This window comes from Mchenga conophoros, linkage group LG13 (assembly GCF_057382185.1).
Source record: "Mchenga conophoros isolate Kocher_MC1m ecotype Shallow Benthic linkage group LG13, M_conophoros_male_GT1.1, whole genome shotgun sequence".
Classification (NCBI taxonomy): Eukaryota; Metazoa; Chordata; class Actinopteri; order Cichliformes; family Cichlidae; genus Mchenga; species Mchenga conophoros.
Genome location: NC_140538.1, coordinates 23,182,463 through 23,298,114, shown reverse-complemented (window position 1 = coordinate 23,298,114; position 115,652 = coordinate 23,182,463). Strand labels below are relative to the sequence as shown.

Here is a 115,652-nt window from a genome sequence, read left to right as displayed (position 1 = left end):
TAACTTTGGTTGCAGGCAAAAGAAAAAAAATCTGTCAGCTCTAAAAACATGCAGAATGAAGATGCAGAAAGTAGTGTGGAGCATGCAAAAACCAGATCTGCAGCACCATCTATCTACAAGGGTGAAGTACGTCAAAAGGCTTCATTCTTCTTTAGTTCACCTCACAGGTCTGTCAAAGATGTTTATTAGAAGTGAGAACTTCCCTACAATCCTCACGCCTGTAAGCATTAATATTTTAGATCTATTATAACTAGATGATAAAATATATTGTATGTAACAATTAGAATGACAGATACAAGCTGCTATTAAGTTCATGGGTATGTCTGGAGTGCTGCTGATATTAATCTTTTAAGCTCCCTTACTTCCCCAGGGATCACCATAGCAGAAGATGCTCGTGTTTGATTTGGCACAGATTTTCTGACACAAAGCTCTCATTTATCAGAGCTTGGGCTCAGCACAGGACTACACCAGCTTGCAATTCCTTAAGGCAAAGGAAATCATTCACATGTAAGGCAAACATGTTAATCACTGCACCACAGGGCTGCTATTGTGACTCAGATACACGTGACATGAGTTTTGCTTGTTTATGAAAGTTATCAGATTTCTGTTATTAAAGGCAAAAACACAGATGTAATGTAATGAATGCATTTATTGAAGAAGGAAAGTGGGAAACCACCACTGCAGTTTGGCTCAGTGAAATCATTTTCAGCTTATTGTAACAACACAGTTTACTGAGTCTCCAGCTGTCAAATACAAGTATTAATATCTATAGACGACTGGTGCAGATGGAAAACCTTCATAAACAAACTTATAATACAAAAAAGCCCACATAGGCAACTCTTCTCCCAATTATTGCTCGTGTTATGCATCTAGGCACGGAGAGTGTTAAAGTCAGTACCATCAATGTGTCAGAGTATCAGGTGACTAAATGATGTCATCTAAAAAAGGCGAGGTCACGCTCAAGATTGACTTGCTTCTTTTTGCGAGGCAAGTGGAAAGCTGTCATCTACAGGATGTTTTCAAAAATAAATATTACAATTTCAAGCAGCAATTCAATATTTTAGGAGTGTAAAATTACAGTTTCAAGAAAGCCCATAAGAATCGTATTAGCAAATTCCTTCTGTCAAACAAAAAAGGATCTGATAATGCATCCAAATGTCCCAACATTCATACATTATTGCTTTAGGGTTTATTCCATCTTTAATTCAATTCAATTACCTGTAGAGGAAATGAAGGTAAACAAATTTGATTTAAATTCAGATTCTTTTCCAGTTGAGATGGTGAGTGAGTTTAAATTGCTGATGTATCACCAAAATCTTTGTTCCATTTTGTGTACATATTAAGAGTTGCTGGACTAACAGTTGGTTTGATTCGCTTCAGAGAATCCTCAAAGTCTTTCTTCTTAATGTTGCGCACCTGTGGATATACAGTATAACTGTAAAAACAGTACAAATGAGACATATGTAGGATTGGAAGTAAAAGCTATTCTCTCACCTCAGCAGCAGCCATATTACGGACTTGGTCTGGTCCCAACTCTGTACAAAGCAAAGTTCATATAAGCATTAAAGATGTGGAAGTATGTGCGACTCTGTGACCACCATGATAAAAGACTCATACCTCGTATTGGGCCAAGTGCAGCATCTCTGGCTAATGCTGTCAAATCGCTCCCTGAATATCCTGCAGTCACTCTGTGAAGAAAGTTTTGAGGGATTAATGCAAAGTGACATAAAATTATCCCTCTGAAGTCTTCAGAAGTGGAACTCACTTTGCAAGACAGGACAGTTCGTTTTGGCTCAGTGGACTCCCGTGCTTTCCCAAAAGATTTTTCAGCAGCGTAAATCTTGTCTGGAAGAACAAGAGTTACATCATATACAGTTATTAGATTTAACGGGCAACTGCTTTTTCCTCACAGGGACAGGTAGGTGTAGATAATCTTTTTCCCTTAATAAATGAAATAATAATTTTAAAACTGCATTTTGCATTTACTCAGGTTATCTTTATAAACAATTATTTCAGTATATTTGTGTATGTATATTTTTCTATGTATATACCTTCTCATCGGGTAAGGTCACATATACTCTTTTTGCAAAGCGCCTGAAGAACAAAAAACAACAAATGGTTGTAAGTCACGCATGAAAATAATCCTCCAACAAACAAAAAATATATTTACAGTATTTACAAATTGCTTTGTAAAATGTAAATACAGCCAGAATGCAATGATATGCAAATCTCATAAAACCTTATTGTATTCATGATTGAATATGGAAAACATAATATACTTAAACTGAGAAAATTTACCATTTTAAGAAAAATGCAAGGTCATTTTTAATTGGATGGCAGCAACATATTTCAAAACAGCTGCGACTTCTTTTCCCTATTTTTCATTTTATGATGTGACAAAAGTTTTCAACTGGTGAAAAGTCCGGACTGCAGGCAGGCCACTTCAGCACCTGGACTGTTCTATGAAGCCATGCTGTTCTAATAGATGTAGTATGCAGATTAATATTATCTTGCTGAAATATGCAAGGGCTTCCCTGAAAATTATGCCATGGGAGCATATGTTGCCCTAAAACCTGTATATGCTTTCAGCATTGATGGTGCCTTTCCAGATGTGCAAACTGCTAACGCCATAGGTGCTGATGCACCTCCATACCATTAGACATTTGAGCTGATTGCTGATAACAAGCCAGATGCTCCATTCTCCTCTTTAGATTCCTCTGACCACAGAACAGTTTTGCACCCGATCCATTTTAAATGAACTTTGGCCCTGACAACCCAAACTGTGTTCACAGATCATTTCTGGAAGCAGTGATTTCCATGATAGAATCACGTCTGTTTTTAATGCAGTGCTGCCTGAGGGCTCACACATTGAGCAGATTTTCAGCCTGGTCCCTTGCACACATTTCTCCAGATTCTCTGAGACTTTTAATAAGATTATGTACTATAGAGCAGCGGTCCTCAACCACCGTGCCACGGACCGGTAGCGATCCATAAGTCGTTTGGTACCAGGCCGTGAGAGTTGAGGCTCGGGTGTGAAATTTCAGAGTTTTTATCGTTAACTCGGTATCCCTGGGTCTTTTCCCGTGTTGTAGTTGAACGAAATGTTTACACGTTACCATAGCGACCAGAGAGCATTAAGGGGCAGAGAGGAGGACGTTACTTTCAGTGTTGTTGGCGCATTTCAGGAAGACACTGCTAATAAAGTTACACAATTACACAGTGAATTTGCATTTATTATTACATTTACAAAATACCACAGCTTTTGTCTTGATCGTATCATTTTATTTTGTTGTATTTATCCGCAACACCTAAAGGCTTGTCTGTGAAAATATTGGCTGACATTAAACCGGTCCGTGGCGCAAATAAGGTTGGGGACCGCTGCTGTAGATGATGAGATGTGAGTTTACACTACTATCATTTGTTCTGAAACTGTAGACTATTTGTAGACAGTATTTTGCAGATTAGTGAAACTATTTACTTCTGAGATGCTCTCTAAGAGGATCTTTTTACACCCCATCGTTCTTACTTACGCATGTAGTTGCAAAAATTTCAAATGTTAAAATTTGGCTTTATGAGATCAGAAAATTTAGGCATTCTGCTTTTCTTTTGCATTTTACACAGGATTTAAACATTTTTGGAAATGTTAATGTAAAACAGCATAACATACCTTAATATTGCTTCATCGAGCTCCTGGGGCCTGTTAGTTGCTCCCATTACAAGTACCCTGTCATCCTTTCCTGACTGCACCTGAAACCCAGAAGAAGAACTTCAGAGAAAACACCACGGCTCTCCAAGTTAACTAGGATTTGAGCTCCTCTGACAATGTTTGATGAGTTAATTGCTGAGCTCTGCTGTGTTTAACAAATTTCTGAACTTACCCCGTCAAACTCAATGAGGAACTCAGTTTTTAAACGGCGAGAGGCGTCGTGCTCCCCCTCCCTCCTTTCACAGAGCAAGCTGTCCACTTCATCTGAGTGTCAAACAGTAAACAGTGAGGTTTATTCATGAGCTGAACATTTCTGAGATACACTGGTGTTTAAGGCACATCTATTCTTTAGTGTAACACACACCGATGAAGATTACTGAGGGCTGTAACTCTCTTGCAACCGCAAAGAGTGCTCGTACAAGCTTCTCGCCTTCTCCCACCTGTGATGGTGACGACATGAAACATTTAGAAGGACAAAAATGAGCTAGTAGGCAGAGAGAGCTCATTAAAAACTGTTAAAAGTGTTTCTTACATATTTGGAGGTCAAACTAGCAGCACTGATGTTGAAGAATGTTGCATTAGACTCTGCAGCAACTGCTTTGGCCTTGCAAGAGGAAATAAATGGCTGTGATTCAACTGAGGATAATAAGGGCTATCAACAGCTCTATGCAAAATACAAAACAGTTTAAAACATGACGCATATGATTTGTTGTGCTGTAAAAGGAACTTACGAGCATGGTCTTCCCATTTCCTGGTGGGCCAAATAAAAGCAAGCCACGTGCAGGAGCTCTCAGACCAGTAAAGAGCTAAACAGGAAAATGTAACAAAAAAAAAACTTTGCATCTTAACAAAGAAAAACTTTGAAAGTGTATTCATGGTAAGCAGACAGATAAAGGTTAAGAAGTAATAACCTCAGGTCTTAAAGCAGGAAGGATGACAATTTCTTGAAGTGCTTGCTTTGCCAGATCCTGCCCTGCGATGTCATCAAATGACACAGTCGCTCCACTGCAGTGAACAGAGGAAATATTTTAAATGTGCAATACTTTTTTTTTTTTTTTTAATTTCACCCAGGGAAAAATGTCTTGTTGATTGTGATGCTTCTGATACCTGTCTACAATTTCATTCATAATTAAGTTGGCCAGTTTACTGTCCACATTCTTGAAGTTTTTCATATCCCTCTTCGGGGGCTGTTTCACAGCTGCCGGTCTTCCATTCTGAGTTTTTCCCACCCGAGCGGTTGTCTTAGCAGGAATAAGATTGTCCCAGAAAGCATTACACATTAGAAAGGTAGCTTCAAATGGCATGTGCCTGCACTATTAAATAACCAAAAAAACCCACAAACCTTTGCATCAGTTAGTCTTAATGAAGGTCTTACAGGAGTGGAGGGTCTGATGGTGGTGGAAACACCTGCGGGTTGACTTTTAGGAACTGACTTTGGCTGTGGAAGAGCATGACGTGATGTCCCTTGGGGGTCATTTCTCCTTTTAGAGGCTAGTGTCGTCTCTGTGAAGGAAGACGTTTGATGATCTCCAGCATGCCTTCTCAGCATACATTACTTTGATAAAAATAATCAAGGCTAACTCACCTAAAAGGGTAAGCCTGTCTTTTGCCATGGTGAGGTTGGTGACCATTTTATCCTGGAGTCTCTTTGCTCGGTCATACTGCTCTCCTGCTTAAAAATACACTGAGTATGAAGTTACAGCTGATTGAGAGCTCACAGCATACCTGAATGTATTTGTAATACCTTGCCCAGTGAGCTCTATTGCAATACCCCTTTCAAGCTCAGAAATCCCTTTCTTGTACCACTGCACAGCCTCCTTCTTCTCACCTGTTATGACAGAAAGGATGAGGTGTTTATTACTCTCTTGCACACGTACAACAGCATTTAATAACTCAATAAAAATTAATAACACAATAAACAAACCTGTGTCGTCCTCGTCGATCTTCAGTGCCTTGGATATATACTCAAACGCCTGCTTGTGGATGTTTTTTATAACTTCAGCGCTGTCTTTGGGCTTACTTGCGTTTGTTTTGGTCGACATTACTCTCGCGCTACTTCCCCCTGTTCTCAGTCATAACAAGCTAAGCTAGTCATAAACGAAAACGTTTAGGCTTTAAATCGCATTTAAAGGTGATGCAGTCCTCTTTCTTTGGGACAAAACACGACGCTTTAACTTCATAGAATAAAAATTCGGGCGCTTCGTGACAACACAAACATTTCCAACACAAGCTTCCGGTTTACCGAGCGACCCAGACAGACTCCGCCCCTCTCCGTTCGACGCAACAGCGCTAGAAGGCGCCCGCAGAGCTCGTCCTCGTGAATGTACCGTTACAGTCATTAATGGACATTTTACTAGGTAAACAGAAAATACACTATTTAAAGGTAAAAACAAAAACATATTTTGTTTTATCCCTTATATAGTATAAGTAACGCAAAAGAAGCAAAGACAATTTTAAAAAAACTTACGTAATTTCCTTTTTATTAAAGAAAAATTATATATCAGAACATGCAGGTTAAATGGGGAAGCAGTATTTCTGCCCCCTTTGGTGTCAGCAATGGTGTCAGACAGGGTGGGATTTTGTCTCCAATTTTATTTAATTTATATGTCGATGATTTGTCCATACAGCTGAGAGCCTGTAACACTGGGTGTATATTAGGTGAAGCACTGATAAATCATCTTATGTATGCAGATGACCTGGTTGTTTTTAGTCCAAGCAGTGCTGGGTTACAGGATCTTCTTAATGTCTGTACTGAATATGGTGTGCAATATGACATTGAGTACAATGCTGCTAAAAGTGCTGTTTTGATATGTAGAACCAAGCAGGATAAACAGCTAAATTTCCCTTTGTTTAAACTGGCACAAAAAACTCTTGAAGTTCATAAAAAGGTGAAATACCTCGGTCACTTTATTACTGAGCAAATGAATGATGATGATGACATATACAGACAACGGTGTAAGCTCTATGTGCAGGCAAATACTATTGCACGCAAATTCAGCTTTTGTTCACTTCCAGTTAAAGTGGCTTTGTTTAAAGCGTATTGCACACCGCTATATACTGCCCCCTTGTGGTCATCCTACAAACAATGTAGCATGCAGAAGCTGCATGTTGCATATAATGATGCGATGAGAATCCTTTGCAGGATACCTAGAAGTGGTAGTGCCAGTCAGATGTTTGTAGCTGTGGGTGTCTGGACTTTTAAAGCACTTTTAAGAAAGTTAATGTTCAGTTTTAGAGAACGACTGGATGGTTCGAGTAACAGTATAATTTTAGCACTTACAGATCCGACAGTGAGTGGTTCCCGTTACTCATCCAGTCTCAGAAAGCACTGGTTAAAGTGTTTGTGTATTTATTGATTTATTTTAAGTAATTGTGTTTTATGTATATTATGGTTTTATATTTTTACAAATGCTTTATATACTTATTTATATACATATATATATTTAATGGTATACCTTGTGTTGTGTGTGTGTGTTTCTTGTCTTGTTTTTATGGACATGTAGTCTGCCAATAAAGATTGAATTGAATTGAAATATAGAACAAGAAGTAACTTCCGGTTGAATTCCAGACTAAAAGTATGCGATGTCTCCATATTTCCGGGACACAAACTGAAAATCTTTTTTTCTAAAACCTTAATAATGTGCACATACTGGTTCTCTTTAAAACAAACAAACCAACAAAAAACAAAGCATGACATTTGATTCAAGATTACATTTTTAACAGAGGAAGGGTTAGCCATTCAGTCTTTTTTAATTCCACCCATTTCTTATCACTATACCTGTGTTGTGTGCTGCACCCATATGGTTGAATGAAAACTGAATTCAGGTATAACAACATGACTACAGCTTTATTTGATAAGTACGTTTTACATGAGTGGCACGAGACTAACCACTGAAGATCAGTGAGACAACTCTGAAGATCAGCTAAAAGTATGTGAAGATAAATAACTGTCACTAGACATTCGTATTAGTGTAATAATGTGCTCATACTGATTTGTGATGCTGATTTTTGTTTGAGAACGCAGTCTCACTTTAACAAGACTCAACCACAAATCTAAATGTTTGCAGAAAAGTTATGTCACCACCTACAGTGAAACATCTATTTTGACAAACATTTGTGTTCATTGTTATCCAAAACCCAAATGCTAAACAGAAAATAAATCTGAAGAGCATAATTATGGTAAACAGAATTAAAAACATTTAGAAGGAATAACCTCAGGTCTTAAAGCAGGAAAGTTGACAATTTCTTGAAGCACTTTTCCAAATACTGTCCTGTACTTGTTACAGCATAGGAGGGCCAGATATCCTTGGAAACATCTGCAAGGTGGATTTTGGAAACTGGCTTTGGTTTTGGAAGGACGAGATTAAGTGTCATTTGTCTCCTCTCCTTTTAAAGGGTGTTTTCTTACCTAAATAAGCTGATAAATAAGCTCTTTTCACATAGAGAAAATCTAAGCAAACAAAAATGCGCCACTACGAAGCACATTAGAATGTTCAGTCCGCCCCAAGCACATCTGGCCAATAAAGCAGATGTGTCTGACCAATAAGCCAATAAGCTGACTGAACTCAAGTTTAACAGGGTTTCACACCTTTGTTGTGAGAATGTTCAGCCCACTTACTGGACAGATGTGTCTGGGGCAGGAGTAACAAAAGTAAACAATTGTTGACAATTTTATCTTATTGTATGTTTGCTCTGTCATATTGATCTCCTGCTAAAATATGAAAGAGGGCATAGGACTTTTAGCTGTATTTTTATCAGTTTTACAGCTTTTTCAATAGACAAAGACCTTCCTCATGGCCGCTCATTCTACACACAGGACCTGAGTAACAGATTAACAATTAAGTTACAGAAGATAATGCTTTTCCCACAATGTACTACAGAGTTTTTTTGTTTTTTTGTTTGTTTTTTTACTGTGGGTCCACAGTAAAAAGCCCAAAGTGCTGCACTGACCATATTTTTTTTATTCACTATGGCAGCATTTCTTTATCATGGAGAAAAACTGAGACATACTGTTGAAATTTTACTTCTTCCTATATTAAGATAGCTCAGGGATTAAATATGTAGTTAAAACATCTTTCCATTAACAAAAAAGGCAGTTTCTCGGGTACAGACTAAAGTGGACTGTAGGCCCACGATGTAATATGAGTTTGACATCTCTGGTTTAGACAGGTCTTTTTGAAAATAGAGAACACAAGTTTTGTATTTTGTCATCCAGTTTTCTTACAGTATTTAAAAGTAGAAAGGGAGAGAGAGCCTTCAGTTTTCAGGCCCCTCTTCTATGGAACCAGCTTCCAGTTTGGATTCGGGAGACAGACACTATCTCTACTTTTAAGATTGGGCTTAAAACTTTCCTTTTTTCTCTAAAGCATATAGTTAGGGCTCAATCAGGTGACCCTGAATCCTCCCTTAGTTATGCTGCAATGGGTGTAGGCTGGTGGGTGATTCCCATGATGCATTTAGTATTTCTTCTTCAGTTACCTTTCTCACTCACTATGTGTTAATAGACCTCATTGCATTGAATCATACTTGTTATTAATCTCTAGCTGTCTTCCACAGCGTGTCTTTTGTCTTGTCTTCCTTCTCTCACCCCAACTCTCACTCCAACCCAAATGGCTGGCCCTCCCTGAGCCTGGTTCTGCTGTAGGTTTCTTTCTGTTAAAATTGAGCTTTTCCTTCCATCCTCATAAAAGTGCTTGCTCATAGGGGGTCATATGATTATTGGGTTTTTCTCTGTATGTATTATTGCAGAGTCTACCTTACAATATAAAGTGCCTTGAGGCGGCTGTTGCTGTGATTTGGCACTGTATAAATAGTTGAATTGAATTGAATCTAAATCCATGAGAAAAGCAATTAGTTTTTAAACAGTCAAAAATCTCTCATGGTAGCAAACAATGACTGTAGAAATGACTGTTTTCTACAGTCACTGGTAGCAAAAGTACTCCTTTCAATCCTAAGAAGAGGAATAGGTACATTTTGGTGGATGCCCTATTGACGTCCCTGCTTTTTTGCCACGCTGTACCCGCTCACCTGACGGACAGCACAATTTCACAATCAAACAACATCTTAGTAATAGCTACGCCTCCTGGATTTTTTAACCAATCATGTAAAGATGAGCAATCAAACAGCCAATCGGACAGCTCTGACATTTTTTTCAGACCCGCCCCTTGCCTGGCTTGACAGACAAGTCTGTAATCCTCAGATCCCAACTGTGACATCGCTGCTTTTATTATTACTGTTCTGAGTGTTTCATATCGGCACATTACAAACATTCTGTAATTTGTGCCTTTCCGCATTGCATGCTGATATTAACAGACTTTATGCCAAACGGACCCTAGCTAACTTATTAACCGGTAACAACACAAGGGCCATCTGACGGTACACTGAGCTTGTTAGCCAGCTAGCTGCTGATTCTCCAGTCGAACTGCCCTTTGTCTTTTCAGGCAAGTCAGCTAGCAGGCGTTGGTTTCTTCTCTCGGGTAGTTAACCCAGGATTTTGGAGTTTTGTTTTTAATTTTTCGCCTGACAGGAGTGAAGCAAACCAAGATAGGCGGCTTGGGAACCAAGATGTCGAACCGAGTGGTGTGCAGAGAAGCAAGTCACGCCGGGAGCTGGTACTCTGCTTCGGGTAACTGTCAATGAAGCACCATCCGCGTTAGCACACCTTGTGCTAGCTGGCAGTCTTATTTGTTTGTTTTATGCTTTGTGTTCTATTAGTTTTTGAGGCTTCCCATTATGCGTAACTTACTGTCTTTGTAACTGGGCTCCTGGTGGCTTGCCACCGCAGAAATGAATAGCCAGTGTCAGGGCTGTAACGTTAGTCCATCCGTTTTTTTTTTTTTTTTTAAGTCGGCTATCTAACTGTTATCGACTGCCGTCTCTGTATTATCCCATTTGGTGTACGATTGGTTTGAACTTGTTCAGCACCTCCTCCTCGGATAGTGCGTGGAAATGTCAAAACAAAGCATTTTTGACTATCAACTCAACCAACGCTAACTTGGCTAATATTGCAGAACTTCCTGGCCTACGTGCTAGCTAGCCAGCTACACTTAAGATTTCCCGAAGCTGATTATTGAGCATTATTGTGTTCTTGTTGGTGTCTGCCCCTGATCCGCTTAAGTTATGTGTACAAATGCTCCCTGTCACAGAACAAAGGATTGGGTAGGGCAGGGCAGAAAGCTGAAGGTTCATGTTGCACCCCTTCCCCCATTTCACAAGCTGTACGCTAGTTTATTTTTTTTATTAAATCCCAAAAGGCTGCCCGATTATCCATTAGAAACTGCCATTTACAATCCTTTTTGAGACAACATATAAAGCAGATAAATACTGAAAACAACAAATGCTGAGCTAACATTGATTACCGTGATTCTGGTTGTTTTTCTAACAAATCATTCAGTTCTGTGTGCTGTTAATGTTGTCAACTATTGACACTGGTAAACATGAACTTTAGTAGTTTATACTGTAATATAGGCATTGTATTCCAGTTTAGTTAATCACGTTTAGTAAGGTTAAAATTGGATTATGACACAGTATAATGAGCTCCAGCTTTACAATGACAGTTGCCCAGCATATAAAAGATTGACAATACTATGTTAGGCTTTGTCAAGATGGGCTCTTATCCATTTCTTTCCCGTTCCAAAATAACTGACAAGGAATAATGAACTGCTGTCACAGCTGGATTTCAGCCCAGTGCATTGCTATTACAGTGCGACATTGGTAGGGATCTAAAATGATTGTAGCCTTATCAAAGTGTATTTGGACTATTTCTACAATTATCATTTGATTTTGTGACCCCTCTTTATTCTAGTGTTAGTCTACTCTAGTGAAATATACAGGTATATATCTTTTTTTGTTTGTTTACTTTTTCAGGATCCCAGCTGAATGCACAACTAGAAGGCTGGCTGTCTCAAGCACAGTCCACCATCAGACCCGCTAGAGCCATCATAGCACCGTAAGCACACATTAACAAACAGAAGGAAAATGTCTTCTGAATGTGTTCAATGCCTTCTTAATTGTAATATGGCTTGTTTTTGTTTGTAGCCATGCAGGGTATACTTACTGTGGTGCTTGTGCAGCACATGCCTACAAGCAGGTTGATCCCTCTATTACGTAAGTGATCCTGTTTTCTAGCTCTCTTCCTCATTTAAGAAGATGCTTTGCATGATTGTTTATCTTAATTCCACTTTTTCCACAGACTGAGCAGATGTGAGTGTAGATAGCAGAGTAAAGAAATGTTGGTGCTGTGCTTTTTGCAAAAACAGCTAATGAAATAAAGTTCTGTTGCCCTTCAGTCGTAGGGTGTTCATCCTGGGACCTTCACACCATGTGCCCCTCTCTCGCTGTGCCCTGTCACCTGCAGACATCTATAGAACACCCCTCTATGACCTGAGAATCGACCAGAAGGGTATTCACTGTTTTCAAATATGTCTTACATCTTAACTTGTGCTATAATTTATTTATAGGTATTTTGCACATCCTCATAAAAGGTGTTTTGAGGATGTGCGGTGATGTGAGGTAGTAACATGACAGTTTGGATAACATTTAAAGTGTAAATTTCATGTTTTGTGCCAAAAGCAAAGTGAAGAACTTTTTTTTTTGGAGTCATTGCTCTTAAAAATGTGAAATGAAGCAAGCACAGAGCTTCAACATACAGACCTTATGCCAGTTTGGCAGGTGATACACTTTTAATGATCCTCCAACGACCAGACATTGCCTTGACTCTGTGGTCAGGGCTTTCTTTTTATTTTTTAGATTTTCCTCAGCTAGGCACTTGTCAGAATTCTAATCTCACTGACTTTATCAGTAGTCGTGACTATGAAAAAATTCTCAAAATAAAGTTAAATCTCTCTCTTTCAGTTTATGCTGACCTCTGGAAAACTGGGTTGTTTGAGAGAATGAGTCTGCAGACAGATGAAGATGAGCACAGTATTGAAATGCACTTGCCTTACACTGCTAAAGCCATGGAGAGGTAATGCACATGAGTGACATTCATTCAAGTGGAGAATCAATCTATGCATTTAAAGGGAACTGTCTGAGAGATTGAAGCTTTTTCTTGACTGTTTCTGACAAAAGTAAATACAAGGTACAAAAGCTCTGTTACTTCTGTTCTCTTATTTTCCTTCACGTCCTATACTATGCACCAGGCACTATTGTAAATCAGAATCACACTGGTGCAGGGACACATGGATGTGCATAATTTATACAACCTTCTGTTAGGTTGGCTGGAGACAGAGCCATTTTCATGGTTCTGAAAAACAGGGATCATGTAGTAGAACTTGAACTGAGCTAGGTGACTCCATAATGGGAAATAACAAATTGAAATCACACCATTGATGTTGACCAGTGAGACTAAAGTCACAAAGTTGTTGTTTTTAGCATGTAAAAGTCCAAGTTATTATTATTGATGTTGCAGCCACAAAGACGAGTTTAGCATCGTGCCTGTGCTGGTGGGTGCGCTGAGTGAGTCAAAGGAACAGGAGTATGGGAAGCTGCTTAGCAAATACCTGGCAGACCCTTCTAACCTTTTCATCATCTCATCTGACTTCTGCCATTGGGGTATGTACTGACATGACACACTGAAAACAGCAGTTTGTGATGCAAGGATAATTTGGTCTAAATGACATAATTACTTGACTGTACCCAGCTGTGTACTGCGGTGTGTTTCTCTCTTGAAGGTCAACGGTTTCGCTATACATACTATGATGAATCTCAAGGGGAGATCTACAGGTCTATTGAGCATCTTGATAAAATGGTAACTACTGAGATATGTAAGATATAACATGTAATATAAAATGTTGGGGAAAAAAGTGATTGTAATTTTTTTTCAATGAAAAGAATAAATCTGATCTATTTCACTGAGAAAAAACACTTTCATCGGCCACATGCACGGCTGCTGTGGGTAATTAAGCACATATAAAACGCGCACAACCAATAAAAGGTATTGGACATGGCATTTTGAAAATCTCATGGCCTTAATGAGACAGTTTATTTGCTTGTACAAGTCAAAGATTAACTAAATTTAATGATAAAAAAAACTACTGAATAGCAAAGAAGATTTATAGATTTTTCTTAGGGTCATGATTTTTTGTGATAAACTCCAAAATAATTTGTATATCAATTAAGTACAGTATATAATGGACTCTGATGAGACTGATATATTGTTATATTGGTAGGGGCTTAGATATTGGCCATTTAACTACTTATGGATATCAGTATCTGCATTTATAACTGCCAATTAATGAAAATGTGAAAAGTGAAGAAGAAAAGGGAGACGTCATTCAACCACGCACAATTTGTCCACTAGAGGGCACTTACCAATTTACTGTGAAAGCAAAAAAACTACACTGCCATATTATCATAGTAAGGACTCAAATTTACATATAATCATGTGTAACTATGAGTGTGTCTCTCAAAGAAAAACAATTATTGGCCAATATATAGAATTTTTAAATTACACAGTATCAGTGTGAAAAATCTTATATCGGTCAGCCTCTAGTATATTACATGAATATAAAAAAGGAACGTGACTATCCAAGCTGATTTTCACTGCAGGGTTTCTGATTAATGACAAAGATCGTTTTATTGCACATGCTGATTCATTGTCATGACCTACTTGGCCAGTCGCAACACCTAATGGAACTGAGCCATTATGAGTGTTATTCATTTCACTTATTATTCCTGCTGCGGCGAGTCATAATGTGTTCTTATCCAAAAAAGATACAAATGTTTGCAGGTATGAGGGTACATTTAAGGTTTAATTTCTTTCTGTCTGTCAAGGGGATGGGCATTATAGAGCAGCTGGATCCCATGTCTTTCACCAACTACTTGAAGAAGTATCGCAACACCATATGTGGGCGTCACCCGATTGGAGTGCTGCTAAATGTAGGTAACCCAGGAAAAAGTCTTACCAAGTGTATTTCACTCACACTCGTGTTATTAGGTACACCCCCTTAATTCTTCATTACATAGATTCAGGATATTGACATGATGGGGGTGTGGATGCCATTTGAATACAGTGAACTCAGTGTCATGTTTAAGAAACCAGTTTGAGATGATTGGAGCTTTGTGACATTGCACGTTATCCTTCAGCCATCAGAAGATGGGTACACTGTGGTTAAAAACAGATGACCATATGTTTGCACATACTCAGAAAAAATACTCACACTGTGGCGTTTAAACAATTCTCTGTTGACACTAAGGGACCCAAGGTGTGCCAAGCAAATACCCCCACACACCATTAAGCAAGGATTATACTTTCTGCATCCGTGAGTTCACTTGGGTCCCAGTGACATGAATTTTGTCATCAAACAGTTTACTGAAATTGAGGAATTTCGATGAGCATCCCTAAATAAGAGCCTCAGTTTTCTGTTCTTGGCTGACAGGAGTGGCGTCCTGTGTGCTCTTCTGCTGCTGTAGCCCATCTGCTTCGAGGTTCGACTTGTTGTGTGCACAGAGATGCTCTTCTGCATACCTTGGTTGTAACTAGTTGTTATTTGAGTAGATGTTGCCTTGCTATCAGTTTGAAGCAGTCTAGTCATTCTCCTCTGACATCAATACATTTTATTTCTTTTTCGAGCCATTCTCTCTGAACTTCATGTCTGTGTGCCCAAATGAGTTGCTGCCATCTGATTGCCTGATTACATATTTGTGTTTATTCATTTTTTGTGTGTATATAACAGTCGTTGATGAAATTCATGTTGTGGGCTGACTTTATTTGTATTTTTCAGTTTGACTGATAACCCCAAGTACAGAATCTTCAATGAAATGAGGTTTAAACTACATGTTTTAATCAAGAAGTCAGCATCCTCATCAGCTTTTCTATACAAGAAACACAGAAAATACAGAATCTAGATTCATCTTGAGGTGATCATCCAGAAAATCCTAAGGAAATATTACGCTGTTATTTGATTTTAATATAACCTTTCAACGTAACCTCTAGTCCCACATGTATGACATCCTTCTGGGCTCTGGAAGCAGTGCTTTCCAGCTAGTCCATTCGTCGTGACACCCCTATATTTCTTGTTTGTTTTTTATTTTATTTGGAAAAGCTAAATTAAGATGTGACATGAGGAGGATAGGTCTTAGTGCTACTCAGGTCCTCTGGCCAATGGTCAGTTGACATTCAGGATCCAAATTCATGTCCTTGTCGAGAATAATTCCCTAAAACGAGCCAATCTGTCATCGTTATCGTCTTTGTTTGTCTAAAGACTCTTGCTGTGTCCCATGATGTGAATTAGTGCCTAAGTGGATTTTGCTGTTTTGCAGGCTGTGGCTGAGCTGAGGAAGTCTGGTCTAGAAATGAACTTCACTTTCCTGAACTACGCCCAATCAAGTCAGTGCAGGAACTGGCAGGATAGCTCTGTGAGTTATGCTGCTGGGGCACTCATCGTTCATTGAGGTCAACTTTTTGCAGGGGCCACTGCAACGCCGCCACCCTGCCCTTACTATCTATCGCCATAACCCGACCTAGACACCCTCCCTCTCACCCCCCTCCCCCAGTTATGCCCACTATTTGCAGGAAGGACCTAGACACTCAAAGCCAATACAGTCTTCTTTCTGTCTCTCCCTCAGCTCTCCTCTGCCTTTTCTCCGCCAGTTTGAAGTGTGTCTCAGAGCTTTTGGTTGAAACATTTTGCTTGAAGTGCAGTTTTGAGATTTTGTAGGAGCAAATGGTTAGTGGAGATGGGAAGAGTATGCAGTGTTTTGGCTTGGAGTAAGCAATGAGAGGGGAAAAATAATCTTATTTAGGTTTTTGCAAGGACTGTAGTCCTCTTAGTTCCCTTTTATTTTCCTGACTAAACAGATTTGAGTTGTAAAAATGCAATCTTTATATTTGGACTCAATCTGTTCTCTTGTAATTTGCCTCAGAATAAGAATTAAAATAAAACTGCAGATATTAATGGAGACTATTTAAACGTTGCCAGATGAAAATGGAGTGTTTTGGCTGACTGCTTCAAGCTACATGCGATTTAAACTTTGAAAACAGTGTCATAGGTAATTACTACCATTGCTCAGCATGTGTTGTAGTTGCTAACAAAGGGCTGCACCCAACAAAGTTCACTAACCCCCCTTACTGTACAAAACCAAAAACAATATTATTATCCTTTTAGTTTATTAAACACAATATTTTAATCATATTTTATTCCTTTTTGTTTTCCTTATTTAGTAGTTTTAGATGTGATGATATTTACTCAATTAGTGTGTAGGTTTGAACAAAAGCCGAGTCGTCACTTGAGCTCTAAAGCCATCAGCCAGTTTGCCCAGTAAACTAGTGTATACAAACACCGCTTCCTGACTACAATCCCATGCTTTCTAGCATGCTAGAGCCAAACTGCAGTTATGTAGAAATACAATCAACGGTGGATATTGTGTGCGTGACTCCATCTATGAGACGTCCAGTCTCCGTTTACAACTCCACCCCGACTTTCTGTAGTTACTGAACTGTCAGAATAGGAGAAAGACAGTTTTGTTACACATTCAGCAACATTTCTTTTTGTCTAAACAACAGGCAAAGCACTGAAGACCACAATGACTTGCTTAAATAAGATCTGTACCTCTCCCCAGTGCAATGCGTGGTAAACCTTATCTGGATTTTTTTTGATTGAGGAATGCCAAAATTTATTGGAAAAATGTAAGTTTTCATCCTTATATTTGGTTTACAGTTTGGAGAATTCATTTCAGAATTACTAATGAGACAGTGCAAGTGTCTCTTAGGCAAGTACTGTGCACAAGGCAATTAAAGATGGCTCGAGTATTAATATCAGCACAAATGCTTTCCTGGTAGTTTTAACAATCTACCCGGTGTTGCTCCCTGCTACGTTTTGGATTTATCGGAAGTGTCAAGCACAAATATTTTATTTACTAACAAGCGAAATAGTTGCTGCCTGAAATAATTCAGTTTCCAAAAGAATGCTACATGCAGACCCCCCCCCCCCCCAGTGATTTTTAGTAGCAGTTTAGGCTTTTAGTACCAGTAACGATAATAGGCACACAAATGTCTGCTGTCCTGTTGTTTAAGATTGGAACGTCACTTTTCTCTGACTTTTGCTGCTAAAGTTGAATATTCCTATTTAAGCAAAGCAGTCCTCTAACATTAGCCCCTCCCCTCTTGGCACCAAAAGAGGCACCACACTCAGCATTAAACTACAGCATCTGTTCGAATGAAGTGGGCACAGACTGAAAGATGAAATCCCAGAATGGCTTGACCTCTATTGCTAATTTAAGGGAAACTAGTAAAGCATGACACACTGTGCTATTGTGCCTTTTATCACTGTTGCACATATACATATAAAGCATATTCTCACTTTTAGTCTTATTTTAGAATGTGTACTTGAGTTTTGTTTTTTCTCACGTGTACCCTCCCCTTTGCCTATTGCCCGACGGTGTCTCCAGCTCGCCCGACACACCAGGAATATTCTACCTGTCCCCCCCGTCATCCGTTGGTCTAAAATGGCACCAACTGTTATCTCCTTTCTCCAGCAGGGAGTGGTATTCCTCTTTCTGCTAATCACCTCATTCCTGTAGAGAGAGACAAAGGCTAAACCTCAACACTGTTAATTTTCTGTTATATGAATATTTGTTTGTCTTTTAGAAATGTTTTTTGTATTTCTTGTTTTGTTTTTTCTTTTCTTTTCTTGGTTTGAGAATTGGAACTTACACGTCACAGACCTAAAAATATACTACTTAACTACTCCCTTAATGGAGTTTTTTTGATCTCAGGTTCCACTGGTAAAGCATCCCAAAAGGCTCTTCAGATGAGGCCGAGGATTCATGTAACAAAATGAGTAAAATGTACTGAAAAGCTTGTCTGCTCTGGTGTCTCGTTCTTCCGGTTTTTACAATCACAGAAAACGCACTGATCTCATACATCCATGTAACTTCTCAGTCACTGACTACATTGAAACCAATTATGTTTTTCAATACCAAACACTAATTTTCACCCCAGTTTACCAACTAACAGACATAAGCGAACAATAGGTTTACAGTGCAGCTTCTATAATAGACATCCTGTGCAAACTACATCAGTCATGAAGCAATTTTAAGGCCAATGTCACCAACAGGGGGAGGCAGGTTGCATGACAACACTAGTGTGTTTATTTTGGGAGGTAAAATATGTGAGGACTTCAATAGTCAAGTTTTTGTTTCAGATAGGAACCGATTCCACTTTGTGGTCATTTTCAAGGCTATAGTTTGAGTTGGTGTTAAATTGTACTGTTATACTGAGAATTATTTGTTATTTAGCCCATTCTTACTAATGGAGAGATGGTGGACAGAATATTACAAACACTAATCTGAAACTCTTTCAGCACCAATTGATCATTAAGTTCTTTTTCAAATAGGAAGGACACATTCTGGAGCAGTTTTACTACACTATAAGGTTTCCAAAATGTACCTATTAAAAAGGCAGCCGATTGTGCTTGTGTGTATTTGCACAAAACTACTACAGATTGTGTTGCTTTTTAAGTCTACCTTGCTTTATAGTACATATTTCTACTAGTTTTTTTACATATTTGACCACTGAACTCAAATTTCCTTTTTTTTTTTAAAGAAAATGTGTCTATATAAGTGCTGTAGCTGTGACTTGACTAATGAACTCGGATGCTAGATAGCTGCTGCTGGTTCCTTACTCATGCCATTTTCCCACCAGAAGCATTTGATCAGTTGTAGAAGGAGTCATAGTACAAGTTGAAGTTAACAAGAATTCTAACCACCAATGCTAAGTCTTTAGTTACCCTTCACTTTTTAATTAACTTGGTTGGTTGATTATTTCTTTGTTGTAACCTTGCTTCTGGGCAATAAATCTTGTACCGTTCAAAAGCCTGTTTATTTCCCCTTAAATGGTCCCACATTCGTGGAGATGCATTTGCGGGTTGTGCACATGAAAAACTTGCCAAATCATCTCTGCCAATGTCAAACAGCTTATTCTGCTATTGACTCTTGTTTGATGTCGTTTATTGGACTGGATCACTGAAGTCTGAAGAAATAACACCAAAAAAAGAGTGAATAGCAGAATAAGCTGTTTGGCATCAACAAAAAAATTTAGCAAGAATTTTATGGGCTCAACCCACATACTCAACTTTGCTTCTCAGCCCAATTGTATCCCCTTAATGCCCTTTCCTTACTTTTTTATGTGAAGTTTATTTTGCTTTCAAGGAGGCAGACTTTGTTATTTTTAGTGCAAAAGTTCCTCAAGCTCTCCGAAGGTCTTTTGGAGTTTTTCTTTGGCTGACATTGGCTGCTTTTTCATTCATTTTAAGTGCAGTCCTTGTACCTGATCTTTTTCAGAGGAACTTTGTTTTGTTAAGCCACTTAATACTGACTTATTATTAAATAGACATAAAACAGGCAACATAGGCACTTTGTTGCCAGCGGCCTGTCACAAATACACATAATTCTTTCACATTTCTTTGGTTGAATATATGAAAGAAGCTTGGAGAACTCTTCTTGAAGACTACTTAAAGAAATGACAAGAAAATTTGACAGAGATATAAACGGCATTTCCATGTATGCTTGCACCTTTCAGTTCATTGCTGCACCTATTTCCCATTTTCCTAGCAAAGGTTAAAGAAATGAGGGGTGGTTTGATACTTTTACACAGTATGTTTACTGGGGAATGAACATCAAAGACAATACAAGTTAAATGGTGTTGCACAGAGTGCTGAATTTTTATGTTTCCCTCATTTTCACATGTATTTAGAATCCATGTGAAAATGAGGGAAATGTATCAAATTTCTACATTTGCTACATTTCTACATTTCCTGATCTGAAAGAACAGGTTCTGATGTTCTGTAACAGTGACCTAGCTGTGTGCTTGTCATGGTTTTATTGAGGCTGAATACTTCAAATGATTAATTTCAGTACTATATTCATACAGAGTTGAACATACCAAAAAAATGAACTTTTTGTGCAAATGCATATCATATATATCATCTGATCACTGAACTCTGAAGCTAGGTACATTTATATAATCTATAATCAGGATTATAATCTGGACTTTGACTTTGCTATAAATTTTTGATGACTTCAGTCAGTCCTCCTGTGCCAGCTGTACCCTCTTGGTGGTATTTAGTAGGAGAGAAACTCTTACTCTAAAGCTACAGGACTCTGAACATTTACCCTCATGCCTTTTACATATCACTTGGAAATACAAAAAGAGCAACATAACTGAAGTGCACTTCAGGGATTGCCATGTACATCTGTAAGCAGTGGTGGTTTTGAGCACTTTGGTTACCTCTCATACTCAAACTTGTGGTGACTCTTTTCATGTGTGTTACAGCTTTTGGAAATGTGACAGTTTAACATCAAAATGTCTTCCAAGACAGAGAAGGCTAATCGAGACATTGCCTCTAGCAATGTTTGTACCTACGCTCTGAAAGCTCAACCTGTCAACAGCCTGATGAACACACACACCTCTTTCTTTATTTTGGGAGGAGTCTGCAAGGCGGTTTACATCCATTGAGCTTCATACATATGCTTAGTTCGCGAGTGGAAACGGTCACAGCAGTTTTTACCGGCTGAGGCGAACACTTGCTAGGATGCACTGCCATCAGGACTTGGTGAGCTTTCTCAGCTGTGGACTTATTCTGGCAGGAGTTTGGCACCTGGTTTATCACAGGAAGACACAGAGCTCCTATGGACGCTACATGGCATGCACTCCTGCTAGAATGGTTCCTGCTAGACTAGCCTGGTTCCTTCAGGAGATGCCGGCTTTCATCATCCCTCTACTTTTAATGCTCACCACGCACAAATCCACAATTATGGGGAAGTACCTGCTGCTAGCGACCTTTTGCGTGCACTACTTTCAAAGGTAAAAGCAGAAAAACAAGTCAGCTTTGTGCCATTTGCTATGCATGTGAAGGGAACAGGGAACATGTATTCACGACAGTAAACAGTCGTGAATACATGTATTCCTATTTACAATATTCCTATTTAATCTTTCCAACATAAGTGATCAACTTTGATGTTATTTAAAAAAAGGAAAGTTAAAATCCCTCCTCTCTAACAGTTTGTCTTTTCTATTTTACATAAAACAACAAAGACGTGGCGTAATCATCTTTTAGCTGCTGGATGTACATTACGTATTGAGACATTTAGTGAAAGCAAGAGACAAAATTTCAGATGGGGACCTAAAAAGCAAAAGAAAAAAACAAAAGGAGGTTTGAAAAGGATTTTTCCTGCTGCTATAATTCAAAACAACACTCTGAGGAATGCTTTCCTAACCTCCCATGAAGAGTGGAGCTTAGTGGCACCATTTTAGTTTTCACCTTAATGCCAAATCATTTATACAGTGTGCTTCCAGTGGATTGTAAAAACACAGCTTTTTCTGCATCTATCAGCATGGAAAAAATGTACCATTATCCCCGTCTTTTGCCACCCCTGCTGCATCTACCATTTTGTTCCCCAATCATAGAACATTTGTGTACTCGCTATTGATGAAAGGAAAGCCTTTCCCGCTGAGTGTGATGGTGACAGCGGGTTTGTTCTGCTCTCTAAATGGTTTCCTGCAAGGACACTACCTGCTGCATTGTGCCCAGTTTGATGATGAGTGGTTTACGGGCTATTGCTTTAAAATTGGTAAGTGGAATATTTACTCTTTGGATGTGAAAGTCAGAATCTAATTGTGCTTTTTTTTATGTCTCATATACTGAGAATTCTTTTTTTGTTGTTGTTGTTTTCAGGTTTACTGCTGTTTTACATCGGCATGGCCATTAATATTCACAGCGACTTTATTCTATGCAACTTGAGGAAACCAAAGGAAGTAATATACAAGATTCCTACTGGTAAGAGACAGATTAGTGACCAAACTCCCACTGTGCTTGTATTAACCTGCAGTCTACTTAATCTCCTGCAGGAGGTCTGTTTGAATATGTGTCTGGTGCCAACTACTTAGGGGAGATTGTGGAGTGGTTTGGATACGCTGTAGCCACCTGGTCTTTTCCAGCACTCTCATTCGCTCTGTTTACCCTCTGCTTCATTGGACCAAGAGCCTACTACCATCACAGGTGCCTAAGATATTGATGTGAAGGAGTCCTGACACAAATACTAACCCCTCAACTAAGGATTTTACCCACATGCTGTTTCTAAACCGTTGTTGTTTCTTCTGTTGCAGGTTTTATCTTGAGAAATTCAAAGACTATCCCAAGTTTCGAAAGGCTTTAGTTCCTTTTATCTTCTGAGGGAAAACATTCATGTATTGCAAAAAACTGTTTACCGTGGTCTATAACATGTTATACAACATTGTTATTAGTGAGGCCTTAACGTGGAATAGTCTAGTTAGCTTGGTTTAGTTAGTGTTTGTATTTAAGAAGGTAACAAGGTGAAGTGTATCAATAGTATTTGCAGCTTGTGAAATTTATGCATGATGTATTAATAAATGTATTTGTCTTGTTTATTACTGATACTCATACAACCGAGTTTCCAAAAGTCAGGAATGCTGTTTGAAATTAAATCAAATGTAAGAATCCACTGATTACCAATTTTACCAATCTTGCTTCAAAACTGCTGGTGCCATAATTTTTGGGACAATTTCACAGCTTTTGTAATTTTGTGTCCGTAGACCATCACAGTGGGATTAAAACTAAACAAAAAGATGTTCGTTTCAACTCAAATGGTGTAACAGCAATAGGACCATAGCCCACCATTTTCAGTTGTTGTGAAAGTAACTGGAAACTTAACAGACAGCCGGTTTCAATTGGCCAGGTGAGACCAGTTCTGTCATTATTCTGTGACAAATGAGATAGAGATTTGGAGTCGATCCAGTTGTTGAATTTTACATTGGAACTTAACATGAGGTCTAAAGACATGTTGATGCAAGTGAGGCCCTCATGAGGCTGAAAAAAGGAAAGTGTAAATTAAAAACAAACCTCTCTGTTTAAGAATGTACCAGCAAAATGAAAAGCCCACAGAAGGCAATTACAGTATGTGATGGCAAATTCCTTCTTTGATTAAGAAAAACAACTTCTCCACCAGTGGAAATGTGCTACTAGTATTTAATGAAGTAGCAGGATGAACTGTGAAGCGTACAGGTCAATACTCTCTGCTCCAACTCAGCCAGATGTTGCAAAACTGATAGGAGACCCTTTCGCAGTGCAAATGGAAAATAACCCAGAGGCTACTGCCAAAGAAAGACAAGAGTTTCTCAAGGCAAAGACATGGGATATTCTTCAATGGGCAAGTCAGTGACTTGATCTCAACCCAACAAAGCGTGCTTTTCAGTTACTGAAGACAAGACTGAAGGCAGAAAGTCCCACAAACATGCAGGAACTGGCTGCACTGAAGGCCTGGCAGACTATTGATGTTGCCTAAGACTGTTTGTGAGCCACGGTTCAAATTCAAAGACTATCCCAACTTTCGAAAGGCTTTGTCCATAGGCTCTAGACTTCAAGCAGCCATTGACTACACTGGCTACAAAGAATTTTTATCCAAGTTTTAAAAACAATCTTTATAATTAAAAATTTATATAAGTATATATAAAACCTCTTGAATTAAAGCTGAATATATGCACATCTGTCACATTTGATTAAAAATCTACTTCGTTGGTTTACAGAGGAAGCATTACAAAAACTAATGGACCTAACTACAAGGCTCCAAAAAAACCCCCCAAACTTTAAAGTTACACTTTTTAAAATCAGAATACAGCATCAAGTCAGTGAATCGTCTGGGATATTGAGCTGGTCAGTTCAGTAGCAGAGGGGGTTGTTAATCAGTTTCTTCATCAGTTTCCTCTTTGATGTTAATGATATTAACGACAGGTGCACTAGATGGGCAACAATGAGACGAGCCCCAAAACAGGAATGGTTTTACACGTGGAGGACACTGACATTTTCGCCTTTTCTGTTTTGCATTTGGCTTAGAGTCAGAGTCACTACTGGTAGCACGAGGCAATACCTGATACCAGAAGGTTTGCTGGGTTTCCCATCACGGTCTCAAGAGCACGGAGGAGATTCCAGGGGACAGGCTCTGGGAGAGCTGGACAGCTGTGCATGTAAAAGGTCCTTAACACATCAGCAGGACCGGTATCTGCTCCTTTGTGCAAGGAGGAACAGGATGATCACTGTCAGAGCTACAAAATGACCTCCAGCAGGACACTCATGAGGGTGGTCTAAGGGCCTGATGTCCTCTAGTGGGCCCTGTGCTCACTGCCTGGCACCGTGGAGCAGATTAGCATTTGCCATAGAAAACCAGAATTGACAGGTCCACCACTAGTGACCTGTGCTTTTCACAGATGAGAACAGGTTCACCCTGAGCACATATGACAGATGTGAAAGGGTCTGGAGAAGCCGTGGAGAATGTAATGCTGCCTTTAACATGTGGGTGGGTGGGTGAGTGATGGTCTGGAGAGGCATATCCACTGAGGGGTACACAGACCTTTACAGGCTAGCCAACGACACCATGACTGCCATTGGTACCAGAATGAACCCCGGACGATCTGATTTCCTCGTGTCAGCATTGTTCCCACATCATCATAATTAATGTTGTTCCAGGTTCAACATTGCAAGTGACCAATCACCTTCTTGTGACGTCATTCCTTTGCGACTTCGAAATACCCGCCTTCGAGTATTTCGAAATACAAGTGAAGAAGCGAAAAACCGCCGCCTGTCCGCCGAATTTGAAGTCAATTTAGGATACTTTCCTTTAATAAACGGTAAGCATTATACATATGTTCCTCACTTGGCTTGCTGTTTGTTTGCTAGCGATAGGCTACTTGACGACAGCATTAGCTAACCAGTGTTCCCCAACTTTTTGGGTGTTTCGTGGCCCGGGGGTTGGGTCAGGCAAAATTGCAGTAGCTTCCCTGATCATTTTACAAACATAAGTGAAGAGAATCTGGACTAAAAGGCCTAGACTTATGGTTGTGTGCTGAATCTATGAATCAAACTATCACCTGGAAACATAATTAACTGGTCCATAGCTGTGAAACTGGACATGAGTTCTTGATTCTATGGAGATTAACAGTAATCCAGAAATTTACAAATTTGTCCTGGTACATCGCGTAAATGTTGTCCCTGGGACATCATGTAGAAGTTGCCCTGGGACATCGTGTAAATGTTGTCCCTGGGACATCGTGTAAATGTTGTCCCTGGGACATCGTGTAAATGTTGTCCCTGGGACATCGTGTAATTGTTGTCCCTGGGACATCGTGTAAATGTTGTCCCAGGGACATCGTGTAAATGTTGTCCCAGGGACATCGTGTGATAGCTTGTAAATAATGGAATGAAAATTATTGATTGTTATTAACTTGTGAAAAAGAAGTGTAACAAATCCACATGTTATGTTCTTACACCCTTACAGAAACTGTGACTCCTTCACAATGTCAGGTAAATGTCAACTCATGTTGAATAATCAACCAATCAAGCCTTTTATTATCACATGCAATGTTACACGTACAACTGCAATGAAAATTTCACCCCCTTCTGACCATACATATATTGCTTAAACATCACATTGGGAAGACAGGTCGGAAACAGTTAGGAAGGTCAGAAAACAATTTAATTAATAGATGAGGGGAGAGGAGGAGAAAAAAGAACTACAACCAGACAAAGCTCCTAGAAGACTGAAATGGATGATGGTTGCAGCATGCAAAAAGAAAATGATATCTGTTGACTACAGCATATGCTTTCTCACAGATTACCTTGTGGGAGTAGCTGGACCAAACTCTATTGGTATTTCGAGTTTGAAATCCCTGTTTGACCAGACTAACATTTCAGATGAGGTACCTCTTGACATAAAAATCCTTTTATGTTGTCATAAAACTAATGTTAAATTCTGCTTTAAATACACTTTATTGTACAATTTACTTAATGAATCGTATTCCTTAGTTCTGTTTTTATTTATATGTATTTATTTATTTGTTTTATAAGGTAATAGATGGCCTAATCTATTTGCAGTGTGAGGTATGTTGAAAAGCTTGTTTGATCATAATGACATAGCATGTTTACGTTTTTTGTAATGTATTTGAAAACATAGGTGTATTTATGTTATTTTTATAGAATTTCCCTCACATTTATCCAATACCAAGCCAAATCACTGGAAAAATTTTGGATGGGTCCACAAGAGCACAAAGTGCATACTTTTTGAAGGTATGACTTGGACTGTGGTAACTATGTTCTTATTACAAAGGGTTTATAAGTTGCCACTATAAACAAACAGCATTTTCCAAAATTGAAGCCTTGTCAGAAGAACCTGAAAAATACCTTTCTGAAACCTTTTCTGTGTAAAGACTTGTTCAAAAGCAATGCACACAGATTAAAACATTTCTGTCTTGGCCAACTGATAAAGAACACCAAAAATTTAGTGGTGCGTGTTGAGTCTGTGGTCTTGATTTGTTTTGTACACACTATAGAAATTAATTAATGTAAACAAAAAATGACACTTTCTATATGTTTGTGTATCTGCAGAATTAATTACAAGTCTCACCTGACAAGCTTTTGCAGTTTTGCAGTGTCATTCTTGACAGAAAAACATACTTGTCACATTATTTTTATTTCCAGAAAAACATCTTTCAGATGTATGAGAAATTGATTGGAGCCTGTCTGGAAAACGGCAGCCACTGGACCTTGTTTGTAAGTTGCACAGATTTTGCACTCTCTAGTGCATGATACTTTTCAGTGTCCCTCATTAGGAAAGCTCAAGGCCCAAGCCTACCATATCCATCTTTTTACAAAACAGTTTTGTGACATACCCAAGAGGACCATAGTCTATATGAATTCATTTGGCGAGTCGGAGGTCAGAAAAAGTGCGGTGTTGAAAAACTGGAGGTAATTAATTAACATATTTAACATAACATATTTAATTTAATTGAAATCATTACCGAACGTGGTTATTGATTTCTCTATATGCTTTTTATTTGTAATAACTGCGATCTCTCAGCTCATTTGCTTCAGCAAGAGGCTGCGCTGGAGAGTGGACCTTGTCACATGTGAGCCACCCACATCAACAGGATGGGAACTCATGTGGAGTGCATGTCATAATGGTACTGAAAACTATAGCTTTAACCTATATACGTAATGTTTACATTTTTGCCTATTCAGTTTTTAAAGCCTTAGAGGCAGGATGGTAAAATCTCAATTTTTTTTGTAGATTGAACCATTTCAGCAGTAATGCTTTGCTTTGGTTGCTCTGTTTTTTTTTTTTTCCTCGGGGGGGGGGGGGGGGTTAAAAACAAACAAACATTTCTTTGTTAATCTAATTCTTTTTGTTCTTTTTTTTTTTTTCTTCTTCGTCAATTATTAGTTTGCCCAATCTCTCATTGACGGTAAAACACAAGTGGAGGAGTACAACACTGAAATCACAAAGCTCAGGTCCCGACTTTGCCACTACTTATTTTCCTCAATAGGTAAAGATAAAATTAGCTGCCTTCTTTTTCTCTAACATTGGAAAATGTAACTTGTACTTAAACAAATTATATTTTGCAGATCGAACTAGGAAGTGCAGTCAGTGCTGGTGTGTGATTGCAGCCAAAGACCGGGTACACTATGACATGTCCTTAGCCATATAGATTGTTTATTTAATGGACTTTGTTCATTTGTTTTTTGTTTGTTTATTTCTTCTTCTTTTTTTTTTTTTTAATTCACAGGTGCAGTGCCAGAAATGTGGTGCATACAAGCACATGCGTTGTTCAAAGTCTGTTTGTGGCATCTGTATCTTCTGTGAGAGTAAGTCACAATATAACTAAACAATGTCCAAAAATGTTTAAAGTGAATTTTTTTTTCGTAATTTTGCCTTTGCACACCAGGACTGTGTAATTAAAGTGGACGTTTCAAGATCCATTTTTTACACAAAACTATTTTAGACATAACTGTGTCGTATTGTGGGGATTTCTCTTCACAATTAAATTGATATAGTGCTGTTTATATCATTCTTCTTTATGTAACAGCACAGTGCAGCACAGCAGAGGGAAAGGAGTTGTGCAGCATAGTGGGTGGCTATACAGGAGGAGCAATAGAAGTAGCCAGTGAAGAATGTCATCAGGGAAAGCATCAGGCAGCGAATGACAAAGGAAAAGTTCCTAAGGGAGAGAACATCTGCAGCAAATCGACAAGTAACAGTGAGATAGGAAGACTGACAGTCAGAGATGAAGGTACACAGACTGAAGACAAAGAAAAAGAAACAGAAGTATACGGCACAAGTCTGAGTACAGATAATGCTGCTGCTGATGATGTTGACAGGATCGATGCAGATACAGAATTCCAAACTGATTCAGAAGGAACTAGTACAGTTTACAGAGTGCATGGTCGCTTATCTGTACCAAGCTCAAAAAAGAAAACCTACACAATAACAGAAGACGAGATCAAGCGCAGAATCAACGCAGAGAACATGTCAGTTCATGTTTTCAGAGGTTTGATTGGGGTAGATATACATTTCGTGATTTTGATGTCACCTGAAATAAATCCGGGTTACTCGTATCAATGAAGTGACAATGTGGCTGGAAATTGTGCATTTGCTGCAACATATACACAATTACACCATGTAAACAAAAGCATTTAACTTTGTGCGCGTGTGTGTGTCTCTCTCTGCTCTTTTGGTGTTTGCACTTTTTCTTTTTTAGGGCCGTAAAGCCAAACTGCCCGCAATGATTCTTGACAGGCCTAAGAAGGCCAAAACTAAAGTAACAGTGTTTAGTGTTCTGAGTGAAGAGGAGGCTGGGGAGCTAGCCCTCGGGTTTGCCGGAAGATTGGCCTGCGATGTCACAACAGACATGGTCTGTAAAGGCATCGACCATTCAAGTGCTGATATGACAAAGTAAGTTAGTAAAACAATATGAAAGTTGTATCTTTTTTGGTATTATTTGTCATTTCCCCGTATTTGGGTTATTGGTGTAACATTGTTAATCTTACTTTCTAATAACAGACAGACTCTTCTCAAAATCCAACACAATCTTAAACATGAGCTGACTGATTCCTCAACCTTCAGTTTGCTGACACACACCTTTGGCCCCGCTGCACTGGATTCTGTCATTTCATTCCTGTGTGAAAAACTTGATCTTGTCTCTTAAATAATGAAACCTTTTGTGACTTTTGTTTGTTCTGTAAATCAGAATCTTGAAAATTGTTCATTGTTGTTCTAAGTTTGTGTTAACTATTTGGCAAAAATGATTGGTTCCTAATCCAAACAGCATAATGACTGTTCTAACACATATCTTAAAAATGCTACAAAGAAAGAAAATTATCACATATGTTTCAATATGAATGTAATTGTGTCACACTCGGTTTGTAGTAGCTTTCCTGTTTTATTTTGAGTTTTGGTATGTTTACACTGTTATTTTTATTTCCCGTGTGTTCGTCTTCCCTTATTAGTTTTACTGTATTTAATTAGTCTGATTTAATAACTTATAATTATTTACTTTCCAGTGTGTATATATGCTCCTCGTTTGGATTATTGTTTGTTTGAGTTCTGCCTGTCTTTTCTATTAAAGATTTGGACTTTTGGACTATTAGTGGACCTCGTAGGTTTTTATTCTGTTCAATTGGTAATTGACTGGGTTTAATTTAGTGGCCTGGAAAACAGGCCGGAGGGGTCTGGTCATTTTAACCCCCTAAGACCCGAAATCTTCCATGGCATGCATTTTTAATTTCTCTTTGATATTTGGGCCGATTGGAACCCGATGAATGTAAAAAGAAAGAATTACCAGGTTTTGTTTTTTTTTACCTAATTTTTGTTTCTGAGAAAAATGAGAGCCACATATGAGGACATTAATTTGAAATTTCGATAGAACAGTTGCAGTATAATGTCCTCATAACTGTATATCAGGCACTTGTTGATCAAGATTTAGTATTTTGGTCTAAATAACCCAAAATGTGATGTCCACATGTGTGGACGCCAGGCTGGAGTAAAGTGTTAGAGCTATTTATACCTATGTAAACTTTTATACACTGGTTTTTACCTGTCTTGTTTCAGAAAGGTTTAAAAGGGTAATGTCCACAGTTTATTTGTTTATTTATTTGTTTGAATTCAACATATTTTATTAAAGTAATTGAGCTTGAACACAGAAAAAACTGAATCAAATAATCATAAAATCAAATCACTTGCACTATACTGAAGTCTAATCTACTCTGAGCTAATGCCGGTTTCCAACACTAATGATCGGGTGAAGGAGAGAGATGAGGGTGTGCACGGCCACTGGTGCTCTTATCCCTTTTCTTTGTGATACAATCCAACAGGAAAGCAGTCAAACCCTTGGACATTAGCCAAGTTAACGTTCACAAATATATACACACAGAGGAACTCTGAGCCCCAATGTCAGCATTAGCACAAACATGCCACTTCATACCAAATCTCAGTGTGAGGTCAGGTGTTAGTCTCATTCCATTATTCTGGCTATATTTTCTTACTCATTACTATTAAACTTATACTTAAGACTAACTATTAACAAAATCACACCCCAATAACTCTGTTATTACACTTTGTATTTAATCATAAAAAGGCTGGATGTTGAAACCTTTTACTTCTATTTTGTATGAGCCAGGATTCTCAACAGCTGATACTCTATGTCCAAAAAGTGACAGGTATCGTTTTATGGAGCAAAAAACTTAAGAGCGCATATTTTATAAATAATACCAACAATTACAAATGCAGACCTTTAATAGTAATAAGTAATCCTTTATTTATAATGCATAGCAATATAAAAATAGTAACATATGAAAATATTACAATGGGCACAGATGAATTTGTATCAAAAACAGCAACCAAGCCAAAGTAATGAATAACACACATAAATAACAACTGCTTGAGAGACCAAACAATTTCTTTTCAACTGTTCCTTGGCAGAAAGTTAAGACAGCTATTCAGCTTTAGGTTTCAATAAACAGAAGTAATGGATGCAGTCCCTTTGAAATGTCACACAAAAGTCTACTTATGCATATACTTAGCTTTAACTCTTCTCTTTTTTGTTTTGTATTCCAAAAGGTTTTCATTTTCTCCAGAGGATGTCTCTCTTTCAGTGGTTATCGACTGTTCACATTCATTTTCAGACTGTTGGAATGTCGATGCTGGCCGAACGTTTCTTGCTAGAATACAATGGCCTAATTTTGCGTGCATTATCTGTCATCTTTATTTCGTACTGGCATATACTTTTGCCTACTTGTTTTGTTTTTAAGACATTTGTATGCAGTTCATCTATCATTGGAGTAATACCCTCTGGAATGAATGCCCACTGTTTAACTGTGTCTAAAACAGCATTTAGTTTTCCAACTGCATCTTCTGTGCATTTTTTGTCTGTGCTTTCAACTACAGGAGTGTCATTCAAAGTTGATAGAGGACTTTTCAGAGAGTTTTTCATTTGTTTAAAATGGCTACAAGCCACCTTCAGGCAAGCACATGTGTTATAGTGAGAGAACGTACAACAAGTGCACTGAAGTGTTTCAGCCGATGCAAAAAAACACAGATTTCCAAACAAACTTGGCATTTTTATCACTTTCAAGTCCTCACAGTGTACAAAGTAATGCCTTTCTTTCACTGCAATTCTTGCCAAGGTAGAAATGTCTGTTTCCATGTTTGGATAGATGTCATTGTCAGCCTCTGCTAATTTTGCAAGTAACACTAGATGCTTGCAAAGAAGTCCTCGTAAGCCATATGTACAGTTGCAGTAGGACTCAACAGGGCAGACATCATACACCATGTCTTCTCTTGACTCAGATGGGACTTGATATGCATTAACTCCATGGCTGTTCTTGACTGTAATTTTAAGAGCCCAACCACTTTCCATCAGTCTTGAAGCAGAGTCTGAAACTTGAGACAAGTTGTCAGCAAACCTGTTTTTCATGCGGCCCACATCTTGCAGGGTTTTTATGACTGAGAAGTAGTCGTCGGCCTTCCCTAGGAGCACTTCAATCAGATCATCCAGACGCCTATTCGTGTAGCCAGATAAAAACTGGTATTTCAGGCGGTGGAAAAATCTGAACAAAAGTTATTTGAAATGATTAGTAACTGTAATTGAAGGAATTTAAAGTTTTAATCAAGACTGTATTATTTTTTTAAAAATTGGAATACCTATTGCACACGTCTTTTATAAAGGAATGCTCTGTGCTGGTTTAGCTGATTTAGGCAAATCCACCTACTCTGTTTTTTGTTGTGATAACATAAAAAACGCTGCTAGAATTTAAAGGATTTGCCTAAAACCTGTTCTGGCAATGACATGACGAACCTACTCAGTTTAGCCTCTTGGATTAAAGCATAATATCTTTTTTTCAGCAATACAATTGAATGAGGTCAAAATAATAAATCATACTTTTCAATCACATTGTTTGTTTCAGAACGAGCGTGACTGAAGCGACGGCCGTAGTCACACCACATGTGGCCAATGCCTTCCCAGTGCTTCTGAAAATACTGGCACACCAAAGGGTATTGCTTAAATGTCTGGCAGAACTCTGCTGATGTGGCTTTAAAGTCGTCCTCCTAAGAGAATTGGATGCAACAGAATATATTTCAATCCATTTAACAGACCTATTGAAATCTTTAATATTATGTATTGAAGCCCTTTTCCTTTTATTGAATAACATTAAGAATTTTAAGTTATTAATAATATGTCGTGTTTTTGTATTAAGAAGCAATTATTTCTTCCCTTACAATGGCTAAGAAGGAACACTAAACCTATAAGCATATTTGGTTTCAGCATCTGTCTGTGAAAGAATCCCACTCACAAGTTCTACTGCTCAGTGGGTGACACAATGATGTTCTGCACAGCTTAAGTACTTGTTTTGATAAGCAAGATAAGAAGCCAGTTTTAGAAATTGTTTCAAAAATCTATTTTGTATCTCTCTGTAACTTTTTTTAGCAACTGAAAGTTATTATGCTCTTAGTGTAATCAAGAAATCAAAATGTGAAATAGACAAATTACACTTACAGATGTGCAAGCTTTCAGCTTACAAAAGAAAGAAATGATTTCATTTCTCTTTTGGGTGTTAGAAAGTCCATGGACCCCGGACTCTGATTTTGAAAGCCATCGATTAACAGCCTGTGAATGTAAGAGAAAAAAAGTTAATCTGGAGAGAGAGACAGAGGAGCAGCTGTACAAAAAGCATAAAAGAAAGCTGACGTCCAAAAATAACTTTGTCACTCACTGGACAAGAGGACCTGTGCATTACAGAAATCAACCAGGCAAACATATTTTTAAATGTCAAAAAGAGCTTTGGGAAGCAGCCACCAGAAGATGAGTGCACTGTGGTCTTAAATGGATGGACATAGTCACTCAACATTTTATCCCTTTATATTCATTAACCTGAGTAGGTGAATATCACAATAAGGCAAATCATGACAACAGGACCCTGTTGTAAAAATGCGTTTCAGGTGCATCTTAGACAACGTGAAAAGAAAACAATGTGGTTTACCTGCAAGACATGGTACCAGCATAGAAGGATAGCTGACTCTGGAAAAACCTTCTGCAAAGCATTTATTTCCGCAAAGTCTTTGTCAACCATAAATGCTCTACAGAAAAAAAGAAAACACTAAATGAGATTAAACAGTATGAAAATGTTTTTGCTATCTCAAAGCACCACTTCAATGCCAAATTAAACATTTCAACTCACAAGTAGATATATAAAATACTGCATACAGCCTATAGGAATAACTTTAACAACTGGAAAGGAAAGTTTTTTGCAGCCCATGCTGCAGCTATAGCATTAGATTCTGGCATGTTATAATTTTTTTGAAAAGGAATTATTTCAAAATTAATAGCTGTCAATGTATTATTTACCTCGGGGAAGTTGGGAAATGCTCACAAACTATTCCAAGAACAGTTTCCAGGGTTTTCTGACTTTCGTTGCTGACAATAGCATAGGCCACAGGGACTCCATGCCCATGATCATCTCTTACAACAAGTGTGAATAAGGGAAATGAATACTGGTTAACGCAGTGCGTGGTGTCAACAAATACTAACTGTTTTGCATAGTTCTCCATGTTTGATTTCATTACAGGTGTCTGCAAAACAATCATTAGTTCTTGGTCAGATGTGTATGGTTGATAGAAGAGAACATGTTCTTGATGTTTTCCATTAAGTAAGGTATGTACACTTTAACTGTCTCCACAGTTAAAGTGCTTCTTCCTCATCATGCAGGTTCTAACACTGTCAATGTCACGTGGTGTGACAAAATGCTCTCTGTTGTGAAGATCTCTGTGTCCATGTTCTTTGGCCCATTTATGACATTCGGTTAGTACGATGGCTGGCTTAGTTCCAAGGGAAAGCAGTTCCTCAATCTTCCTCCTCAAATCACTGGAAATATTGTTGAAATGTGCGTCTTTTGGGTCCGAAGGATCATGCCCATCATGCTTATCATATGTACGCTGCACGATGACTGTGTGGTCTTTCCAACATTTGAGTACTTTAAATGAAACATAGGCCTTACAGCCCACTGCTCTGTAGCTGTTTCGACTTTTTCCCCCAGCTCTGATGCAGTTGAATTTGTAATAGTCTCTTTTCCTGTCTTTACCTGAGGCAACATTTAAACATTTATAATGTCCATGAAGGGTTAATGAGTTCAATTTTTCTAACACAACACTGAATGGGTCCTCCTGGCATTGTGACACATGCACACAAAGTTGTGTGTCTTTTCCAGTTCTTTTTTTTTCGTCATTCAGAACACTTCTTCTAATTATGTTGTCCATTTCTGGTGGAAAAATAACGAAGGTTTAATTAGTCAATATTCATTAATTCATTTTAACTTGTTGTGGGGTTTTTTGCAATACAATGTAAATATTAAATATAATATTAAAAAAAATATATATATAAAATAATATAAAACAAACAGGGGCTAAAAGAAGCTAAACTTTTATATGGTATGTCTCTGGCAACTTTAACATGATGTCCCAGGGACAACATTTACGCGATGTCCCAGGGACAACATTTACGCGATGTCCCAGGGACAACATTTACACGATGTCCCAGGGACAACATTTACACAATGTCCCAGGGACAACATCTACACGATGTCCCAGGGCAACTTCTACATGATGTCCCAGGGACAACATTTACGCGATGTACCAGGACAAATTTGTAAATTTCTGGATTACTGTTAATCTCCATAGAATCAAGAACTCATGTCCAGTTTCACAGCTATGGACCAGTTAATTATGTTTCCAGGTGATAGTTTGATTCATAGATTCAGCACACAACCATAAGTCTAGGCCTTTTAGTCCAGATTCTCTTCACTTATGTTTGTAAAATGATCAGGGAAGCTACTGCAATTTTGCCTGACCCAACCCCCGGGCCACGAAACACCCAAAAAGTTGGGGAACACTGGTTAGCTAATGCTGTCGTCAAGTAGCCTATCGCTAGCAAACAAACAGCAAGCCAAGTGAGGAACATATGTATAATGCTTACCGTTTATTAAAGGAAAGTATCCTAAATTGACTTCAAATTCGGCGGACAGGCGAATTGACTTCAAATTCGGCGGACAGGCGGCGGTTTTTCGCTTCTTCACTTGTATTTCAAAATACTCGAAGGCGGGTATTTCGAAGTCGCAAAGGAATGACGTCACAAGAAGGTGATTGGTCACTTGCAATGTTGAACCTGGAACAACATTAATTATGATGATGTGGGAACAATGCTGACACGAGGAAATCAGATCGTCCATGAACCCCATGGACCCACTGTCAGAACCTATGCTGGTGCAGTGAGTCCTGGGTTCCTCCTGATGGATAACAATGCCCAGCCTCATGTGGTGAGAGTAAGGAGAGTGTCAGGGTACTCGGTCTCCTGACCCAGCATGTTAATTCTTTGTGATGTTTGTATTATTGTACTTGTGTGAGTTATTCTATGGTTTCTAGTTTTGATCCCTTGTCCTTCATGTTTCTCTGTGTCCCCTCTGTTCTGTGTAAGTCTGTGTCTGCATGTTTGAGTTTCCCTCTGTGGCTTTCGGTTCTTAGAGCCCTCTGCCTTAGGTTTACGTCTCTGTGTTTCTTAGTTGCTGTCTCCACCGTGTCAAGTTCGCGTCTCTGTGTCTTACTTCCTGTTTTACTTTGAAGGTCCGTGTCTTATGTGAATGTGTTCAGGTTACGCTTCCTTGTCTCGTCAGTTCTGATTTCCCCCAGCTGTGCTCTCCTTCTGTGTCTCATTCCCCTCGTTACTTCCCAATGTATTTAAACCCTGTGTTTCTCTTAGTCAGTGTCGCCCCTCATGCCGTGTGGATCTCCCTGTGAGTTTAGTGTGTTATTCCCCAGTTTAGTTTACTTTGTATTAGAGATGGACCGATCCGATATTACGTATCGGTATCGGTCCGATACTGACCTAAATGACTGGATCGGATATCGGAGAAAAATAAAAAATGTAATCCGATCCATTAAATATCACGAAAGCACCTCACAAAACTTGCAACACGCCGTAACTCACCTCAGAAAGTTAGCATGTCGGAGCAGTATGCATCACGTGATAGAGCGGCTGGGGACCTGTGGTCTGGATAGCATTTGGAGCTTCGCTAGCAACCTGGCATTTCATCTCCGACAAAGTTATCCCCGAGAGAAGTAAAGCAAGTGTGTAAGTCCATCTCTGAATGTTTGTAAAGCATTCCTGCGTTAAGCTTAACGAGCGACTGCCTCTCGCTCTCCGGCTGCTACTTCAATCGTGAAACTGCTTAAATGATCAGCTGATCGGCTTTTCTGTCGCGAGTCCGTCTTTGTTTTTGGCCCACTTTGCACCAGAAAGAGGAAACCAGCGGCTGAACAACAGCAGCACGTTTAAGCTTGATAAGCTGTTGTTAGAATTTATTTAATATTACTTTCTACACCAGGATCTTTTTCTATGTAGCTGACGCTGGTAACTGTGCAGGGGCGGATCTAGCAAAGTTTAGCCAGGGGGGCCGATAGGGCATTAACTGGGAAAAGGGGGCACAAAGACATACTTTTCTTTCTTATTCTCATTTAAAATGTCTAGCTTTTAATAAATAATTATCTGACACCCAAAGTTTTAATTTGATGTAAAATGAATAGAAGTCAATTACTGTATATAGTGACTATTAAGTCTAATATATATACCCTAGTAAGCTATAGTACTTTTTACTTTGGGAAGGTACCATCTGTGCAGTCTGCAATTTTGTTGAAGAAAGATGTTGAATCTATTTAATATTTCTTGAAAAATAATTGATTTCTGTGCATTTTTTTTCACACTGCATCAAATTAAGGTTGATTACGTCGATTAAGCATCATGAGGTGGAGCGTGAGGGGTGGTTCCCTATTTTTTATTTATTTATTTTTGTTGTTGCTGGGAGTTGGAACCCTATTAGTTAGGTTGCTTAATATTTACGCTAAGTACTCTTTAAAATACCAGAATAGGGAGGATGGTGTAGGTCTAAGTTTATTAGATTGATCAGTATTGCTGAACTATGAAATATTTTTTTTGTATACAGGTATAACAGAATAGCTTTAGTGTAGTTGTTGTTTTAAACTTGAGTATGAACTTGCAGACTTGCAAAATGCAGCAAGATATTTTAAAAAACAGTTTTGTTGATTAAAAAACACTATATCGGATTCATATCGGTATCGGCAGATATCCAAATTTATGATATCGGTATCGGTATCGGACATAAAAAAGTGGTATCGTGCCATCTCTACTTTGTATGCTCGTTTTTCTGTGACCAGCAGATAAAGCTGTGGTTTTGAGTTCATCCCTCGAGTCTGTGAGTCCTGCAGTTTGAGTCCCCATCTCTTGCCTGCCACACAGCGTTTTATGACAGAACGACGCGACCAGACATGGACTCCGCAGGCTCCGCCCGGGAAATTGATTTGGCCCGCATCCAAGGTCTGGTAGAGCGGATTTCCCACACTGATGATGTTCGGGCTGTGACTGTAGGAATCAAAGCCATTGAAGCCATCCTCGAGAGGAACCCCCACTTTGGTCAACTCGGAGGATTTATGGACTCAATAAACATGGTGCGCGAGGCCCGGGAGGTACTGCAAGCCCGAGAGTTAGCTATTCTCGCCCGCTCCCGGTATTCAGCACCGAAGCCACCAGCGCTGCAGCAGCAGATGGAGCTCTCTGCAATGCAGCAGCGGCCATTAAAGCGCAAGGGGGTTGTTAAATCAGATTATTAATCCCGAGACTGTTTTTCCAAAAGCTGCATTTTTCAGGTCCCCGGGGGGTTTGTGTGTTTCCGTTGAGCCTGAAGACAAAATAACGAGCACTGCGAAAGAGCTCTAGGTTTGCGCCCACAAGGACAGATTCTATGGCAATTCCTGAGACTGCTACGCTCTCCAAGGCTTCCCCAGAAGCTGAGTTTGTAATTTCATCTGAATCTGGACCCCTGGAGACAACAGAATCCACTCAGCCTGTGACTATTGACGGTTTCTTGGCTTACTCAGAGCAGGAAATAAATACCTCCAAGACTGTTTTTCCCGAGACTGCTCTAGCCCAAAGTGAAGCTCACTTAGCTGCCTGGCCTACTGAAGCTCCATTCTCACCTCAGCTATCACTCCAGCCTCGTACATTGCCTTTAGGCCAGTCTGCTATTCATTGTTCAATTCAACCTTTAGTTCGGCCACTTGTAAATGGCCTGGCCTGTATTTATATAGCGCTTTACTAGTCCCTAAGGACCCCAAAGCGCTTTACATAACCAGTCATCCACCCATTCACACACACATTCACACACTGGTGATGGCAAGCTACATTGTAGCCACAGCCACCCTGGGGCGCACTGACAGAGGTGAGGCTGCCGGACACTGGCGCCACCGGGCCCTCTGACCACCACCAGTAGGCAACGGGTGAAGTGTCTTGCCCAAGGACACAATCCATAGCTCAATTACCCATTCAGTCCATTGCTCATGTGCCTAGTCAGTTCCGAGCTCAGTCTCTTGCGTCGCCACCAGTTCAGTTCCCCGTAGCACTTCACTACACTCAGCCAGTCAGGCTGCTACTCAGTCAGTCATTCAACCTATAGCCCTGCCATTAATGCACTCTGTAGCTGAGCCGTTAGCCGCCCGGCCCGCAGCCAATTCAGCCACTCCTCCACTCGTTACACCTCCACCACAACCGTCACTGCAGTTCCCGGTTCAGTTTCCTGCAGCTCAGCTGTCCCCAGTGCAGTCTCCCTTAGCACAGTCATCCACTCAACCACCAGCTCCACTTTCTCCCCAACCGTCACTACTACCTCTAGCTCAGTTTCCTGTGCAGTCACCCCTAGTTCATTCTCCTGTGAAGTCATCAACTCCACCACCCACTCCACTCTCACCACCACCGTTACTACAGACATTAGTTCAGTCCCCTGTGCCAGTGCAGACGCCCTCAGTTCTGTCTCCCGTGCAGTCATCTACTTCACCACCATTAGTAGCTCAGCTCCCCATGTCTCCAGTAGCTCAGCTTGCACCTGAACCACTAGCCCAGTCCCCTGTAGCAGTTCAGTCTTCTGGTCAGCTTAACATTCAGCCAGGGGTCCCAGTGCCCTCTGGTTCTACACCGGCTCCTGCTGGAAGCTCGGATGAGTCCATCCAGCACTCCGTGGCTCCCACGCCGCCACCCGCCTCGTCCGCTGGGGGTTCTGGTGAGCCCGGCTCTGTCACCTGTGCCACCCGCCTGGTCGCCCCCGACCGTTTGACTTATGAACTTTTGTGCCGGCGACCTCCGGGTCGGCCCCCTGACTTACTATTGAACTGTTCTTTGTGCGCCGGTGTTTTCTGTGCACGTGTTGTTTTTGGACTCCTGGTGCTCCTGTTTTGTTTTGCCACACAGCGTTTTATGACAGAGTTCCTAGAGAACAAAGTAACTGATGTTGCTGACTGGCACCCACACTTGCCTGACTTAAATCCAATAGAACACCTCTGGGAACACCTCTAATGACAGGAGCTCAATGATGCCCTGCTCCAGATCTGCGAGGAGATCCACCCCAGGACACCATCCGTCATCTCATTAAGGGCATATGCAGACGTTGTCAGGCATGCATGTGGGGGCCACACAAACTACTTACTAGTATTTTGAGTTGCTTTAATGACATTTCTGCAAAATGGACTAGCCTGAAGTATCAATGTTTCATTTTTATTTATGGGGTGTCTTTGAATTCAGCCCTCTGCAAGTTGATAATTTTCATTTCCATCCAACAACATGGTATCTCTTTATTGCTAACACATTACCCAGTCCAAATTACTATAAATGCCCAGCATGATTCCTTTCCCCATACACATCAGATGTGTTTTCAGCATAGTTAAACATTAATGCTACCTTCACAGATATAAGTTACCCATGTACTAATGTACCCCAGTGCCAGCATGGGTTTTTAAATGATATGCAAAAGGACTCCCTACTGTCTAAGCTCTTTTTTTTAAAATTTGAAACCAAAAAGGCAGCATTCAGTCCCCATTTTAAACCCACAAACCAGAATTCCACACTACACAAAAAAATCTGTTCTGCTAATTCATATCTTGAATTATATATTTAACATCCAGAGCAAGATTAGCAGTTTCCACAGCAACTTGCAATGCGCTGAGTTTAGCTGTGAAGGAGTCTAGTACACGTGGCTGCACACGAGTGTCTCTAAACACCGGTGATGGACAGAAATCTGAATATTTAGTGTTTAGATAAGTCCACTTCTTACTTGGGCTACTTTGTACCAAACCGCAGCCACAGAAGCCCAAACTTTCCTCCATGGTTTCTTTGATGGCATCTGCAGGGAGCATCCAGCGATGAGCATGAGTCAGATCAATTAAAGAACTCCCACCATCGTGCTCCAGCGCTCGAGCTGCAGACTCCAGAGCACAGCAGAATAGCTCCACACCAAGAAGGTACTCTGTCTGTGAGCACATTAATACCAATGCAGTCTCTGGTACCTCACTCTTGCTCTAAGAAAAAAATATGGCATCATGAAGGCATGTCATTGTGAAAGACACGTGAAATCAATAAAACTGGGGTAAGTGAAGACCAAATACTGGATCTCACCTTGTGTCTAACATAAGCAGCCAAGTTTGTCTCAGTACAGCCACCCCCAACCAAGGCAAATGGTTCCCTTAGAGTGAGCCTCAGTACATGTTCTGCCGTCTGGCACACCACCTTTAGCACAAACACATCAGGAAGTGACCCCTTTGTCACATTTACATGACAATAATGGGTATTCCATGACTGTGTTAAAAACGTATATTTTCTGAAGAAATTTGATCTCTCAATGGACGAACACTAAAACATTTACTTTGTGGGAAAATCCATTACTGACTTCTCATTTATTGAACTAACATACAGCAGGAATTGTAAATCTTAGCGATAGGGAGTCTTATGAGTGGAATCTACGTTGTTTCAGGCAATATGTCTCTCCATCCATCATTAACTCCAGAAGCCAACAGTACAGCTTTAACACCCACTTTATCTTACCTTCAGCTCATTTAACATGGTCTGGTTCCTGTGGCAGAGGATCATTGTGCAGATCGCAGACTCCCCAAGAGGGAATAAATGCAGCATTGTCTTGGATCCAAAGTGCTTTATACAGAGATCCCTCGCCTTCCCGTAGGTCTTGGGTGGGATTGTGGTATGTAATGTGGCCACAGGTTGAGCCCCTATTTGTAAAAGGTATGCAAAAAAATAAAACAAACAAACAAAAAAAAACCCCACCATAAATACAACACAAGTATATTCCACTCGGACAGTAGATAGATTATTACAGTAGTGCAGTGAGCTGAATTGAAAAACAAATAAAGCTATTGGTGTTTAACTGGTGCTTGTATGTATGGCATGATTTTGCAGCCCACCTGTCAGCTGAGTAAGTGGCTCCATAAGAGCAATTCCCAGTCTCTCTACCACTATGACACCATGACTCCTGAGATATTGCTGCAAAACTGGGTGGATGACCTTCTGGCACATGAAGAGCTTCACTTCATCATTAATCACCTGTCTGCCAAGCTCCAGAAGTTGACCCAGGATCTGTGAGTCTGTGTCTACATCCGGGTGGGCCTCAATTACTCCATCTCCTAGTTCAGAAATGTCCCCAGCAAGAGACGCACTGAAAAGCACAACACTGAGGGGATTTAAAGGTTTGTCTTCCTCACTCAGGCCATCAGGCATCTCCACCAATAAACCTGGAAGCACTTCAGAGCTTAGCACAGAATGACCTTCTACAGGAACAGTCACTATTCTGCCAAAACTGACTATACCTGGACTGCTGCAGGGAACGGTGAGCAAAAAAGCTTGCACAGCCAGTTTGCTAATGTGAAGCGTCTCGGGCTCTGTTAGTACACATGCGGGTTTGCTGGAGATAACACTGCGAGCTAACGTGATCAAGTTCTGAGTGCTGCAGAAGTCGAGCTTCACTCTACAACCACAGTCTTCTCGTTGAAGGTAGCTGGTACACAGAGCGAGCAGGTAGTTGTTCACTCTGATAGCCACGCTTTCCCTGAGAGCAGACTTTTTGATTTGTTCAATAAGAGAAAGGCATAAGACAGCTGCAAACAAACCGCAGTCGCTGAAGCGAGAGACGTGGTTGAGGATGGAGGTTTTTATGAGATTGATAAAAGGCTGCGAGGAGGAAACGGATGAAAGAAGAACCGAGGAGGCAGAGGTGGTCACGACGTGTCCTCCAATGTTGTTGTGAACTTGTTTCAGTCTACCTGTGGGACCGAAACAAGACGTTAGTATCTGTTTCAGCAGGTGAAGCTTGCTGCAAATATCAGTGTTGTCCAGTGGCATATCAGTGCAAACAGATGGAGATTTCTTGCTGAGTCGAGACATGACCGAAGCACATTTAACATTGTTAAGGTAGACAGTACCAACATACGGCAAATCGGCAGTGATAAGTGTTAGCAATGATAGAATAGTGATGCTCGTAGCATTGCCTGACCAAATTGTGTTTTAAAAGAACGGGGAACAGTTGCAGATTAATTTATTAAATCCAACCAAAACCACCACTACCTTATTGTAGGGTCTAACATTTGATGCCATACATATTTAGATGTAATTTGACAGTGTGTAGTTTGAGAGATTGACAAAGGCGTTGTACAGACACAACTCGTTTCCATGGTAGCAACACAGCGCTTGGCCAAGCTGCGGTCCTACTCGAGAAACCGTCGCTTGCCTCTAGTACCGGCTTTTCATAAGGAATAAACCAACTAAAAGCGAATTTACGAGTCTTTATGTAGAAGAGTAGTTGTCTATCTCTATTATTATTTTTTTATGCAAAAGGAATACAGTGAAACGTCCCACGCACAATGCGCTCAGTTATTGGACTACAAATTGAGGGTGACGTCATCTCCGGTCGCCCGGCTGTTGAAGAATCATTCAAAACTGTTGGCGGTATGAAGTTCTGGTTAACTTTAATATACTTATATGTTTTATGTCTAACGAACTTATATGTTATTATTTTACTTTATTATAACACTTGTTATGTTTTTGTAATTGTTGACGGTGGCCGTTTGTCGTACGAGCGTAACAAATAAAGAAATCTGTCTCTGTTGTCTTCAAAAAATACAGGTAATAGCTGCCCACCGTGCACTTACTCTAGTGAAGCTAACTGAATTCATGAGAATGGCTCCTATCAAACTTGTCATTAAGGTAAGTGAAACGATATACCCAGTACACGAATTCGTGCGGTGCTGCATTGAATTAACATACTGTATATTATATTTGTTGATGATGAATGAATAAAACGAGGTAGAGAAGGGTGTGTGGATGGAGGACAGTACAGATCAGGAAGTACAGATGATTAGTAAAGAGGAAGTGAGGGCGGCTGTGAAGAAGTTAAAATTATCGTAAGACTCATTTGCGGAATATTTGTAGCAGTATGAGCAGTACTGTTTTAATTACTGGGATACTGCAGACACAGGAAGAAATCTACAAAACAATGTAGGCTTGAAGAGAATGCAGGGTAGGATCCCAAAGGAATAAATGTTGATTATTTTGTTGACAATAGGACATATAGGCTAAACCATACACTAGAACAGGCAAACACCGAACAGGTCTCTGCATTTATGTAATCCACCAAAACCTGTTGAACACGTGCCAATCCTTTGCATTAAGTTTGAGTGAAAAAGAAGAGAATCAGTGGCTTTGTTGAAGGACAGAAATTACAGTTTTACACTGAGGAATTTGTTACTGAAATTAAACAATTTTCTATTTAAATATCTTGAATTAGATGATTGATGCTAGTCTCCTGTCCACATTCCAGTCCACTAGGTGGCAGTAATGCACCTGTAAATTGGTTTGCCAACTTACAGGTGCATTACTGCATTGAAGAAAAAGCTACAAGAGGATGAAGAGTGGAAAAGCAGTTGGTTCAAATGACTTGCCTTTGGCGGCATAGAGATATCTATATGAGATGGAAGCATGTGATAGGATGCCAAGGAAGGAACTGTGTTATTGCACGAGGAAGTTAGAAGTGGCAGAGAAGTATTTGAGGGTAGTATAGAACATATATGAGGACACCAAGATGATAGTGAGGTGTGCAGTATGAGTGACAGATAGGCTCTGCGTGAGCCCATCCTTTTTGCTGTTGTGATGGACAGCTGAAATGAGATCTGGCAGGAGTCTCAGTGAACTGTCATTTTCACAGATGACTGTGATCTTTAGTAAGAGTAGGGAGCAGGTGGAGCCTGGGGAGATGGAGGTGTGTTCAGGAGAGTAGAGGAATGAAACTCATTAGAACCAAGAAAGAATACATGTGTGTGAATAAGAGGGAGATGGGTGAAGATGCAAGGAGTAGAGGTACTGAAGGCACATGAGTTTAAATATCTGGGAACAACCATCCAAAGCAATGCACAATGCAGAAGAGAGGTGAAGAAGAGAGTGCAGGTAGAGTGGAGCAGGTCAGAGGTGATTTGTGGGAAAGGGATAGCAGCAAGACTGAAATGGAAAGTTTACAAGATGGTAGTAAGACCTGCTATGATGTATGGTTTGGAGATGGCATTGACAAAAAGACAGGAGGAGGAGCTGGAGGTAGCAGAATTGAGGAAGTTCACATTGGTACTAATCAGGATGGACAGAATTCGAGATGAGTAGTTTGGAGACACAGAGGGCCAAGTCTGTGCATGTGTGCAGATGATAGATAGTGGATATGTTGAGGAAATGATGTTTGCTATGGAGCCCCCAGGCAGGATGAAAATAGATATACAGAGAAGATGAATGAATGTGAAGGAAGACATGAAGATGGTTGGTGTGAAAGAGAAAGATGCTAAGGATATGGTGAGATGTAGGCAGATGGTTAGTTGTGGGAGCGCGTAAAGAGATCAGCTGAAATAAGAAGGAGATAATATATATTTGTTAAATTAAAGAACATTGCGCTCCCATGTTCAGCTGCGCAACAGCAGTTGTACCTCAAGGTGCTTTACATAGTATGGTAAAGACAGAGTTTGAAATTCTTATCAACACTCATTTTAAAAGCCTGCATCTCTGATGGTGCATTAATGTCTGTGGGCTTGCCAGCTAACACATCTGGAATACACTCTCATCCAGATGATGATTTTTTCAGGGAAGGCCTTGCATATTTCAGCAATACAATGCTAAAGCATGTACTGGATCTATTACAACAGCATGGCTTCACAGTAGAAGAGTCTCAATGCTGAACTGGTCTGGCTGTATTCCAAACCTTTCACCAGTTAGAAAGATTTGACAGAATGAAAAATAGAAAAAGGAAGACGCAAGACTTTTGAGCAACTAGAATCCTGTATCAGATAAGAATAGGATAATGTTCCTCTCCTAAAAGCTCAGCATCTGACCTCCTCAGTTTACAGATATTTACGTTATTGAAAGAAGAGGACATGCTACGCAGTAGTAAACATGTTGCTGCCATCAAATTCAAAATGACTTTGTTTTTTTCTTGAAATAGTACTACAATATTCTCAAGTTTAAACATTTGGTATGTTTTCCATGTTCTCTTGTAAATAAAATGGGGAATTATAAGATTGCAGATCATTGAATTCTGCTTTTATTAACATTTTATACAGTGTCCCAGATATTTTGGAATTGGGTCTGTAACTCTAATTGAAGTACATTTGCTGAGAGCTTTCCCAGTAAACTTTGCTCAGGGCTATAAAGCTGTTTATAGCTTATTTCAGCGTCTTGTCAACAAGTACTTGCCATATGTATTTGGGAAATATTTTGCTTCTAAGAAGCTGTTTTGTGTTTTTCACTCACCACAAAATGCATTTTTCTGACGTAAGATGCACACAAGGTACCAAGCGACGAGATGAATATGCTTTCTTTTCAAACGTTTTTAGCCGTCATGATAAACAGCTCTCTGTGTTTGTGCTACGTCCAAATAGTAGAACAGCTACACAAACTACTTCCAGCAAGTGACATGAGTTTTTATGGTCTGTGCTAAACCTTTGAAAAGCTCTCGTGCAGCCCTGGAAAATATGCAACCCAGCAATACAGCATGTGGTTGTTTTTCTAGCATTTGCTGTATTCCAATTCTGATGTAAGATTTTCTTTCTTTTTTCCCGTCTAAGTAGCACTGTATTTGTCCACAAGAGGGCACTACAGATGCATGTTTCAGCTGCTGTTACACCATGTTACCATGTTGTGGTTCATTCTTTAGAAAAAGTTGGAGTTTCTGGTCACCTTTTGGGAATCTCATGCCTTCCCAAGAGCCTTTTGTTAATGGGCACAACCATACGGCGAAGAGGAAACTCATTCTATGAAAAATCCGAGCTGTTCATCCTCAGTCTGTTGCTCTGACAGAAATAATGCACATCAGATGTTTTTGTTAAGTGCAGGGAAAGCCGTTGGTCTCTCTTTTGTTGATGTTTCATTTATTGAGAGTTTTGGATGAGGGGCTGCAGACATTTTCGCTGATCTCTCACATCCTCCGTAATGCCATGTGTGCCTAGCTGACCAGATATTGCGTTCATTCCCTTTTATTTGTTTCATATGCATGCCTGCATACAGGCTACCCCACCACCCCCCTCGGTTGGATGTGGGAGAGTAAAAACCCTGGAGGTTCACGGAAGGTTCCTTCCCACTGGGCACATAATGATACTGTTGTGTTAGTCTGCCTGAGAAAATCCACACAGCCTCTACCATGCTTAACCAGCTAACCGCAACAAGTATGTTAGAAGGGATCAGACCAAACAATAGCATTCAAGGCTCTGCCTATGGCTTCTCTTTTACAAGACATACAGCACTGCCACCATGTTTTCTTAATGACTGAATTAACTTCTTAGAATAATAAAGAGAAAAAAATCTCCTGGTTTCTGTTTTCACAGATGTTGCTGATTGTGTTTGCCATCTTGCACAGAGAATAAGGTTTATCTGAGAAATTATGATTTTTATGTTCTTGGATTCATTGGGCCATGTTCAGTAGGTTGTTCGGGGTGTTTTATGGTCCTTTCTACTGGGATGTTTTCAAAGCAGCTCCCTCCGTGGTCTGTGGAACTGCAGGAGGTGTTGGTATGCTCCTTCTTAAATAGGCTTAGACCATATAGTGACCTGCCACTTCTCAGACCTCCCGAAAAGGCCCTGTGGGCTAAAAGGCTGATCCACTCAAGTGCATGCTGTGTCTGCCAGGACATTATTGCTACAGAGCCCTGCAATCTGCCTTCTATTAAGAGCATACACCACCAACTTTTTACCCATCTAATGTAGTAAGTTGAGACAGACCAAAGTGTTTTTTTAAGGAATAAAAGATCTGAGTTATCACAGAGCAGTTTAATGTCAGAGGTTTATGTGCTGTTTAGTGTTATTGTTGGTCTGGAGATGAGCTCATAACAGACCACACATCGCGGCTCTGAACAAAAATTATTGCATTTTCTTCTTGGAAACATTTTTGACACTTTCCATTTTCAAAAAGAGAAAGTGACAAGGATAAAAAAAAAAGAGGAAAAAAACGCTTTCATCTCAAAACTGGCCTACATTGCAGTACAGAAATCACATCTCCTAATGAGGCAAAATGCTTCTCAGCTTGCTATTTCTGTCTATCTACCAATTTCTCAGGGATGTGTCTGCCTACACTTTGTTTGCCGAGTGTTACCTGGAGATATTCTTGTCTGTTCTTGCTGCTGGAATTCCTCTCCTGGGTTGTGTCTCTTTTTATCATCAAATAAAGGAAACTCAGGTGTGCTAACATTCATCCAGAGTGAAGGGAGGCTTGCATACAAAACACTTTGGTGCACTGTTTGTAAATAACATTTGCATTTGGGAATAATCAAGTTTCAAATGTTAATGTTAAGTAGCCAGTGGTTTGAAAAACTGGAAAACAGTTTTTTTGTGTGTTTTTTGCTTTTTTTTACAAGGGGAAACCCAGGTGACTCACAGCACAAAGAAAGAGAGCTGGGAATGAGAAAAATAAAGCCAAAGTTGTCACACCCACATATCTAAAGAGTTCCCCAGGGTGCTTTGCAGACTTGCAGAAAGAGTCAGAAAAAGAGAGAGAGAGACAAAGGGAGAGTTGGGATAGATGCAAGTTTTATTGAGTGAGACCGCATCTGCTGCCCCTTCTCTCCCAATGTAAACATCTGCGGCTGGTTAGTGTTAGCCTCTGAGCTAAGTGCAGTCTGAGAAGGTCTGGTTCTTACACTGCGATAGCAATGGCAAAGGGCAGCGAGGTGGGGAGGCGGGTGAAGCTGGGCTCCGTGCCCAAGTTTGAGCAGCGCAGGCAGGAGGTTTGGAGAGCTGGGTCTGGGAGAGAGATAAGGGAAGGTAAAGAGTGTTTTGGGAACTGAGTGTGACATAGACCAGAGCTCTGCAAACGAGAGAAAGTAAAAGAGTCATCGGGATGTGTTTATTTACAGGCAGAAAATAGAGAGGACCTTTCTTGTGTTGTGCTGTGGGCTGTGGGCAGGTTTAGTGTCTGCTTTTTTGGATTTTATTTCTCTTGGTTAACCTTTTTTTTTCCCCCACGCAAGTTATCGGTTCAGAAGCAGGGAGACTTGGGATAGAGAAGCTGAGCCTTAGCCTGCAGGAAGACTCGGTCCTATCTATTCAATATGTGACAGCAGACCACAAAAGATGGCACAATAAAGGATTTGGGATTAAGTAGCGCTTCTTGCCGCCTCTCGTTCAGCCTTCAGCCTCTGTTCATAACTCTAAAGCCCGAGCAAAGCAGAGAACAAAGCGGTGCTGGCCCACTTTAGTATGTATGAAAAGAGTAACTTCCTCTTGAACTTGGCCCTTTATCAAACTGTTCCTTTCCAACAACAGTGGCAGAAGCTCTGAGTATTTCCTTAAATGTGTCACAACGTAAAATAGCTCTTCAGTTTCTCAGTGAATATGTCACATTTAATGAAACCCTTAGGGTCCTGAGTATGACATGGTAGAAACTGTCACAGAAAGAATAAAATATGGAGTTTTTACTGATGGGGTGATGCAAAATTTTCTGTTGCCTTTTTACTGTGTTTTCTAAAAAACAAAAGAGAGAGAGAAAACTTGTGGTTTCATCGCTGCATCTAAAAAGTATACTACTCCTTGCGAAGATCTCACTTTAAAAAGACCAATAAATAAACATACACGAAGGTTATGGTTCGTGGCATAGTTCAGCCAAGAGATGCACTGGTCACTCTTTGTGCTGGGAGTTGACAAATTTAGGCCACATGATGTGATTGTACTCAGCGCCTTTGTGCAAAATTAAATTAAATGCCAAATTCTGCTGCTATTTTGTCTTGTCTGCGATATTCAACATAAATGTCCCTTGTAAAAAGCTCTAGTAGCTGTAGTGCCCAAGCAGCACAGCGTTGGCCAAGATATCAATACTTTTGCAGGTAATTTGTCTCTCTACCAAACTGGCACTTTTGCTGGGCAAATTAATTGGTTTCTCATTAGGGTGATTGCATTAGTTTGCATTCCTGACAAAATCCCCCGTTTCCGAGAATCTGGCAGAATCACATGCTGTTTTTGTATAAGGGCAGACCAGTGTTTATCATTAACTTCCAATTCCCAGTCGAGCCTTGTCTGCTGTTCTAATGTGATAAAAAGAAGTTAGTCTAAAGCTTGATACTTGTCTGACTTGCAGCCCAAAGGACACTCACTCAGAAGCACAGAAACCACGTCAGGGGATTTACAATGCTGTGCTTTTCTATAACGATCTCCCTCTGAACCCTATACTGATTGCATATTTTTAGCAAATTAATGTGACATCACACTTTTTTGTGATTGCAAAAAAGTTTGCATGATATTTTGTCCTTTCTGATGTCAACACAGCTGAGCAGGCAGATAACCGCTGGTCAGGTTCAGTCTCTGCCAGCACACATGAGATTGTGTGATTTTGAGCCATCTAATTCAATGATTGTAAGATTTTGAGAAAACAGAAAAAGTGCACAAGTCCAGTAGCCACAAAAATGTTGATAAGTGTCAACTGAACATTTGTCTTGCACATTGTCAGTAAAAACTAAAGATCATAAGGATCAAAGGGTGGTTAGACTGGATAATCTGGTAACTTGTACGCAGTGAAAAGAGTTAAGTCTTAGAAGTCGGGAACCAGTATACCAAAAAATCCAGTCTGCATGTGTCATCTCCACTAGCTGGTCTCTGTGTTTTGATTGACAGGGTCTGACCCTCTGTTGCTAGGTTTTCCCACACATGGGTATTTGTAGGAGGCCACCAGTCATTGGTGCGCAACTGTGAGACAAAGGTCAAAAGATGAAGAGAATGCTGATCTTTAGGGACGAGCTGATACTGACAGGCAACATGCACACAATTTAAACATGAGGAGCGGGCATTAAATGGGGCTCCGTTCTGGTCCATGGGGTTCATTTCTTTGTGCATGCATGCTATTGTATAAGAACCTTTCAGTATTTTTTGCACACTCTGTTTTTATTTTTTAAACAGTTTTCCATTTGTAAATGTATTTTAACATTTAGACTTGCATTTTAACATGAATTGGCATGCATTAATGCTGTAGGGCTGCACATACTCAATACTACAAGACATGTCTGAGATTAAAACCAACTAGAAAGATTCACTTATCAGTCATGTGGGGGCACCCTCTGCACTCGTTTAGCTGTGGAAATAAGAAAGCAGATTCACTTCAGTTATTATAATACAGAAAGAACGAGAGAGGATAATGCTCTCAAGGGGAAAATAATGCAGAGTATTTGGCAGGCTGATTTGCTCACATGTAGCCTTTAATAACATTTGATGAAAGGTTCACAGCCAAGCTTTACTTTTACCAGTTGAGAAACAATGCAGTACTTTAATGAGCAAGCTAAGCTAATCTTAACTAACAAAAGAAAGCGACAACTGGAAAAAGTTTGGAGGTGGGAAGTGTACATTTGTGTCCAGAGTTAGAACATTAGTAGACGGTTATACCCCTGTGGGATGAGGTCTCTCACGTCATGCTGAGAGCATGCTGGATTGTAGAGTTTAGTCATCTTGTCTATAATACTATGCTTTAACACTAGCCCAGAGGATGTGCCTGCTTAAAAACAAAGCTTTCAGTGTGCACCAGTTTCCCCTGTTACTGAATGATCCAGTGATCCTTCTCCTCTTGTTACACACTCTTCAAGTTCCACAATGTGATCCTCAGGTCAGTGTCTGGTTTTGGCTTTTCGTGACCTTAGTGTTTTTGCACCGTCATTCTCATGAATGCTTTTTGCCGCATTATCACTCTGGGTTTTAGTACTCGCTGCTCCACTGTGTCATGTTGTGGGTGGTCTCAGTCCATCCATTACTTCCTTGACCATGGAGAGGCTAAGTTCACACGAGACTCACATCCATTTGCTCTCTGCAGAGGGCAGCTTTTGCACTCATGTGTAAACCATAATCAGGCTAGCTTGAGAAAGATGTAACAGCAACTTAAACAGCAGCGGCACTTTTGGCCTCCTTGTTCCTTATTGCTTATTGTCACAAGGACATAGTGATTCAGGAATCCACCCTGCTGCTCTTTTCCTTTCTTTCTGCAACACACACACAAAAACAAGGTTTTATTACCTCTCTGATACAAACTGGGATAATAATCCTCATTTTTATGGTACATCTTTAGATTTTCCTGTAGCTTACTGTGTCCTCAGGCACTGTATTGCAGATATAATTTACGCTGAGTGAGGGGAAATATGAGGAGACAAACGGGGCCATACTTTTTGTAAAGAGATTGGTAGGGAGATGGCTAGACAGAGAAAAAGGAGGGAGCGGACTGCTGTGAGAGGCCTGGGGTGATGTTTGAGGACACAGGGGGTCATTGTGGTTTGTCTCGCTGTCAATCACCCGCACTTTGATTCCCTTTGTTGCCTGTGAGCTCAATGCCCCTCAGCAACCTGTGGCTATCCTTCCTCTTTGTGTTACAGTGTGGGAACTATGCTGTGCTGGTGGATCTCCACGTTCTATCCCTGGGCGGCCAAGAGGACACTAGCTGGTTCACTACGAGCCACATCGAGGTACAGACACGGGGAGATGGGCGTGGCTGTTATTAAGTGTGAAAGGGAATACGTGGCGTCTTTCCTGCTGGAGACCTTTTCAAAAGGCAGAAGCAGCGTAGAATCTAAAATGACTCTGAGCCTCGTCTATTTTCATTGTTGGAGAACTGTTCCCATCTCCCTCTCAGCCACATGTGGAATTTCAGTAATCATCTTTGCCTCATCTGAACTTTAAACTTTACTTGTTACGCCAAATCAAATTTTGTGTTCTCTTACCAATTCAACATATGTTTACTTTACATACATTAAATATGTGTTTTTAGGAGGTTACAACCCTGGTTCAAGATTCTGTGGACCAGAGGGTTAAGCAGTATACCGAGTTCCTCCGCAATAGAAGACAGCCCAAACAGAAGAAGGAGCTGGCATCAGCTTCAGCCTTTTCTGTGGAAGGTAAAACCCCATTATCCCGACCCTCGTTATACTGGATTGTTTTCTCTAGCGGCAAATATTCCAGTGTTTATCAGTTTATATAATTTAGTGCTTTAAAATCCATTATTTAGCACAACACTGTGTTTTTCAGTTGTTTTCCTCCAGCACTGGTTTTAATTGTCATGTGCCAGTTGTATTTATTCTGTTTTGAAATCATTGTTGCTCATTCTAATGGCGTCATCTACGTCTTCCCTTTCCTTCTCCTAGGCGTGTCTGTCGTTAATTCTTGGATAAGTAAAATGGTTTACTTTGGCTGTGAACGCAGTACCATACTTACACACACAAAGCAGACTGTTGAAGTCTGTACGCACAATGCAAATTGGGTTACAAAACAAAGTTACAGGAAAGCATTTCACGGCTACCTTGTTGAGTGGGTGAAAAGACAACAGAACTAGTTGGGACATGGTGGCTCCCTACGCCCAGGGTGTGACCTGTAAAGGCAAGAGCTGATAGGAGTTTTTATATTGTGTTGTGGTGTTTGACTTGGCAGGTCTCAGGTGCATTTGTATGCGCAAGACGCATGTTCATTAAAACTTCTAACGTTTATTATCATTCTGTTTAATGCGCCACTGGGTAGTCTGAGTTTATCTGCGCCTGTAGTTAAACGATAACATCAAAAACCAGCTGCTGTGACACAAAAAAGTATGTACAGTAAATATCAATAAATTATGCACAAATTTACATAAGTCGATTCGGTTTGTCCCTGTTTATGCAGAAAAGATACATTCCCCCAGCCATCCACATGCATGCCTTTGAAGCACTATAAACCTATAAAGCATCAGAGGAACCTCCAGCTGTGTGGTGTAAGACAGACAGGTTTTGTCACAGGTAGCAGTTAAGGGCAGTTAAACTGGGCTCTCTCAGCGGGGCAAGCCTGACTGTTAGAGTGGGATTACAGGGCAGTCGGCCCCATAAAGTTTCTCCTGCGGCTGTAGCTCTGCCTCTCACGCTACCTCCCACACACACACCCACACGCACACTTAGTCCTACCACCTTTTCGTAGTTTTCACACGTTGTGTATATGTACTCATTTTTCAACTTTCTGTCCATATAGTCCCAATATAGTACGACAGTGCGTGCACACAGGTGCTCATATGCATCAGAGAGAGTGTGAATCAGAAGTTGTACAGTGTGTTTGAGACACATATCCTCCCCCTGGGTTAGGTGTGAACAGGCTGACAGTGTAAGGTTACTGAAAAGCCTGACTCATATTTCCCATGACAGACTGACGAGAGACAGACATGTCTAATGATGGTGATCGTAGACTAAGGCTCCACGTGCGCGCGCACACACACACACACACACACACCCCAAATGGTTGTGCACAGTTTAGAGTGTGAACAAGGGGACTATCAGTATTTCAGCAGTGAAATATGCATGTAAAAATGATTAAGCTCCTTGCAGCTTCACCACAAAGAATGTAACCAGTGGAACATGACTCCATAGCATATCAGAGAATTTTCCCCTCTTACAACATGAAAAGGTATAGTGCCTCAAACAGGCCTACACAGTTCATGTTCTCTAGTCCTATTAAAGGTCTTAAGTGAGTGTAATGACATTCTTGGGCTTTTCATTGTCCCAAGTGAGGGAGGTGGCTGAGCAGTAAAGACTGAGGCTGTGACTGTGAGAAGTGAGCATGCAAGCAGGAGCCATAAAAAAGGGGAGGACAGACTATAGGCTTAGGGAGGGAAACCCAGCAAACCACAGGAGGGTATTAAGTATTGATGGTATCCATTCAGCAGTGGAGGTAGATATTAATCTTTCAGACTGTTGGAGAGATTGTTCTTTGTTTTAGCAGAGGACCTGTTTGCATCTGTTTGTTTTATGTTTGATGGCAGGATGGTCCTGGATATCAAGGGGTGAGCCACATGCGATGAAACATGTGCACGTGCTTGCATATAGAGAAAGGTGTCAGGCAGGATAGTACTGATGTCTACGCCAAGAATAGGCAGATGGACCGTTGCGCTATGTGTGGGATGGTGCGGGAGGGGGCTTGTGGGTCTTGTGTGAGGCGGCGTTTGAGCTGGTGCCAGTGTAAAATCACAGGGACTTCCGCCAACAGACAGCAGTAAGAACGGCGTAACAGTCTCAGCTGTTGGCACTTCAAATGAGCCATCAACAGCTTTTAGCATTCCAAGACTCCTCAGCACAAGTGTCTGTATCGGACTTCTTTCTGTGAGTTATGGTATTTATGTATGTACGCTGTGCTGAATGCATATGTGTGTGTATAGCACCCAGTGAACAAGTCAGAGAGCGGCTTATCTCATGTCTTCTGTCAACATAAATCTAAGCCATTTCTACAAATCTCAGCTGCAGAAGCCAATTCCAACTGTCGGCCCCCCACCCCTCTCGTTTTTTTTATACAGGCTACTTGAGACTTCGTGATTAGCTCACAGTGATGTGATTTATTTATGTTTTTAGAGAGATGAACAGAGGGAACTTTTCCCACCAAGCATTTTGGCTCTGGACTTGCAGAATGGACATGGTAGACTTTAAAAGTCCAGGGAAGGGGAGCATGAGTAAGGCCTCATGCATTCTCACTGGTAGACCGTGTTCAACACACCCACATTTCTCATAGTAATTACAAAATGAAAATCGGTGCATAATATGTTCTGTGTTTTGAATGACATTTTTGTCATGCAAGATGTTATTTGAGTAATGAAAATGAGTGCATAATATGTTCTCTGTGTTCTCAATGACATTTTTGTCATTCAAAATGTTATTCGAGTAAAGAAGCTACAACAAAGACTATCCACAATAACATTCATGAAAATTCATGACAGATGCTAATACCTTGATCATCATGCTGTCTAAAAACATACAGACTTGGAAAAACATACAGACTGTCTAAAAGATTGCCATACACCACCTACTGTATTTCCTTTTCCTTTACCGGATTAAATATGATCCTGCACTTTCTTGCCTCATATTGTTTCCACTCAAGAGAATATTGATTTTGTAGACCATAATAGCAATATGTATGTGTCTATGGGTATAGTGTAAACTGAGAAGTCCCATTTTACATGGGTTTAGTTAACGTGCCATTTCAACTTCCCAAAGTACATTGCCAGATGTCTTTTGTCTACCATTGGTATTGAAATAGGCACACTGATCTGCCTATGTGAGGCAGAGCTCAGGTGTGGTTTAACCTGGCATTTGGAGTCCTGCTACCAGTCGGAGGACTTAGAGGCACTGTGGCAAAATGGTACCTAGAGTCAGTTTGAACCCATGAGCTGGTTCCTTCTTCCTCTCCCTGCACAGGTGCCAGGGCTTAGAGGGAGGGAACACCTGCCAGCCTGTTTCCCCATGGCCACGGCAGGCTGGAGAGGCATTTTCCCAGGCTCCCCAGATGAATGGTCACTAATAGCCGTGGGAGAGGGCTTTGCGAGTGCTGCACAGTGTACCACTGACTCCTTTTGGCAGGCCTATGAAGGGGGCTTAAGGCAGCCTGGACACGGCCAATGCAGGAAAAGCACAAGTGTTGCTGGATAGCTTTACTGCTGGAGAATGTGTTTACGAATGACCATCTCCCTTCCAATAAAGACTGCGGAGGATGTTCAGGGACAAGAAGGGAGATGGCTCACTTTTACTCAGCTCTGATTTAACTGTTGTTTGACTTAACCATGCATTTCAAGATCTACAGCCCAACAGTGAGTTTCTAATTAGGATAGGATTGTAGTAGCATATGACATTTTCTGTGCAGATATACAAAGCAGTGCACGTGCTGCTTGGGATCATTTTGAAGAGTGTTCGGCCTGGATGCAAACCTTTCTGCTTAGTACTGTGATGCTTCTTTTGAGGCAGACTTTTTATCAAATGTCATTAAGTGGTGACGGTCTGATTTAACACACTTTGTTGGTTTGTAATGTAACGTCAGCTATTATTATTTATATTAGCAACTATTATGTGGGAACTCGTCTGTAAATAGGGAAGCATGCCTGTGTGGTTTAGTTACCTGCCCTGCTCTATGTTACTGGGCGTGAGGCAGGCTGGGATTAAGGCAAGAGGGAAACGGAGACCTGTGACAGGAACAAAGGAATTCCAAGGCCTAGGCTGGAAATGGATCCTGATCAGAGTAGCCACTCCATCCAGCCCACCTCTCTCTCTGCTTGCTCTCCCTCCCTTGGCCCCTGCCAGGCAAGCCCCTTCCCCATGGTGCTTTGTGGTGTTGCTGTGGCTCTTTAAATCCTTTCTCTAAGCCTCTAGCCTTACTCAGCAGCAACACATAGGACAGTCCGACTCCATTGTTAACCCCACTACCTATTATTTCTCACAAACACGCACACTTCTCTTATTTGTCTTTCTTTTTTCCCCCTTACATTTTATGCATTTATATTTATTATCGCCTCTTCTCTGCCTTCCATGTCTGCACTTCTCTGCTCTCCTAATGCTGTCTTTTTATGTTTTCCCACTTTCCCTGCTTCACTTTCTCCACAGGGTCAGCTGTAGTCTCTTAGGACACAACCGCAATCCCCACCATAGTCACACCACACTCTTTTCCCATATAATTAGGGCCTGAGTCTTAGCCTGAGCATGGATCACATTCATGTGACTGTTCCCTTTTACCACAATCTGGTGTGGGAGACGGAACACACACACACACACACACTCTGTTGAACTCATGCTAAGTGTTCAGCCTGACCAGAATGCCTTGTTGCAGGCATTACTAAAACATGTCAGAGAACAGCAGTTTCGTGCCCTTTCACTTTGGAAGAAATGGGCTTATGTCACGTGCTTTTGAGTTTTGTTTTTTTTGTTGTTGTTTTTTCCATGGACAGGTGTTGTTATAGTAGTTTGCCTAATGCACTGTGTTTTGTCAACACTGGTGAGGTCATAATTGAAAACAATATTGCATTACACTTTCAAATTGTACATAAAGTAACAGTTTCTAGTTAATCCACAATCACTTAAATTGCAGCAGTATAACTTTAACATTTACATAAAACAGCATATCATGACAAATTTCTAGATTATGACTAGATCTTTGAACTTTAGCGTAACACGCTTGCATTTTTACGCAACAAATTCCAAGTAATGTGTATATCTACTACCCACAAGTCATAGGCCGCTCTTAAACGTTTCCCCTTGTTGCACAAGTGGAGTTGCAGCAATGCATTACCTTGTAATACACTACCTCCAACACAGGTTATCAGAAAAGCCTGCCGACAATGGCTTTAACAAAAGCAAATACAGTGGATAGTGCACGCTGACCATTTCCAGTTCATGTAGTGTTACATCATTTAACTATTTACAACAGATTATAATAAGATTCAGACCTAGTCAGAGGAAAACAGTTTTGTTTTTTCACTCACTCACTTTGTACCTTCCTGTTATCAATAAACAGTGGTAGACATTCCAGGTAGGAGAGGCTTCTTTCAATGAGACTTCAGCCCTGGTTTTAAAGAGTGAACACTTTGCATAACTCAAAGCCCCAAAATGCACTTATTTTATTTAAATGCAGATTAAGCAGATTGCTTCCTCACTCTGAATGCTCCGTTTGACTGCACTTTGGGAAATTTGTAACCTCGCGAGCTGCTTAAGATATAATGATGATTGAACACGACATTTTGTATTGTGACTTCATGTCTCTCATCAGATTATGTTCCTGAAAAATATATTTTTCCCTTTGGTAATTGTTCTGCACTTCAGAATGCTCCCCACCACTTTTATTCACATGCTGCATTATGGGTTGGCCTGAGCTACCATGCTGCGGCGTATTTTGTAACTGCGATGAAGGGGTCACCCAAATGTTAAATTGAACACTCATGTGCAAATATTGTTTCAGGTGGAAGTTGTGCGGGATGATAAGGCACAGTTCTCTGCTACGGCCGTAGTTACAGTTACACACACACACAGAGTGATGTCCAGGAAAGCCCCCACTTACATATGGGTAACTTCCTCATGCGCTCTCATCCCTCACAACTCCACCCCACTCTCGCGCACTAAGCCTCGACTCTCCACCCACACTTGAGGACAGAGGGAGGGGGTCTACATCAAAGAAGAGATGTCAGGAGATCAGGATTCTCAGGCACTGGTGTCTGAGTGTCCTGCTGGTTCAACTCCTGTTCGTAAAGAGGTTTCGTGGGAATTACAGTTCTCCCAACATGCAGTCATTAGTTTTACATGCACACTAAGAATATGTTAATGAGAGAAATTAGGTTAGAGGAGGAAATCGGTGCCTTTGCAACCACTGCAGTAATCAGATTTTTGTTTTTGAGGCAGTGCAGGCATAATTTAAACATATAATACTGTGGCCTGTAGAATTCTGTTCATTTTGAGTTGAAACAGTTAAACTGACTGACTAAGCAGCTCTTTCCCCCCCCCAAGAGCCTGAATTTGACATAAAATCTTTGTTAAACTGTGGAAATTGGTTTCAAGGATGCATCCAAGTTTTGGATAATCAAGTAACTTAAGAGTCTGTAAACACAGAGAGAAAAAACTGAAGTTTTCCTCGTCACCACAGGACAGGCTGCTAGAAATGCCGATGGTAAGACCAAGTATGCTGTGTTTTCTATGGGTGTTTTAATGATCTCCTCAGGATATGACTGAAGTTAATGAAGTCTTTTCCATGGGTGCTTACCTTTGACCCTGGTCTGAATGCCTCTCACTCCTGTCTGGTCCATTTTACTGTCCTACTCACTCTGGGCGCCTTCTGGTTTGTTGACTTTTCTTTCCTCTCATTGTTTTCCCAGGAAGTGGTGAAAACTGCACTGTGTGTGTATGTGTGTTTCGAAAGCATAGCACTCTAGCATTGGTCTTTCTTCTGCAGTTGTTCTGCGGTATGTTACAAGATGGCAGAAGTCTCTCCAAACAAGAGGTTAAAATATTATCTACCACATTTCTAAAAACATGGCATACTAGCTTTTTTATTGTTTGATTTGACCTGTCATAATATTGTTGTGCATTGGATTTCAAAACAATTAAGCAAGGCCATCTTCTTTTTAAGGAAGTACAAATGAAACCTTTTAAAGTCTCTGCTCTGCAGATTTGAGTATTGCACCACTGTGGGCCACAGTTGCCGCAAAAAGGGGCCACTTATTCCCAGAGGAGGGACCAGCAAACTGTTTGTGAGAGAGAAACATGAATGTAAGCTTAGCACGAGAGAACCTGGGCAGAGGGCCAAGAGCAACTCTGCGCTGCGCAGGACGTTTCAACATTGGAGCAACAGCTGATGTCTCGGGCCGCGGCATTGCACTGGTTCCCAACTCCATGTCCAGACATCCCTGTCAAGTTTGTCCTGGGAATTGGCAAGCTCAACTCACCAAGGGAAAGCAGTGAGAACAGTTGTACAGCTAGACAAGCGGCTAAGAGGGCTAAATCAGAGCCTCCAAAAACAAAGAGTCATGAAAGTGCAAAGAAAGATGCTTGCTTCCTGGTCATGGACTAAGAGCAGTCAGAGAAAACAAAACTGAGATACAGATCAGCATTCCACAGTGGGTGATAAATGATTTGCTCCTTTGCTATTTAGGGAAAAACACAATATTAGATTTTGTTCCTGATAAAGAAATTCTGCTGTTAAATACAGACATGCTCAACATACCCAATCTGTGTGTTAATGCAATTTCCCATTGGGATTAATGGCAATCTATTTAAAGACTGTTGACTTATCCGTTATTATTACATTACATACCTTATGTGCACCAGACTCTAAAGGAACAGTCTTATAAGGCTGGAAACTCTAAAGACAATTTAGTGAGAGTACTATCAGTACCATATGTACTCCTACATTAAAGCTAACACCAGCACGGAGGTCCTCCTTCAAAGAGATGTGCACCAAGTATAGTGTAGTCAGTAGGAAGGACAGTGACTTTTTTTAAAAATTTATTTCGGCTCTGTACTCATGCGCATTGTATCTAAACCAAAAAGACGGCTAGAGCTTAAAGTACAGCAAGCCACGTTAAAGGAATAGTAAATAATTTTCTTAGGTTATTTGATAGGAAAAAAAAATTCTTTCAAACTATTTATGCCCATTTAACATTTATACATGCATATTTTCATCATCTCTTTCTCATTATGTCTCCTCACCTCAAGCCTCATCTCCTGAAGTCAGGGCTCCAACACACAAAAAAGTGTGTTAGCATGGTAACAGTACCATGCTAATTTGTGTGGCTAATACATTTTAGGCATCATTAACTGTAAAGGCTTTGCTACCAAATTATCTGCTTGTCGTTATGGATAAGTGGATGTAATCCCGTATAGCTCGATGTTGGCAATTGAACATTATAATCACTGTTTTCTTGCAGACCTACTGTGATGGGGGCACATAGCCAGTAAAACAAATCATTATTATACATGCTGAGTGTGCCGCATTTCCAGAACTGCAAGCTCTCGGCTGATAAAACAATTAGTACAATTCTTTTTTTTATAAATAAACATGGTCTTATGGGTCTTTTAGGAAGGAGCTTTTTGCTGCAAAGAAGCAGAGTTTAATGCCAGCCTGCGCAACCTAGATAGAGCTGTACAGATTCTATTCACTGACAAAAAGACAACTGGGTTGGTCCCAAGACATTAGTCATCCACTGATGGCTTGTGTAAAAAATCATTTGGCCTGAGGAGCAAGAGTTTTGTACAGAAATAAAGGCTATGGTAAGCTGAGCTTCTTTCATCACCCCAAAGAAACATTTTAGTTTCACACAATTAATATTATGTAACTTTTGAAAACAAATAATGTGATGTAATGTGTAAGAAAATATTTAACCAATATGCAGTTTGAGTGAAGAAATAGCTCTTTACAGATCTCACATATGTCACTACTAAAAGTCACCCTGCAGTTGTGCCCGTTAGATATTTGGGTTTTGTTCTCTTGCAGAGAGATTCTGTTGAATGTTCACAAATCATAGTTACGATGCTAAACATTTTCCAAAACAAAATTTGGTAAGGCTCAATTTATACTAATACATTTGATGGTAAAAAGCATTCCTGAAGGTGAAATTGAAAAGATTGTAGCCTATGGGTAACAATTTCCCCTGATTGTCATTAAAATACTGATTGTAATTGCTTAGTATCACAGTAACTCATAGTAACACACGTCCAGTTTCAAAGGCTCTGTGATGAAGTTCACGATTGATGGATTTTAGTCTATATTTATAATGTCAGACTGATTTGATTTGTGTTTCATAATCTATGTTGGTATTGTCTTTTCTAATGATGAATATTATTCTTGATGTGCTGACTCTAGTTGCTAATTATACCGCAGGCACCAACAGAAAGAAACCAGACATGATGCTATCAATCACTGGGTAGTAAACTTAAGAATATACAATAATATCTTGAAGTGTTGACACTGTTTTTGTAGTTTTGCCTCTGTTCACCACCAGATTGGATTCTAATTTAAACAATTAAGATGTGATTGAAGTGGAGACTTTCAGATTTAATTCAGGGGATTTAACAAAGGTATTGCATTAACTGTCTTTTAGTCTGGACCTGTTGTTCTTGAGTGTAATGGGTGGTTTGCACCTTGTTGTAAATGCTCTGTAGTTTCACTCATAAAGCCATTGCTTGATCGTGGACTTTAACAGTGATACACCTTCTTTTTTAAATTTTGTAAAGGGTTTGTCATGAAATAATGCACCAACAGGCTTCACAGACATGGGCATGAAACTAGTTGTAGTTTATTATTTGAAGTAGACTTGTCCAAGTTGTTCCAAGTTTTCTTGATGGGTGACCGTTAGTGTCACTACTGGCAGATTTAAAAAGACTTCCAAAACAGCAGCTTTTCAGAAATCTAGACAGCCTCATTTTTAGCCTGATGACAGTGCACATTTGAGATTATCCAGGGACTTCTGAAAGAGCCTTAAGTGCAAGAGGTCATGATTTTCTCAAACTTAGGAAGACATGTAATCCTTTAATTGAAGCGGGAAAAAAAAAAAAACAACCCAAACCCAGACAGTTTGCAGAAAATGTTTTTTTTATATGTCCACACATGAGAGAGAATGTCAAATAAGAAATAATAGGAAGGTGGTGTTAAAGTTTCACATTCACTTTCTTATGAGGACAAAAAGGGTACGAAGAAGATATCAAAGGATGAACTGGCTTGGTCAGCTTCCCAGCACTGTGTGTCTGTTTGCAAAGAACAACTGCATAGCGTGTTAGCCAGGCCCTTGCTTTTAGTCAACAAATTCCTGCCAGATTAGGCAACAAGCTGCTGTTTCTGCACAGCACATCTTACATACCATGAAATCATTCCATGACAAATAGAGCAGAGACCCCAGAAATGGTTTCTGTGCTTGTGCCAAACTGGAAGGTCTTTTAAATTAAAGGAGAATGAATTGTTTCACACTCGATAAATAATTTGGCTTGTTTTAGCATGCTGTGCCTTAGACCAAGCATAAACTTAAAGTTAGTAGAAAATTCCAAGCATATGGAGCCATGTGCAGCACTGTTATCTGCATTAATGGAGTGTGCTATATTGCTGCAAAATACCCTAATGCTGTGGGGGGTTTTTTTTGTGTGTTTTTTTTTTAACTTTACTGTGATTCTTCTACTGCATGTGACAGCAGTAAGGCCAGTTGTGGAACTCATCATACGAGGGGCTTTATACTCACGTAGTGTGTCCATTATTTAACCACTTAGTCTCACTATAACATTTGCAGCTGTTTCGTGTAATGATGGGAAATAGAATTTAGTTTGTAATCGGTGTATCAAAGCATGCACCGTCTCACCAAAATGTGCCCACTGTTAAATAGGTAATACAACCTTTTATGTTAACTGTCTCTCTGTTTTGGTTTATACAGGTGAAAAATTCAACCTGGTGGCCAATTTTCTGAAGCGACACTCCAGTCTCAGATGTATTGTCAAGCAGGGTAAGTGACCTACATGTTTTCAATAAATCCATCCCCAGTTAGAACTCAGAAATAGACCTCTCAAGGGTTTATACTCAGCCAAATTTCCCACAGAATGAGTGAGGCATCTGTGGTCTGCATGTTGATGTTTCTCCCCCTCACTTGTTTTTATGTCCTGTCCCTACCTGATCGGGGTGTTGTTGAGAACAAGCGGCCATTAAGTGGTTCCCTTGAGAGGCTACTGAGAGAGGCAGAGAGAGAAGGATTCCTTAGCTGTCTGTGGAGGGCAGTGAGAATCTATCTCCATGGCTCATCTAATGCCTGTGACCCTTGGCCACCTTTTCATGGGACCAACATGGTTCTCTTCCTGTCAGTAAAGTTAATATCTGCTCCTTGGGGGAGGACCAGGCCTTGGCTGTTGAGGCAACGGTGACCTGTTGCTGGCTGAGATGACGGCTTCTCTCAGCAGGTCCATTACACATCAAATTAGACTCGGTCTCCTGAGGTCAAAGGTTGTGTAATTTGGTCCACTGAGTTGGCAGTACATATGTGGTTAGATCATTAAAAAAAATCAATTAGCTATAAAATGGATGGTGAAAAGTTTTTATCGTGGTTGACGAGACGGCTACAAAAAAACGTTCTTAAAAGGAGTTCAAGGCTGAACCACAATAGGTCTTCTTAAAGCTATGTTACGGTAATTAGTTGGTCAGAATGCAGTGAAATATTCTGATTTAGCTGACTTAAATTTCACTCCACAATGCCAACATTTTAAAGAATAAAGAAGGAAAAGCTGACATTTGGTGGAACAAAGACTGTAAAGTTTGTCCAGGGGTTGGCATTAAAGGAATAGTTACGAGGTCATTGAGACTAAATTCCGCTTATTTAATATGATTTGCAAATTCCCTGTCAATCTACTTGTTAGATTTCAAGAAGGCTTTTGGGTTTGCTTTAAATTTGAACTGGGATCGGGGTCCTTCGAAGAAAAGTTAGATTTCCAAACTCCAAGAAGTTCTCTGTCTAAAAGTGTCCTGAGAAATTTTCATTGAAGGTTCCAATTTCGCTTGAAACATTTCATGAGCTCTGAACTTTTTGTTGAGCAATCAAGCAGAACCCAAACCCAACTGAAAACAGCAGATATTATAAATTTAATTATTATTAGTGTCACATGTCATCCGGGCAGAGACCTTTGGAATATAGCTGGACCTGAGTTTCTTGACATTGTTTGGAAAAGCGGCTTAAATGATCTTTCCTTCTGAAGTCAGTGAGACAGTATTATTACTCCCAAGAGCCATTGTTAATGTAAAATTTCCTAATATTTCATGCTGTTTATGCAGCTCATAAAATTCAGCAATTATATATAAACTGCTATTTTCTCCCCGGTCTGAGGGATAGTAAATACTTGGTACTGGTAGATGTAAAAATTAAACATTGACCACAATTCCCTCTGTCTGAGTTTGACTGATAATTAGAGGTGAGCCCACGTTATTAACCAGCAGGGTCTGTGTTGTTTCTCTGCCTGCTCTCAGATTTGCGTGTGTTTCCCGAACGATATGTTGTGTGTGTGAGCCGTCCAGAAGATGCCTCAGCGCACCATAGAAACCCGAGCCTGCCCGCGGTGAGTGCTGTTTATACTCCTCTATTTCCTCTTCCAGTCGCCTGGCAAAAAGTCGTCCATGTGTCTGTGTGTTATTATAGGGATGTGCTGCCAAATTGCACTCTCGCTTATATATGCTTATCCTCTTTATAAGGGGTGGACTCTGAACCTACATGGGCTTTAAGGAGACCTAGTGAGAGGAAAACCAATGATCGTGGGAGGCTGGGTGAAGCGGTGCCAAGTCACGCTTTTTTGAAAAGCTCCTGCTCCCACATTTTTAATTACTTACCTGCAGAACTTTAGTTCTCTCTGTCAGTTTCAAGCATGAGGTTTTGGGGTTTGCATGCTCAAGAGAACCACAACAAAACCCTCTGTCCTGCGGTTGCATGTGCATTGTTTGGGTCTTTAAGAGAGAATTCGGTTAACTTTACTGTCTGCAGTTGAATGCCGCGTGCCTTGATTAATTGGACTCAAATAAAGTTGGGTTCAGTGAGTATTTCCCTGTAGCCTGTGCTGTGTAGACCAAGTTCAACTCTTGTCAGTGCCATAAGACCTACTGCTGTAGTTCTTTTTTTGTCCGCCTGTATTATAATCAGTTGTCCTTTGGTCAGTGTTCATTTGATCTCAAACTCCCCAGAGTATTCTGGGAAAAGCCTGTGGAGCCTCTCACCTTGGCACTCACATCAAGGACAGACATCTCTCCCATCACATCCCATGATCAGTGGCCTGATGTTTTTCTACAGGGTTTTTGCTATTGTTTCCCTTTGAAATGTCTCTGCACTCTCCACAGTTTGGCTTCCAATGAAAGCAGCGATTGTAATATTTTTAGTGGAGCAACATAGTCGTCAGTGAAAAGTTCAGATTGTGTAACCAATTTTCCAGTTCAAGGAGGCACTGTTGTCGATTGCGTTCCTCTCCTCAGGATGTGGTTCTCTGGGCTCATACAGTATAAGCTGAGGGAATTGGAGGGTGGGAGTCTTGTGGTGAAGCTCTCACTAGCTCAACCTCGAGCCCGCTTTGTAAGGGAAAGATACCAGACAGAGAGGCTGAAGTTTTTCACATGACAAAAACAATAATTTGTTTACATCCCTCACTCTGTTCTTATTTGTCAAAAAGGGAGTTTTTGCAGTTTTAATGCTGCCAAGGAAGTCAGAAATCGGAAAGGAAAAAAAAGGTTTAGACTGTGAGTCACAACTGATGTAAGGTATAATGTTGCTGTCTATAAATAATGGGGTGTTTGGAGTTCTGTGTCAGAATTGATATCATGTTTAAAAAGGGGTCTTTTATCCCCCAATTCTTGACAGCACAAGACGGGCAGTCTCAAAAAAAAATGCCACATTTGTCCGTGTTTAGGGAGGTTTCAGGTTTGTTGTTAGGATTCAGTTTGTGTGACTAGTTGTGCAAAAATCTTCAGCCGCAGTGGAAATGTAGACTCATCAATAAGCAGTTTTCACAAGGTCAGGGGGTTATGTTATGAGGGAGCTAAGGTGACATCACTGAAAGGCAGCTTCTCACTCCCGCATTGAGTGTACTCTATTTTAATTTTATACAGTTTGTTCACTCTATATTAGTCATATTTTCAACTGACATTTTGGTCAGGAAGCAGAAGCATTTTCCTTCTAAACAGCCACACACGATGAGAGAAAAGGCATGCTATATAAAAAGGTGAGATTCTATTTCTATCAAACAACCTTCCCAGGAAGGGATTAGCAGTGTAATATGCAAACTATGGGAAAGAGCAAACTTAAGGGGGAAAAAAAAGGCCAACTCCAGCTGTTTTGGTTTCAGATGGTCATTTGCTGCAGAAACAACCATGATTGTCCAGTTTGAAATGCTTGATTCAAATGTTACTGGGGCAGAGAGTGTTCAAGCATCCGGCAAATGTTTTGGTTCAGACATACTGAGTGCCATGTCTGGGATAAATGCTGAAATCCTATCAGCCTAATTGACTCTGTTTGTTAGGCACCTAGAATCCACTGTTGCTATGCAGAGGTTGGGCAATTGATGCTGCTTTGTTTTCATGTGATAATGGAAAAAAGGCATACGCAGAGGATTTGAAGATTTACGTCCCTTCCCTTCATAAAAGCTTGCTCCTATTGTGAGTCAGCACCAACACCGAAGAGGGCAGCATGGGAAGGAAGATCTAGTGTTTATAATTGCGGCCGTTGTTTTTTAGTCAGGCACAGAGTGGGCAGCTGAGGTGAGTGGCGTGCTGGGCTGCAGAAGTTTGGATCAAAGGCAGAACAGATGTGTTTCCAGTCTCCCCCCCTCCCCTCCTCTTTTGAGCTCTGGACAAGCTTGTGTGTTTACTCGTGACCTCAGCACGCCTCTGTTCTTCAGAGCTCACAACAGCTAACAGCAGTCCGTTCCCAAGCGTCCAGTGTCTACTGACCTCCTCTACACCTAGGCCGAATGCACGACTATGATCTCTTACAGGTCCTCATTCCAGCCCATCTTAAACTGCTTTAAATGATTTACATGAAGTGTGTTTGGTTAACCACTTGTCTCAGTCCTTTGATATGGGTGGATCCAGAAACTCTTGTTTGGGGATAAGAACTGTCCCCTATTTTAGACATGTGCCCATGCATGTTTGTTGACTTTGTTGCAGAGAAGATGTGGTGAGCCTACACAAACAGGGCATGCTTGCCCTGTGGGAGCAGGGTGGGTGCACGATGAGGAGTGGAATTTGTGCACTGCATTCACGAATATCTCTGCAGGAGGTTTTTCATCCTCTGACAGTTAAATACTCTTGTTGTTTCTTGGTGCCAGTTTGAGGACTTTGTATACTTAGATGTGTCATCAAAACAAAAAAGTTCCAGTGGAAAGAATAATTCATTTTTTATAATATGAGTGCTGTGAGGGATTCAAGCATTTCAAGCTACCACAGATTTCAAGTTGAGACACTATTATTTTGTGACAGATGAGTGGAAAATTGCTTTATGGGATTGCATCTCACTGGTTTTGTATATGTTAGGTGAGGTACAAAGATATTAAAGTAATCCCAGAACAAACAATCCGACTTCCACTGTGGCACATGAAAGTTGATGGTTCATCGGAGCCTCCCATGCTGACTTGTTAGATTTTTTTTATTTGAAGTTTTTATGTTTTAACTTCCATGCTTAAAAGCTTTTGGAAAAAGATTAACTGAAAAATGCTCTTTTTCTACAAAGCAAAATTGTTAAAGTAGTATTTAGATGAATGTGTATGTGTATTTGTGCAGACTATATACAAAAAAGCTGTAGTGTGTATAAATATGGCATTGTATATCAATAAGCATTGTCTTTAAACACCAAGAGAAGGTTTGTCATCCTTTGCAGCAACATTTTAAACAGCTCAGAGACCTTTTGGCCATATCGCTGCATTACTTTTGAGTGCAGCTGCATTAAAAGATAACCAACATAATCTGTGTTCTACCTTATCTTGGACGGCTTAGAGGTTGTTGCCTGTATTTTATGGAGGCTGTTGCTGGTTATCCTTTTGAAGTTTTTTTTCCAGGAGTCATTCAGAGTTGGGGCAAGTGCTGAGAATCTGTCCTGGTAGCCTTTTAAACCAAATGAATCATTCTCTCTGCTATCCTTGCCCTTTTGCCAGGCTTATCGCTGTAATCTGACATCCAGATGTGCTGTTTTGTTGCAGCTCCTGTGGCGAAGCTGTGTTGTTTTGGAAGCTCTGGGGCCAGGGAGGGCACTGTTGGTCTGCTCTACATGTTGTATCACGAGGAGCATTTTTCAGCTTTGTGTGGGGGCGAGCAGACTGGCTGGCGGTGGGGGGGTTAAATCCTTTTTTTTTCTCTCAGAGAGAGGTGGTAGCAACGGCGGGTAGACGTTCTTATTTACCACCATCCCTCCCTCCTTTTTCATGGGACTCTCTCCAGCTATTTAGAGTTTGCATCATTCCTTACAAGATTAGGCCACCTCGGTTCCCACACAATTCTTACCGTTTTATCCACATAGCTTGTGATAATTATAAGGTTATTTAATCCGTCTGATTTCTTCTGTAGTTGCTATATACTCCAACCTCTAGACCCCTGCTGAAAATAATTTATGCACAGTCTCTCTCGCTCTCTCTGTTTATCTATCTTTTCTCTACTTGCTATCTATATCCAGCCTCTTCCTCTCTTCATGCTTCTTCCTTTCTCTGACTCTCCTCTTTCACTCTCTTGCTCTTTTGAAGTCGTGCCGACAGGAACAGAAAGGCACTAAACTTTCCCAGAGAGCCTCCCTTTAGCTCCTTGTTGATTTTTCTTTCAAGTTCATTTTCAAACGGCATTTATTCATATTAAACAGGCTAGAATACATATCAAGGCATTACAATGCAAACGATAGCACCCACATTTTTCTCAGAATTGTTGTTGTTGGGGTGGGTGTGTGAGTGTGGAGGCGAAATGAGAGTTTGTATGTGTGTCACTGTCCCAAATCCATGTTGAAGGTTAGCTGTAGCTCTGGGTATGAGAGAAAAAGTCTAAAGACCAGAGCTCTGCCCACACTGTAGCATGACTCCATCTCGACACAAAGAGGAGCCTGTGTGGAACTTCCTGTGTGAGGATTCTTGCGTTTGTGGGCATGCTGGAGAGACTGTTGAGGTCAGGCAGTGTGACTCTGAGGGGGTGCCTTTGCTTTTGTTGTGCTCCACTCTCTTTTTTTCTCTTATACACTCTGTAGTATCTTGTCTCTTGTATTTCGCCAGCTCCGCCTCCTTCCCTGCTGCCCGGCCTCCCCTCCCTCTGTCTGGCCTCTTTATTCCCGTCTACCACACCACAGACCAGAGTTGCTAGGTCTCAACACCCAGCGCAAAGCCACAATGCCCCAGCTTGCCCTCGCAGCTCGGGTCGATCACTCCATTTCCCCCTTGCGTGTCGGGTCATATGTTGTCACTAGTATCGTGACGTGCGGGGGAGGACATTTATGATATTTCTCTCAGTTTTCACAACATCTGCAGGATGCCAGAGCTTACCGCACTGGCTTTCCCCATCTTAGAGTGCACATTGATCATTTTACCAACCAGTTTATATAATAGTAATGATCTGAAAAATGGCTGATGTTGAATAAACATAGCGGCCACGACCTTGAATTTTCCCAGATTTAATTTCTGTCCAGTTGTTGTTTCCCCTTTGCAAAAACCAATAAAGTTTAGCGACGTGAAGCTGTGGATAGCGGTCTCAGCCACGTTGATCCAAACAGCGATAGCTTCAAAAGTATTGGATGGTTTGCTATGAGCTTGGGCATAGCATAGCGCAGTGGCCAGAGAATAGATCCTGATTATTAATAAATCCTATTTTTGGTGATGCCTTAAATCTTGTGCCGCCACTAGATCAGTGAAATAGCTCAACTTTTATTACACAGAAATACACTAGAGGATAAAGGTTAACCACTGTGGCGATCCCCTAACTTTTTGCTGTCAGGTTGATATGAATGTTTTTGAGTGAAATATCTCAACAGATAATTTAGCAGGCATGAAACTTGTCCCATCTTCTCCTTTAAACTATAAACTCGCTACCAGCACCCAGGAAAGTACTACTCAATACCATGGGGTTAAAAACATAAAAACAAAAAAACAAGATCACGTTCTTTTCCTGTCAAATTTACACTGTCCATTAACATTACAGACAGGCAGAACTTATGTTTGCTGCCTAGCTCCAACATTAACATGATCATTTTATTATTAGCCATAACCTCTACCTTACAGAAATGGCTATTGCTAATTGTTAAAAAGCTAATGTTAGCATGTGTTCCAGCCAGGTTAATATTCATTACTGTTTAAAAAAAAAAAAAATCTTGCTGGAACAGGAGCTTTACTTACCTCACAAAAATATTCCTAAAGACCAGGGTGTCTGTCTTACATTTCCTTTGCCAGGGTTGTGGTGCTACTGTTTACATCTTCAGCTGCTAATGAGGGGAGGGCCTTTCTGCCCACCAATCTGCAGCCATCCTGTGCAAAGCTATCTGCCAACTGTAGGAAGTGAAGACGGCACTGCTGGTGTCAATAGTGAAATATTTAGTGATCTGTCAAGAGACCTAAAAACAAAACAGTCAAAGAAACATAGGTTAAAATGACAAGCTTTATTTCATGACTTTTGACCTTTAAAATTGGGTCATCAGATGGATTCCTATTTAATTCTGTAGCCTAAAAATGCACACACCAACCTTAAAATGATTGCAAATACATCAAATGTGCATATCACTGCAAAACCTACAATGTATGCAAACACATAATAAAATCATTCTTACAAACCCACAAGGTAAAATTGAGGCCCATTATAAATTTCCAGACAGAGACCTCACCCAACCACATATGCATTAGGATTTAATTCGGTTCAACTGAATTTTATTTATATACCATCAAATCACAACAGCAGTTACTTCAAGTCACTTGTAAGGTAAAGACCCTACAATAATAGAGAGAAAACCCTAGAAAAGAACAACAACTCACCCCATCTCTCTTTGCCTTCATTGGCAGCAGCCCTAAACAGCTGCAAACAACCTCGTTCACCTTGAGGTAAGTGCAGATACACCATATAATGTTCTGTGCCTTGCTTACACACACGTCAAATGCCCATTGTTTGCTTCTGTCAAGTCCCACAGTCTGACCGCCTGTGATATCAGTCATTCCTGTTGGACGAGTGACAATGAGTTCAGAGTTCATTCCAGTCACATATAATGCAGTTGCAAATGGACGTCTAATCCAAAAGTAATTTTTAGTATCAGTTAGTATCTAAGTATCAATTTCGTTGACAACCCAACTTGGTTGGTATGCCGCTTAGGTAACTACTGTACTGAAAAAAAAAAGTAGCTTTTTCAGTTTTATACAAAGATTACTTATAAGTATCAGTTCTGGCAACATCCCCATTCTAGACCATGAGCTGATATAAATGCCTTTGTACAGCTTCAGACTTTTAGAAGTTCTAGTATACAAAATATAATATAATATACTGCTTCTCCAGATAAAAACTAGCAGACATGCTCATTTTCTAAACCATTGCTAGTCTACTATTCCACCAACTTTTTTGATTTGATTAATTTATGATGAATTGACAGTGCTTCAGCCTTTGAAGTTCTGCTCAATTTGCCACCAGCGTCTCTTGTTCTCATAAATCCAGAGTCTGTTCTGGGGCAGCCAAGGAAAAGACCCCATGATTAACCGTCATTAGTGGCCTGTTGAGGGCACACGTTGGTGAGATCCAATTTTCAGCTTGTTCCTCGTTCTGCCTCAGAGGTTTCCCTTAGTATGTGGATATTTTGAACTTTCACCCCAGAGTTTTAGCAAATAAGACTTGCTTTTCAGAGACACTTAGGGGTGTAGCAGAATTACAGATGAAAGTTTTAGACACATAAGGACAGAAGAAGCGCTCGGCACTCATCCTGCTTTGTTCAGTTACTAAAAGTAAAGAAGGTTTTTTTCCCCTTCAGTCTGTTTACATTTGCAGCTGTCCCATAACATGCTTTTTACACCTTTTTAAAAAAAATCTTTTCTTTCCCACGCAATACTGCCCTTGCGTCACATTTTTTCTCTATTACTGAATCTTCGTTATTCGCTGTTTTAACTTGTCAATATGGTCACCGTTTCGTAACTCTGCCTAAGGCTGAGAGCATTATTTTAAACCTCAGGTAGTGTAGGCTGAACAATTGTCACGCCATAATGAGCCAGTGATTCGTTTCAAACTTTGAGGTGGAGGATTTGGGGAGTTTACGGTGGGTGCGGGGGGCAGCTGCTACTCTCTCTGAAGGCCCTTTCATCTTTCATGTTGGGCAGCATCATAGTTTAAATAATAAGGTGACTACATTGATTGAACTTCAGACAATCTGACATGAACTCTTTTAGTTTTTAGTCTAATGGATTTAATGAAGGTGTTCAATGAAGGATGATGACAGCACTGTGAGGCGAAATGTTTCCAGGGTATGCCAGTAATAATATTTGTGTTTACACTGATTCTGTTTGTCCTCTTTAGACTGAGCTGTGCGAACAAAGCAGATCGGAATATTTTTCCAGTGTGGGAGAAACCCAAGAGCCTTTAAACAGCCCCACAAAAACAAAGAAGACTGTGCTTCAAAAGATGCAAGTATGATCTAATGCAGAACTTTCCAACCCCACCAGTCAGAGAGGACACTCAAGTATCTGTTTATATCCTTTATACCCATTTTTTTTTTCTTTCTCAGAGCCAAACAAGCCAGTGTCCAGCAAGACCTTTGTGGTTCCACTATGGCAGAGCAGCAAATTGACCAGAGAGTCTGTGCTGAAAACCAGAAACCGGAACTTCAAGTTGTCAAGTCAGAATCAGGCTCAGTGAGTCTGTCCAGATCTGAACAGAAGGTCCTGTCAGAGGCAAACCACAAGGTGCCTAGCTCCAGTGCATTAACTGTAGCAGGAGCTCTAATTGGGACTACTCAAAAGCAGGAGCGGCATGCTGAGAACGATCTTCCAGACTGTATCAACCTAAATGGGACCTCAGCAGGTTTCTGCCAAAATGAAATCAGTCAGGAGACCAGCACGAGCAAGAGGTGCAAGCTGAGTGATGCTGGGGAAGACCCTCACCCACACGGGGCCAAGAGGACGTGCCTTGGAAGACCTCCAGCCCTAATGCAAACTTACTCTGCACAAACATCCAAGCACGACCTCCTTCCTCTGCCACCCCTCCCTCCACTTGAAGCCAAGGCAGAGTCCCAGGCTTCCCCTGTCTCAGAGTGCAAGAAAACCACACTGGAAGTAGAGCTGCTTACTCCAGGGAAACAAGCCCAAAGGCTCTCCCTCACAAGCAATAACACGGCACAGACAAACCAAAACAGGCTGGCCGCAAGTCTGAGGAGCCTATCTGTCAAGCCTGCATCCTCAGGCTCCTCTATTGGTTCCAGATCCACACTCGGAGAGGAGTGGAGTGAAAATGTGCCCAGAACCTCTAGATTACGACGACTGAAGAGGTCCTGAGGGGGAGAGAGAGACAGGCTACAGTAAAGATGCCTGACGCCATAGAAATAGAGATGAGACTCTGTCAGACTACATGCTTCCCCCATACTGTCCATGTGGTCTGCTCAGATGACTTGCATTTGTGCTTGTGTCACTTTTTACTGCGATATCTGTTCTTTTCACATATGCTGCACATGCACAGATCAAATGCTGAACACATTATGGCAACTGATACATGTGCATTTGAGTTATGCTTTGTCAAATACTTGAAACGGATCTCTGCCTCCACCCATAAGTAGTGGTGGTCAAGAGCGGCTCGCAAATGAAAGTCAAAAACCTTTAATTGGAGTTAAGATTTGGTTTTGTGTTAAAGATTGGGGATTTCAGACAGGCAGGAGCCATGCAGTACGTCATGGCTTTCAGACTCAAATACTGGCTCCTACGTGTCTCAAAACTGTCCAGTTTACCCGCCGAAGCTCGAGCATGATTGATTGCTGTTTCCAGGTTTATTTCATCACCCCATTCTCAAAAAAAGTGTTTTTGTAGCTAGATATTTTTCATATACCAGTTAGTTGCTAAGCACCTGAAAACAAATCTATAAGTGGAAACATACTGTGCTGTTTGTTTTTTTTAACCTAAACCAACTAAATGCAGGAAGGTGATCAGTTTTCAAATCAGAGGTTGAACAACAGCTGCTGTCACCAGCCGTAAAGCTCCATTTACAACCCAGTATTTCTATTTCACAACAAAATGTTGACTGAAAATTTTACTCCTGTTTTCTTTTACTGGAAAGACATTTCGATATAAATAAATTTTTCCCTCAGTCAAAACAAAACAAAAAAAAGCCCCATTTGAATCATTGTGTAAAATTCACAGAGAATTTTGGGAAAGCAGCCGGCACAGATCTCATTGCATTGTTTTCCTCTCACAGAGTCCAAACCAAATGCTGCTTGTGGCAGTTCGACAGTGGGGTCTGTCCAAAAAATGGAAAAAAAGTATTAGTGGTTACAACCCGAGTGTCACCACTAGGAGCCAGTTCAGCTATCAGCTATTAGTCCCAACATGTTGAGGATCTTTCTCAAGGGGTGTTGTAATCTCTCGTCTTTGTTTTAATTCTGGCAAGAAGAGTTTGCCCAAAAAAATAAAGAAAGAACATAATAAATCACTTTTACTCCACAGCTTAGGCTTCTCCAGCCCAACTTTGTTTTTTGTTTTTTAAAAGAAAAAAAACTTGCTACAGTATCTTAACCAGACCATAAAGGGCTACAATATCTGAGCGTTATGAGTACTGCGTCTCCAGGACTCGACTAGGAAACCATTAGCTGTAGTTCCCACGCCACGAGAGATCTTTAATATGCTCCAACACGTTTGGCTCAATGCATCAGACTCGTCACTCTCTCTCCAGAACAGAGACAACTTTAATTCTCGTTTCATACAAAATATTTAATAAATATGACTTTCAAAAATATATTGCCAGATCAACACATAATTCTCAAGTTCATAACACAAAGTCAAAAAAAGAAAAGGGACAAAGTGTTGCCACGATCTCAAAGGGTTATTAACAAATGAGATAAAACATGTTTGTCTTTAAGAGCCTCAATTTTTAAAAAGAAACAAAATGTGCACAGAAACAAAGCGGACTCTTGCAGAGCAAGGCAGTGTATTTATCTGATACTACAGTGTTCCCATTGCTCCCCTACTGTTCAAGTACTCACAGTCTAGCTTATGATATTATGCTGACTAAAGCAGATGGGAATTCTGGCGTGTCATACTGATGTGACTTGCCTTGCAACTTGGTTGATTTCGACAGCCTTTGAAATACGTCTGGGTTAAACTGAAGCTGCTGAAGAATTTTTGTTCCCTTAAGTATTTATCCATTAGTGGCAAGCAATGTGTCTGCCACCATGTCCAACCCTTGCAGCAGCCGTGATCTTTTGTTGTCCTAACCTCACTTGTCTACAATTAAGGTCCTGGCAACAAATAATGAAATGTCCAACGTGTGTATGGGAGGGAAACAAAAATGAAGTGTTTCTTTCAGGGCCAAAGCACCCATCTTTTGTCTTCTCTGAAATTTGGCTTTTATTGAATGCATTGGAAACAAAACAAAACAAAAAAACCTTGAAAGAAATGGTAGGCTTCCACAGCTATCAAAACCTTCAAACTAAACTGGAACGTATAAATAAAAAGGAATGATATCTTAAGGCTCTTGATTATTAAGTTAATAAATCAAATATACACAATGATTAATAAAAAAAAAAATGTACATATCTACACGTTCTAAATTGTCACATAAATTCTTCATATTGACAGCAACTGCTGACATCGAACCCCTTTCATCTCCCTCCCCACCCAACCCTAAAAATAAAAATAAATAATAAAGTTGATCTTTTTTTTTTTTTTTTTGTCTCATTTGACAGTTGCTGAAGTCTAAAGCTGAAAAAGCACTTTCTCCAAATAGAACTAGAAAAAATTCAAACACATACTAAAAATAATTAGCTCTAGTGTTGAACACGTCGGGTAGTTTAAACTCATTGTACAACAATTACACCAGGAGCCCCTTAAATGTGTCCGCTAAAAAAAAGAAAAAAAAGAAAAGGAAACGGGGAAATGAAATGCATAGGAGGACACGTTTGCAACTAGTTCTACAGTGAAATGTATACCAGTGCTTTGTGTTTCCAGCCAACCAAAGCAACTGTCACTGCCAGTGTAAGCCAGCTTGTCAAAACTTAAATTAGCACGGGGAAATATCTGAAAATACTGAGGGGGAGGAGGGGGGTCACAACTGACATGACTATTTACACATGCCAAAGCTCCCCCAGTTTCACCCACCACCTGGGTGTGAAGGCGTAAGGCTAGGTTGCACAGCAACACAGCTGTCTGCTATACAATGTAGTCCATCCTGTTTATGCTGTTTGCCGTCTCCAAGTCTCTATTGTCCTGTTTGTTAGTCCAATTAGCGTGCTTGGATGTCGAGTTGGGATTGGAGATGGTCGCCTTCTCGTCCCTCTCCACCAGTGTGTATGCTGGCTGTTTGGCAAAGCGGCCCTTCTGCAAGTGCCTCTCCTTGTCGTCCTCATCTCCCTCGGGATGATTTGTCCTTATTTTGGCAATGATGGAGTTCTTATTTTCATAGTCTTTAATGGCCACTGTGAGGCCCACGTGCTTCTCTATAGGGTTCTTGATCTGGTTAAGCTGCTCCCGGACGTTGTTGGTCGTGTTGTCCTCTGAGCTGGTCGCTGATGTCCCGTTGTGGTTGCTCTGTTTCCGCCGCCGGCGCATGCACCAGAGCAAAATGGAGACCAGCACGAGGACCCAGATGACAATGAAAATGGAGCTGAGAAGGGGCACTAGGTAATCTGGTAGAAGAAAACAATGACAAGTCAGAAAGAGACCACAAATAAAAAAGAATTGACTCAAACGGTGAATAGTAGGATTTCTGTATTAATGCATCAAGCTAGCTCAGTCATTAATGCGCTTTTGCCAGAACAACCTGACCTCCAAGCCTGGAGCTGAAGAGGAGGCTGCTTCTACTTGGCTGTATCAGCAGTCTGCTGTCACCGTACTGATGAATGGTGAACACAAGTGGGAGTCTGACTAAAAGTCCAGCCAGTTGTACCGCGAGCCAATCTAAAGCCATGTAGCCAAGCAGCTCTGCTCTTTCCATTGAAGATCCTGGCTAGATTCTTTTTAAGCTCCATCACAACTGCCATGAGTCGTGTGGGAGGTTAAGGAATCAGTTTACATATACATGGAATGTTTTTTCTTTGGTGTGCAGCTATGTTGTCACTTTTAGGGCTTGGCTCTATCTCATGATCTGATCTTTAGAGAGAAAAAAATTGAAAAAAAAATCCTCCCACCCATTTCAGCACATGCAGGTGTGTGCAAGTGTGGAAAACTTCATAATCAAACAAATAGTTTCAGTTCATACCAGTTTTGCTGGGGCTTGGCACACGCACTTCTGCGATGGCGGAGATGATCGTGTTGTTCCCGTTATGCTTGCTAACCAGGTCAATTATCCTTTCTGTGATCTTTTTAACGGGGCTCCCGTCCAAGCGGTCGTCGTCAGTCGACTAAAGGCAAAGAATAAAGCGAGGTGTGAAATTTAAGTGTTTAGTTGTTGTAAACTGAAGCCACAGAAACTCAACCCTACGTCCATAACACATCCTACCGCAGCTGCAAGAACTCTACGATGCAGGTTATGAATCAAAAGCATTTTTTTGTGTGTGCTTTAATGGAAGCAGTCAAACATGGCAGAGTGAGTGGAAGGAAGTACTCACGATGCAGACGTGGATCTCGTTGCTGGCTGAGAATGAGGGGTCACAGGTTATGGACACAGAATGCTCCAAGGAGAAATTCTTGACCACGTATAAGCTCCTCAGCTGCTTACATACTCCTTCCACAGTCAAGCCCTGGACCTGAAGGGAATGAAGCAAATGTTAACAAACACAGGGAGAAAAAAAAAAAAAAAAAGGGAGGAAAAAAGGGCAATCAAGAAGAAGAAGAAAAAAAAAGAAGAGCCAAGGCTGCATTTTGGCAGCATGTTCCAACATCCTATCCACCTAATTTAGATTAAAGACCGCAAACTCATATGCTTGTCACTATCTGCTGTCATGCTTGTTAGGCAACTGGCAAGTGATCATTCTATGTGGTGACAGAGTCGCCAGTGGTCCTGTTCAGCTCAAAATCCATATCATCCTGAAATTAATCTCCCCATGTGGTTGGTTTAAGATTGGGATTGGCAGAAGCTAAAAAGTCATGAATGCCTCAGTCTCAGGAACAAAACTTGTATGCAGACAAGGCTCCGAGAGAAATATTCCCCCCACTCCTTCATGGAGCACATTTAAATACATGGCTGAATTGTTAAGGAGTCTTTCTGCCCTGGAGGAATGGGTAATCTTTCACAGTTTGCTGCTCCCATTCATTTAAGACTGCTGGTGGAGGGGAGGGATGGAAAACGAGCCCAAAACCTGTTAAATTCAATCTCTTCCTCCCTGGTGCCTAGGTAACTCACTCGAGGCATGATCTCCTTGTTGAAGGTGAAGGTGATGTTGGCGCAGCTGTTGTCCTGGTAAGTGGAGCTGGGGTGGCATTTGGTGGGGGGCTGGGGAGGGTCGGAGTGCCAGCACTCTCCCAGCTCAATGCAGGGCTTCACAAAGCAGTGGCCCTCCCTGAGGGGGATGCAGCTCTGGCCTGACGGGCACTCGCCTCGGCCCTTGGCACCCAGTTTGCATGACATCGGGCCACACCACATCTGGAGAGGAAAAACACAGGAGCATTGATACATTTATATTATACTGAGTACGCTATACAGTAGAAAACACTTTCAAACTGTCACTGCCATATCCCCAGATACATCTGCATAATTGTGGAGAGATTTGTATTTCATTTACTACTCTGGGTCTCCAGAGGATGAGTCACACTGTACGAATGTCTAAAAACAAAAAACTGGACCAGTGGTAACAGCTGTCCAAAGATTGATTTGTCTCCACTGCATGTCAGAGATCGTTATGTATCACAAACAAACAATACTGTGATGTCAGGCCAAGTTTTAAATCCATCTCCCAGATCTTTTTCAATCCTACGATGCATTTTCTTGCCGAGGTGAGCTCCACTAGTAAGCCAGCAATGTTCATCTAGCGGTTAGACAGCCATGCCGATGACAGCACTACTGTCTAACTCACCCAATCGTCCCTTAGTGGGAACCGGTGTGTGTGTTCGTGTTCTAATCAACTAACTGCATCACGAAATTGGCACCCCGAGCCAACTCCACCCAGTGACACGTAATGTCGTGGCCCTGCCTACACCTCATGGAAAACAAGGCACCAAACATCAACGCGATCCATTTTGTGCAGTTCTCCGCAGCACTTCTTCCATTCGGAAGCATGACATAGACTTCACAGGTGTGCCGAGCATTCATAAATACTTTACCTTTGTGCACACAACTTTCCCATTGGAACAGTGGCAAGTGTTGCAGTCTTCATCCCATTTCACTCCATCAGGGGTGACGTGTCCATTAACGGAGCAAGGTTTTCTTGTAACTGTGTAAAAGCAGTCACATTGTTAGAAATATTTTCAATTATTATTTTTTTCCCCCCTTCATTTTCATATTTGTTGGGGGTTGTTTTCCCCATCATGTGGAGGCTGCTACCTTCTTGGCAGTGGGATCCAGTCCTGTCTGGTGGGCATAGGCAGCGATATCCATTGATCTCATCCACGCAGGTGGAGCCCAAGGCACATGGAGAGGACTGGCACTCATTAATATCTGCCACAGAGGAGAGAAGCCAGGGGTAAGAATTGGTTCCTTTGTGGCATAAAGAGCACAGCAACACAGCATTCAAATATTTCACTCTGCACACAAGTCTAATTGCTAGGCTAAACTCACGAAGGCTGTGCATCATTTGAACAGTACATACTAACCAGTTAATAATAATAATAATAATGATTACTTAGAAAAAACCAAACAAACAAGCAAACATGCTTTATGCCAGCCCTGGTCTTATTAGGCAGCATCATTAGCAGGTATGCAGGAGCTAAAGGCTGGACTTAGGCGAACAAAGGGTTTGCAATGGGAAAGAATGTGGCCATCTGAAAGCCTTTAAGAGGGAAAACAATCTGTGTAATCAGTGTCAGAGAGCATGGCTGATTAGCCGTTGGCCTGCTAAGCTGGTTTCCCCCAGGGAAAGCAGCGAGGCTTGGTGGAGTGACACCAAAATGACTCAGCCTGGCCTGAAGCCCAATGAAAAGATAATTGGCTGACTAGACCTTCCATTTGGAGTGACTGATGGTCCCGGGCATGCTCTAACTGACTGCTCAAACTGCGATCAGGGGGACGTTCTGGAGGCAGGGTTAATACTCACTGATCCGACAGTCTGGGCCAGCGAAGCCTGGGGCGCACTCGCAGCGGTACCAGTTATCCCCATCGACACAAGTTCCACTGTTGTAGCTGGGGAAAAAAGAGAGAGAGGGCAGGGGGATCATTTCAGTCTGGAATTTTCTCACCAGTCAACTGAACAATTTCTCAAAGATAATTAAAGCAATCACTCCTATTCTTTGTTTTGGACAAGTGTGCTTGGGTTAGGGAGTTCAGTAAACAGAGTTAACTGACTGCATCCCAGGAATGACAGGGGCAGGGTGTATGCCTGGTTCCCAGCAGAGAGTGAAAGCGTCGCAGGTGAGAAACTATCACACGAGGAGGAGCAGCTTGTTTACATTTGTCTAAATCTGCAGGAAATGTTTGGCTTCCACTTACCATGGGTGTGGACTGCAGTCGTTGGTATCTGAAAGAGACAAAAAAAATAGAATGGGGAGGGAGGGAGACGAGAGCAGTGAGCATGTTGATTGTTCTCACGTTTTGTGCACATGACAGCAAGAGCACGTCTAAGCTTGCGTGTGCAGAGGCGTGTTGGGCCGGTCGAGCCCGGACTCAGCGCTGCCTGATCACGATGCCTTATTAACAACACTGAGTCGAATCTCACCCTCAAAAATGCAACCCACCTCCCCACCCACCCCTTGGCAACACCCATAATTCCATCCCGACCTTCTCCCTCCCGTCCAAAAAAGTTTCAAGAGGAATTCATGTTTTAGAGTGCATGCATACATGGCAGGGATCCCAGAAAAAAGGGATGGATATATATATATATATAAAAATCAGGGAAGTGGAGGAGGAGAGCTCTAGAACAAGCAGACATGTCACTGTTTGGACAGGAATGCAACGAATGAGAGGGGAGAGAGGGGCGCGTGTTGAGCTAGCAGAAAGGGGGAGAAACATCTGTCTCCACTTTCCTGAGCCCTTTTCTCCCTCCTCCTTTGCTTTCTCCTCTCATGGAGCAGCAGCCAGGGAGAGAAGAAAGAAGAGGAAGGAGGGGGAGAGGAGAAAAAAAAAAAAAGCTACAGATCAAAAGATGATGGGAGAGTCTGCTCTAATCAGATGCAGGAGTTCACCTTTGCACTAGGTAGCACAATGTTTATCATAATTTAATGGCAGTAACTGTCCACCTTTATCTATTACACCACCACCCTCCGCCCTTTCTTACTTTGGGTGCACGTGGGACCCTCCCAGCCTTCCTTGCAGACGCAGGTGAACGAATCCCCCGTCACCACGCAGGTACCTCCATTCTCACACGGGTTTGGAAGGCAGCTCGAGTTTTTGGCTGAGAACAGAGAGAGAAAGGTCAAGTTTGCTTTTGTCAGTGAGCTTTCCCAAACAACCAAGAGGATCATCAGCACAATCATGAACCTCAACCCAACTCAGACTGCCTTTGACTGGGCTTTTTTTTCCTTCTTCTCCCTGACAGCCTTAATTTTCCTTTTTCTTACGCCCTATATTCTTTGACTTTGAAGTGTACTGTCAGTGCAATCAGGCATTTTAAGCATACGTCTGTCGGCACTCAAAGGAGAGAGAGAAATGGGCGAGATGAGAGTGGGAGGGAGAGCTGACAGCACGAAGGGATAAAAACTGTTTGTGGACCTCGCAGATCTGACAGATCTGATTAAGATCTGACACAACACGGAGCTCTCCCATAAAGCAAACTTCTTCGTGTGCGTGCGTGCAGAGATGAAACATTAAACCAAGCTGGATGACTCACCTATGTTGCACGTCGTTCCCTCCCACCCCGGGGAACACTTGCACTGGAATGTGTCACCCTCATCATAGCAGGTGCCTCCGTTGTTGCATGTGGCTTCATCGCACTGACTCTCGCCTGGAGGGTGCATGGATAGTCTTTCTTACATGACACTCAGCACAATGTAGAAAATACTGGGTAATTACAAAGAGCCATTAGCACATACCATGAGCCTGCACAAACAGTCTACAGGGGTGTGGAAAAATCAGGAAAAAAAAAAAGAAAAGCTTACGGGAGTGGCAAGTTTTTCCCTTCCAGCCATTTTTGCATTCGCAGAAGAAGTCTGTCACCAGGTCTCGACATGTCCCTCCATTATGACAGGGGTTGGTGCTGCAGTCATCTATGTCTGGTTGCAACAATAAACAACGGCGTGATTTATGTGCGGCATATCAAACAAACGTCGTGTTGAAAGATGAATCGACAGGCACCATGAAGGAAGTGTGGCCTTGTTTTGAGGTTGCAGGATAAACAATCGTACTCACTGATCTCGCAGTGGTCGCCTTCCCAGCCGTCACCGCAGATGCACTGGTACACGCTGACTTTGTCAATACACGTGCCCCCGTTGCGGCACGGGTTACTCTCACAATCATTGATGTCTGAAGATGGCAAGAGATGTGTTAGATTTACGACGTGATACATTGCGATCAGTTGTAGATTTGGACTCTGTCCTTACTCTCGTGGCAGTAGGTGCCTCTGAAACCCTCTTGGCACTCGCAGCTGAACTGGCCCCCGGCCTGACTCTGACAGCGACCGTGAGGTCCACAAACGTTTGATGAGATGTAACGCTCTCCTCCTGGTGTGCTGTTGGATGCCACGGCAACCGTGCAGCTATCAATCACTGCAGAGAGGCAATCAAGTTAAATAGTAAAACCAATGACTTTATGAAAGGCTTATTGCAAATTATAAATAAGCCTTAAACCAGGACCCATGTTTACCATAAACAAGAAGGGATGTAAGACACATTACGACAGATCTAAAGGGCAACAGGCCTTTACAGATATAATGCCCATGTGGTTAAAAAAAAAAAAAAGTCCAGAGGAAAAACAGTACTGTCAAAAAAGAAAAGGCAAATAAAAAGAATGACAGAGATAAGCTGTTATGCTTTCATAAGCAATTCATTCATTCTCTATTTTACTCGGAACTGAAATCCCTTCCTTTGCCCCCGTCTGATCAGGTTAGGTGAGCTGGGTGAATTTGTTCCCCTGTAATCACTTAATTCTTGCCAAGAGCAGAAAGAATCTTGCGCCTGGTATCTGACTCTGTGGTTGGTCCACTCACTCAATTACACAGACGGGGAGAAAGAGAGAGAAATGTGCGCATTCACTGAGGGGGAAAAGAAGAGGTAGCCCACCAAGTCATTACTAAGAACACACACGGTGCTATCAGCCCTTTGCCAGGTTTTCAGGGAAGAATCATCGGAAAAGCTTTGCTGAGGAGAGTGAGGGAGGGCCATCATCAAGAGAGCGGAACAAAAAAAACAAAACAAAACCCCTGCTCACCTTGGCCAAGAAATTACTTTGAGTGAAACTAAAATACAGGTATTGCCCTCATGGGAAAAATGTGGGCAAAGTATCCAGGCAAATAGTGAATATCTGGCCTTATTCAGCATTATACAACATCACAGTGCACAGATCATCTTTCAGGCCCCTCGCTGGGGGGGGCAAAGAGCTTGCAGTACTTGCATCAGGAGACGTACCTTTGCACGTGGTGGTGCGACAGTGGTCCTTAAGGTGAGAACAGTTTTTGCCCTCGTAGTCCTCTGGGCAGGCGCAGTAGTAGTCTGTGGCCAGGTTGAAGCAGACTGCTCCGTTCTGACACGGGTTGGGCAAGCAGTAATCAATATCCAGCTATGGAAGAAAAGGTTTTGAATAGAGAGTAATGAACCTGATAGTTGACATAGTTTCTGCTACAGAAAACAGAGCAAAACCCACAGCATCCTCCCCACAAACTGTGCCAGGAAACAACACACGCACAGCGCTCAGAAGAGGGGAGGGGGGGGGACGAGCCAGAGACATAGGACCCGTCCTCTGAGTCTGGGCTTCAGCGCTGAGGAATGTATCCCACTGTAGCCAGGAGCAGCTTCAACAAAGCACTCCCTTTTTAAAAAAGGAGGACTGTGGAACAACAGCCGTTTAAGAGGGTGGGGCAGGAAAACTTTACAACAAGCCCAAAAGATACAGGCAGCGCTAGCAAAAAGAGAGGCTTAAAAACGCTGAATGAGGAAAGGGAAGATGCTCGCACGCACTGGTGTGGGATAGTGGTGGGAGTCGTGTCTCACCTGGCAGAGATTTCCTGAGAAGCCAGTCAGACACAGGCACTGAAATCCGTTCACTTCGTCCTGGCAGCGGCCGCCGTTCAGACACGGCGAGCTCGCGCACTCGTCGATGTCCCTCTCGCAGTGCTCGCCGGTGAACCCAGGCGGGCACGCGCACCGATAGCCGTTTACCAAGTCCTGGGAAAGAGAGGGAGAAAGAGAGTATGAGGGAGAGAAGCCGGAGCTAACCTCGCACAGCCACAAATTTGATTAACTGCTTTCAAAGGGTGGGGTCCAAACAATAACTGTCAAACCAGAGCACAGAATGAACAGGACGGGGGGGGTAAATATCACAGCTACACAATTATTTCAACACATTTTCCTGGCACGGGCTCAACGCAATAATGTTTATGGTAATTCTATCTAGTGTGGTCGAGAAACTTGCGCGCCCCTCCCTCAGAAACCCCTCTGAACCCACTCCTCTCAGATTTGATTTCAGAGGAATTCCACAACAATTCCACTGTCGGTTTGGAGGGAACCGTTTACGGCAGCTATTTATACAACCGCTGCAAATGTCTCTGGCTTTGACAAAAGAGACACAATAAAGCAAACAAGTTGGCAAGCAAACCAGCAATACCAGATAAAGCGAGATGGGTTTTTGACCTTACCTTACAAGTTCCCCCATTCTGGCACTGGTCCTTGCAGTCGTTTATATCTGCACATGAAAACAAATCCGAGATTTAATTCTGAACAGCTTAACTAAATAGTCTGTCTTTAAAAACAAGTCTGTGCTTTGAGTTTCCCATGCTAGGGGCCTTTAAAAACATTGTCGGAGCTGGAGAGTGCTGTGCATGTGAGCTGGATGATGTGGCTGCAAAACTCGGTGCAAAACAGCGTATTGAGCAATCCCCTCTGCTGCCAAGTGAAACTAGTCCCTGCGATTGTTTTGAGCCACCCTTAATCACCGTGGCCTTGGCCACACACAGGCCTCATAATGATAAAGCAGATTCATTTATACTGCAGGAGGAAAAAATAAAAAGGAGGACTGCACTTGTCCAACTCTCCCCAACACCTTCACATTACAGCTTCTATGCAGCATGTAGACGATGAAAGGAACTGAAATATCTAAGAGAGCAACAGGAGCTGGACAGACGTTCTGACCCGCAGCTGCCGCTGCTGACAGGATTCAGACTCACTGATGTCACAGTTCTGCCCCGTCCAACCAGGGAGGCACTCGCAGAAGTATCCACCAATCAGGTTGCGGCATGAGTTGGCATTGACGCAAGGCTTGCTGTCGCATTCGTTGGCATCTAGAGGGTGAGAGAATGCAGTTAGTGGCATGCACACGTGTTGCTGACAGCTGTGAAGTGGTGTAGAAAGGGTGAGCGATTCACCAATTAGACACGTCTTCCCCGTCCACTGTGAAGGACAGTGGCACTTGTAGCTGTTAACCAGATCCTGGCAGGTACCGCCATGGTTGCAGGGGTTGGGAAGGCAGTCGTCAACATCTGCGCAAGAGAAAAGGGTCTCGTGTAAGCAACAGGATATTTTCTGTGAAAAGGTACTGACATTAAGAATGTGCACACATTCAGGCTTACTGATCGTGCAGGAGGGGCCGGTCCAGCCTGGTGCGCACTGACATTCGTAGCCTTGACTGGTTTCTGAGCAGCTCCCTCCATTCGAACATGGATTTGAGAGACAGGCGTGTTCGGCTACAAAGAGAGATCACAAAACAAAAATCCTTGTTGTTTTAATGACAAACTAAGCATCACAAATATACATATTTCTGCCACTGTGCCTGCTAACAGAATATATGTTATTTGTATTGATACTGAAACAAGTCGTGATGTGCAAATGCAGGTTCTGGCTTTGATCCCTTAGAAACGTGAGCCCTCTACCAAGCTGTTACACGTCCACGATCGAGTCATTCCTTCACCTCTGAAACCTCCTCCTCTGCCCCGAAAGGCCGCTCAAAAATCCCCCTCTCTCTCGCTCTCATTACCCGCCCAGGCAGACTACACCACCAGGAAATCATCTTTCATGCTAAGTTGACCCGGCCAATGCACCGTGACTTCCCTCTGACTCCCCGCCATTCTTCTTCTGAGAGGCGGCACAAGATGAGAGTAGCGGGAGGGAGAGCGGGAGAGGGGGCAGTCGCGGCACCTCCTTCACAGATGAGTTAAGGATGAGTGAGCACCAAACAAATCAAAAAATTAATGATTCGCTCGAGGAATAACTCGGCAGTAGGAGGTGATCGGCGGACGTCCCCTCGGTATGCCGTGGGGAGGAGGGAAGGGATGCAGCGCTCGCACCCTGGGGCCTCCTTGTTACAATAGCCCAACGCATCGTCCGGTCTGCAGACCTCCTGTTATGAGGGGCATGGTTTCCTGACATCTCTGCAGTTAAGCTGTCAGCACCCTGCGAGCCTCAGATTTAATGAGGAAAAAAAAAAAAAACATCATCTCCATGGTAAGTGTTTGCAACAGCTGAACCTTAGCAACACACCCCATCTGTCTCGAGGAGAGAAGGATGACAGGCCCCAAAAGATCAAGATCGGTGGATTACCTGACTCAGGGGCCACTTACTCTGGAGTGGAAACAGATTATTGCCGAGTTACTGCCTCCTCTGATTACAAACTGAAGGCACCTCTGACCTTTTGTCTGCAAGCTTGGTGAGCCCAGAACATTCCCATTTATTCTAACTGTAAGAATGCTTGGAAGATATAGACAACACGGACACTCACCTCTCTCACAGTTGGCTCCCGAGTAACCCTCCGCGCAGGTACACTGGTACTTATCAGGTCCTGTGTTGATACACGTCCCTCTATTCAGGCACGGCTGGTGAGTGCCACAGTAGTTCAGGTCTGGGAGAAGGAGAAAAAAGAAGAGAGGGGGGGAGGATCACAGTTTGTTTGGGCACAACAGTGGCTGCTCCTACAGTGAGCTGAAATAAGAGAAGGAAATTAACCTTTATCACAAAGGTGACCGCCCCAGTTGATGTCACAAAGGCACTGCCACGGCTCTTTACAGGTGCCGTGCACACAGCCGGGGTGGGGGATGCACTTGTCGCAGTACTGACCCTGCCAGCCATACAGACACCTGGAAAACACAGAGATATAGATTTTTTTATTAGTCTTTTATTTATCCAGGTAAAAAAAAAAAAATCTCATTTTCAAGAGAGACCCGGAATCATGGATGCAGAAAATTAAAAAAACAAAAACAAGTAGAGACAGACAGTGACAGACGCACAGCCTTCAGAAAAGTTCACAACCTTCACAGAAGAGGTCAGATAATCCACGCGCTGCCTGAAAATGTTAATATTTTAATCTTCCATGTATTCCAGATTCGTTCAGCAGCTACTGAGCCATAATCTTAACTTAATAAAGTACACACTAGCGTGAAACAAACCAGCTCCCACAACTGGGCTGCATCTTAAAAGACCGCAAATGAATTTTAAGTAGCAGGGTGTTTATGTAACGGCCTTTAAACAATACTTGGAGCTGCCGCCGCCGACGAAAGAGGCGCATTTAGCTTTTTACTAAACAAGGAAAACAAAAACCCAACACACTAAATTACAGTTCCAATGGGACCTTTAGCACAGCTAACATTAGCATGCGACTAGACGCTCCCTTTAACATCACTACGCCTGTGGCTTGGCAGCGGCAGACGAGGAGGGTTCAGCCTTCTTGGCTGTTACACTGCTGCTCGTCCTGGTTCCCATGAGTCAGAAGTCAGACTTGCGCCCCGAGGGTGAGGACACAGCCTGCTGACCACTGAAATATCCAGGTTCATAATTACACCGATAATGCTGCTCCCTTTCTCGCTCGGCTCCATAATTAAGACAGCAATCCAGCCCCGGTTGATAAATCGGCTCTTTAAAAAGCTGGCAAAGCGGCGATGCAGTCCCTGCTGCTGAGCCCAGCGACAGGAAACGTAGCGTCCCCCCACCCCCTGCGGGCAACTGGGGGGGGAGCGGCACGCTGATTAGCCTCAAGAAACGGACGGACTGTAAAAATAAACGCGGCAGTTAAGTAAACCTCAGTCTGTGATTAAAGAGGCTATTCTTAAAAGTGTGCTAATCCCCCTCCATGAGAAGTGGAGCTGGAATCCCCGCAGCAGGATCCCAAATCATTTACAGTTATTACACAGCCAAATTACTGGGGAATGTGACATTAGACTGTGCAGTTCTGCTGATGCACAAAGATTTCATACCCATGAGAATCTGATAGGTTGCAGCGGTGCACATGTGCCTTCTCAAAGTGTTGTGCAGGCCACAGGTGCACTGTCGTTACTCCATTAGCAACAGCGGACGCTCAGGGTATCACTAAAGACTCTAAAGTCATTAAGCTACGGCTTTGCTGCGACAACGGGGCTGCCAAGCCTGCAGCTAATGTTGCTATGTACTGCAGTTGTTTGAGACGCCGCAACAGCCCAACGATGGGAAACTGCTCACTGACTACAGCAGCAGTAGATCTTGCTTGGAGAGTTTGTTGGCGGAGTGCATATAAACAGAGTTAAACCCTGAGCTTTAAATATAGCCACACCTGTACAGGGACTAAAAGACATTCAGGCTCTTGTTCTGCCAGTAGTCACACAAGCAATTACATGAAACTCGATGATGTCAAAAGCTTGGGAAAAACAACAAAGCTGCAGCACAGAATGAACAAACCTGATCATCCCTGTGCTTGATTTATGGCCAAATCAGACAAGTAAGAAAGCAACCATTGCCTGAACTGTGGGAAGAGCCGGACGCCGTGGGGCCCTTCTCCGGGATGAGGATGAGAGTCGACTCTTACTGCGCGCACACAATGCCCTAACGCCGATACCCTTCTGTGCTGGGCTTTTCCTCTGGCTGTGCGTGTAAACAGCATTAGGAAGCCATTAGCTACATAAACAATACACTTTAAGACTCATCCGAATGTTACACACGATTTCGCTGCTTAACACTTCCCCTCGTTTGGAGAGCTACATTTCCAGCAGGGCTGTGGCAGTCGAGCCCTACTGCGCAGACTGGCAGCCCCCATCCACAAGAGCTCCACGAGAGATTTACAAGCAGCTCAGCCTACATCTCTGTTAAAGCCCTGGTAGTGATAGTCTGTTGGCTGGGAAGCCAAAAACATGTACAGAGAAAGATCTGTGCCATGTCAAAACTGGTGCTTGGACACAATCCCTACACATCTAAATGATCACCACCACAGGCTTCTGGCAACACACCCCACAGCAAGTGAAGGCACTTGAATCAAATGGCTCTCTGCGCAGGGTATTCTAGCCAAAGAAGATAAAAGGCTGGCTCAGTCCAAAAGGAGCGAAGACTGGGATATTTTGTGGGGAAAACAACATTTGGACTGTTAAAAGAAAAGAGGCTTAGATTAGCTGTTGTCCCAACTGATATTAGATGACAGCTGGTAAATAATCAGCATACTGATATACATAAATTGGAAAACATTGGTAGAACTTATTTTGAGAACACCATCATACATTTTGCAAAGTAATCAAATCACTTTTTTACCAGAGGGTGCAAATAATTCAACTCTGGGTAGTTTGTTTTCACTCATGTGTGTATTTTTGCTTTGTTTTTAATCTGTGAAAATAAATCATTTGAGCACGGGCCCCTGATGTGCAAACATCATCACCCTTCAGCTTACGTCACTGCGACTTTGTGGCTAGATTTTTCTACTCTTTTCCCTTTCGCTTCAAAAAGCGCCTCGAGACACATCTAGCGTCAGCCACCGGTAGTGTTTCACCGCAAGCACGCGGCTCTTTCCCACTGCAGGCGAACTACTTCTTTTTTTTTTTTTCCTGTGTCTGAGCTGGTTGCACCTGCAAAGTTTTTGTTTTTGTGGTTCGTTACCCAGGAGAAGAATGCGCATGGTGCGAAACACTGCGTAAAAAACTCTCTCATTGTACCAGGAAATCGCTCAAAAATCACAGAGTATGGGGATTTTGTTCGAAAGACACATCCCTCCCCTGCAGGGCCAAGGACGAGGAAACGTATGTTTATTGACAGTTTATTACTGCAGAAGCTCAAACTGTCCTAATCAACTAATCAACGGTCGGCATTTCATTTGGAAAAGTGCAGAAAAGTCTCACGAAGCAGCACTTACTTGCATCCACCTGGTTCCTTACATGATCCGTGCTCAGTGCTGCAGCCCTGTCGACATATAGCTAGAAGAAGAGGAAGAATTAATCATTTAACTGCACGGTGACTAGATTCACACTTGGCCTGTGGCAGTTATAACAGCAAATAATATGATTAGCGCTATTTGACATTTCTGTCTGTAGAACAATCAGAGCTGTTTACAGACAACCATGCATGCCTTGCCAAAACTACCCTGGATCCAACTTCTCCTGGTTGCCCTCTTCACAGCCCACAACTGTTAGTCAATCAACATTTAACAACATTTTAGTGACATACAAATCAGCAGACTGACAGTCTAAGAACCGCAGTCTCATGGCATGAGACATTTATTAAACTGATTACTGCCCAGGCTTGTTTTTAGGAGGAAATATGATTTTTTTCACACTCCTAGCAGGAAAGAAGAAAAAAAAGAAAGGAAAAAAAAGGGGGGGGGGCAGAACGGAGATGTCATTCAATTCAACAGAAAGCATTTCCTTCATACACATAAAGACTAATCCTGCAGTCTTACGCAGTTTTCTCCAGAAGCATCTGTTTCAAAGTGACTTCTTCCATTACTTCATGCTGCCATCTCACCCAAGGCCTCACCTGTGTTGCAGTCAGGTCCAGACCAGCCTTCCAGGCAGGTTTTGTTTCCATTGTTGTCACACGTATAATGCCCGAAGAACTCGTCTCTGGGCCGACAAAACTTGTTGCAGCCGAAACCGTAGTAGTGCTCGTCGCAGCTGACCCGGATCTGGTATTCAAACTGGGCTACGGGGCCGTTGTGCGTCAGCTTCTGCCATTGCGGGCTGGGGTTGATCATGCCAGAATGAGAGGCTTTTTCTATCAACCTCCCATCTACACCTTAAAGGGGGGGGGGGGGAAGCACAAGCAGTCGTACTTGTGAATTTCATAGTAAAGGAAAGAAAAATACTATCTTTTTCTGTTCTGGTTCTTTTGAGTTTCATCAAATGTTTGGGCCTGAGAGGAGAAAACAAAAACACCCCAACATCAGTGGAATGCAGCATCCTACATTACGCTTTTGGCTTTTGCACTTTGCTCCGAGAGCCTAAAACCGGACCAAGAATTCTGACACAAATTGCAGAAGATCCCTTACATAGCAGATTATATGTAATTAAAGCAACTATGTGTGTTGGAGAGGAAGAAAAGTAGTGGGATGAAATGCAGGAAAGAAAGAAAAAAAAAAAAGGATGCGGGTAATGAGCACTTTTAACTGCTTTTTTTCTCACGCTTCCCTTTCCAACTCTCCATGGTTGGTTTGTGATTCTCAGGTTTACAGCTTGAGGAAACTGCTGGTCTCTGACGCTGCCCTCTGCATCTGCTCAGGCGAGGACAGAACTGCAGCCGCCGTAAATTACAGTGCGAGGATGCCACAGTCACTACTGGGAAGCCAGCCAGTGTGCCATCAGCACTTTTCCCCCCAGTCTGCCTTCCTCACATGCATTTTTTTTTTTTTTTTGGGCACCAACAGCTCCCAAAAGTATTGAAATCAACACTTGGAAGATTCCATCTTCACTTCAGGAGGGAACCAAGTTTATGTTTTGATTGTAAAGATCCACACAGAAACAGACCTGCGTTTTAGTCAATGTGGAAGAGGTCACAGCTCTGGCAAATAGAGGACGGAGGCGAGAGCCACGCTCGCAGAGCAAACACGCTCACCCCAACCTCCAGACACCGCACCGTCTACATGCAAGCCCTTTCGCATTAACACCGCTCATTCACTCGCGCTCGCTACTCCATGTCTAAATCTTCCACCTGGGAGAGAATGAAAAATGTGTCACAGTCATCATTTACTGCGCTCACACGAGCAGGGGTGGTTGACCGCGAGGTAAATCGCTCCTGTGTGTAGTATGATGCAACGCAGCGCGGGGGGGCGGGTGGATGGCCCGCTGTTATTTATTTACTACGCTGTGTACGGCGGCATCCTGAAATCACAGTGCCCGGTGATATTTCGCAGTACTCTGGAATCCAAAGATTAACCGTGTGGTATTTCTCTACCAACTGCTGGCCTGCAGTGTCAGGAGTAGCACGCCCTTGCTACCTGCTGCCTGGCTCGTAGCTTAACATAAATCAGACCAACTTTAAAAAGTTTAGAAAGGACATGCTAGAAAAGAAAAAAAAATTTTTTAATCTAATTTTAAAAAAAAGAAGGAAAGCTGGTTTCTCAAACACGCTATAAAACTAAACGATTCATGTTCTACATTTACACAGGTGTTTTAACTTGAGCCAGATGTTTTATTCTGTTCAGGAATCTGTTTAGATGTCGGTCAAACACACGAAGCCTACAGAACCTCAAGCCAGCCTGCTGGAGGCTCAGAGGCTTAAACAGCACCTCATGTGTACATTCGGGGGGCTTTTCACACCAATGCCCTAATGGGTCTCCGGGGAGCGGCAAATACAGCAGAAAAGACCGAAACCTCGCTGAGCTCGAAAAAGACATAAACAAGCACGGGATAAGTCCCTGCCCTCATCTGGAATCACAAAGCTGACCACCAGCCAGCAGGAATCCCAGCAGGAACCAGAATTTAGTCAGGTTGATCGCATAATTATGGGAGGAGCAGCTCAAGTCTCAGAGTGGCAGAGTTGTCAAAAATAATTTCAAGCAGTTTAAGTACCAATATTTCACAGATACCCCGCTGGGCCCTCTCTTACTCTGCCCATGTGAAAATCCCCACATAGCGCCACCTCCTCTCTCATAGTGGTGTCTACTTCTTGTCACTTGTCCTACTCACTCCAGTTCACTAGCATTTTGCGTGGTGATAGAAAGCTGCTTTTGTGGCTGAACATCTTTTTATAATCATCTTAACCCCCACCCGTCTGTGGTATTGACCATCTGTATTTTTCAAGGCATTTACCCAAACATTATTGACTAGTAGTCGTCCACCGCACATGCTCTGAGCTCAGCCCGCCTATATGCCTGCGGTCATGCACAGGCCAGAGGTCACTTTAACCTCAAACAGAGCAGAGCTCTGAGGCTTCAGTCTCCTACACACCAGTCAAAGCCTCAAGCTGGTCGGCTGGATGAACTATGTTTCACGCCTCAGTGACAGTGAGACAGTGTGACCCCGACCCTGGCTGGCAGCACCCGCCATCAGTCATGAGCCAAATAAAAATGTTTTTTCTATTGGGGGAGCAGCGAGGCTCTGTTGTCTTAAAAAAGAAAAAAAAAAAAAGGAAAAGGGGCGGGGCGGGGGGGGGGGGGGGGGGGCACCCTTCCTCTACCCTGACAGCCCTCCCCAATCCCATCTTCTTCCTCTTACTTCCTTTAACTCATCTCCACCTGTCAACACACTTTAACACACACGCACACACAAAACCACCCAGTGGACCATGTGGAAGAGGGCAGGGGGGTTCAGGAAGAATCAACTTCCTTCCCTGACCTTCAACGAAACTCCTCCCAGGCACTGCTGTGACAGGGGGAAAGGAAAAAAAAAAGAAAAAAGAAGAAGAAGAAATGAACAGAAGGTAAGATGGAGATACCAGACAAGGAGAAATACTTACCACTGGTTTCATTGTTGAAGTCCAAGGCTTCCACTATCAAAGTGTAGGACCTCTGAGGAAGACAAGACATACAGGGAGCGTTAGTGGAGAGGAGGAGTTCCTGCATCATAAACAAAATGACTCAGTGGCAAATCTTTTGAAAGACTTCATGATAAGTTCAGTGAATTACGTCACAGTAGTGCCCTTGTGGGTTTTTTTACTGACCATGCAAACTAACTCGTAGGAGGTTCACACGTTCTCCCATTTATCGGGAATGCTGCAGTTCTTGGGCCCATTTATCTGTGAGGTCTGAGGGCTGGAACGTGTTTTTCCTCAAGTGTCATAAATGGTACATTTGTAACGCCTACGAAAAAAGAGACTAAAATCCAGAACTTTTCCATTTCCCATGACCTCACCAACCTTGCCAATGACGTTTCATCTGCCTCTCACCGGGTTAGCCCAAAACAAAGCCTAGTACAGAAACCAACGTGAACTATGAACAATAGTCCCGTTGATCTGATTAAGAGGATAAGCTCGAGGTGGTGCGGAGGTCTCTGTGATTAGAATGGCAGACACAGTGAGCAGTGGTGTGGTCTAGGTGGACAAGCACCCGGCAGGACGGCGCTGGACGTGCCAAAAAAACAACCGTAAGTCAAAAATAAGAGCGCACAGAAAAAGCAGAGCCAAAGATCTGTCTTCATATTAGCCGTTGTAACAGTTTTTCCCCAAATACAGTTTTTCCACATGTTTATAAAACGGTGGTGAGAGGCCAGTTGATTCCTTTTATATTTTTTTTTCTTTTGCAGCGTAGGTGGGGTTTTCAGTTTCATCCTAATTTATGTACTTCAATAGGCGTGCTATGATGAAGCCAGGCAGAAGTGCTTAGGAACGCCACTTTATTTTTTAAAGGACAAGCAGAAAAATGGGACACACACACAAAAAAAAAAGCGTGAGATGGTGAAATGGGGAAAAAAACTGAAATACAAGAAAGGGGAAACCACAGAGAAACTGAATGAGAGCTACACTCTGGAGGGCCCGTCTACATTTCAGCACTGCCAAAAACGCTTTGTCCGATTCAGGGTCGGTAGCGCTCACACCGATATCGGCTTACACATCCACCCTGCGCTGCAGTTATGAGGGAATCGGACAAAGTGTCTGCGAGCGCACACGACAGAGTCCCAGAAAAAAAGCATGCGGCTGTGAGAAGGTGTAATCCACTTACATTAACTTGGGCATCCAACTTAAACACCTACTTGTTACATTCACACGCGTACTCGGCCGTAGCAGCGATGCTTGGAGGCATTTCAGATATATATAATTCTTTTTTTTTGCATGGCCTCTTTCTGCCGCAGCAATGACTTCACGATAAACAAACCAGCTTGAAGGAAAACCCCTGGTCTCTTTCCACAGAGGAACAAAAGGGGGCATGAGTCATTCCTGATGCTTTTTCACGGCTTCACCTTGTTTTCTCAGGCATTCGCCTTTCCATCTTTCCAGGAGACATTCGTCTCATCCCGTGCCAGTATTTCGCTGCAATCAGGGCAGCCATTATTTGAGATGCAGCGCTCATCAGCAACAGCCTTTACAGTATATTCTGACTCACAATTGGCTGCAATCGCTTGCTGCAGAGCTCCAACAAGTGAGTCAGTAGTTATGTGATACCTAATCACCTAAAGCCACAGCCCAACCTACAGAGAGTTGCTTTAACAGTAGGAACAAGAGTCTTCTGGCTTCTCTTCAAGCATTAAGTAGTATTGTGTAAATGTTGTCATTCACCTCCTGTGACCAGCACTTGACACAGTTGCAAAAGAGTAGACTTCTCATTAGAGAACCAATACTCCAGCGTAAAGAACAGCGCTTGGATACATCTAGCAAATGTTTACAGACTTTTGAAATATCAGGATATCACCCATGTGACAGCACAGCACACGTGGAGAAGTCATCTTAAAAAATGGGAACTCAACTGAAAGATAAAAAAAAAAAAAAAAAAAAATGACGAGAAACATCTTTGGAATTTCCGAATCATGGTGACATTAACTTGACGTGTTTGTCATTTAAAGTGTGGAGAGAAAAAAAAAGAAAAAAAAAGAAAAAAAAAAAGAGGATTTTGTGTTAAAACCCTGTTTTTGTTTTGTTGTTTGCACTTGCCAACACGTTATCATTCTACTGGCAGTTAAATAGGGAACAGCAATGGATCCCTGCCAAGTGAAAACATCAACAAGCCCGGATTCACCTGCTGCACAGCAACATTTCACAATGTGTCCGAGACTGATGGGAAAGAAATCCCTCATTGTAGTGAACTGGGCGTTAACAGGCGTCAAATCTAATGGAGTACTCCTAAAATAAGTAAACAAAAAAATATACACAGAAAAAATTCTTTAACGTGACACACACACTTACACACCCATATCTTCTATCATTAGACTTGCCTGAACACGGACGCTTTTGAAGCTATGCAATCGTGCAGTCACGTGATCGTGTAGTGCTCCTTCGTTAACATGATTAAAAGGGCTCGCAGTTAAAAACTGGGGGGGAAAAAAAACCAAACAAACAAAAATTCGATATCGATGTTTTCTGTTCTGCCCTTTTTGGCACACTCCTAATGTTTCTATACCACGGGGTTCCCAACGTCAAGTGAAACATCAGTGCGGCTTGATCCAACAAGTAGCTTCCCCACTAATGGGATGTTTAGTTTCATGCTAAATAACTGCTCCCAGAAAGTGAGATACTGGCTGGCTCCTCATTCGCCAACACTCCATAACTCCATAACCGTCTGCCACTGCCAGGTTCACTTTTCCCAGGCTCCCAGCTGACTCACTTCTCCTCTTTGAACTACATAGCACACTCTCTAACCCCCTCCCCTCTCTCACACTTGCACACAGACACACACATCCAAGTGCAATAAGTGTGGCCATATGTCTTCTTATCTTTCCGGGCCAAGCAGGCACTGTCCAACAGACAAGCGGCATAAGCGATAAAGATCATTCCAGTTCGAATCACATTCACTTGCCAAAAAACACTACTGAATCCTCTCAGTAGGGGAATTTTTCCCCCTCACACACCCTCTTATCTTCCCTCTTTCTGAAAATGAAGCCATTTAATGTACCATTACTAAGAAATATAAGGGGAAAAAAAGTACAGGGGGAGAGGGGGTGTCTCATGGAACAGGTCAAAGGTCTAAATAACGGCAAGGTAGAACAGATTGGACTAGTCTAGGCTTCAGTCAGCACAGAGGAAATGTAAACAGTTTCATCAAAGGCATGTTGACTTTCTGTATCAGCTCTCCTGAGTCAATCACTTTCATGGTATCAGCCTGCAATCTAACCAATGATTGGGGCTGCTAAATAACACACCCAGTTTGCCACCAAAGCCTTGGTTCAGTCCTGAAAAGCCCGCTCTTGTGATCTTCTTTAAAGCCCACTGGCTTTCACTGATTGGGGTTGGAAGGAAGGAATGCATTGTTTCCCCAGGACTTTTTCATCACAGGAGTTACACGGAGACTCAGTTTATGTATCCTGTTAAAAGGTACGTCGGCCCCTGGTACAAACAGAACCTCACCCCGACCAAAAGAATCTCACCTTTTGCCAACTAAAACACGAGGCACCGCAAACAGATTACTCACAAGGCAAAGTTAATCAAAACATGAACCCGAGTCCAGGAATGAAAACCATATCGAAGTGTTTAAAGAAGCAGGCAGTCATCGGTCTTTGTCAAGGTTCACAGGCCATTAAGGGAAAGAAACAAAATTAAAAGGTGCAGGTTATCTTTTCCAGTTAAATACATATTTTCGATTCATGTCTCCCTTCCAAGAAGCTGCGAGCAACTGATAAGAAGTGAAGCATCAGAGGGCATTATGTAATGCCGCGGTGACAAAACACAGCAATTACACTATTATAAAAATTTTTTAAAAAACCCAACAACATTCTTTTCTCTCTTTCACTTGAGTAATTTGCACTTAACTGCCACATCAGAGCCAACTACAAACATGTCATTACTCCCACTGCTCCCACGCTCACAGTCCGACTGAGCTCAGCATTGTTCTTTGACGCACCTGATCCCGGTTCTCAGACTGCTTTGACTCACTCCAAAACCCAAAAACAGGGATACCACCGGGTCTCAGGCCTCAGAGACGCCAGAGGTTTTCTTTTTGTTTGGTTGGTTTTTTTCAAAATGGAAAGATACTTTGAAATCCAGGCATCACTGGAGCGAGGGAAAGGAATCGCTCAAAGATACAGACGATGGCGGGGAGGAGGGGACTCCAGAGCAAAGTTCTGGCCTTTGCCTTTTACAGGTGTTACACCGGCAAATTACTGAAGGCCTGAGAGCCAACCTTTATATCACTGCTGAGTCTACTACTGCAGCTTCCTGTTGCTTGCCCTGCGCTGGCATTACAGCTGCAGTGCATCTATTATGCTCTGTAATCCTCACTGTAGTCACCGAGGGCTCACTATTGTCCCGGCTTGCCACTGTAGCAGGGCCCTCACTTCTCTGTGGGGCACAAGCATGAGGCGGACATTAACCAGGACCTGCACGGGGCTCTGAAACACTTCTGAAAGAGATGTGCGGCTGATGTCATTCAGCTGGATGCCTGGCTCTTGCCTCTACCTGATCTAAGCGCATGTGTGTAGCCTCATTAAGTGCCGCAGTTACCGTGGGTGGCAAGGTTAAAGCGATGAAATGCCTGGGGTCCAACCGAGCGTGACTTAAACAAAGCCCTTAGCCTGGACAAGAGGCCAACTTCATGCAGCTCAGTAGAGAGGATGAAGGGAGAGAAAGAGTGGGGGGCTGGGGGGAGTTTCATGAACTCAGAGTACCCAAGAACCCAACTGCACCACACTGCCATCTGTCCACAACAGCCAATCAACTGATGAAAAGGACAAAGAGTGATATCATACCTAACCTGACAATTGTTAATGTGCAGTGAAGTAAAGCACTTAAAGTGAAGGATGGGAGAAGCTAGCGAGCAGCTCCAAACTCCTGATTTCTACAGATATGGGTTCAAAACAAGTGACCTGATGGATTGTGCAGAACTTTTTTCTTTTTTAGAAAAACAGCATATTTCTATGTATCTGGAGATTTTAAAACACGACATGGACATCCTTCATTAGGCCCAGAACATGCAGGCCATGCCTGGAAAGAAAGCATTCACATTATCAGCGTGCGAGAAGAGAAATGTGAGGAAAGCGAGCAGAGCGCCGGGTTGCATTTCAATGTCAACAATGTGCCGTTTCCAAGCAGAAATGGTTTTATCCAGTAAGATGAAACTAGTCGGGCTGCAAGGATTAATACTAACTTAGTGTTGCCATAGTGTGAACATAAACACAAACCTTTGTCTTTTAAAGAAAGTTGTGAGGTGCCAGAGACTAAGAGGAGAACAAATAAAAGTACAGGCTAGATCAAACTGCACGCCATCCTGCTGAGAACATGATTTTACTGGCAGATTGCAGGGAAAACACAAATTTAAATGATCTGTTCGACCTCACAGGTAAGGCACACAACAATGAACCACATGAAAGGGGAAAACTGAAAAGTCCACTTCTTCCCCCACTCTCATCCTCGAGGCCTTTCAAGTGCAGTGCCTGAAATTACAACAAGAACCTCCATCAAGTTTGAGGTAAAAATAGCCTTGATGTAATTGAACAACACATACCAACAGACTGTGCCTTTCACCCATCAGGCACAGCAGAGGAGTTTGCGGGCCAAGCTGTGGGGCCAGTCAGTCTGTGCAGTCCTTTTTTTTTTTTTTTTCTTTTCTCCCCCTTCTTCTCTCTCACTACATAGAAATGTGCTCCAGCATGGCAAATCATCTCCCTCTCACAGAGCTACAACACTCCCACAGGCCTGTCAGGCCCATTTATTTATTCAATGAAGAAGAGCTGACACTCAAGGAAACCAGAAAGTGGGTTTTCACCCTGGAGTTGCTGTACTGTGCTACATGACCAGCTTTGCCAGGAAGGCAGACAAGGGGAATCTGAGAGTTAAAAATTATTTTAATCTACTCAATCGGGCCAGACAAGGGGGCACACATTCATAAGGACTGGTAGGAAAGGAGGAAACCCATTCAACACATTAATAACAACAACAACAAAAGAGTGGATTTCTTGAAATGTTTCATCTTTTTTTTTTTTTCTACTAGATTAGATGACCCAGGAGTTCAGATTAACTGCAAGTCATAATCTGCCCACTTGCACTCCCTTAAGCCAAATTCTAACTCGGGTTTTATGATTATATGTAACGCGGTTTTAACAACCTTACACATAAGCAGACAGGTCTAGGCCTGATGGTGCAAAAATGCCTGCACCTGGTCAATTAGCGCACATAATGAGGAGGGGAGGGGGGGCGCTTTCTCAAAGGGACAATTCACTGAGAACCAAGTGCCAAATGAGAAACTCACTCTTTGTTTGTTGTGCTTTCTATCCTTTTTTTCTCCTATTTTTTGAGGGGAGGGGGGTTAAGAATGATTGACAGGCAGTAATTGCGCAGAATTGCCCTGCAAACACACATTTTCTCTCTTTGGAGATTTTTTTTTCTTTCTTTTCTTAGAGTCTCCACTCACCGGCCAGGCAAAACTGAAGGGCAAAACTATCCTGGATTTGTCATTCCTGACAGAGCTCTTGAAAGAAAAGGTATTCCCTCCCAGGACAGGCGTAGATCCCATTCCGAAGCTGCAGGGCCCTGCAGCGGAAACTCTGGACTGGTATTCCTTTAGGCAAACTTTAAAAAACGTATTGCACTCGTCCCGTGTGCACTTTCTATCCGCGCCGCTCCGTGCGCCGTCGCAACACACGCCGCTCAGCAGCTCTCCGTTCGCATTGCGCATCGATAAGATTTGTAACTCGAATTGTCCGGATCCCTCTGACACCTGTTGAAGACAGAAAAGTGAGTGCAATGGGACTGTGTGTGGAGGGGACTAAACAAAAAAACAAAAGCTACACTTTTAACACTTTTGCGTCACATGTACGCTAGTTTTTACGCACGCAGCATGCTAACTGTTGAGATTTTTCTTGCAGAGGCATGCCTACATGTAATGTTAGCATAGCTGTGAACTTTCAAAGGCGACACGCATGCAGAAAGCAGAGGACATCCAAACGGCCCGAACTGAGTGACCTTTCCCGCTCGTTTTCAGCGGAAAAAAGGAACCAATCCACGTACCTTCGCGAGAAAGCAGAGTAAAAAGGCAGCAACCACCGAGCCCCGTCTCAAAATCATGCCTCCGGACTGCTGTTGCCACTCGTTTGTACTAATCGTCTGGCCGACACACGGCACCAGCGCTCTCCTCTGGTTTAAACATGCACGAGTGGGGAGCAACGATTTGTTCAGTGGAGCGCAGGTTCCTGATTCATAGACCTTCCTAGTACGTCCCTCAGGTTCTCCGAGCCTGTGCGCCTCTTCGTTTATCTTACACTCTCCACTTGTTGTTGTTGAGCAAAGTTTACACAGTAGCCATGCGGCGGCCGAGCTCACTGCTGACTGACTGCTGCTCAGAGTTGGAGAAAGCTGCACAAGTTCAGCAACGAGGGAGTGTCCAAGCCTGCAAACTTCATATTCATGAGCGCTAAGCCCGGCCCCATATTTCTTTCTCTCGTTCTCTCTCTCTCTCTCTCTCTCTCTCTCTCTCTCTCTCTCTCTCTCTCTCTCTCTCTCTCTCCCTTCTCTCTAACACACGCACGCGCGCGCGCGCATTATTATGAGGATAACCATAAGGACTCTTTGGCAGTGCTGTGGTGGAAAAATAAAAGTGGAAATAATCTATGACCCGAAGTCATTTTGATACTCATAAGTCAGCACAAGCCACAAACATAAACGAATTATACCTTAAGACACGCATCATGCTCCACCTCCCCACTTCTAGATAGATTTTATCTGTTTTTAAACGATTGTTATTATTTAAACGCTACTCTCGCCACAGTGTATACTCTTATTTTACCTCATAAAGATTTATGTCAGCTTAAAAGATGGACAGAGCGAGTTCGGCTGGGTTTTACCCCCCTCCCCTTCAATATTTGAAGCAATAAGGAACATACTAAATCATCTGGGCTGCAAAATGGGCTCGCATCAAGGCCAGTGCTGAGTCAAGGGCAGATTCCAAATGCATGGTATGTCAGAGAAGCCTTGGATAAAGAGCATAAAATTCCACAGTAGGAAAAAAAAGAAGCTCAATCTCTTCGCCTTTTTTAAGCACACTTTATGGGCAGAAATACTTAATTGTCTGACATTTTAAACAACCTAAAAGTGGCAGCTTGATAGTATTAGGAGTATATGCAACAGTGCCCCCAGAGTGGAAGACATGCCATAAGAAATGTAACTTACATTTTAAAGCTGTTTCCAATCTGCTTCTATAGCCAAGCATAATATCGAGATGGGAAACCCCGCTGTCTGGATTTAGAGCTTCAAGGTTCAAAATCACTGATAGTTTGCTGAAAGATGTTATTACCACACTGTCCTTTTGGTGTCAAAGGGCAATGTGTCCCAGGTGTATCTCTGCCAGAAGGTAATCCGTAAACCGGATAGGTGAGTGCCTTACGTACACATGTACACATGTGGATATGAGAGGATGGAAACCACCCACCCCCTCCCCTCCCTGCCCCTGTGGTTAGTGATTTGTGTGGACCAATTACACAGGTCACTCAATGGGTCAGAATCAAAGAAACACACAAAACTGGCAAAGTGAGGAGCATCATCAATCAGTAACTATGTAATACTTCACCATCTCACTTTATAGCTGTTTATGAGCCTATCGCATGTCTCAGATGTATCCGTTTGTATCTGATAAGCAGAAAGGTCATGGGTTTTCTCAAACCCCACAAGTAACCGAGGTGCAGTGAGACATGTAGCTTATCTGATATTTTGTCGAGATGTGTTATGACACAGGGTTGGTGCATGGTAGCACTGTAAGTAGTGGTAGCCCTTTAATGTATTTGAAAAGGGAGGCATGTGTGAGCGTGCAAAATAATTGAACCACCGCTTATTTCTTTGTATAGAAAAATGAGAAACAGGTGCAGTGATTTATTGAAATATGTGCATACATGAATGGATGTGCATGATTAGTCAATATAAGTATGTAGCAGTCATACCAAATATTGCAATAGTCACTATATTTCAAGTATGACCACCTTTATTCTTCAGCACAGTCTGAACTCTCTTAGTCAAACTTTCATGTCATTTCTTTAAGTAGTCTTCAGGAATAATTCTCCACCTGAAGGACATTGCCTTTGAGGACAGGCGTAGATCCCATTCCGAAGCCGCAGGGAAACTCATCCAAAGAAGAGCTTTGAATGTCTTTCAGTGACATTCAAAGCTCTTCTTTGGATGTCGGCTGTCTTTAATATTCATCTCTCTAAAGATGATCCCACATTGCTTCAGTAATGTAGAGGTCTGGGCTCTGGGGAGGCCAGTCCATGACTAATAGTGTTCCACTGTGTGTTTCTCTATCCAAGTGTGCTTTTACTGCACTGGCAGTGTTTTGGGGATTATTGTCCTGCTGAAAAATGAAGCTGCTTCCAATCAGATTCTTTCCAGGTGGTATTAAATGGTGGTTCAAAATCTGATGGCACTTTTCTGAGTTCATAATTCCATCAATTTTGATAAGATGACAGAGCCTCCGTTGTGTTTTACTGTTGTACCTCTCTCCAGACCACCTCTGAACATACTGATGTTGGATGAACCAAAAAAATTCCAATTTGGATTAATCACTCCATAAGTCCACAAGAACTGGACTGAAAATCAGTCCAGTCCTTGTGTAATCTTGCAAACCTCAGCCTTTTCTCTTGTTTCCCTTTCTTGGGAATGGCTTCTTGACTGGCGTTTTCCCACTGAAACCATTTCTGATGAGGCTTTGTTGAACAGTAGATGGATCAGTTGAAGGGCCAGATACATATCTCGGGTCCTGTGTCAGTGTATGTTTTCACCTTATGTTTCTTTGGGAATCAATTCTTGGTCTAAAAAATGCTATTTTGAGCCTGTCAAACTGTTATCTTTGGCATTTTTATGGCGATTCAACTAAAGAAATTTGAGCAAATGATGTAGTTTTGCTACAGGCTCTTAGTAACAAAGTGCCTAATAGAATTTAAAATTGGTTCTTTGCTAAGTTGTCTGTGTGTAGACTCAACACTGGTTCACCTCATGAGTTAGGAGCCTTTTTTAAGCTTGAATGATTCGCAGGCTAAGCGGCTTACCAAATCGAACCAAAAGCATTCCTCTGAAAATGAGCCTGTACTAGGACTGGACTATAAATGAGGGAAAAAGCAGCCAATGTACAAAGAAAACCTTTGAAGGACTTTTAGAAAACCTGGAGAACTATTACTCAAAACCACTTAAAAAAATACCAAAATGTCACTGGAAGAATAATATTTTTAAAAAATGAGGGGAGGCTCAAGACTTTTGCCCAGCACTCTAAGTGGTCTTAAATCACCGCTGTCAATATTCAGGTGTCACATTTCCTGTGGTTGAACTTCAAGATGAAAGGTGCAGCTTCCTCTACCCCAGCTCCACTCACTGACCTGATAAGCATCTCAGGTTACAGGCCTAATTTCAATGCTGTTCTGGGTAATTAGGGTTAATTGGAGAAGTTTTTAACCTCAGGGAGCATTTTTTCTTCTTGATGGGAAAAGCCAATCTTGCGGACACTTTGAGTGGGGTGGGGAAATCTGTCGGGTCTTCACTATCTGCCCAGAGGTGATGCTGGTGTTTGGGTTGATGACAGGAGTGGTGTGAGAAGTGAGAGTACATCCAGAAAAATAAGAGGGGTCTTTCTTTCTTTCTTTCTTTTTTTTTTTTAACAAAGACGGGATGTTTTTTGTGTTTCCACGTTTGCACAGGAAGCCTCCACCCCCACCGATGATTGGTGCTCCCTGTAAGCATGGCTCGTAGCCGACACGGCGCACAGACAGGGTTTCTCCTCTGAGGCCACGGTGATAATCTCCTGCAGCCTTAATGTGATTATGGTAATGATCACACAAATGACCCCTGGGCTTTGGGGGATCTGTGTTTCATAGATCCCCACACATGGGCTGCAAAGGCACTGTGACTCCATTGGCCAGCATAAGAGACCACCGGACTGAACCAGTCCTGGTGGGCCACTTCTGTTCTTATGTCCTTGCTGAGCTTGGAAGAGTAGAGTGAATGACCAAATAAATTCCAGCCAGCCACAAAAGAGCTGAACGGCCATGAGCGAGATGGATATCTTTTGTTGTCTGACACTCAGTGCCGTATACCAATCCAATTACCTCAGCCTTTTGCAACCCCTCCTATCACAGGGCATGGCATTGAAGCCTGCCTGAATTCAGACTCAGACCCCTAACAAGAATGCGGTGGATTAGATGGTTAGTGAGCATTCCCTTCCCCCCTATTTTTACTAAGATCTGTGCACTCTCTCCTAAAGAGATTTACTCCTCGTGCTATCTTTTAAAACATGTATCCTGTTCACATTTTAATGTCCAGCCACCAAAGGCAGAGAACGGAATAATTACTTTCCTCTGTAACCAAACACTACGTGGCTCTGTTGTTTCAACATGGACTTTTATTGTGGACAGTCAACAGTGAAAGGCAAGAAAGCACCGTGTGACACACGTTGTGGATTTGATCACGGGGTAGTACAGGGGTGCCCAATCCCAGTCCTCGAGATCTACTATCCTGCAGCTTTTAGATGCATCCCTACTCCAACACAGCTGAATCAAATGGTGTGATTACCTCTTCAGCATGCCATCAAGTTTGGCAAAGGCCTGATAACAAGCCATTCAGTTGATTCAGGTGTGTCAGAAGAAGGGTGCGTCTAAAAGCTGCAGGACAGTAGCTCTCGAGGACTGGGATTGGGCACCCCTGGGGTAGTAAAAGTGACGCCGCACTACTACAGACATGCGGCTGCACATCAGGGCTAAGAGGACTACTTGTTTGTTGGTGACGAGTGTGTAGAGCAAAATGGAAGTCCCCCTTCCACTCAGAAATGTGGTTTTCTTGTAACTACACCTCCGTAGTGTACAGCAGGGGTCCCCAATCCCAGTCCACGAGGGCTGGTTTCCCTGCAGGTTTTAGATGTGTCCTTGATCCATCACAGCTGATTTAAATGGATAAATTACCTTCTCAACATGTCTTGAAGTTCTCCAGAGGAATGGTAATGAACTAATCATGTGATTCAGGTGTGTTGACCCAGGGTGAGATCTAAAAATTGGGGACCCCTGGTGTACAGCATATACTACACTGTGTGCGGAGTTACACTTTAAGGTTGTTTGTGGTCATCTGCTGAAGGCTGCAAGATTTTCTGTTCTCACCATAAAATCTAATGTTGGACTATCACAATGCTCTAAACATAAATCCTGTTTTCCCCCTCATGAGTTCTTTAACTCACAATCTTTAGCTGAGAATCTAAAATAATGTTTTTTCATGGTTTCAAAATTGTAACCACTCTATACAAGATGTCTTAAGATTCATTCAGTGTATGTATGTGGCAGATTGCATGTTGGCCCAGTACTGACTTCCAGCTTATTATTACAAATTATGATTTAAAATAGCAACAGAGTATTTTTTGTTGTAAAAGATGTCTATTTAAGAACAGCTGTGCATTAAAATACTCCAAAAGTTTGCTGCCCGTTGGGGGAAATATTGGAAACTTGGAAACTGACAGCTGTAGTTATGTATGAGCTCCTTTGTACTGCAGTTCTTCGTGAAAACACAACACCTCTGAATCATAGACGCAACTGGGTTTGTCCTCTGAACTTCTCGGATGATTTCATCTCTGCCAGTGCTGTAAATTACATAAAAGTACCTCATTATATTAATGTCTTCATAATGCTGCATGCTAAGGAACTGCTTTTTGTGTACAACTTGGGCTGAGATTTTACACAAACAGACCAGGCAGGAGGGAAAAGTGGCTTAAACCTCCCACTATCACATTTCCTCTGATTTTTCTTGCAACCCTTTGAAGGAGGTGTATCACTTACATTAGTATTAGCCACAGGCACATCAAAAAGGGCATAAATGTTTTAGCTTAAAGAAATCCAGTACTATGTCAAAGTCTTGCACCACCTCTCATTTCAAACAAATTTCGACTCATTTCTTTGAGTAGTCTTTAGTAATAGTTTTCCAGGCTTCCTGAAGGACATTCAAACCTCATTTTTGGATGCCGGCTGCCTTTTGTTCTGTCCTCTGTTAAACTGATCCCATACTGCTTCAACAATGTTGACATCCATGCTCTGGGGAGGCCAATCCATGACTGACGTTGTTCAAGTGTGCGTTTTTCTATCCAGGTTATGTGTTTAGTGGGCTGGGGTTGTGTTTGCCATCGTTTTCATGCTGAAGAATGAAGCTGATACCAATCAGATGCTTTCCAGATGGTATTACATGGTGGACCAAATCTCATGGTACTTTTCCATGTTCATCATTCTATCAATTTTGAAATACACAAACCATGACAGAGCCTCCACTGTCACTGTGTTTAGTCCAGTTCTTGTGTAATTTGTCATACCTCAGCTTGTTCTCGTGTTTCTCTTCATTAAGAATAGCTTCTTGGCTGCTACTCTTCCACTGAGACCATTTCTGATAAGACTTCACTGAACAGTAGATGGATCAACTGAAGAGCCAGGTACATCTCCCACACCCTGTGTCAGGTCTTTTTTTTCTGAAGGACAGGATTTAAGATACTGTCAGACTGTGTTACTTTTATCATTTTTGTAGATAGAAATCAAACAAATTATGTTTTAGTGAGAGACAACACACAACAAAGTGCCTAAAGATACAATTTAGGTACTTTGCTGAGTTTTCTGTCATGTGTAGACAACAACGATTTGCTTGAGTTAGGAGCCATTTTTACTTTTGAAAACGGTCAGGTACAAAGCCTGGATGAAAAAAACAGCGAAAAAGCAGCCAATGCCCAAAGAAAAACTGAATAACCTTCAGAAAGTCTGGAGAACTATTGCTCAAGAGCACTTTAAAAGACTCCAAGAACGTCTGGCTCCTTGGAAGGAAAATATAAAGAACTTTTGCAGAGCACCGTACTGTAAATTAAGTTTTCTTTATGTCAATTTTTATGGCCAGGCCTAGTTTAACTGCATGTGAGTCAAAGATGTGCAAGGTAAAACAGGAGAAGGAGATGAGTGCCTAGACCACTATAGAGGGAAAAGGGAGGCTCTCTGTAGTGACATTTAAAAATATCACAGTGTTTACATGACGTGTTTATGGGACCTGCTTTTACAGAACGTGTGACAGATGGTATCAGCAGTCGGCACTGAGATAAATATTATTTTCCACCGTTAAAGGCGGCCTCTTTGTTATTTTCAACATTTATCCAAAAACCCTTTCTGTGAGGTGATGGTATTTTTTTTTATGTCTGAGTGTATATGTGGTAAGTACCTCAATGCGGTTAGTGCACAGGGAGTCCAGCTGCTCTGTAGAGGTTAAGTAAAAATTGGATTATGGAGGGTTTGTTTGAGAGCATAGGTTTTGATTTTCATTGGTTCAAACTGTGCCTAATTGCTGTGGTGATGCTGTGGGTGAGTCTTTTATGTCGTGTTTATTCTCCTCTTTCTTTCTTTCTTTCTTTCTTTCTTTCTTTCTTTCTTTCTTTCTTTCTTTTCTTTCCAAATTCGTGTTGTGTGTCAGTAATATAGATGAACTACAGAGCACAGTGACAGCGTCATAAGAGATGAGTGGATCAGCAGTCTGCACAAGCACTCAGGTTAAGAACCTTTGAATGGATCATCTGTGTGCGTGCGTGTGTCAGTGCACATCGTTAATGGCCAGAGGTGTTCGATCCTCTAAGGGGAGGAGGGCTGCGGTTGGTGAAAGAAATCAGATTATCCCTTCTTACTCTACTAGCTTGCTACTCACCAGGTCTCGTGGTCCCGAGCTGACCCTCGGGATCATGTGATTAAGTGATTTGTCTGTGAGTGTGTAATGTCAGAGCACAATTGTTGTCACTGTGAGTTTACAGACGCATTTGATTGCCCCTGCAGGACACAGAGGAATGTTTAGGGGTTAAATCGTTAATCTGGGTGACAATTTCTTAGGTGGGAGGATGCAAACTATCCGTGCAGGAAGATTAGATACTTTGCCCATCACACCATTGAAGGTGGTCTCCCTTTGGTAAGGAGGGACTGTGAGTGTCCCCCTCAGGATCAGTGAGTCAGAACAGTGCTCTCTTCAAACAGGATATTTGCCTTCGCTTGAGGTGAGTGCAGCTAATTACCTGAGCTTCCTATCTGGAGGAGGTGACACTGATAAAACTCTTCCTTTCTTTTGTCTCCTTTTTTAGTCAGTCGCCTGACACTTTGGATCCTTGAAAAGAGCCCCTTACTCTTCAGACCTCACAGTGTTTTAGAAAAACAGCCTGTAGACTTGCAGAGAGGACTCTAAACTCGAACATGAGGCCCATCAAAATGACATCCACTGCCAGCCTTGAGGGGAAAATATTGATGCTGGCAAAGTCTTGACGTCCACTCGCACCATGACGTAGCGGTTTTTCCATGACACATTTGATGATTGCTTCAAAATGGTTCTGTCAGCTTTAATATACCCTAGAAGAAACCAGCATTTCACTTTCCTCTAAAGTAAACAAAATCCACTAGCTCTCTCCCACACACACACACACACACACACACACACACACACACACACACACACACACACACACACGTACAGATGTGCGATCACACTCCAGGAATGAGTTTTGAGATAGAACAGGCATTTGTGAGCTGATATATGTTTTCATGGTCAATCTTTTCACTCTTGAGTGAAGCAGTTTGAATCGATGTTGTTTTTGTAAGTTTGCAGACTGAGAGCCACGGTGTTATTTCAGGAAACATGGATGTAAGTCCATGACATGGTGTTAAACGCTAGTATGTGGTGGATCTAAAGAGATTTTGCTTAGAGGAAGCCTGTCAGAGAGTTTACCTTACGCTTTTCCTCACGGTAATAAATTAAAACATTGCTCAAGTGCGCTTTGTTAATTTTATATGACAATAAACCAATTTCTTGTCATACTTACTCCTGGGCTAAGACCCAATGCCAACATTTAGTGAGTCAATATACTGACAATTGGATTATTTAGTGTCAACTAACAAAAAGGAAGGACAACATCCAGTTTGTTTATAGACATATGTGAGAGGCTGGGCTGTAAAAGGCGGAGCGGTCACAAAGAACATGGAAATATGTGGGAACAGCGCAATTACAAGATGCACTGCGAAGCTGAATATTGGACGGTCCAGTTCGCTGGAGCATGTCAACTACCTGTTAATGTTAAACTAATGAGTCTACTTTCTTTCCCATTTCTGTGAAAAGGCTGACGCACAATGTAAATCACCATGTGCTAGTCTGTGGTGGAACAGAGCTGATTATTGCAGCATGTGTTGCAACTTTTACACACTGTAACAGCTATCTGCTATGACTTTAATGAAACAAACTGACATTTTGGAGAAGCGGGTTATTTGCTTTCTTAGCGGCGGTCTTGATTACACCATCCTGCCTGTGTGCTAAAAATAACGTCAGGGAAACAGTTAGTCTGGTTCTTCGATGAGTGAAAAAAAAAGTTTCTATTTCTGTGAAGATTCAAAACTGAAATGCGGTTTTGCTGCTTAGTGTTTAAGTGTTAGCCGAATCTTCTTGTAAGGCTTTTAGAGAGTCACGACAATCCTCTGAGAGTTCATCGCTGTGAGTCACTCATTTCATACAATTTATAATTGGCAGTGTAATCCGCGGTTAACATAAAAATACTGACTTCTCTTTTAAATTGGATTAACTAATGTTTTGTTGATGCACTCGTTTAATCTCCACCTCGAGCTGTGTTTGTGTTTTTTTTAGCCAGAAAATTTTTACGATGCTGTCACCATAATTTTCCCAAGGTACTGATAAAGCTGTTCAGCTGCTGTAATCTGATTTTTAATTATCCTGCTCAAAAAAATTAATGGAGCACTTTTTAATCAGAGTACTCATGATGTCAGTTAGACCTCTGGGATATTGATCTGATCAGTTAAGTAGTAGACGGGGCTTTTCTGTTTTGCATTTTGCTAGGGTGAGTGTTACTGCTGGTAGCATGAGGTTATACCTGGACCCTATTGAGGTTGTGCAGGTAGTCCATATCCTCCTTGATAGCACATCAATATGTGCCAGAAGGTTTGCTGTGTCACAGCATGGAGGAGATTCTAGGAGACAGGAAGTTACTCTGGGAGAGCTGGGCAGGGCCGTAGAAGGCCCTTAACCCATCAGCAGGACCAGTATTGGCTCCTTTTTGCAAGGATGAACAGAATGACATCCAGCAGGAGCACGATTGGTATTTGGCATAGAATACCACAACTGGCAGGTATGCTGTGCTTTGTCAGAGATGAGAGCAGGTTCACCCTGAGCACATGTGACAGACGTCTTGGAGAACATTATGACTGGTTTAGTGGTGAGTGAAGGTTTGGGGACGCATATACTTGGAGTGGCACACAGACTTCTACATGCTGGGCAGTGGCAGCTTGGGTGTCATTAGGTATCAGGATGAAATCCTTGATGCACAACAATGGATGGTGTCATGTGGTGAGAGTATCCCTGCAGTTCCTGGAAGATGAAGGACTCGATACCACTGAGTTTCCTCCACACCTGCCTGACCTAAATCCAATAGATCTCCTCTGGGATCTTTATATTTCAGTCCATCCGACATCCCCAGGTTCCACCTCTTACTGTCCAGGACCTCAGTGACCAGTGCCCTGGTCCAGTGCTGTGAGGAAATCTCCCAGGGCACCACCTCTCATCTCATTAGGGGCAGGCCCCGGCGTTGTCAGACATACATATGATACAGCGGGGCTCACTGAAACTTCTGAATACTATTTTGAGCTTTTGTAATGAAATTTCAACAAAATGACTAGCCCGACGCATCATTTTTTCACTTTGATTTTTGGGGTGTCTTTGATTTCAGCCCTGTGCAGGTTGATAATTTTCCTTTCCATCAAGCGATGTGGCATCCTATTGTTCCTAACACAGTACCCAATCCATATCAGTATAAATATCCAGTACGATTTTTCCCCCCCCAATTGACATGATTCGAAATTGAAATGAAATTCTGAATCTGAATTTAAGTACTTAGCGCAATAACACTGAAACAAAATAAACTTTATCACTCCGCCTCAGCTAGTTGTTTATACAACTAGTTAATATACACTGCTAATATGACTGCCTTGTTGTTGTTGTGTGTTTTTTTTTCAACTTGTTGTTGACAGATCTTGTTTCGTAAGAAACTTCGACATATTTCAGGCCGTTTGGGAAACACAAAGAGGACGTCACGCTTCTGTTCTGTCTGCACAATAGGAGTAGTGACACACCATCAATGGTAAACCTCAGTATGGTTAAATTTCACTATGGCTTAATAAGCAACAGGAGGGTTTTATTGCCATGTCTTTTTGTTCTTGGCCATGAGTCTCAAAATGCTGTGAAGTAATCATAAAGCTGTCAGTAGGAGGAATATTTTCCACACGGCTTGATGACAAATAGCATGTAGGCCATACATGTGTGGGTGTTAAACAGACAACATACCGTAATGTGCATTATCAGTCTGCATCAGTGGGCTGTCGTCTGAATGCTGTGTGTGTGTGTTTGTCGATGTAAGCCAAAGTAACAAAAAACAAAAAACAGTCTGGTTCCCAATTCTAAAAAAAATCATAACAAAGATAAGAAAGAAAACATCTGTTTTTCTTCGGTTGAAACATGTTGCCTCCCTAAGACTTTTTCATCATCTGAAGATAGTGGAAGCCTGTGCGTAAAAAGAATCCAGCACATCATGAAACGTGGGAAATGTTAATGTTAAGGCTCAAAATTTCCTTCACCCCGTACCTCTGATTATTTAGACAAACGCAGGAAAAACAAAACCTAAGCATGCAGTTCTGAAAGTGTCCAAAAGTCTGAAACACAATGCAGTTTTAAAACGTATCGTGCTGTTAAGTTAAAGATTCCATCAGCTTTAAGTGTGAATGTCAGAAAGAGGATACCTCTGCATGGTTGGTAGACTCTCAGCCCTTTGAAAAGGTGTCAGCTTGCAACAAGCTGGCATTTCTGCCTGGCTCTGTCCTCTTGTGGTTACTCCGCACTAAATGGCCCGAAACACTAAAGCAAAGCACGCTCATTAGCAAATAGAACAGAGGGGGGAAAAAATCACATTAAAATGTTGAAATTCAAAGATAATAGTGAAGGCAAAGAGATCAAACTTTTAACTGAAAGAGAATAAGAAGATGAGGTCTGCAGATCAGAGAGGGGATGGTGTATGGAAGAACTTCACAAAGCATTTAATAGTAAAAATACATGACTGTTTGCTGGGGTGGGCAAAAAGACGTGTTACTCTTTTATGTTGTCGTCATACGTACAAGAATGCACTGGATACATAAGTGCGTGAGCACATAGGGTGACAGTAACCGTGTTTTGCTGCTTACAGTCTCTGTTTTGACATGAGAGTGCCTGTCTGTCACTGGCCAAGTCAACTTGTGCAGAAAGAGAGCGAAGCGCTGGCAAGTCTCACGGGATCCGTGAATCAAGGTCGGCGCAGCAGAAGGGGCCCAGTGTTTTCTTAATTCACTGACAGACACAGCTAACTCTGTTTACAGCAGCGTAACAAAAGCAGTCTGGAAACCATAGAGTCAAAACCTTGTTTTAATTATTTGCATTTGATAATGTTTTTTCACTCTGACCTAGTCAGAATTCCTGAATGCATTTTAATGTGGGGCGCAAATCCCTGGATGTCTCATCTCCCCTCAGCGCATTATGCTTTATGTAAATCAAGGCGGAAAAGGAGAGATCTTTTGTGTCAGCACATCTGACGTTCTTTTGTGCTAAGTTAAAGGCTTGTCTCGCGTAATCATGCCTCGCTGCTATTGTGGAGTTGTGGTTTGTGCACATTCATTAGGAGGAGCTTGTGAGTGACATTATGTTAGCTCTTACGGTTGAAAGTGAGAGGCTGTGCTCATTAACAAGACTACAATAAGTCCCATTCGGGGACCAGTCTATCCAGTCTTAACGATCATCCACTACCATGCAACTACTATGTGAAAAAAATAAATGAATAAGAAAAACACGAACATTTAGTCATGGTTACTCAACAGGTTTCCTTGCCAACTTATATATGAAAAAGAAAGGGAGAAAAAAAAGAAAAACAAACTTTATATTAATTCTGGCTCAATTAATACAGAGTGCATTCACGTTAACCAGTAATCATTACGCTCCACTGATCTAAAGGCCATTGTCACTCAGGCACTTGAAGAAGTCTTTTGTGTAACAGAAGAATGGCAGAGTAACCCCCGACAGTGCCGAGCAAGGCCAGGGAGACATTTCTCCAGCCCCACTCCTCTCAGCAGCCTGGAGTAGGATTTCAGGGTCTGAGTGGCCATGAGTGTTGCTGAGTGATAGGCAAAGAGAAGGGACCCTAAACCCAATAGCTTTGATGATTGAAACAAAACACGGGAGTCCCCTCGGACCACAGCCTGCGGCTCTGTGACTAAGCAAGCTGTCATGCTAACTTGAGGGTTGCAGCTACCAGACTTTGAGTATGAGTGCACCCTTCCTTGCTATAGGTGTT

At 41.9% G+C, this 115,652-nt stretch overlaps 8 protein-coding genes across 13 annotated transcripts; 4 read left to right on the top strand and 4 right to left on the bottom strand.

Moving 5' to 3' along the window:
• Positions 1-631: 631 nt before the first annotated feature.
• spast (spastin) lies at positions 632-5,947 on the bottom strand. Its single transcript, XM_085297299.1, has 16 exons — positions 5,631-5,947; positions 5,451-5,534; positions 5,292-5,375; positions 5,049-5,209; positions 4,814-4,947; positions 4,618-4,711; positions 4,438-4,512; positions 4,239-4,310; positions 4,071-4,146; positions 3,879-3,970; positions 3,668-3,747; positions 2,052-2,094; positions 1,766-1,845; positions 1,618-1,688; positions 1,495-1,535; positions 632-1,416 (listed from the first exon to the last, which is right to left on the bottom strand). The coding sequence occupies exons 1-16, from the start codon at positions 5,746-5,748 to the stop codon at positions 1,291-1,293; spliced, it is 1,431 nt and encodes a 476-aa protein (XP_085153425.1). The 5' UTR covers positions 5,749-5,947; the 3' UTR covers positions 632-1,290.
• Positions 5,948-9,867: 3,920 nt separating this feature from the next.
• Positions 9,868-18,506, top strand: memo1 (mediator of cell motility 1). 2 transcript variants are annotated; one of them, XM_085297297.1, is made up of 10 exons: positions 9,868-10,146; positions 10,233-10,331; positions 11,573-11,654; positions 11,744-11,812; positions 11,995-12,107; positions 12,560-12,671; positions 13,116-13,258; positions 13,378-13,454; positions 14,480-14,584; positions 15,968-18,506. In XM_085297297.1, the coding sequence occupies exons 2-10, from the start codon at positions 10,271-10,273 to the stop codon at positions 16,097-16,099; spliced, it is 894 nt and encodes a 297-aa protein (XP_085153423.1). In that variant the 5' UTR covers positions 9,868-10,146; positions 10,233-10,270; the 3' UTR covers positions 16,100-18,506. The 2 variants fall into 2 exon arrangements, with proteins under 2 accessions (XP_085153423.1, XP_085153422.1); XM_085297296.1 differs by having other exon boundaries at positions 9,869-10,331.
• Positions 18,507-18,644: 138 nt separating this feature from the next.
• srd5a2b (steroid-5-alpha-reductase, alpha polypeptide 2b) lies at positions 18,645-26,198 on the top strand. Its single transcript, XM_085297298.1, has 6 exons — positions 18,645-21,509; positions 22,113-22,276; positions 22,381-22,482; positions 22,554-22,704; positions 22,812-25,346; positions 25,994-26,198. The coding sequence occupies exons 1-5, from the start codon at positions 21,238-21,240 to the stop codon at positions 22,876-22,878; spliced, it is 756 nt and encodes a 251-aa protein (XP_085153424.1). The 5' UTR covers positions 18,645-21,237; the 3' UTR covers positions 22,879-25,346; positions 25,994-26,198.
• On the top strand, positions 25,908-30,137 carry LOC146561309 (uncharacterized). 2 transcript variants are annotated; one of them, XM_085297295.1, is made up of 12 exons: positions 25,908-26,019; positions 26,563-26,595; positions 26,692-26,781; positions 27,193-27,264; positions 27,371-27,459; positions 27,572-27,674; positions 27,935-28,037; positions 28,117-28,169; positions 28,278-28,356; positions 28,578-29,050; positions 29,250-29,443; positions 29,552-30,137. In XM_085297295.1, exons 1-12 carry the CDS (start codon positions 25,969-25,971, stop codon positions 29,694-29,696), a joined length of 1,485 nt encoding a protein of 494 aa, XP_085153421.1. In that variant the 5' UTR covers positions 25,908-25,968; the 3' UTR covers positions 29,697-30,137. The 2 variants fall into 2 exon arrangements, with proteins under 2 accessions (XP_085153421.1, XP_085153420.1); XM_085297294.1 differs by lacking the exon at positions 25,908-26,019 and adding an exon at positions 26,202-26,414.
• A 1,138-nt stretch (positions 30,138-31,275) lies between these two features.
• On the bottom strand, positions 31,276-35,301 carry LOC146561308 (uncharacterized). Of its 2 annotated transcripts, none has more exons than XM_085297288.1 (5): positions 34,392-35,301; positions 34,027-34,123; positions 33,543-33,653; positions 32,928-33,094; positions 31,276-32,595 (listed from the first exon to the last, which is right to left on the bottom strand). In XM_085297288.1, the coding sequence occupies exons 1-5, from the start codon at positions 34,628-34,630 to the stop codon at positions 31,668-31,670; spliced, it is 1,542 nt and encodes a 513-aa protein (XP_085153414.1). In that variant the 5' UTR covers positions 34,631-35,301; the 3' UTR covers positions 31,276-31,667. The 2 variants fall into 2 exon arrangements, with proteins under 2 accessions (XP_085153414.1, XP_085153415.1); XM_085297289.1 differs by lacking the exon at positions 34,392-35,301 and adding an exon at positions 34,225-34,322.
• A 5,396-nt stretch (positions 35,302-40,697) lies between these two features.
• mkks (MKKS centrosomal shuttling protein) lies at positions 40,698-43,385 on the bottom strand. Its single transcript, XM_085297287.1, has 4 exons — positions 42,350-43,385; positions 41,976-42,157; positions 41,550-41,660; positions 40,698-41,452 (listed from the first exon to the last, which is right to left on the bottom strand). The coding sequence occupies exons 1-4, from the start codon at positions 43,323-43,325 to the stop codon at positions 41,024-41,026; spliced, it is 1,698 nt and encodes a 565-aa protein (XP_085153413.1). The 5' UTR covers positions 43,326-43,385; the 3' UTR covers positions 40,698-41,023.
• slx4ip (SLX4 interacting protein) lies at positions 42,559-75,802 on the top strand. 3 transcript variants are annotated; one of them, XM_085297293.1, is made up of 8 exons: positions 42,559-43,224; positions 44,064-44,144; positions 52,802-52,891; positions 53,194-53,320; positions 64,093-64,161; positions 65,667-65,755; positions 73,680-73,786; positions 73,888-75,802. In XM_085297293.1, exons 2-8 carry the CDS (start codon positions 44,112-44,114, stop codon positions 74,651-74,653), a joined length of 1,281 nt encoding a protein of 426 aa, XP_085153419.1. In that variant the 5' UTR covers positions 42,559-43,224; positions 44,064-44,111; the 3' UTR covers positions 74,654-75,802. The 3 variants fall into 3 exon arrangements, with proteins under 3 accessions (XP_085153419.1, XP_085153418.1, XP_085153417.1); XM_085297292.1 differs by having other exon boundaries at positions 42,560-42,771; XM_085297291.1 differs by lacking the exon at positions 42,559-43,224 and adding an exon at positions 43,634-43,886.
• Positions 75,803-76,032: 230 nt separating this feature from the next.
• On the bottom strand, positions 76,033-102,631 carry jag1b (jagged canonical Notch ligand 1b). Its single transcript, XM_085297286.1, has 26 exons — positions 102,278-102,631; positions 101,682-101,987; positions 95,147-95,198; positions 92,231-92,488; positions 91,611-91,671; positions 88,475-88,605; positions 88,251-88,370; positions 87,106-87,219; positions 86,902-87,015; positions 86,704-86,817; positions 86,176-86,222; positions 85,532-85,705; positions 84,950-85,100; positions 83,927-84,091; positions 83,736-83,849; positions 83,486-83,599; positions 83,218-83,331; positions 82,666-82,782; positions 81,882-81,909; positions 81,490-81,575; positions 80,781-80,894; positions 80,561-80,670; positions 79,644-79,883; positions 78,910-79,047; positions 78,561-78,702; positions 76,033-77,988 (listed from the first exon to the last, which is right to left on the bottom strand). The coding sequence occupies exons 1-26, from the start codon at positions 102,332-102,334 to the stop codon at positions 77,513-77,515; spliced, it is 3,657 nt and encodes a 1,218-aa protein (XP_085153412.1). The 5' UTR covers positions 102,335-102,631; the 3' UTR covers positions 76,033-77,512.
• Positions 102,632-115,652: the final 13,021 nt, after the last annotated feature.

Bases quoted from the DNA above. Each gene is read 5' to 3' on its own strand.
- jag1b (XM_085297286.1), bottom strand. From the start codon at position 102,334: ATGATTTTGAGACGGGGCTCGGTGGTTGCTGCCTTTTTACTCTGCTTT. The intron at 86,223-86,703 runs GTGAGTCTGAAT...TTTCATGTGCAG, and splicing joins GGGGCAGAACTGTGACATCA to ATATAAACGACTGCAAGGAC. The intron at 80,895-81,489 runs GTGAGTATTAAC...CCTCTGTGGCAG, and splicing joins TGGCCCAGACTGTCGGATCA to ATATTAATGAGTGCCAGTCC.
- srd5a2b (XM_085297298.1), top strand. From the start codon at position 21,238: ATGCACTGCCATCAGGACTTGGTGAGCTTTCTCAGCTGTGGACTTATT. The intron at 21,510-22,112 runs GTAAAAGCAGAA...CCCCAATCATAG, and splicing joins TGCGTGCACTACTTTCAAAG to AACATTTGTGTACTCGCTAT. The intron at 22,483-22,553 runs GTAAGAGACAGA...AATCTCCTGCAG, and splicing joins AATATACAAGATTCCTACTG to GAGGTCTGTTTGAATATGTG.
- spast (XM_085297299.1), bottom strand. From the start codon at position 5,748: ATGTCGACCAAAACAAACGCAAGTAAGCCCAAAGACAGCGCTGAAGTT. The intron at 4,948-5,048 runs GTTTGTGGGTTT...ATTCCTGCTAAG, and splicing joins TAAGACTAACTGATGCAAAG to ACAACCGCTCGGGTGGGAAA. The intron at 3,971-4,070 runs GTGTGTGTTACA...TTTGACACTCAG, and splicing joins GCCCTCAGTAATCTTCATCG to ATGAAGTGGACAGCTTGCTC.
- mkks (XM_085297287.1), bottom strand. From the start codon at position 43,325: ATGTCTCGACTCAGCAAGAAATCTCCATCTGTTTGCACTGATATGCCA. The intron at 41,661-41,975 runs GTAAGATAAAGT...TTTGTGCTAAAG, and splicing joins CCATGTTAAATGAGCTGAAG to GTGGTGTGCCAGACGGCAGA. The intron at 41,453-41,549 runs GTGAGATCCAGT...TTTTTTTCTTAG, and splicing joins CTGCTTATGTTAGACACAAG to AGCAAGAGTGAGGTACCAGA.
- LOC146561309 (XM_085297294.1), top strand. From the start codon at position 26,202: ATGAGGGGAGAGGAGGAGAAAAAAGAACTACAACCAGACAAAGCTCCT. The intron at 28,357-28,577 runs GTAAGTCACAAT...TTTATGTAACAG, and splicing joins CATCTGTATCTTCTGTGAGA to CACAGTGCAGCACAGCAGAG. The intron at 29,051-29,249 runs GTAGATATACAT...TTTCTTTTTTAG, and splicing joins TTTTCAGAGGTTTGATTGGG to GGCCGTAAAGCCAAACTGCC.
- memo1 (XM_085297297.1), top strand. From the start codon at position 10,271: ATGTCGAACCGAGTGGTGTGCAGAGAAGCAAGTCACGCCGGGAGCTGG. The intron at 11,655-11,743 runs GTAAGCACACAT...TTTTGTTTGTAG, and splicing joins GCTAGAGCCATCATAGCACC to CCATGCAGGGTATACTTACT. The intron at 12,108-12,559 runs GTATTCACTGTT...TCTCTCTTTCAG, and splicing joins CCTGAGAATCGACCAGAAGG to TTTATGCTGACCTCTGGAAA.
- LOC146561308 (XM_085297288.1), bottom strand. From the start codon at position 34,630: ATGATTGTTTTGCAGACACCTGTAATGAAATCAAACATGGAGAACTAT. The intron at 33,654-34,026 runs GTAAACCACATT...TTACATTCACAG, and splicing joins GCTGGTACCATGTCTTGCAG to GCTGTTAATCGATGGCTTTC. The intron at 32,596-32,927 runs GTATGATTTATT...ACTTTTGTTCAG, and splicing joins ACAAACAATGTGATTGAAAA to ATTTTTCCACCGCCTGAAAT.
- slx4ip (XM_085297291.1), top strand. From the start codon at position 43,767: ATGCAAAAGGAATACAGTGAAACGTCCCACGCACAATGCGCTCAGTTA. The intron at 44,145-52,801 runs GTAAGTGAAACG...TTTGTGTTACAG, and splicing joins CTATCAAACTTGTCATTAAG to TGTGGGAACTATGCTGTGCT. The intron at 65,756-73,679 runs GTGAGTGCTGTT...TGTCCTCTTTAG, and splicing joins GAAACCCGAGCCTGCCCGCG to ACTGAGCTGTGCGAACAAAG.